General features: G+C 47.1%; 6 protein-coding genes, 1 long non-coding RNA gene and 1 other non-coding gene across 14 annotated transcripts in view; 6 read left to right on the top strand and 2 right to left on the bottom strand.

The window, feature by feature from the left end:
* The window catches only part of LOC118095894 (uncharacterized), a 9,666-nt gene extending 5,609 nt beyond the window's left edge, over window positions 1-4,057 (bottom strand). Inside the window, exons 1-3 of the mRNA XM_035137216.2 lie at window positions 4,033-4,057; window positions 3,885-3,923; window positions 671-961 (exon numbers count right to left, since the gene is read on the bottom strand). Coding sequence (XP_034993107.2) covers window positions 671-961; window positions 3,885-3,923; window positions 4,033-4,057 — 355 coding nt within the window. The remainder of the gene's footprint in view (window positions 1-670; window positions 962-3,884; window positions 3,924-4,032) is intronic.
* A 24,731-nt stretch (window positions 4,058-28,788) lies between these two features.
* Window positions 28,789-32,174, top strand: LOC118095755 (uncharacterized). The gene is made up of 4 exons (XM_060281876.1): window positions 28,789-28,929; window positions 29,585-29,623; window positions 30,088-30,387; window positions 31,640-32,174. The coding sequence occupies exons 1-4, from the start codon at window positions 28,896-28,898 to the stop codon at window positions 32,062-32,064; spliced, it is 798 nt and encodes a 265-aa protein (XP_060137859.1). The 5' UTR covers window positions 28,789-28,895; the 3' UTR covers window positions 32,065-32,174.
* Window positions 32,175-38,599: 6,425 nt separating this feature from the next.
* Window positions 38,600-40,245, top strand: LOC132593067 (putative uncharacterized protein DDB_G0277255). The gene is made up of 3 exons (XM_060281877.1): window positions 38,600-38,690; window positions 39,028-39,339; window positions 40,072-40,245. The coding sequence occupies exons 2-3, from the start codon at window positions 39,045-39,047 to the stop codon at window positions 40,197-40,199; spliced, it is 423 nt and encodes a 140-aa protein (XP_060137860.1). The 5' UTR covers window positions 38,600-38,690; window positions 39,028-39,044; the 3' UTR covers window positions 40,200-40,245.
* A 4,374-nt stretch (window positions 40,246-44,619) lies between these two features.
* LOC132593144 (uncharacterized) lies at window positions 44,620-48,433 on the top strand. Its single transcript, XR_009558511.1, has 3 exons — window positions 44,620-44,699; window positions 45,558-45,715; window positions 47,776-48,433. It is a non-coding gene; the product is annotated as an uncharacterized LOC132593144 (long non-coding RNA).
* Window positions 48,434-49,641: 1,208 nt separating this feature from the next.
* On the top strand, window positions 49,642-58,730 carry CIDEB (cell death inducing DFFA like effector b). The gene is made up of 5 exons (XM_035137130.2): window positions 49,642-49,795; window positions 53,575-53,719; window positions 53,937-54,086; window positions 56,634-56,824; window positions 57,853-58,730. The coding sequence occupies exons 1-5, from the start codon at window positions 49,755-49,757 to the stop codon at window positions 57,986-57,988; spliced, it is 663 nt and encodes a 220-aa protein (XP_034993021.1). The 5' UTR covers window positions 49,642-49,754; the 3' UTR covers window positions 57,989-58,730.
* Window positions 58,731-58,777: 47 nt separating this feature from the next.
* NOP9 (NOP9 nucleolar protein) lies at window positions 58,778-88,679 on the bottom strand. 4 transcript variants are annotated; one of them, XM_035135750.2, is made up of 11 exons: window positions 88,389-88,679; window positions 87,050-87,483; window positions 84,698-85,105; window positions 83,454-83,579; window positions 82,573-82,714; window positions 74,788-74,977; window positions 66,912-67,052; window positions 65,898-66,044; window positions 64,321-64,551; window positions 60,976-61,081; window positions 58,778-59,693 (listed from the first exon to the last, which is right to left on the bottom strand). In XM_035135750.2, the coding sequence occupies exons 1-11, from the start codon at window positions 88,436-88,438 to the stop codon at window positions 59,536-59,538; spliced, it is 2,133 nt and encodes a 710-aa protein (XP_034991641.1). In that variant the 5' UTR covers window positions 88,439-88,679; the 3' UTR covers window positions 58,778-59,535. The 4 variants fall into 4 exon arrangements, with proteins under 4 accessions (XP_034991641.1, XP_034991638.1, XP_034991640.1 ...); XM_035135747.2 differs by lacking the exons at window positions 58,778-59,693; window positions 60,976-61,081; window positions 64,321-64,551; ... (1 more) ...; window positions 66,912-67,052; window positions 74,788-74,977 and adding an exon at window positions 75,223-78,406; XM_035135749.2 differs by lacking the exons at window positions 58,778-59,693; window positions 60,976-61,081; window positions 64,321-64,551; ... (1 more) ...; window positions 66,912-67,052; window positions 74,788-74,977 and adding an exon at window positions 75,223-78,406 and having other exon boundaries at window positions 87,050-87,479.
* Window positions 88,680-93,486: 4,807 nt separating this feature from the next.
* Window positions 93,487-131,876, top strand: RABGGTA (Rab geranylgeranyltransferase subunit alpha). 4 transcript variants are annotated; one of them, XM_035135853.2, is made up of 17 exons: window positions 93,487-93,590; window positions 97,405-97,464; window positions 98,137-98,247; window positions 100,455-100,576; window positions 101,174-101,361; window positions 103,389-103,586; window positions 114,048-114,131; window positions 115,404-115,486; window positions 115,623-115,724; window positions 116,853-116,958; window positions 118,736-118,787; window positions 126,871-126,959; window positions 128,127-128,215; window positions 129,133-129,249; window positions 130,353-130,466; window positions 130,924-131,011; window positions 131,159-131,875. In XM_035135853.2, exons 2-17 carry the CDS (start codon window positions 97,462-97,464, stop codon window positions 131,305-131,307), a joined length of 1,695 nt encoding a protein of 564 aa, XP_034991744.2. In that variant the 5' UTR covers window positions 93,487-93,590; window positions 97,405-97,461; the 3' UTR covers window positions 131,308-131,875. The 4 variants fall into 4 exon arrangements, with proteins under 4 accessions (XP_034991744.2, XP_034991747.2, XP_034991748.2 ...); XM_035135856.2 differs by lacking the exon at window positions 93,487-93,590 and adding an exon at window positions 93,627-93,769 and having other exon boundaries at window positions 131,159-131,876; XM_035135857.2 differs by lacking the exon at window positions 93,487-93,590 and adding an exon at window positions 93,627-93,775 and having other exon boundaries at window positions 131,159-131,876.
* TRNAN-GUU (transfer RNA asparagine (anticodon GUU)) lies at window positions 103,990-104,062 on the top strand. Its single transcript has one exon. It is a non-coding gene; the product is annotated as a tRNA-Asn (tRNA).
* Window positions 131,877-140,316: the final 8,440 nt, after the last annotated feature.

Below are 140,316 nucleotides of genomic sequence, written 5' to 3'. Positions count from 1 at the left end.
ATTTGATGTTAGCCACCCTGAGCCTGGCTTAGGCCAGGTAGGGCAGTATATAAATAAAAGGTTGTTGTTGTTGTTGCATATACTGATGGTGTTGCAGAAACAAAACACTGAAGAAAAGAGGAGTATGAAACATGGGCGTACCCAGGATCAAAACTAGCGGGGGCACACCAGCCACGCCCCCCACCCCCAGCCACCCGATTGGCTGTCTGGCGATGACGTGGCTGGGATCCCCCAGGAGGTGTGGTCACGGAGCCCCCCATGCTTGTGCTTCTGCCTCGCCCGCTCCTTTAATGGCAGCGCTGACTAAAACGAGACAGCAGCAGCGAAGCTGCCTCCGTCGAGGGAAACCTGGACCTGGGCTAACTTCAGCCCACACTCCTTCAAGTCACAGCAAGCACAGCACAGAAAGTGCTGCCCCCACAATGCTCCGCGGTACCTCATTTTACATTTGAGGTACAAATGTACCTCATTTGTAACCCCCACCCCACCCCCCCACCCCGTGCTGCGTACGCCCATGGTGTGAAAAGGTTACTCATATGAAAAGATCGAATGGGAAAGCCTGCTTTTCAGTGTGTATTTGGGTTCTGTTAAGCACATTTTCTCCCCCAAAGTCTGCCTGGGCTCCCGTTTGCCCTTTCCAAAAGACGTACCCCAAAAAAGGAGGCCTCACCCATCACTGCAATATGGATGGAGTTGCTTCTCTGTGATTGCACGCTCTTTTGTATAGCATTGTAGGTACAGTAATACTTGTCGCTGTCTTGGGGAGACGGGCGCAGGGCATATGTGAATGCCCCCCTAGAGGGCAGGTGCTTCTGGAAATGCAGCATCCATTGCTGGTTGAAAAAGGTGACTCCGGACATGTTGTAGTGGTCGGGAACGGAGCACGTGAGGTTTATCAGTTCGCCAGTTCTGTAGATGTCTTGTTTGGGGGACACAGAGAATCTGGGGGGAGGAGGGTAGCCTGAGAACAAAGGGGAGGAACACAGAGAAAGTTGGGGGGTGGATCAGGAAATACACATAGGAAACTGCCTGGCCCCACGGATGGATCTATCAGATTCGGTTTTACTGTGTTTCCCATTATTCCAGTTCTCTACATTTCTACAGGAATTCACAGTGCGGTTTTTAAGAAACTTCATGAAAATCCATCAGCGTTTATGTGTGTCACTACTGCGGCCCGTGTTTCATTAGCCCCAAAATGGAAAACGGACTGTTAAGAGGCTCCACCTCTCAGGAACCACACCAGCCACACTCTTGACTTTTCAAACCAGACCAACACTATTGTGGTGTGTGTGGTGTGGTTTCTGCAATCACTAAAAACCTGGCCTCGACTGTGCTTCTGTTCTTTCTATTATAAGAATTCAAAGGTCTAAGATATACCGGTAAAACAAATGTTCACAAATGGACAAGGCAAAGACATTTAACCATGTGTCTGAAATAGTACAGGAGAGCAATCCTGAAGCCATTTTGACTCTTCCAAATTGACCTCAGATATTCCTCTGCGGTAAGGGAGGCAAATGGGGAAAGCTTTCCCATTGTCTTTTCGCTTACAAATCCTATCTTAAAGGGCTCATAGGGTGAGCCTGTGACCTGGATTTAGGAACTAAAATATTAACCATCACAAAAGAATGGCCAGGCTCCCCAGGTAAAGCAATCAGTGACCATTATCAGGTATCCCGGCAGACAGGATTTCTGCTGTAGACCGCCTCCTTCTGTGATGCTATGTATGATGTTTCAGGGGGGTGGTCTTGGGCTACAGGGTGGGCAATTTCAAAAGTCTATATAAGGGCTTGTGCACCATGGTTCGGGGTTCCTCCTCCCTCCTGTGTATGAGGAGGGGGGACCCTGTTGCAACAGTTTAATAAAGATCAGGCTTACTAGCTGCTTTGCTTCTCAATATTCTCTGGTCGGCCTCTGTAATTTTCTCCTACCAATAGGGAACCCACTTAAGGACTCTTGGATACCCCATAAGGAGCAGTGTTTTTTCTTATAACACTATCTTTGAACAATGCCTGGAGAGAACTAGACAGGGGGAATGTGTCCCTGTTGGTTCTGCTGGACTTCTTGGGGGCTTTCGATACTGTACCATCAACCATGGTATCCTTTTGGGGTGGGACTTGGAAGCCCTGTTTTACAGCTGCTCTGTTCCTTCCTTCTGCCCTCCATGCTATTTGACATTTACATGAAACTGCTGGGAGAGGTTGTCCAGAGTTTGGGGGTTCAGTGTCACCAGTATGCTAATGGCACCGTGTATATATATTATGAAAACAACATACAAAAAATGCTTTATATTGGAGAAGATTCATCTGTAGAAATGTGTATAAGAATGTATATATCACGAGAAATTCGCACTTTAAAGCTGATGAATTTTCATGAGGACTTAAAACATCAGAAGCCGGATGTGAAAAACAAGGGGAATTTGAGATTGGTAAAATGGAAAAAAACTGAAAATGGCAGATTGTCCCCCTCTCATACAACTTTAGGAGACATTTGGCAATTAAATTAGATATTTATGCTAATTGTTTAATCTTTAAAAAAGAGTAACCCAACCTTGGGCGGTTGGGTTTATCCACCCCTGTATATAATTTCTGTAATGGGCCAGTTCTATCAAGTTTATGCATCAAAACGAAATTCCACTACCAGCCTTTCAAATAAAGTCCTCTTGGTGTGAAAATGACTTTTCCATTCACCTCCCCAACCCATTTTTCAGTTTTACTTCATTCCCACCCACACCCTCATTTCCGCCCCCCAGATTCTGGATTTAAATGTTCTTCTTGGTGTGGCGAGTTGAAAATTGTCATTTTGCAAGCAATTTTGGATTTAGTTATTTCACATTCAATTTCTGGATTATTCTCCCCCTTCTATTTACAGACTTCTTACACAAGGATTTCAGAGTAGGAGTGGATGCAATTAATGTGTTATTTGCCTTAATTATACACCATTAGAAACTAGCTTTTTAATCAGCCATTGGAATGGGAGGGGGAATCTGAGATAACATCCCCCGTCTGCCCCACAATTCATTCCATCCTATTTAAACTCATTCCACCATTCTCCAAGTTGACATTGCTAAGTACAGGATCTGTTTTGTTATTTTATTTTTCCTTTTATTTACACACAAGGCAAATACCTTATCAAAAGATAGAGTGTAAAAGGTAAAGGTAAAAGGGACCCCTGACCATTAGGTCCAGTTGCGGACGACTCTGGGGTTGCGGCGCTCATCTCACTTTATTGGCCGAGGGAGCTGGCGTACAGCTTCCAGGTCATGTGGCCAGCTTCTGGCGAACCAGAACAGCACACGGAAACGCTGTTTACCTATTCATCTACTTGCACATTGACATGCTTTCAAACCGCTAGTGTACAAATGTTTAAATCTCAATTCAGTTGTCTCAAAGCACTTGTAATCTCTATTATATTTGCAGAAAAGCAACGAGAAAGTACAAATATGAAACTCTACCTTCTGACACCTTTTTCATACAGAATAAAGGAAGCCGGTTCTGAGCTTCAAATAAAAATAACCATAAATTATATGCCAGTAACTTCTTTTAGTTTGCTCTGTGTTAATTTGAGTTAATGTCTCCAGGCTTAGACACACGTGGAGAAGACCCACCGAACGCAGCCTTAAATTTACTGCTGCTATCGAGAGTCCCACCTTATTCCTGCAAAGTTCCTTTCTCTGCCTTTAGCAACTGATGGACAGGCAGAAATCCAAAAGGGGGAGATAGACTAATCAACATGCTCTGGAAAGCTTCACCTGTGGATTTCTACCTGTTTCAGAGCTGCTAAATGAGCAAGAGTAGTCCGAAATCATTTAAAACAGTATTCCTGACTGCACCACCCTTCGAAGACAGGCTGAAATGGTTATAGCAGGAACCAGAAGCCAATTTTACCTGCACAGGCCGATCCCCAGAGGTGGGTCAGGAGAGAGACTGGTGGGAAAGAAGAGAGGAGAAAAGGCATGAGAAACTGGGGAGGGGAGATATCGATGGAGGGGGTTTTCCATCTGAGAGAGAGAGGGAGAAGGGAGAGGTCTCAAACCTGTCACCAAAGTCACCGATTCCATGGTCGGTCAGTGTTTCTTGAAGGCCACCCAGCTGGTTCCTCAGCTGATCGCTGTCTTCCACCCAAAAAGAGGTTGCAAAGTAGACATACCCGATTCTATTATTTCCCAACCCCAAAGACCAAGCCAGGAAATGTATGGGCAGGTACACACCCACACAGCATTACCCACCCCTGCACACAACTCAACTCGGGGGGCCTTGGAGACAGCCTAGATGTTGTTTAACACTGTCAAGAGCAGCTAACCACATCCAGCCTCTTGTGGCATCACCTCCCTCAACCACAAAAGCTTCTTCAGAATTGACAGCAGCGTGGGCCTGGAAGTAAGGAAGCAACTGCAAGCAGTTGACTTGAAAAATTGAAAATCAACTTTTGCATCATGCGGAGACATTGTGTGTGAGAGGGGGGTGTCTTGTACCAGGGGCGTACCCAGGATCAAAACGGGGGGGGGGGGCAAGAGAGGGGAAGAGAGAGAGAAGGAAGGAGGGAGGGAGGGAGGGAGGGAAGAGAGAGAAGGGAGGGAGGGGTGGGAGAGAGAGAAGGAAGAAAAAAGGAAGGAAGGAAGGAAGGAAGGAAGGAAGGAAGGAAGGAAGGAAGGAAGGAAGGAAGGAAGGAAGGAAGGAAGGGGTGAGAGAGAGAGAGAGAAGGGAGGGAGGGAGAGAGAAAAAGGAAGAAAGAAAGAGGGGGGAAGGAAGGATGGCGCTCCCGTCCGCCCCGCCCCCCCCAAGCTCAGGCTGCTTCCCCCCCCCACGTTCCTGTCGCTGGCTGCAGCCGCAAAGGGGGCAGAAACATCCTGATTTCCATAACCCGCAGCGACTTTTCCCTTTCAGTTTTTGGAGGGGAAAAGTGTGGGTTATGGTCCGTAAAATACGGTAAACAATTTTTGCTTGGGGGGCAGCTGCCCCCCCCTGCCCCTCGCTGAGTACGCCCATGTCTTGTACTAGGCTTGTTAACAGAGAAATAGAAAAATAGGGGTGGTTGGCTTTTGCTGCCCAACTCCCCCAAGTCCCCTAAGTCCATGATTGGTCAGAGATGGAGGCAGGATGCAGTGAAAGCAAGGCGGGTCTTCATTTTTCTGTTGTAACAGAGTTCCCTCTCATCCTTGTAAGGGGGCAAGAGAGACCCCGAACCAAGGAGAAACATCTCTTTTTAAGGTTTGCATTTTGGCACAGAGAGGAAACTCATCCCCAGTCAGTCAGAAATTACATCACAGCTAAGGTGGGGTTACTGTGGCTCAGGTCAGGCAGGCTAAGGAGTGATGTTCCTGAGGATTTAGCAAGTTTTGCATAGTTCCAGACACAGTTTACACAAAACATTGGCATTTGATATGACCATCAAGATGCCTGTCAGAAATCCCTCAGTGCAGAGCATCTGAGCAAACAATCACAATTAATATAAAGGAGGTTCATAAATATAGGAGAGGAATCCCTTCATGTACGTCCCCTGATTGCTATCTGCCTACCTGTTCAGGCAAGGGGGATTAAAGAGGCAGAGGAAATATTGAGAGCTGATCAGAAGGTCGGCGGTTCGAATCTCCGCAACGGGGTGAGACCTGTTGCTCTGTCCCTGCTGCTGCCAACGTAGTAGTTCGAAAGCACGTCAAAGTGCAAGTAGATAAATAGGTAGCACATCAGCGGGAAGGTAAATGGCATTTCCATGTGCTGCTCTGGTTCGCCAGAAGCGGCTTAGTCATGCTGGCCACATGACCCGGAAGCTGTACGCCGGCTCCCTTGGCCAGTAAAGCAAGATGAGCGCCACAACCCCAGAGTTGTCCGCGACTGGACCTAATGGTCAGGGGTCCCTTTACCTTTACCTTTACTGTTTTAGACATGTGGTTTATATACTTAAGTACATGTGTGTATCTTGTGAATTATCAACACTTATTCTATATTTGAGATCTTAGACTTCCTATAACAATGGAAAGTTGGTTCTGTCAGGAGCTCAGACTTTTGGGTAAAGAGATAAGCTTAGGAGTGTTACAGAAAAACCTGCTCCCTTTCCCTTATGGGGTATCCAAGAGCCCGTATAGAGTCCTTAAGTGGGTTCCCTATCAGTAGGAGAAAATAACAGAGGCCAACCAGAGGATACTGAGAAGCAAAGCAGCTAGTAAGCCTGATCTTTATTAAACTGTTGCAACAGGGTCCCCACTCCCCACACACAGGAGGGAGGAGAACCCTGAACAATGGTGTGCAATATATAGACTTTTGAAATTGCCCACCCTGTAGCTCAAGACCCACTCCCCAAAACATCATGCATTCATCACAGAAGGGGGGCGGTCGACAGCAGAAGAAGAAGTATCTGAAGAAGTGTGCATGCACACGAAAGCTCATACCAAAATATAAACTTAGTTGGTCTTTAAGGTGCTACTGAAGGAATTTTTTTATTTTGCTTCGACTCAGACCAACACGGCTACCTACCTGTAACTAGCAGAAATCCTATTTGCCAGGATATCTGTTAATGGTCACTGATTGCTTTACCTGAGCAGCCTGGCCATTCTTTTGTGATGGTTAAATACTTTAATTCCTGAAACCAGGTCACAGGCCCACCCTATTCATACACAAATGCGCACTTAAGACAGGTAAGCAAAAGACAATGGAGAGGCTTTTCCATTTTTCGTTCCTCCTTGAGAGAAATATTTGAGGTCAATTTGGGAGAGTCAAAATGGCTTTAGGATTGCTCTCCTGTACTATTTCAGACACATGGTTTATATACTTATGTATGTGTTTGCCTTCTACATTTATATTATATTTGGGACCTTAGAATTCTTATAACATGAGAAAGCAATTTCTCTCTGCTAGCTGCTGGCACTCTCACCGATTTCTCCTTTGTTATTTTTTACCAGGGCTTCAGGGCCCAAGGTGGCCAGTTTGCAGCTCAGCTCAGTTGCACAGCATCGGTGTTGCAGGCAGATGTTCCCAGTTTCAATCCCCGGCAACTCCAGGCTGGGCTGGGGAAAACTTCCTGCCCGTTCAGTTTGTGCCTGATCCCCAGATGTTGTCTGCACAGAACCTGCAACGAATAATAATTTTTTTAAAATGACACCCTTGGCTGGAGCTCACAGAAGATCAATCCAAACCACTTTGGCAAGAAGAGCAGCTGAATTGAACAGGCTGATTGTGAGGGAGCTGGTTCAGCTTTCCTCAAGTAACGAATCCTGACTCCACATCTGTATATTTACAATGCTTTATTATACAGATATGTACAAGACAGAGCTAAAGTTCTCATGTCCATTCAGTCACTTTCAAATCCCGGAAGTGGCATCTTGCGGGAACGCCTCCAACACATTTGTCTGCGAACCGCAAGTCTCCTCCTTTCTTCCCTACGTTTAAGTCCCCTGTGTTGTTGAAGAGACGGGGCTACGACCTCTCTCTCCGTTCCCGAGCTGCTCAGCTGTCGCTCAGGCTGCCTAGCGTCAGAGAGCCCCTCCATCGCAGGGCTCTGTGCCTGCCTGTGACTGTCTGTCACTACTGCATAACGTTCCCGGACTGCCCTGGTGTTGCTCTGAGGTCCCGGCATCAGAGAGCCTCTGCACCTCCTGGCTGGGCTCTCTGCTGACCCCTGGTGGCCCCCTGACACTGATCATGCGAGAAAAGGTGAGGATGTGAGAAAATAGGGGCAGTAGGTAGAGGAGAGGGGTCCCAGTCTTGTCACTAAAGCAGCAAACTTGAAGGCCCCAACGTCATTTGAAAGAGATCCTAAGAATTATTGATGTTCCTTTTTATATCTGTAAGGGCCCTTACAATAACCATTAAGAATATATTCTCAGTATCCAATGGTTACCAAAGAACACCCCCCTCTTTTTCTTTTGCTTCTGCTTCCAATATAAACTACTACTTCACCTGCCACAAAGACAATGTAACTTCACAAGGACTGGAACCACGCAAACACAATACTGTACAGTGGTACCTTGGTTCTCAAACGTAGTCCGTTCCAGGAGTCCGTTCGACTCCTGAAACCATTCGAAAAACAAGGCGCGGCTTCCGCTTGGCTGCAGGAGGTACCTGCACTCAAGCGGAAGCCCGGCTTCTGAAAAGCATTTGCAAACCAGAGCTGATTTGTTTGGGAGCCAAGCCGTTCGAGTATCAAGGTTCCACTGTACTTCATGAGGCATCATTCTGGAGATGCCACACTTTTCATAAAACAGAACTGAACAGTGGGAATCAATGGATCCAATCTGCGGATGCCCCCAGAGATCAGGTGAGCACCAGAAAAATGCTTGGTGGGCAAAGAGCAGCAAATGATTCAAGCATAGCTGCCAAGTTTTCCCTTTTCTCGCGAGGAAGCCTATTCAGCATAAGGGAAAATCCCTGTAAAAAAGGGATAACTTGGCAGCTATGGATTCAAGCAAATTAGCCAAGGCACATGGAGAATGACAACAAAAACACTGACATTTTTGCTTTTTAAAAACAACAACAACTTTATTTTACAATATTTGTGTGCTTTCTTTTTTCAACAATACAGTAACGGCTTTCAAAGAGGTTCACAGTAATGAAATCGTATTTTTACTCAGACAGTGCTGCCCTCACGCTAAAAGACCTGGAATGTGAGGTGCTGCTAAGGCATCAAATGATGGGACCTGTGACCCTTTGTTCCACTTCCCCTTAAAAGTTGGCAGTGAAGGGAAAATGAGGGATGGGAGAAATGTTCTTCAGAGTCCCCTTTCTAGTCTGCTGCTGCTCTGAGCACTTGGTCATAGCTTCTTCCAGCCCCTCAGACTCCTTTGAGAAGCTTCTGCCCTGCCTCTTTACTCACTGAAGTTTGCAAATTAGACTGTAAATCACATTAGAATTTAACATTGCAGGGCATACAGTATATGGGGAAAGAAGCTGTCTTGATTTTAATGCAACGTGCCGAGAACCTCAACCAAAGCTTGCATATTTATTTTGTTTCCTTGTGCTTGGATCTTACCCTTTCTTCTGATGGCAGACATTTAGTTAGTTAACAAAATGCATATACTGCTTGATTACAGTAAAATCTCTAGCTAGTTTACAAGAAATATTAAAATGAAAGTGGTACCTTGGTACTCAAGCAACGTGGAACCCAAACACTGCAAACCTGGAAGTAAGTGTTCCAGTTTGTGAACTTTTTTTGGAAGCCAAACGTGCTCCGTTTTGAGTGTTACGCTTCCGTTTTGAGTGTTAAGCTTCCGTTTTGAGTGCCACACTTCCATTTTGAGTGTTAGGCTTAGGTCTGTCTGTTTTTGCTATTTATTTTGCATTTTCGCTTTTGCGGCTCTTTTAGTTTTGTTTTTATGACTGCGTGGAACCCAATTCAGCTACTGATTGATTGATTATGTGACTGCAGTACATTGTTTATTGCTTTCATTTTATGGATCCATGGTCTCGTTAGATAGTAAAATTCATGCTAAATTGCTGTTTTAGGGGTTGTTTTTGAAAGTCTGAAACAGATTAATCCATTTTGCATTATTTTCTATGGGAAAGCGCGCCTTGGTTTTTGAACGGTTTGGTTTTGGAATGGACTTCCAGAATGGATTGAGTTTGAGAACCAAGGTACCACTGTATTAACAATGAATGGGGGGGGGTGTTAATTGCAATTCCCATGCAGTCACCCTTCCAGGCACTGATCAGACCCAAACCCAGAAGTAGTACCTCGGGTTAAGAACTTTACCTCAGGATGAGAATAGAAATCACGCGACGGCAGCAGGAGGCCTCATTAGCTAAAGTGGTACTTAGGTTAAGAGCAAATTCAGGCTAAGAACGGAGCTCCGGAACGAATTAAGTACGTAACCAGAGGTACCACTGTAATCTTATTTGCCTTCAGACCATACCCTGCTGAGGATCAATCTACCAATTGGCTAGCAATGTAGGACTCTACCCTGTCCAGAAACCTCCAGAATTGTCTTCAATTTCTTCTTCTGTTGTTAGGTGGAAAGAGAAGTTTACTGTACAACACCTCTTCCTCTTCAACTGGTCGGAGCCCATTCTCCATCACTGGTCCTGAGGAAGTTGCAGCAGAGCAAAAGGGGATGACGGCATAGGTGACACCTGAGCCCTTTGAAAACAGAAGAAACTCGAATGTTCACCAATGAAACCAGGAGGGTCCCATTGAGAACGAAACTTTTCTCCCATTTTTTAGAGCATGTTTACAAATGCAAAGGGATTCAGTGTTAAAGATATAAGTTTAATGTGTATAAAATGTAATGTTTACATAGTTCTTGGCCTATGTTAAGGACTAAAAGAAGACAGGAACACATTGCTAGTTTGTTTAGAGCAATGTGTTACTTTGTATTTGTCAAGATTTTATTTTGTAACTAGTTTAAGAGAGTTTTGCAGTAAAACATTCTTGTGGCAGAGCTTCTTCGTTTCTATGCTGCACAAGGTCCAAATCAGGGAATTCCACTCAAATAACAAACATGGAATGCCTTTAAGGAACCCAGGGAACTGGATTTATATGATATGACAGGCCAAAAGCAAGAACTGTCCTGCTGGGTCAGCTCAAGGGCTGATCAAGCTCAGTTTTGTGTGTTTTGTTTAACACTGGGCCACAGTCTGTATTCATATCCAATTACTCATAACGTTGGATGAGCAGTGAGTGTACACTGGCAAATACCCCCTTACGAACATGCACCATTTAACACCAGGCAGTCCAATGCCCCCTGAAGAGGACAAATTTATATCTTTGGACACAGAACTGCCAGTTGGTTCCCAGTGTTAATAACTATTCATGGACATTTCTGTCCATGAAATTGGCTAATATTCTGTCCATAAACCTGTCATATCCTGTGGTAGCAGCATGTTCCCTAAAGGTTGTTGTGCCGTTTTCTAAGGATGGAATGGTATTAATCTCACCCCTTACCTGACTGGGTGTTGTCTGGGGCTCCAGTGTTCCAAGATCACCTGGTCCCTCCTCCTCTTGTTCTTCTAGCTCAGATTTCCCCCAACATTTCACTACTTCCAAAGAAAGAGAGCAAAAGAGTGGAAATGTATAATATTGTCAGCCCTGCTGACCGTTGCCTTGCAAACTCACATCCATCCAGACCAGAGGACCAGACAGCCTCTTCAAATCTCTCTCTATCTCTCTCTCTCTCTCCCCCTCTCCCTCTCTCCCCCTCTCTCCATCAAAACAAAATTATCCACATTTACTTTTTGCCCTGCTAATTCCAGGAACAGGTCTGTGCTTAAAATCTCTGCTGTTCCTGTGAAAACTTGCTCTTTAGCACTCAATCGAAACAAACACCTGTTCAAGTTTTCTGCAGAAAGCTATTTGCTCTGATTGAGATTTAAAGAGCAGATTTCTGCAGGGAAAGCTCTGGGGCAAAGAAATAAAAAGGGCTTGGACATAGAGCTTTTAAGCACAGACCAGTGTTCAGAAAGAGTAGGACAGAGAGTGGAGAAGTGTGGAAAAGCCCCCAATAATAATTTCAAGGCTATGAAATGCAAAGACATAACATCCAACCCCCATTACTTACCACCAGTCTTTTTCCATCTGCAGTAAAAAGCGAGTGAAATCATCAGGATCACAAATGGGACAGCCAAACATGCAATGAGCGGTGATGGATCTGATGATGGAGAGGAATCTGAGAAAAGCAAATTGGAAAGGGTAAGGTGTTTTTTTTATAAAAAAAAATCAGCCTTGAAGGCTCAAGTCAGGTAGGAAATATCACTTTCAGCAAATCATTGTTCTGAAAAGTCCTTTAAAATATCCTGGGGGGGGGGGGGACAATATAAGCACACCCTCAGCTTCTCAATGCTTGACCTAATGAAAAGGGTCTCTTGGACAGTAACCGGGGGTCAGACTTTTCCACTCTGTCCCCCTATGAACCTTTCACAGTTCCTGTTGACTGAGCAACTAAAGTGCAGGAAATCTTCTCTGTTCACCACTCTAGGCAAAGGATTCACTGCTAGCATCAGAAAAAGGAAGGGATTCTGGTAGACTCATCCACAAAAGAATACAGAAGGCCAAAGCGAATAATGGATTGCGGTCTACAGTACTTGGTTTTTAGCAGGAAGCCATATAACTGGGTTAAACAGCTATATGAGAGTCATGGGTCTGAGATTAGAATCCTGATTTGTTGATTGCCAGTCCTGTGGTCAATTATGTTTCCTGAATTTTTTTTAATGAATCTAGAATCAGCCTGAGAACAATCTCCCCCCCTGTCCCACCCTCAAAACTGTAGCTTGAGACCCTACAATATTGTTGGTGATTCTCACATTCCCCCTGCAGTGACCATCTTTTGCTCACTCATTCGTATATTTATGGAAAATCCAGATGGAGTTGTTGCCAAATTGTTATATCTCAGTGATGGTTTTTTAAAAAGAATGGAAAAAATACAGAACTTGCTCACCTTCCATTACTACAGAGATGATGTTGCTACGTGAAGAATGGATTTCCTTCTCTCCTAATCTGATCGAATATGCACAGCTGTAGTTCCCGGCTGTATCTTCTCCAACACGCAAAGCTTTGTTGGGAAGCTCCTCAGAAGTCTGACCTTGTAGCTCCTTGTAAAATGTGTGTCCTGCCACTTCACGCCCATCAGGAACTGAGCAGAGCAGGGTAATCTGTTCTCCGTGGGTGTGAACAGGGCTCAGGGGGTTCAGGGAAAGGGTGGCAGGGAGTGGGAAATCTGGGGATGGAAGGAAGAGATAAAACAAATCAATCAGTTGGGGGAATAAATGGATGAAATGCTCTGCCATAACCCCCATCATGAAGCTTCAGTATGCTGATGATAACGTAGCGTGTGCATACTCAGAGGATGACCTCCAAACCATCCTAAATATCTTCGCAGAAGCTTGTGAAAAGCTTGGCCTATCGCTCAACATCCAAAAAACCAAAGCGCTGCTCCAACAAGCACAAAACAATCCCTCTGTAGCACCACAAATCCAACTAAATTGTGTAATGTTGGGAAATGTTGATCACTTTTCTCACCTGGGCAGTTATCTTTCCACAAGGGCCAACATTGATGCTGAAACCCAGCTTTGCCTCAGTTCTGCAAGTGCAGCTTTCTCCCGATTGAAGTGCAGAGTGTTTGAGGACCACGACATTCGCAAAATGCTTGTTTACAAAGCTATTGTACTACCAACCTTGCTGTATGCTTTTGAAATATGGAGCACTTATAAACACCATCTCCGACTCCTCGATTCCATCAACGGTATCTCCAAAAAAATGTACACATCACTTGAGAAGACAGGCGAACTAATGCCAGTGTACTGGAAGAAGAAAAGATCACCTGTGTCGAAGCAATGATTCTTCAACATCCACTTTGTTGGACTGGTCATGTTGTGCGGATGCCTGATTATCATCTTCCGAAGCAACTACTCTACTCCTAACTTTAAAAGGGGAAGTGTAATGCTGGTGGTCAACAAAAGAGGTTTAAAGACTCTCTCAAGGAATTTTTTTAAAAATGTAGTATAAACACCAACAATTGGGAAACCCTGGCCTGCGAGAGCTCGAGTTGGAGAACAGCCTTTACCAAAGGTGTTGTGGGCTTTGAAGACACTCAAACTCAGGACGAAAGAGAGAAACGAGCTAAGAGGAAGGCACACTTGGCAAACTCTAGCCATGATCAACTCCCATCCAGAAACCTATGTCCCCACTGTGGAAGGACATGTGGATCCAGAATTGGCCTCCACAGCCACTAATGGACTCACTGTTAAGAGCGTGTTCATGGAAGACAATCTTACTCAGCTACGAGTTATTGGCAAAGAAAGAAAGAAAGAAAGAAAGAAAGAAAGAAAGAAAGAAAGAAAGAAAGAAAGAAAGAAAGAAAGAAAGAGAAGGAGAAGGAGAAGGAGAAGGAGAAGGAGAAGAAGGAGAAGGATGAAATGCCCTGTTATCATAGAAATGAAAGTCGTCCAAAAGCAATTCCAAAAGCCTTGATAAACTGGTCAAAGTGTGGGACAATCAGCCTCATATAACCAACACACTTAACTCTAATGCATGAAGGGGTTAAGACCCCTAAGCTGTACTCCCAGGCTTTGTTAGGTCACTTCCCCTCACCTTAGGAGGAAATACTTTTTCTTCCCATTCCACCATGTGAACTGTACCAGTAATAAGGTCTAAGCTAGATGCTCCAAGCCTAGACCATATTGCTTAAGCAAGCTATATTTGTGCTTCTATACAAATAATTGCAAAACTTTCCCCACTTTGAAATCTAAGTCTTATGGCCTGTGTTTTCATACTGCTGTATGGAAAAGCACATGAACCTGACCTTCAAAGAGCTTGTAAGTAAACCATTTTTAACTTGCCAAGTCTGTGGCTTCTTTCTATGCTAAGTAAAATGGGTAACTTTGGAAGCATCTTAGAAGGGGAACCTATATTTCCATGCTTTACTTTGCTACATATTTTGTGGTTTTAAATCTCTGCCAGGACTCTCTCACCAAATAGTATTTGCCCTAAACCTGGATCTAGGCATCCAGGAAATTCTTTTGTTTTAGCTAGTATTTTTTCCTTCAAACCAATACAAAAAAAACAACACAAAGTTTACATTTAGAATTGTTTACATGCTGAGACGCCCCACATTTCTTAGAGGAGAACTTAACATGGCACCTGGGATGCCAAACTCCCAGTTTTCTCAAGATGTGACTCCCTGAGCTGCTAGGAAGCTACAGTACAACATTCTGATTTGTGTCCTTTCCACACTTTCATAACATCCAGATTGGGCTGGCCTTTGGCATTGCGGAGAGAGTAATTTATTCACAAGAAGAAAGCTCCTTACCAGCAACAGAGAGCACAACCTGGTTACTCTTTGTAGACTCTCTTCCTTCCCTGTTTTTCCTCCAGTAAGAACACACAAACTTTTCCCTTAACTCCAGATGCATTGTGGAGACTTCCAAGATATTGCTTTTTATTATTCTATATTCAGACCACTGACCATGTCTGGTGGCTTTAAAGAAATAGAACCACTCTCCCTTATGCCCTTCTGGTTGGTGGCAAATAAACTGGACTTTCTCTCCTCTGACAAAGGTGGCGTATGGAGGAGAAGTGGTCAGCCTGGGCGCTGGTGGAGGTGGAACCGTCCGGTAACCTGAGGAAGGAAAGGAGAGGCCAATTTGTATCTTTCCCTTGGACCTCCTCCTCCAGCCAGTTTTTCATTGAACTCTTTCTGCTCCTGAACTCTAAAACCCAAATATTTGCAGCTGAGCACTGGACCTAGCTGTGTGCGGTTTTTAGTTCTGGTATCAGAGAGAAGCAGAGAAGTATTCTGGGTCAGAATCCAGCACAAGGCATTGTCAGTGATAGGATATTTGGAGCCTGGGTGGGAAAGTGGGTTTGGGGGAGATCCTTGATATGAGGATCTTCAGCCACATCCTGGTTTAATCTGTTGACCCTCATTTCCCCCTGTTGTCCATTGTCTGAGTTCTCTCTCTACAATAGACTTGTATGGAGCCTGGAAATACCTGCATTTTAGAAAGGGCAAGTTAAGGTGCTTACAAAGTAACAGTGCCTTGCTTAAATTTCACAGAGCATTTATATCTGCCCCCATCCCATAAATGCAGATCTTCCCCCTCCTCAAACCACGCATTCACTTGTCATGGTTTGCTATTGGGCACATTTTGCTCTCTAAAACATGAGCAGAGACAGAAGTCGATTCTCCTCACCTCACCTCTCTGCAAGGAAGCAAGACTCATTCTTTTCATTATTATTATTAAGGATTTTCTTGATTTACAGAAATATGTGCAATGTCTCTTGTAACATTTTTACAGATCAGTTTCAGTCATGCCATGACTTTAATTCTTTTGTGTGGTCTGATCACTACCCTTGGTCTTTGTAATAAAAATAATTATTATTTATACCCCGCCCATCTGGCTGAGCAGATACCCCAGCCACTCTGAGCAGCTCCCAACAGAATATTAAAAACCACGATAAAACATCAAACATTAAAAGTTTCCCTAAAACAGGGCTACCTTCAGATGTCTTCTAAAAGTCAGATAGTTGTTTATTTCCTTGACATCTGATGGGAGGGCGTTCCACAAGGTGGATGCCACCACCAAGAAGGCCCTCTGCCTGGTTCCCTGTAGCTATGCTTCTCACAGGGAGGGAACCGCCAGAATGCCCTCAGAGCTGGACCTCAGTGTCCAGGCTGAACGATGGGGGTGGAGACGCACTTTCAGGTATACAGGTATATGCTAGTGCTCATTGTTAAAAACACAACAAGAGCACTACAGCTGTTGTTAAAGGGGGCAGTGTTTTTGCTCAGAAATGCCCATGTGAGATGGGAAAATAAGCTCTCCTCACTTTATTTCATCTGTCCTGAAGACCCTCAGAGGGCAGTGATGGAATGAAAGGATACAGGGGCCAGGGGGTTGGGGTGTAGGGTGGCCATGGGGCTTTAAAAAGTTAGTGACGCCGGGCTACAAGGATGAATTAATTTTCTTCTTACCTCCAATGGGCACCATCCAGGATAGAACTGAGAATGAGGCTGAAATCGAAAAGGAAAGAGATTAAGGATGATGATAATATATTCCACATAAAAGCTCAGATGCCTGTAAAAGATGGTCAAAGCAGTTTCACCCACAGGCAGGCAGGCAGGCATGAAAATTACCGTAATGGAAAGGCCTTCAATGACTGAGACTGAACAGCAAAACACATGGAGGCAGAAAGAAAGACTGGGTGAGAAAAGGAAAGTAATGAAGAATGAAGAAGGCGCAATGAAGCAAGGAACAGGGGGGCAAGGTGAGGAGATGCTGTGCACTGCCTTCCAGGTCCCTTAGCCTGCAGCCCCAATCTGTTGCTGCATTACTTCTGGTACCTGCCAGGGTGGAAAAGAGCCCAATTGTTGGGTGTGTGTGCAGAAGGTGGAGTGTACAAGCCCCAAAGCTGCCAGTTAGCTGTGGGGCAGAGGATGAGCCTGTCCAAGGGAAAGCGTGCTTTGATTTACAGGAATGCTCCCCCAAAGAAAAACATGGCTTAGCAAATAACCTGCTATGAACCCATTTAAAGACAGAGCCGCCAGTTGCAGAGAGACACACCAACAAAATACAGGGCTGGAAAACTGCAAAAGTCACATTATGTCAGGATGCTGTCAGCAGCTCCCGGCTGGTTGCCCAGGAGTTTTTTACAGTCCTTTTTTATTTCAATCTTTACAGAGAGAGGCAATGGAACCCAGCCTCTTGGATCATGGTGTTGTCCCAAGTGAATCTCCACCCCACCCCACCCCCGCCTCTCCCACTTCCTCATTCGTCATTTTCATCACCTCCTCTATGGCTGCTGCTAAGTGCCCTCTGTCTTCAAGTATTTTGCTCTCTTACTGTTAATAATAATAATAATGTTATTTATACCCAACCCATCTGGCTTGCCGGGTTCTGGGAGATGGAGGGTCTGGGATGCTTTCTAATGACAACACGTCAGCCAGGTGTTTGGAAAAACTTACTTATCCTCACACAGAGAGAGATAAAAGATATAAAAATGAAATTGAAGGAGTGGACCAAACTCCTCTTATCGTGGTTAGATAGAATTGCTACAGTCCAAAGGAATGCCTTGTATATATTTTTCAAGTCGTGGCCAGAGCTATTACGGAGGATACTCTACAAAACTGGCAGCAGAAACCGCTATCACCTGATAATCATCCATCTTTTATCCCACCTAATGTTTTAGTCAGAAGAAAAATTCCTACAATATAAGAAATGGAAAGAAAAAGTCCTATTTTTTTCAGTGGGCCAATTCCTTTAACCGGCCCTCAGAGAATGTAGAACATGGGGGACCTACAATACAATTGGCTTCAAATACAATAAACTTTATACTTCACCCATTCTCCGAATGTAATCCAACAAGTCAATACAAGAACCTTCTTTTAAATTAAACATTCACAACAATGGGGGTAATTTCCTTCATGTAGAAACTATTTTTAAGATCATAAATGGGGGACCTGGAGACCTCAAAATAAATTGAGGAGATGCACTTAGCTGAAGAATTTTGAATTCTAGAGGCATTTGAATTGATTGTTTTTTAAAAATCCATTTACCTGAGTCAAATGGATTTTAAAAAAACAATCAATTCAACAACAACAAACAATCAATCAATTCAAATTCCTCTAGAGTCTGGAAACAACTTTTTAAAAACTGTACACTGCTGATATTTGTCTCCCCACACCCATGCCAAACTGTCCCCTTTGCTGGATTAAGAGGAGACAGGAACATATTTGCATATGTAGTGGGACTGTCTCAATATTAAACCATTCTGGAGGGGGGTGAGCTTTGGAGAAGCTGGTGCAATAACATCCCAAGATATCCCGATGCAACCTCAGATTGCTCTACTATCCATTTTTAATTATGAATGACATTATGAAGTTTATGAGGAACTACTTTCATTTATATTTATAAATGCTAGATTGGCTATTGCAATGTTTTGGAAAACTTGTGCTGCTGCTGCTGCTGCTATGTGTGAAATTTGGTAACAGCTTTGGTTTCTAGCACTAGTGGAAAGTTTGACTGCAAAGAAGAATGAACACATCAACAACAGTGGGACGAACAACTTTGATGTGGAATGGAACATTTTAATTATGTTTACAGCTACAAAAGAAAGCAGCTAACAACTGCCAGGTGCACATCAAGCATCATGGCAGGATAGCTTGAGATAACTAAAATATTGAAAACTCTGCGGCATATTATCACTAGAAATAGACTTTCTATTTCTCCCAACAAAAACTGGGAGTTCTTTGTTGTTCATTGTACCTGCTTTGTTGAAACCCTATTGTTTGTTTGTTTGTTTGTTTCATTTCCATACCGCTTTATATTTTTAAGAAAAAATTCAAATCGGTTTACAGAATATTAAAACATAAATAAAACAACCTGAAGACAGTCAAATATAGAGTATACAGTCAAAGAAACATAATTAACAGAAAACTAAAAAATAATCTTAAAGATTTCAAAATAAAACATTACAAAAGGAGGTGAACTACAGAATATATATTTAACACAGAGTTAACAAAAAACAAAAAACCCACCAACATTGCTAAGTGAAGTCAAATATAAAATGCACATTTAAAACAGCACAATTAAAAAGAGAATAAAATATTATCATAAGCATGACATGGATGTTTGGCAGGCACAATAAGATGAGCAAAATAATCCAATATTTAAGGTTTGTTTTCAGGCATAGCAACTAGCCAATTTTAAGAACTAGCACTTTTAACAACCAATTTTATTTGATTAGGTATAGGTTTGTTTTTTCCCAAACTACGGTACTGGCTATATTTGAAATTTTGATTTCAAACAGAACCTTAGCGTTATACCCAAACATCCCTGTAACACTGTATTTGCTTTGCAACGTTTAAATGTTGACTGAGTTTATCAGTATTTTTAATGTACATTTTATGCTGTTTCATGTAAGCTGCTTAAAAGGCTTAGGTGGCTAAGCAGTATCTAAATCCTGTTATATAAATAAATATTAAGAGTAGCATTTAAGAGGGCAAAAATGAAAGGGAGTGTATGTGGTCTAGGAAAGCGAATGAAGCAGCGTTTCCAATCAATCTACTCTGTGCAGTTACAATTCAGCACTTCATCTCCACACAAGTAACAAAGCCAGAGGGATGAGGAGGGACAAAGGAACATGGGCAACATTTTAAGGAATGGTCCCAGTCTGCATCTTCAGCTGAAAAACAAACAGAAACTGAGGAAGGGAAGGTTACTGAGCTGCAGAAAGATTCACCCATTTTTGCCTGTTATCGAAGAGCTATTTAAAGAAGAGCGGCAGCAAATAATGCTTTTAAAACCAACACCTTCTCTTGGTTGTACTCCAGAGGAGGCCGGTCAAAACCATTTTGGCAAGGACAGAAGCCAAGCTGATTTGCACAGATCTGGAGAGAAACTAGAGGAGGAGGAGGAGGAGGAGGAGGAGGAGGAGGAGGAGGAGGAGGAGGAGGAGGAGGAGGAGGAGGAGGAGGAGGAGGAGGAAGAAGAAGAAGAAGAAGAAGAAGAAGAAGAAGAAGAAGAAGAAGAAGAAGAAGAAGATATAGGGAAGAAGCGCAGTGACAAATGGAGGACATGAGAAATTGGAATTCAGTTTTGAGGTGGGCAGAAAGAGAAAAGTGAGGTCCCAAACCTGTTACTAAAGCAGCAAACTCCATCCTCCATCAGCTTCCCTCAGGTACCTCTGCCCCTCCACTGTCCTGCCTCCTCTTCCCCCAAAATAGGGTGAACTGCCGACACTGACTTTACCGCTTCTCTGTATGACTCAAAGCAGGAATGATGTCATCGTCCTCATCTTCTCCCACCCCAAGCATTGCAGCCGTACCCCCAGCCAGGCATGCAGCTCAGCTCATAGGCCTTGGCAACACCAAAGGCTTTATTATAACGCTATATAGGGCAGCTCACCACATCCGTCCTGGCTGTGCTTTCGCCTGGCCTCTCTTGCAACCAAAGAGCTTGAAGAACCTATAAAGCAGCAACATGGGGCTTAGAAGTGTGATAGCGGAAGCAGGCCTCAGTTGAAGGCAGCAAACTCAAGAAGAGAAAGCTGGGTCACACATATTAAAAAGAGTCCCATTGGATCAGGCCAAGGAGTTCATCTCGTCCAGTATCCTGCTCTTGCTGTGGCCAACCAGACAGCCCTATGGGAAACACAGAAACTGACATTGTCACACACGGGGGTCTTATTTTCATTCAAGTGGCTATGAGTAGAAGCCCCATCTGGACTCGACAAGGAAGGAAGAGGCTGGTTGGGTGAGGCAACCTTGCAAAGGGATGTCTGGCACTGGGCACTGAGCTGGCATGCATGCCTCTGCTCCTGTTCCCTTTTTTATTTTATTAAATATACTTTATTAAAGCCTGTTCCCTATTTTAATCTGAAGTGTGCATCTGCTAGGAGCAAAATGAAGTTTGCAAAATGAGCGAAAGGCAGTGAGAAGGAGGGGGGGAGCTCTTTTACGACTGGCAGGTCTAACTTCTAATGGGATGGAGTGATATCGGCAGGACTCTCCAATCACGGTGCTGGGGAGGAGGGACGTTGAATTCATGGGTCACATTCTGCTTCTCTGCTCTGTGCCGTGTAAATGGACAACATGTAGAAATTAATAATAACAATACACTGGAACAACTTACAACCATAGACATAAAAAAGTCAAGGTAAAGGACCCCTGACATTTAAGTCCAATCACAGGCGACTGGGGTTGGGGTGCTTTACAGGCTGAGGGAGCCAGCGTTTGTCCGCAGACAGTATTTCTAGGTCATGTGGCCAGCATGACTAAGCCGCTTCTGGTGCAATGGAACACCGAAACCAGAGCAGCGCACGGAAACCCCGTATACCTTCCCACTGGAGCAGTGCCTATTTATCTACTTGCACTGGTGTGCTTTCGAACTGCTAGGTTGGCAGGAGCTGGGACCGAGCAACAGCAGCTCACCCCATCCCAGGGATTCAAACCGCCAACCTTCTGATTGGCAAGCCCAAGAGGCTCAGTGGTTTAGACCACAGCGCCACCCATGTCCCAATCATAGACATAAGGCAGGCCCTAAAAATATACACCTCAAGTGTCAAAATCAAGGCAAAGAAGGTGTGTCTTTCGCATATGCCGAAAGCTGCATATTGAAGGCCCCAGATGCACTTCTGGGGGGAGGGAGCTGCCACATGGCTATGCTTACTGTCCAGGCTTTGAGGGAGCTAGGGAGTCTTTCATTCTTGAGGACTAAGGTGTGTGTATGTATGGAATGATTATTTGCTGCCCACATAGTCATAACCTCAGTGTCTAAAGCAGCACCCATATACTGTACTCTGTCTCCTTCATCTTTGTGTAATAAACCAATTTTTGTTCCACTTCCTGCTGTGACAAGACCTTTATTAGAGACCTATGGGATAAGAGCATACATATGCATTTATTTATTTTTTACAGAGCTTCTAATCTTCTCAAGAGTGCACAATGGATCTACACAGTGCTGTACACATGTATGGGTTCAGGTGTACCTCTTGTAACTGTAGGAATTAACAAGGAGGCAACAAAGCCCACAAAACTACTTGTCTGAAGTTCTCCATTCTCCCCCCCCCCCAGTTTTACTGAATTCTCATCATTGCCACCCAGGAAGGGCATAGTTCAAGCTAGGAATGTGTGGGGCAAGTTGCCTGCTCCCTCGGCTCTGTCCAAGGTGCTGAACTGCTTGTCTCTTGCTTTCCTCCTTCTCTGGCTCACCACTTAGCTTGGAGTGTGGAACCAGAGTCTGTTCAGTGAATACATCAGCTCAAAACCACTTCCTGCACCAGCTTTCTCACAACCTCTCCCTGCACTCCAAAGTTTAGCCAATTAAAAATCCTGTTGGCACGCTTGATAAGCTAAACATCTTTTTTTTTTTAAGTATTATTTAACGGAGGTCTATACCTTTCATTTAGAAAGAACATACCAAAACTGTTTGCTTTGCAAGAACATAGCAATACTGAATAAACATTAACCAGCATCCTCAAAACTTCCACCAGGCCCAACTCATATATTAGTCCAGGAAATACAGATCCAATCAGCTTATACTGGAATTCACAAAGACTAAATCTCCCACCTGCCTGATCACCTCATCTGTCTCCTGAGAAATCTCTATGTGGGACAAGAAGCTACAGTTAGAACTGGATATGGAACAACTGATTGGTTCAAAATTGGGAAAGGAGTACGACAAGGTTGTATATTGTCTCCCTGCTTATTTAACTTATATGCAGAATTCATCATGCGAAAGGCTGGACTAGATGAATCCCAAGCCGGAATTAAGATTGCCGGAAGAAATATCAACAACCTCAGATATGCAGATGACACAACCTTGATGACAGAAAGTGAGGAGGAATTAAATAACCTTTTAATGAGGGTGAAAGAGGAGAGCGCAAAATATGGTCTGAAGCTCAACATCAAAAAACCAAGATCATGGCCACTGGTCCTATCACCTCCTGGCAAATAGAAGGGGAAGAAATGGAGACAGTGAGAGATTTTACTTTCTTGGGCTCCTTGATCACTGCAGATGGTGACAGCAGTCACGAAATTAAAAGACGCCTGCTTCTTGGGAGAAAAGCAATGACAAACCTAGACAGCATCTTAAAAAGCAGAGACATCACCTTGCCGACAAAGGTCCGTATAGTTAAAGCTATGGTTTTCCCAGTAGTGATGTATGGAAGTGAGAGCTGGACCATAAAGAAGGCTGATCGCCAAAGAATTGATGCTTTTGAATTATGGTGCTGGAGGAGACTCTTGAGAGTCCCATGGACTGCAAGAAGATCAAACCTATCCATTCTGAAGGAAATCAGCCCTGAGTGCTCACTGGAAGGACAGATCCTGAAGCTGAGGCTCCAATACTTTGGCCACCTCATGAGAAGAAAAGACTCCCTGGAAAAGACCCTGATGTTGGGAAAGATTGAGGGCACTAGGAGAAGGGGACGACAGAGGACGAGATGGTTGGACAGTGTTCTCGAAGCTACGAACATGAGTTTGACCAAACTGCGGGAGGCAGTGCAAGACAGGAGTGCCTGGCGTGCTCTGGTCCATGGGGTCACGAAGAGTTGGACACGACTAAACGACTAAACAACAACAACAAATCTCCCAAGCATCCCTAGTCAAGGTGGAGGCATAGAGCCTTCTTAAAGAAAGGCTGGATAAATTTCTGCATTGGATGCCACTGGAAGAATCCCCTGTTTATCAAGCAGAGCGGGGGGGGGGGGTCCCCACATATCAATTCCTTCTTGTCTTCTAAACCAGAGGTGGGGGGTGTGGCCCTCCAGATGTTGCCAGACTACAACCAGGGATACCAGAAGGCAGCAATTTTCATTCTGACATGTATTCATCTCAATCAGTGCTGTTTCCATGCTGCTGCAGTTATGCCAAATACTACTTTATTCATCTTGCTGTTGGCTAGTTACATAACTTACATTCATATCAATGTAAAGAAAATGCCAAAACAATACTTTTATCAGTCAATAACGGGAGAGCGTGAGACTCTTTAATGCCAGGACCATGAGTTCAAGACCCACATTGCACTGTGAACCATCCTGAGACCTCCAGGTATAGGGCAGTATATAAAATGATGATGATGATGATGTATTGGACTAATAAAAAATGATGGGAATGAATACCAAACATATTCACTCATATGTTCCAGATCACAGATAAACATTCATTCTGCAGCAATTTCCACTTACTTTTCCATTCTCATGGTAATCTTCTGACATACAGCCCACCCAATCATCCCCTGACCGTTGACCATGCTGGCTTGGACTGATACATTTTGGGTCCAACAACAAGGCTACAGGTTCCCCTACCCTTGTTCTAGGTAGAGCACAGAGGGCCTTCTCGGTGGTGGGGCCCTCCCTGTGGAACTCCCTCCCTTCAAATGTCAAGGAAACAACTATCTGACTTTTAGAAGACATTTGAAGGCAGTCGTGTTTAGGGAAGTTTTTAAGACTTGATGTTTTTAGATATGCTGTAAGCTGCCCAGAGTGGCTGGGGAAACCCAGCTAGATGGATGGGGTATAAATAAAATTGTTGTTGTTGTTGTTGTTGTTGTTGTTGTTGTTGTTGTTGTTGTTGGAATTGTAATAGCTAGATGTGCCATTGGAAGTTTATGTCCTTTGGCCTTGCTCGAGGTTAATCCAAGGATACAATCCGAGAGATTGCATGTTCCAGCATAGATGTGAGAGTGTTGCAACATAAACTCTGCAACAGGTGGCAGCAGCGACAAATTTAAAATATGCTCTCAATACTTCAGCCAACCAGCCGGTGAAACAAAGAGTCTCCAATACAGTAGATCCTTCTGGTGTCTGAAGCATCAGCTAGTCAGAAACACAAGCAGGGTGGAGGGCTTGTAAACAGGGGCATTTGTGAGGGATTGGCGTATAAGACTGAAGAGAGTGAGCTTGTGTCTTTTGGATTAAGGCTGGTTGCTTGTCTGAGCTGTTTGGAGCCTTAATTTTGAGTTTGTTTGTGGGTGTGGCTGTGTGCTTTGCTAGAAATTCAATAGGGACAAATATCAGGCTCTGACCTTAGGTAGAAATAACCAACTGCATGAGTATAAGATGAGGGACATCTGGCTTGCCAGGGGTACATGTGAAAAGAATCTAGGGCTTAGTTGACCACAAGCTAAACATGAGTCAACAGGGAGGAGGAGGAGGAGGAGGAGGAGGAGGAGGAGGAGGAGGAGGAGGAGGAGGAGGAGGAGGAGGAGGAGGAAAGAAGAAGAAGAAGAAGAAGAAGAAGAAGAAGAAGAAGAAGAAGAAGAAGAAGAAGAGGAGGAGGAGGAGGAGGAGGAGGAGGAGGAGGAGGAGGAGGAGGAGGAGGAGGAGGAAAGAAGAAGAAGAAGAAGAAGAAGAAGAAGAAGAAGAAGAAGAAGAAGAAGAAGAAGAAGAAGAAGAAGAAGAAGAAGAGGAGGAGGAGGAGGAGGAGGAGGAGGAGGAGGAGGAGGAGGAGGAGGAGGGAAGAAGAAGAAGAAGAAGAAGAAGAAGAAGAAGAAGAAGAAGAAGAAGAAGAAGAAGAAGAAGAAGAAGAAGAAGAAGAAGAAGAAGAGGAGGAGGAGGAGGAGGAGGAGGAGGAGGAGGAGGAGGAGGAGGAAATGCTATTCTAGGCTGCATCAACATAAGTACAGTGTCCATATCAAGGGAGCTAATATTAGCACCCTCTTCTGCCCGGGTCACTCCCCACCTGCAGTATTGTGTCCAGTTCTGGGCACCACAGTTTAAGAAGGATAACAACAAGCTGGAAAGTGGACAAAGGAGGGCAACCAAGATGATCAAGGGTCTGGAAACCAAGGCTTAGGAGAAATCGTTTTGAGGGAGTTGTGTGTCCTTAGCCTGGGAAAGAGGAGACTGAGAAGAGAGATTATCTTCAAATATCTAAAGTGCTGTCACATGGAAGATGGAGCAAGCTTGTTTTCTCCTGCTCTGGAGGGTAGGACCCAAAGCAACTGCTTCAAGTTACAAGAAAGGAGATTCTGACACAACATCAGGAATAACAATTGAGGATAAGAGCTGTTTGACAGTGGAACAGACTCCCTTGGGTGGTGGTGGACTCTCCTTCACTGGGGGTTTTTAAGTAGAGGTTGGGTGGCCATCTGTCACGGATGCTTTAGTTAAGATTCCTGTATTGTAGGCGGCTGGACTCAGTTCTAGAATTATTTTCTTTTCTGGACAAAGTAATAATCATAAATAAATCAGAATAAAAATGTGCACCCCACCACCGAGATCATTCCATTGTAACTATCCAGCCTCCCAAAATTTCAACACCTCTTGCGATGGTTTGACCCCTTTCTGTTTAAACAGTACAAATTCCACAAACACCTTCCGTATCTCCTCGAAATCATTTCTCCTGCATATTCCCCATCTTACCTTAATAGCACATGTTAATTTATCATGCATAGCTATATCCCACACCTCTTTATACCATTCTTCCATTTTATATTCTGCTTGCCCCTTGCACTTCCTAGCTATCATAATTCGTGCAGCTGTCAATAAATTTTGAGGTAGTCCATCCTAGTCTGTGAACCTTCTGCCCCACTGGGGTGGAAAGTTCTAGAATTCTAAGATTCTATGGGCCACACTAAACAGGCTGAGCCTTCCGTGACTGGGTGTAGCAGAGATGCATGTACAAAATGTACATGCAAAGGAAATAAAGGGGGGAAATAAAAAATTGTCCAGTAGCACCTTAGAAACCAACTAAGTTTGTTCTGGGTATAAGCTTTTGTGTGCATGCACACTTCTTCAAACACACTGAAACAGAAGTCACCAGACTTGTGCAAAAGAAAGACAGGAAGACATAATGACCAAGCCACCTGGTGGTGCTTTGCTCTTCCTGGAAAGTCACAGAATGTTTAATTGTTTTTTTAAAAAATACTGTTCCCTCCCTTAAGTTCTTTTTTGCCAATTTTTTAAAATTGGCAAAAAAGAAGCATATAGCTATAAATAAATAAAATAAATGGGTTATTCCTGAGGAGATGCTTTTTCTCCTCGGAAATGAGACACTTTCCTCAGAAGGGGGACCATTTTTTCTCCTCAGAAGAGGCCAGGATATGAAGAAACTGAACAAGCCTCCCTCCGCCTGAGGTGTTTTCCCGCCTTTTCCCTCCTCCTAGAACAGGTGTCCTCAACCTCGGCCCTCCAGATGTTTTGGGACTACAACTCCCATGATCCCCAGCTAGCAGGAGAAGTGGTCAGGGACGATGGGAATTGTAGTCTCAAAATGTCTAGAGGGCCAAGGTTGAGGTAGCCTGCTCTAGAAAGTGCTAGAAGAGCTGCCCCTCCCCCTCTCTCCTCAGGGAGAGTCAGGGGAGCCTTGGCAAGGCAAGGGAGGCGACAATCGCTTGCTCCCTCGTGAGCCTTTTCTTTCTTGGGGATTCAAAAGGTTCCTTCTTGTCCTCTTCCCAGGGGCAACTTATTTATTTCATAAATTTATATGCTCTTGATCGTGAGGAGGGGGGAGAGAAGCAGTTTGGAAAAAGAAGGGTTGGTCCTCATTTCTGGAGGCCTCCTAAACAGCCACAGTTTGAAATCCATTAATTCATGTCATTCCCTCAGGCGCCCATGAGGGGTTTTAGGGGGTCCCTGGCCAGAAGATGGCTTGGGGGTTACCCTCCTGCCTCAAGCAGAAGAATCCGTTTTTCCTGGTCTCGCTCCCTCAGCTTGGAAAACATCGCATTTGCCTCTCTTTTCCCTCAGTTTGGCTTACGTACAAATTCTATAAACACCCTCCATACCTCCTCAAAATCATTTCCCCTGCATATTCCCTGTCGTACCTTAATAGCACATGTTAATTTATCATTCGTAGCTATATCCCACACTCCTTTATACCATTGTTCCATTTTATATTCTGCTTGCTCCTTCCACTTCCTAGCTATAGTAATTCATGCAGCTGTCAATAAATTTGTGAGCAAGCCCTTCTTCATACCCTGTGAACCGTCTGCCCTACTGGGGTGGAAAGTTCTAGAATTTTGGATTCTATGGGCCACACTAAACAGGCTGAGCCTTCAGTGACTGGGTGTAGCAGAGATGCATGTACAAAATCTACTTTTCACAGCCCCAGAGTTCAGAGGAAGTGGGAGAAAGGCTATGAATAAGACAAGACATGTGATGGTGGTCAAGAGCTGTTGGCCACAGGCCAGACCACAAGCATTTACAGCATGCTTTGCATCAAATAAGCTGACATTTGGGGGTTTGAAGAGGGTGGAGGACTTGCTTACAGACTTTTGGGGTGGGTGGGTGTATAATCACAATGTGAGAGGCAAATGTTTGAAGCTTTCTTATTCCAGGAACTTAGGCTGGGTACAGACTTCATTTGAAGAACATTCCTTCCTTGCAAGAATTCAGGGCGCTGTAGTTTGCTAAGGTTTTCCTAAGGTTTGTGACTCTGTGAGAGGTGAATGGAATAATTTGAGGCAGATTGTCTGGGATTTCTTGGTCAGGGACATGCAAGCCATGGATAATGGGAAGAGAGGAATGAAATGAGAAGTGAAATTAGGAAGTGGAGGAAGATTGCCAGCCTTGCCTCTTTTCCCACGAAAAAGGCATTGGCTTCAAGGACACTTTTTTCAACCCCTCCATCTGCGAGCTGTGTGTACTGTGCTTGATAACTGTAAATGAGTGTTTGTGTTTTTCAAAGATCTTTTGTCATTCCCCATTGACTTTAAAAAGCCCCAGCTTCCCTGTGTTCCCTAAGGTAGGTGCTAACGTGCTCAGCATTTTATCAGTTACCCAATTTCTCTCAGCTTCCACATCTGCATTTGGGAGTGGCCATGACAGCTTCTGCAGAGCAGCTCAGTGCTGCAAGGCATGCTGGGAACTCTTCTTGAGGCCACCCTGGTGGTCAGCCCCGTTTGACACCAATGGCGCACCCATAATGCTCAGCAATGCCACTGTGTTTCTTCTCAGTGTGTTTGGAAAGAAGATTACTATTGTAGATACATCAGCTCAGTGCTGCTGCTGCTTCTAAACTCAGCCTTTGAAGCATGGAGCAAATTGGCTGTCTCCTTGTCCTCCTGGGTAAGACCATTTTCTTCTCCCCTCCAACCCCACTCTTTTCCTTCTTCTGGAGCCTCCTATCTACATTTCCTTTCCCAGTTTCCACTGTCTGCGTTTACTCAAAACTTCTGCCTCTGTTCTCTGTTTCCAGATGGGTCTTTAGGGTGGGATGAGCACATCTCAGGCAAATCCTTTGCAGCATTCACACAATGTCATTGGCATGGGAAAGTTGGGTGTGTGTGGTTTTTTTTCACTTTCCTGGGGGGGGGCTAATAAAAACCTGTTGCTGAGGGCTTGTACACCATACCTGAAGGACTGGTTGACAATCCCTTGCCTGGGCTCACAATTTTTCTGGGGTTTTTATTTCCACCAAGACCACTGATCAAGTAGATTTGTACAGTTCTTTTTACATCATCATCACCATCATTATTGCTTTTGTCATTGATACTTTTATTATTTTAAAATAAACAATATTCTGGGGTAAAGTGTGCTTATAAATCCATATATTGGTGAACATAACATTCAGAAATGTGTCAAATTAGAGGAGATTGCTGTGCAAAACAAAATGTGTATGAGGCTATTTAGGAGTACAGATTATGAAACTTGAAACGATGCCTTTTTCTTTTTCTTTTTACATAATATAAGCACAACATTTTCCTCCTCTCTTCTCTTTCAGCCTCATTTTCGGCTCTTTCCTGGATGACGGCCCTTGCAGGTAATCCAATTAATATAACCTCAAGTATTGAGTGGTAGAGAGATACTGTCGGTGTGAACACATTGTAAAATTTAGATGTGGATATATTGTTGTGGCACTTTGTTCCTTATCCTGTCCCTTATTTTGAAGTCCCAGAGCTGAAGGGTATGAATGGTGAGTCAAAGGGATCACCTACACTTCCTTTCATGCTCTGCTTTCTAAGCACAGATCCGGGATTTCCAGGTCCAAATAGGTTTTTTGGGGGGAAGGGGAGAAGGGAGGAGAGAGAGATTTTCAAAATCTGATTTTGAGTTTAAGAGGCATTGGAGTAAAAGGTGGAATGGGAAGGGTTGGGACAGTCAATCCCAAACAGAAATTGAAGAATTGTGGAAGGTTATAGGGATTCATGAATCATCTAATGCAATGGGGAGATCCTAAGGGAGTGGCCGAACTGTCTTTTTCTTGTATCTCCCTCTGTTTCTCAGATACTGTGGCTGCACATCCATCAGGCCTTTGGCTGTCTCTTTCACCTCCACACAGCACCTTTGCTCGAGGAGAAAAGGTTTCATTGATATGCTCCCCCCCAGAAAGACAGAGGCCAACGCTGTTCTATTTCTATGAAAAGAGAAATGGTGTACCGGTCGTGTATGGACAACAGGCACAAAATATCTTGGAGGTTTCCACAGAATACCTGGAAACAAACAAAACATTTGTCTGTGCTTACCTGGAGGGAAAGAGACTCTTCCTGTCTTCACTGAGTAACGAGGTTGTGCTGTCCATCACTGGTGAGAAACGTACTCTTTGTGACAGAATTGCATGCACAAAAGCTAAGCCAGCGTGGGAATCATGGCTCCTACACTGCCCAAGCCATTTTGGATTCTTATCTCATTATTCATGATCAAGCTTTCTTTAGCCTCAGCCCTTGCTCCCCCCCCCCCCCGCAGGACCTATTGCAGCCATCAGCAGTCGTTAACAGCCATCAACAGGTTTACCTCTCCTATCAGCCCATCACCCATTCCCATCACCCCCCCCCTCTCACTGTATATAAGAGTTTGGTTGCTTCTGTTTCAAGTGTATCTGACGAAGTGTGCATGCACACGAAAGCTCATACCAAAATAAAAAACTTAGTTGGTCTTTAAGGTGCTACTGAAGGAATTTTTTTATCAAGCCATTTTGGTAATTGTAACTGTGAGAGAGATCAAAGGAGCTCTGGCCAAGATCCCTCAGCATAGTCACAAAACTGCCACCATCATACTGTAGTTCCTTGGGGAAGCCAACAGAGTACAATACTGAAGATTCAAGTCTGTAGTGAAGATGGGCTTTAATGTGGTGTAGCAAAGGGGCAGATTTATTTTAAGCAGTTCTTCAGTCTTGGGGGACAGAGATATTGTTGCTGCTCTACAGCTCCCAACATCCCTTGCCAGCTTGATGGAAGCTGCAGTTCAACAACATCTGGTGACCCAAAGTTGAAGAACTGTGTAAGCCTTTGCTTACGTGGCGAGAAACAGTGCTTGAGGAATATTCTGGTCTTCACCGAGGTGGTGCTGTCGGTCGCTGGTGAGGAACATTCCCTTTGTGAATGAATGATACACACAAAGTATAAACCACCTGGGTGATTCTGCCCAAGCCACTCTGTTGTTTTCAATTTGCCAGGTCCAAGGAACAAAAAGCAAGGTCCCTGAATATAGTCACAGTCAACATTCTCCTTGTTCCTTAGGGAAGGCGAGAGAGCACAATTGCTATAACATTGGTTTATGTTTCTAATATAGCTTAATTTGAAGGAGAGGTGCTGTTGGAATTGGTCTAGAAGTTGCACAGTCTCATCTCAGACTGTAGCCCTGATCTCATATATGGGGAATTCTCTGTCAAAGATTCCTGGACCCCAACCAGAACAAAAATCCCAACTGTTAGCTGGGAATAGGAACTAGTTTTACTTCCATTTAAGTCTGTAGCATTGCTATGCTCTGAATTCCAGGGTGACAAAAGTGCTTAAGAAGCTAGCCACAAAAACCTCTGTTCCTTCAACTTCTCTTTCAGACCTTCCTCCTGCTCCAGTTTTCTCTGTTTCTCCAAAGAAGGATGTCTATACAAGTGGGGAATCTGTAGAACTCAAGTGCTCATCTTCCGAAACCCGCCATGTATCAAGGACTCAGTTTTTCAGGGACCAACAGTATCTGCATTCAATCACGCCCTCCTCCTCCTCCTCCTCCTCCTCTCTGGGCAACATCACACACACCCTGCACCTCCTTCCTCAAGATGGTGGAAATTATTCCTGCAGGTACCACATTGTGGAATCTGGGCGAGAGATCGCATCCAGAGAGAGCAACTCCATCAGGATTTTGGTGTTGGGTAAGGAGGTCTTTCTTTGCAATACGGATCTCTTGGAAGTTGAAGTGGGAAGCTGGATTGAGTCTGGGCAGTTTGGCTGGTCACAGGAACAGGGGGAGAATTTTATTAATTGAATATGAATATGTACAAAATTCAAATATCATCATAAGGCAGAGGGCCTTCTTGGTAGTGGCACCCTCCCTGTGGAACAGGGATACAGCAAAGACTCAGGACAAGTTTATAGATGTGTCCTTCATTCTTGGAGGGGGAGAGAGATGGTTGGTCTACAACTCTCATCAGTCATCCACCAACCAGCTTTATGGGTGTTGCAGTCCAACAACATCTGGCAACCTATGGTTCAAAAATGCTTGTTTAGGTGAGAATATGATAAGGACCCCAAGTAAGTACATCGTGGAAATCTGTGTGTAGCATTTGTTTAGTGTAGGACTGAGAAGGACCAAGGCATTCCTGGCACTAAACAAGCATACTTTGAACCAACAGCTCATTTAAAGAATTCGTGGATGAGAGACTACAGGAGAATAGCTTAAGGAAGGGGGTTGGATGGCATTTTCCCAGGGCCGGATTTAGGTTTGATGAGGCCCTAAGCTACTGAAGGTAGTTGTGCCCTTTATATGTCCAGCTGTCCTATGTCAACAACAAATTGTCGCTATTTTTTCTGGGGGCCCTAAGCTATAACTTGTTTAGGTATATGTAAATCTGGCACTGCCTTTTCCCCTTGCACTTCCCTTTCCCCAATGCAGATCCACCTCCACCAGGTCCAGAGCTGTCCATTATCTCTCCAAGACAGACCTTTCTCCAAGGACAACAGATCAAGCTGAAATGCTCCCACCCAGAAGGGCAGCTGGCATCCAAGTTCTTATTTTATGAAAGGAAGGCAGATGATGGGTGGACTGAACTCCAAGAACAGATCAAAAATACCCTGGAAATCACTGCAGAATTTCAGGAAATAAATAAAACATTTGTCTGTGCCTACATGGAAGAAAGCAGTGCAGGACGACAGTCTAAACAGAGTAACAGCATTGAGGTTTCCATCACTGGTGAGTTAAGTTTGGCTATTTCATTAACTGAAGACTCAAAAAGTTGTCTTTGTCTTCCTAAGGGCATTTCAGAAATTCTGGCATATGTAAGTGGGTTGTTGTAACTTGTGGAAAGAAATCATATAGCACTTATTCCAACGAAATTCTAAGGAACGTAGATAGTGAAGTTAACAATAAAACACAGATAAAAAAATTTTTTATCTTAATGAGGGGAAAGGATTTCTGTCTGTTTCTAAACTTAAGCCGGTTGTCTGCCACTGTTTTCTCGCAAGAATTGTTGGCAATATTGATTTTATGGAGGTTATAGAGAATGCTAAAGAGGTTTTCTCTGCATTCTCACAAAACTTCAATTTCCCATGTTCTTCAGGGAGGATCTATACCAGGCATAGGCAACCTCGGCCTTCCTGATGTTTTGGGACTACAATCATGGGCGTAGGCAGGGGGGCAGGAGGGGGCAGCTGCCCCCCCCCTAGAAGCAAAAAAAATAATGTATTTTACAGACCATAACCAGCACTTTTCCCCTCCAAAAACTGAAGTGGAAAGGGCTTTGCTTTAGCAAGAGCAGCTAAGTCTCCGCTTGCTGGGGGGGGGGGACACAGCAGTAACAAAAACACATCAAATAAATAAAGCAAAGTGGCTACCAGTAGTTAAGCAGTTAAGACAATGGAGCATATATCCCCAGGCAAGATTCAATAGCTGACCATTTCACCCTATTGTTCTTAAGTGGGAGTTGTTAATGAGCATTCAGGAGCATTAAGAGTTCTATTGGCGATTTAATGAGGGTGCAGACTCAGAGGATTCAATTTGACTAAGGTGGCTCTGCAAGGCTAAAAAGAAGTGAATAAGAAAGGGGGGAGGCTGTAGCTTTGACAGACACAGTGATGTTTATAAAAAGCATTGGTGTTCCAGTCTACCCCTCCTCCTGCATCTGTATACTGTAAATCAGGGGTGGCCACCTCCCAAGAGACTCTACTCAGAGTTTAAAACTGTGGGTGATCTACCCCCTTTTGGGGGGTTCAGGTCAAAGCTGTTGAGTTTTTTTTAAAGGAAGGGAAGCCCTGTTTTTTGGGGTTTAGGTCAAACTTGTTGAGCTTCTTTTAGAAGGGAGGGAGGCCCATTTTTGTTTAGGGCTTCAGGTCATAGTTCAACTTTTTTGAGGGAGGAGGAAAATTTTGGGTGAGCTTTTTTTAGGGGTGCCAGTGACCTACCAGTGATCTACCACAGACATCCAGTGATCTACTGGTAGATCACAATCTACCTGTTGGACATGACTGCTGTAAATCAAGCAGAGAGAAAGCTGCTTACAAGGCTCCTGTACATGCAGAGTTCCAGCATCACAGCGTCACCCAGAGGCACCCACAAATATGAGTTTTTTCCTAAGGTGGGGCTTGAACCATGGTTGAAATATTATGCTGATATGCAGCAACGCCTCAGAGCCGTCGTGGCTGCAGCCATGCCTTGCCCCGCCCTCGCCCGCCCTTCCATCCCCTCTTGCCTGCCCGACCCTCCTGTCCTCTTGCTGCAGAGTTCCAGCATCACAGCGTCATCCAGAGACACCCACAAATATGAGTTATCTCTCTCTCTATTTCTTCCTTCCTTCCCTCCCTCTTCCATCCTTAATAAAATACGGGGGGGGCAGATAAGCCCCACATAGAAAGCCCATCAACATGGGGGGATGACTCTTTCAAATACGGTATTTACCAGTAATTGGGGGGGGCACCTAGGCCTCTAGGAGTTGGATGCTATGCCTAGGAGTAGGACAATTCAAGAAAGCAGAATGATGCATATGCTATGGTAATATATCAATAGAATCATAGAATTGTAGTCGGAAGGGACCACAAGGGTCATCTAGTCCAACCCCCTGAAATGCAGGATTTTTTTCCTAAGGTGGGGCTTGAACCATGGTTGAAATATTATGCTGATATGCAGCAACGCCTCGGAGCCGTCGTGGCTGCGGCCGTGTCTTGCCTCGCCCTCGCCCGCCCTGCCACCCCCTCTCGCCTGCCCGACCCTCCCGTCCTCTCCAGCCAAGCAGGGTAGCCGCCAACGCTACCAGCCCCAGAAGCACAAGGTGGCCGCTGCTGCCACCGCCACGATGTCATCAGGCCCGCTGGCCCTTTAGCCCCGCCCATTTTGTGGCCCCTCCCCTTCTGTGCCTTGGCCCCGCCCCTGAACGACCATGGCTTGCCCCCCCCCCTAGTTTTGATCCTGGCTACGCCCCTGACTACAATTCCCATCATCCCTGACCACTGGTCCTGCTAGCTAGGGATGATGGAAGTTGTAGTCCCAAAACATCTGGAGGGCCGAGGTTGCCTATGCCTGATCTATGCTATTTAAACAGGATGTTGTTTTTTAATTTAATCCCCTGAAGGTTGTGCAATATCATTAGGGTGCCCAGATCTCTCGGGAGGATTTCAAAAGAAAATGTTTCTGCTGAACTCAACCTGCTGTTCCACTCCATTAATGAGAGTCCTAAAAGAATTCATTTCTATTAAAGATGTTTAACCATGGAAGATTGGAAGATACTAATTTCAGTCTAGGTTCAAGCCTGGTTTTTGGACTAAATTGGCCTTGGTCACCCTAATGTGTGATCTTCAGTGAGCGAGGGACAGAGGCATTGAAACTGTATTAACCTTAATTAATCTTTCAGCTGCATGTGTTACCACCGACCAAGGTAACCCTCCTCTGCAAGGTGGGAGTTGGGTGTACTGCAATGGCAACTGGGGGATTTTCCAGGTTGGTATGGGTTTATTCTTCCTCTGAAGGGGCAGGTGCTTAACCTTGATCCAGCTCTTTCATTGGAGGCTCAGTCATCTGAGTGACAAGGGTAATGATATTACCAGGTTCATCTGCTCTTTTGCAGCCTGTTCACTGTGATCCATACAGCTGTAGGTAACCTAAAAAGTGGATTGCTCTAATGTTCTGCCCTCAGCATTGGTTCAGAAGCGGCAGCTACTGAAGAATGCAGTAGGAAGGATGCTCAGGGGGGTACCTGACACCTGGGACAATTGTGGCCTATAAAGCTCTCAACAGCTCAGGAGCAGGTGATCTAAAGGACTGTCTGTCTTCTCCCATTTATAGACCATCCAAGACTCTGCATTCTGAGGATGTGGTTCTCCTCTTAACCATATCGCCTGCAAAGCTCTATCTGGTTGGGGGCTGCAGAGATTCCCCTGTTTCTCCGAAAATAAGACGTAGCCATAAAATAAGCCGTAGCAGGATTTTTAAGCATTCAATGAATATAAGCCATACCCCGAAAATAAGACATAGTGATAGGCACAGCAGCAATGCCGGCCGCAGCAGGAGGAGGAGGAGGAAAAAATAAGGCATCCCCTGAAAATTAGCCATAGTGTGTGTTTTTTGAGGAAAAATAAATATATAAGACGGTGTCTTATTTTTTGAGAAACACCGTCCTTTTCCATTCCTACCTGCAGAATGCTCTCCCTGCTGAGATCAGGCGGGCAGAAACCGTGGGGTGAATTGAATCCTACCCCTTCAGCCTTCGCTGACCTTAATATTATACTAGCCATTGGGATAATTTTATTGATGATTATTTTTCACAATTTGTTCTCTCCAATTATATATTATTATGTAGGCTACTTGGGTATTTCTTTCTGCAAATGAAAAGCGGAGTAGAAATCCTTCAGTGAAATGCAAGGAAACATACAGTATGTGTCAGTCTTAGAAAGGAAATTGTAAGAAAACAGAAAACCTTTCCCTTTTACATTGTTCCCTAAATCTTTGGATGCTTCTCTCCCTCTGCTTCCTGTGGAACCCAGCATCCCTCCCACCTGCTGATCTTATTCAGCAACCACAGGAACCTGTTTACAGTCCAGGAGAATGGGTTACCTTGACCTGTTCAGCTCCTGAGGAAATGGACATGGTGGAATTCCACTTCTACAAGGAACAACATGATCAGATCTACAAAGTGTTGCCAAATCAAGGGGGAGGCCCTTATGAAGCATTCCCTGTGAATGAAAATACTACTGGAGTATACAAATGCCTATACCAGGTGCAGAATTCAAGACAGATGATCGAGTCCCCAATGAGCTCGCCAGTCTCTGTAGTCATGACAGGTGAGAGAGTTTCTTCTGCATGCTGATGGATGAGATCCAAAAAGTCTCAGCGTCTGGCAGGGAGTGGGGAACATGGGAAATGTCAGCCTGGTTATTTTACAAGGTGACTTCAAGTGTTTATAATTTACAGTGGTACCTTGGTTGTCGAACGGCTTGGCTCCCAAACAAATTGGCCCCCAATTGCCGAAAACCCAGAAGTAAGTCTTCCGGTTTTTGAACGTTTTTCGGAAGCCAAAAGTCCGACGCAGCTTCCGCTTGAGTGCAGGAAGCTTCTGCAGCCAATTGGAAGCCACACCTTGGTTTTCAAACAATTTCGGGAATTGAATGGACTTCCGGAATGGATTAAGTTCAAGAACCAAGGTACCACTGTATAAGAAGTGCCTTAAAGTCTCAAACTGTATTGAACTTGGACCCTCTCATCTCATTAATGGGGAATGGGCAGCTGTAGTTACTTAGACAAGGATGAGGTTTTTCCTCTGCACATCCTGACATGCAAACTGAACTCGGAAGACATAAATATGTGGAATCATGGTTTGCAGAGGGACATAGTTCAGAAGGCAGGAGCTGGAAAATACTGGATGGGGAACAGCTAGGAGAAGAAACACTGGGAGAGAGAGGGTTAACAGGTACACAGTCTCTGGACAGCATACCTCTGCTCAGCCCAAGGTCAAGAAGCGCTGAGAAAGTGTCAGAACAGAAAGCACAGAGGGTGCAAGCTCAGATTACAAAGTGTAGAAGTGACATAGATTAATAGGGATGGCAGGGGTGTTTCCCTTAATTGGGAGCACCACCATTTCTAGGAGATGTGTTTTTTGTTCTCTCGCTGTGATCATTAAAGTTTCTAACTGGTAAGAAGACTCATTTTCCTTTGTTCTGCTTATCTGCTTCCATGAGGGAGGAAGCCGATTCCCCGAAGCTTGACAGGAATTCTCTGTTAGAGATTCCAAGACCGCACCCAGAGCCACAGATCCCAAGGTTTACTGGAGGGACTACTGTGGTACCTCGGGTTACAGACACCTCGGGTTACAGACTCCGCTAACCCAGAAGTAGTACCTCGGGTTAAGAACTTTACCTCAGGATGGGAACAGAAATCACATGGGGGCGGCGCAGCAGCAGCAGGAGGCCCCATTAGCTAAAGTGGTACCTCAGGTTAAGAACAGTTTCAGGTTACGAATGGACCTCTGGAACAAATTAAGTTCTTAACCAGAGGTACCACTGTATTGTTAAAATAATTAAACTGTAAGATGGGTATGCTCCAAATTCCTGAAACAGAGGTGTTCAACAAAGATTGTTATTTCTTTCTCTGTGCTCCTTCTACTTCCTTCTCAGAACACCCCCATCCCCCGGTCTTAACTGTTTCTCCAAAAAAAGATAGCCACAGAAGTGGGGAATCCATAAAACTCAGATGTTCAGCTTATGAAAGTCGTGTTGTATCAAAGATCCAGTTTTTCAAGAACAAGAGGCAACTGCCATTCATCAATGCTCCCTCCTCTCTGAACACCTTTAAACACATACAACTGCTTCTTCCTCAAGATGGTGGCGATTACTCCTGCAAGTACCACATTGTGGTATCAGGACGAGAGTTTCCATCCAGAGAGAGCAACTCCATCAGGATTTTGGTATTGGGTGAGGAGGCCTTTCTTTGCAATATGGATCTCTTGGAGGGGAAAATGGGAAGGTGGACTGAGTTTGGGGGAGGTTGGGCAGGCGAGGAATAGGGGGAATGATTTTGTTAGTAGAATATGTACAGAATTTGAAGATCACCCGTAATTTCATAGTCCTTCCAATCTGCTCTTCTATTATTTATAAGTTTGCTTGTTTTTAGTCTGCCTTTGAAACGCATCGCCCCTTCCAGAATGAGATTGAGAAACAAAGGCAGGGTGCCTGCCCCAAGGAGCATACAAGGGGCGTTGTCACATGGGATCCCTTCTGACCTTGGGATTCTCTTTGATACTCTCTGCAGATGAACCACTTTCCACAATGCCTACAGTTTCCACCCCTGACCAGGCTGTTCCGAGTTTTGCCACCACAACCAGGCTTTCTAGAAAGTCAACACTCACAGCTTCATCATCCAGCTCTTCGCGCTACATCACCAGAACACCCTCAACACACACGAGACTCCTTGCATCAAGCCCCTCCTGGTCCAGCTCTTTGCAGTTCAGTCTGCGTTATAGCACCACAACCAGCAGCACAGATGCTCAGGAGAGCAGAAAATCATCTGCCTGCTGTGATCCGAAATCAACCACAGACCAAAATAAGGACTACCTGGAAAAAGGTACATTCCTCTCATGAAGTTGATATTTTTAAGAAGGGGACCCTGTCTCTTTTGCTCCTTTGTCCTTTTGTCCATCTTTCTTTCTTTCTTTCTTTCTTTCTTTCTTTCTTTCTTTCTTTCTTTCTTTCATCATTCATTGTTTTATATTTTTATAAAATTATGATTTTATAGGTTATTAGCCACCCAGAGTGCTGCAGTTGCGCTAGAAAGGAGCAAAATGCCTAAATAAATAAATAAGGGTTGCACTGTAAATAATTCTGACCCATCTGATTCTCTCAGCACAGTGTGGAATATTCTTTTTACCCTACAGAAATAAATGGAAACAGTGCTACTGCTGCCTGGTTTGTTTGCTTTTGTACCATTATTATTTTTGTCTGATGGTATTGTTTTTAATCTGATGGTACTGTACTGTTATTTTATCATGTGTGGCCATGTTTTAAGTGATAAAACAGGATTTTTATGATGTTGCCATGCTTCCGTTTGAGAGGATCGACCTGAAAGGCAGCCTATAACTACAGAATATGGATGGTTGGAAAGAATAATATTAGAAAGGGACAATCAATGGACCTTCAGAGACCAGGGAGGGAAGAGGAAGGGTGGAAGATAGAATTACCAAACAGGGGAATATGTTAGGCAGCAAAGTTCATAGATACTAGCCAAGTCTTTGTTTTGTAACAGTTGACTAGTTCTCTGATCAATAACCCGTTCTGATCAATAGCAATTCTCTTGCAGGTCCATATCCTTTTCTTCTCCCACTGGCCATTGGATGTGGCACCGGCGGATGTCTCTTCCTCCTGGTGTTTGTTGTCTGCATTTATAGGAGGAAGTACAAAGGTATTTGGCAAGGCAGGGGAAGCTGAGCCTGGGGAGATGGACATCCCAGGAGGAATGCAGATGTGGGTGGAAGTAACCCCTGGTAAAATCGTCACAGCCAGAATTATCACTAACTGCTTATGCACTTATGCAGAGCACGCCTTCTTCATTTATTTATTTATTGACAAAGTAATAATCATGAATAAATAAGAATGAAAATGTGCACCCCTTCACCGACATCATTCCATTGTAACTATGCAACCTCCCAAAATGTCAACACCTCTTGCGATGGTTTGACCCCTTTTCATTTTAACAGTACAAATTCTACAAACACCTTCCATATCTCCTCAAAAGCATCCCCCCTGCGTATTCCCCTTCTTACCTTAATAGCACATTAATTTATCATTCATAGCTATATCCCACACCTCTTTATACCATTCTTCCATTTTATATTCTGCTTGCCCCTTCCACTTCCTAGTGATCATAATTCGTGCAGCTGTCAATAAATTTGTGAGCAAGTCCTTCATAGCCTGTGAACCTTCCACCCCGTCGTAAATTGATAATAATGCCACCTCTGGACTTTCGGTCATCTTTAACCCAGTGATTTCTGTTATCTCCTTAAACGCCCTTTGCCAGAAAAATTATTCATATTTACACCCCCACCACATGTAAACCTAATTCCCGGTTTCCTGGCATCCCCTCCAACATAGCACTTAATATTCCTTGTTTATTTGATTTAATCTGACTGGTGCTAAATACCACCTCCAAACTAATTTATAATAATTTTCTTTTATTCCTATAGACAACATTTTCAATGTTTCTCCCATATTCCCCCCCCCCCAGTTTTGACCATCTACCTGCACTTTTCCCCACACCTCTTTTAATTGATCTTCTTCATCCTCCATTTCTACTAATATTTTATAAATTTAACTGGTTTCCCTTTTTATAACTGTATTTTCTTCGTTATCTCCCCTTTTTATAATTTTTTTTAATTTTGGATATTCTTTGCAGTTCTTGTTTTCCCTTAACCTCTTCTTTGTCCGTCGCTCCAGTTGTATACAGTTAAACCAAGTTATTTTACTTCCTGTTAGAGCTTCTCTTATTTGTTCTTTACTTCTGCCTTCTTCATATTTGTCCTTTGTCCTCACGTCTTCAACAACAGCCTGACACACCAAAACCTGCATTTGCAGGAGAAGCTATTTCCATCAGTATTTTGTCTCAGGAGAAACCTCGCCTGTTCCATTTTTGTGTGTCAGGTTGCTGTTAGAAGCACAGCAGCGGGGTTATAAAAGCTAGCAGCCCCATCTATTTGTCCAGGACAGAGATCTGGAATCCTATGCAATGCCCTCTCCATGGGGCTGCTGTTGGAAACTGTTCAAACATTCTGTGGTTTTAAAAGACAGTGCCTTATAAAGAGCACGTCCTGTAGCGTTTGTAAGACCTCCGCAGACTCTCAGTTTGTTTCCAGGCACGATTTGAAATGATGGCCTCTTGGCTTTCAGAGCCCTAAACGACAGCCATCCTTGAAATTTCCCCCACTTCTTTGAGTGTTGCAGCACTGTTTCACAGCCAAGCAATGTAAAATGTGGCATTCTGGAGGATATTGCGCCTTACATGCTCTAAGTGTGGGAACCCCCCTGGTGCCCTGTCTATGTGTATCCTTCTTCACTTAAGAGTCACACACATTCACAAACTTTTTTTCTTTTCTCAGATAAGAGAGTGGCCACAGTGAGGTGAGTATGAAAACTTGGGGGCCGGCAGTCGCAGCTTCCTCCAAGCTGTTGGACATGAGCCTGCGGTTTGTGTGGCCCGTCACCGGAGCAGTCAGGGCTGTTGTGCGCTTAAAAACAGAAGCGGGGACATGCAGTCAGGAGTGACGAGAGGCTGCAAGGTTGTGGCTGCCAAAAAAAGCCACCTCTTTGCAAGAAGATAAAAAGAGCTCTTTAGCACAAGGCAAAGGGGATCCATTTGGCCCAGCCTCCATTTTCCAACTATAGCCAGCCAGATGCCTCTGGGAAGCCTACCAGAAGGCCATTCCTACCGGTAATTCCTGTTCTTCTGGTTTTCCGAGATAGAATCATAGAATTCTAGAGTTGGAAGGGACCCTGAGGATCATCTAGTTCAGGCACCCCCAAACTCGGCCCTCCAGATGTTTTGCGACTACAACTCCCATCATCCCTGGCTAACAGGACCAGCGGTCAGGGATGGTGGGAATTATAGTCCCAAAACATCTGGAAGGCCGAGATTGCCTATTCCTGGTATAGATCCTCCCTGAAGAACATGGGGAATTGAAGTTTTGTGAGAATGCAGAGAAAACCTCTTTAGCATTCTCTATAACCTCCATAAAAACAAGTTTGGGGGTGCCTGATCTAGTCCAACCCCCTGCAATGCAGGGATATTCAGCTGCCCCATACGGGGATCGAACCTGCAACCTTGGCATCATCAGCACAATGCTCTAACCAGCTGAGCTATCCATACTGCCTCTGACCTTGGAGGTATCATTTCGCTGCCGCTGCCATGATCCTTAACAGTCACTGATAAACCTCTCCTGTGACTTTCTATAAGCAGCAGCCCCACATCCTGTGACAGCAAGAACCGCAAGTCAGGCGATGTGCTAGGTATAGATGTCATTCCTTTAGTCTGCCCTCTTCTCCACAACTACGAAAGCCTTGTCTAGTGTCTCACCTGGCCATCCCAGGAGAGCTGACGCTTTTCTTTCCTGGTGGGCTTTTAGCAGGGCAGAAATTCTTGTTGCTTATCAAGCTTCACGTGTTCAAATTCCAAGCCAATTCCCAGTAATGATTAAAAAAAGCCACCTGTTCTACTGTTACCTGTTTTGACTGACAGCAGGCTCTCAGGGGCCTTTCTCTCTTCTCCAGTCCTGTGTCCTGGATATTTTTACCTGATGATGCCGGGACTAGAACCTGGGGGCTTTGGTGTGCAAGGCATGTGCTCTGTCACTAAGCCATGGTCTGTCCCCCAATGGATTTGCTTTGAGATAGGACAGTATATTACCATATCAGTCCTCCCTGCCCCCAACATCCTGCTTCATTTTCAGCTGCTTTTTGTGTGTTTAGTTGCTTCCTCTCCCCATTGCTTTCCAGCAGCTACTGGAAAACACTGGACATCCGGCAGTCCCTGAAAAGACGACGGTAGGAAGGAGCCGAGCATTCCCCTCTAGCGTGCCTCTCTTATCTTCCGTCATCTTGCAGGGGGGAGGACAGAGAGGGTAGACACAGCTAACCTGGACTGCAAACCAAAATCTCAACTAGACTTGGGTAGACCTGGGGGGAGGGGACTGGAAAAATTGCAAGGACACCCAGCTTTTTCCCATTTTTGCTTTTTGGATTCTTAATGTTTGGGAAACAAATGGGGGGTGTTATTTGTTTGTTTTTTCCAGGCCTTCGTATGTATCTCTAATCCCAAAACATTCAGCAAAACTCAACATCAGTGGAGGGAGGGCACAGTTTCAAGCCTTTCTCTCCCCCCCCCAAAAGCAGGAACAATTAAATCATTTGCTGGAGTGCCAGAATATTTTATTAAAGAGGATGGTTCTTTCCTTTTCTTTGACGGTGTTTGTCGTTCAAAGCCAGGAGTTTGAATATAGTAACACTTCTTTGCACAGTAGTTTTAATTCAAAGGCTGCATTTCAGCTTGGTGTGTTTTATAAGCTGAAACTATACCTAAAAATGGCAAAAAGTAGTTTCTTTCCCAAATAGGTTTTATCTTAAACAACAGCAAACACAGTAAATAAGGAGTTCACTTATAATATATCAGTGGTTCAGTGCTCATTTATTCTCTTCCCAAAGTAGATTTTATCTTGAACTATTACAAACGCAGTAATAAAGAGCCCACTTGTGATATATATGGTTCAGTGCTCAGACGTCCTTCCGGTAATCCGACGTTTTGTCACTAAAGAGTTTAGTCATTGAGCTTTGTAGTAAATAATATACAGTGGAACCTCAGTTTATGAACACCTCGGTTTGTGAATTTTCAGTTTACGAACACCGTGGACCCATCTGGAACAGATTAATTCACTTTCCATTACTTTCAATGGGAAAGTTCGCTTCAGTTTATGAACGCTACAGTTTATGAACAGACTTCCGGAACCAATTACACCCATGCTTTGGGTTAAGTATGCTTCAGGTTGAGTACTCCACGGACCCGTCTGGAACGGATTAATCCACTTTCCATTACTTTCAATGGGAAAGTTCGCTTCAGTTTATGAACAGACTTCCGGAACCAATTGTGTTCATAAACCGAGGTACCACTGAACAACAGAAGACAGTATGTGAATGACTTAAATCAGGGGTATATCTGTCCCCACCTGCATGTTTCCATCAGGAAAAGCATAGAAAGAGGACAACGTCCTTCAGTTTGTTTAACCTCCTCCTACTCCTGAAGGCAGAGGAGCAGGGCCAATTTTTTAAGTTGGCAGCCCCAGTAGCCCACACCTCCTTTGGATTTCCTGCAGCTTCCACCCCCTGCTAAAACCTTTGTTCTGTCTTGCAGATGCAAAGACCCCATTGGAGTCTCTGTAAGTACCGGTAAGTAAGACATTAAACTTTTCTTTCTTTATTAGGGCTCCAGAGAAGGATCAGTGCTTCTTTTTTCTGGCAGGTCCCCTGTATCTTTAAGAACCATGTGACAGGCAGACATTAAAGTGGTGAAGCATTTCCCACAACCCCTTCATGTTGGGAGGAAATGCACCTGTTGAATTTCTGCCTGTCATGCAGCTGTTGAAGGAAAAGGGGCAGCCCTGCCGCTATACGTGTGGCCCTGGATGCACCAGGTGAATTGCAACTCCCCAATGAGGAACAGTTGCAGCAACTGGGAATTCTTAAGATTTTTTTGTTCTTTCTTTCTTTTTCTTTCTCTATTTATTTCTCCCCCTCCCCCTGCTTTTCTGTGTTTTCATTGTTTCTGGATAAAAGTTTTGGTTTGGTTTAGAAAAGGGGAAATGTATTAAGTTTTTTTATTTTCCTCTATAAACCTTAATAACGTTTAGTTTTTTAAAAAGAGGAAAACTCGTTGTTTACTGCTGAGGAGGGCTTATCCACACCTTCTATTGTCCTGGTGCTCCCCCCCCCCGGGGGGGGGGGAACTGCTCTTTAGTGCTTAATCGGAGCAAACGGCAATTCAGGTTATCTCTTGAGTGATGTTTGCTCCTCACTTTAGAGCAAAAGAGAGGGTTTTCCCTGGGAAAGGAGCAAAGAAAGGGGGAAAGCACTCGGACACGTGCCTAGAAAGCATGGGTCAAGCAGAAAACTGCTCAAAAAATCACCTTCACTTGGCGAAAAGGAGCTCTGCCTACAGGCCAACCAAAGACTTTCAGGTAAAAGGAAGTTGCGTTGGGTTAAAGATCGGAGGAAGTAGATGTTAACCACGCTGGTTTTAATGCTTAGATCTCGAAGAAAGGAACATGGCTGGCTGGATGCAGCCGGCAAGCGAAGACTGGGGGATCTTGCCAAAAGGCAAAAGCCCCATGTCAAAAGCCAGGCATCCATTAGAAGAAAAGAAGGCAGATGAAGACGCCGATTCTGGAGCCGAATTCGAATTCCCCGTAAGTTTCAAATCCACTTCTTCTTCTTTGGCGATCACTCATAGCCAAGTAAGAGGGTCTTCCATAAAGGCTGTTCTCCAACTGGAGCACTCGCAGGCCAGTGTTTCCCAGTTGTCTGTGTTTATACTAAAAAAAAATTGGATTTGCCTTGAGACAGTCTTTAAACCTCTTTTGTTGACCGCCAGCATTACGCTTTCCATTTTTAAGTTTGGAATAGAGTAGTTGCTTTGGAAGACAATCATCAGGCATGACCAGTCCAACAAAGTTGGTGTTGAAGAATCATTGCTTCAACACTCACTCGCTGGATCATCACCTTGTCGTGGTGAGTAGGCTTACGCATTCCTATGACCCTTGTGAGCGAAGCCGTCGGGAAACTCGTACTCCCAGCAGGGTCACCCAAGGCGGTAAGGTCAAAGGGAAGGAGCTAGACAAAGAATGATCCAAGAAGTTCAAATCCACTATACACACTCCGTCTCCATGGGCTTCTCATCCTTCTCCCTTATAGCTCTTTCCTTGCATTTCCAGAGTGCCTGGCACAACCCGGTCAGATTATTTATTTATTTATTTATTTATTTATTTATTTATTTATACATACCCTGCCCATCTGGCTGGGTTTCCCCCGCCACTCTGGGCGGCTTCCAGCAAATACCAAAGTACATTAAAATATCACAGATTAAAAGCTTCCCTAAACAGGGCTGCCTTTAGGTGTTTTCTAAATGTCAGGTAGTTGTTTATCTCCTTGACCTCTGATGGGAGGTGTTCCACAGAGCAGGCGCCACTACTGAAAAGGCCCTCTGCCTGGTTCCCTGTAGCTTTGCTTCTCGCAATGAGGGAACCGCCAGAAGGCCCTCGGCGCTGGACCTCAGTGTCTGGGCTGAACGATGGGGGTGGAGACGCTCCTTCAAGTATACAGGACCAAGGCCGTTTAGGGCTTTAAAGGTCAGCACCAACACTTTGAATTGTGTTTGAAACGTACAGGGAGCCAATGTAGGTCTCTTAGGACCGGTGTTATGTGGTCTTGGTGGCCACTCCCAGTCACCAGTCTAGCTGCCACATTCTGGATTAATTGCAGTTTCCGGGTCACCTTCAAAGGAAGCCCCACATAGAGCGCATTGCAGTAGTCCAAGCGGGAGATAACCAGAGCATGCACCACTCTGGTGAGACAGTCTGCGGGCAGGTAGGGTCTCAGCCTGCGTACCAGATGGAGCTGATAGACAGCCGCCCTGGACACAGAATTAACCTGTGGCTCCATGGACAGCTGTGAGTCCAAAATTACTCCCAGGCTGCACACCTGGTCCTTCAGGGGCACAGTGACCCCATTCAGGACCAGGGAATTCCCCACACCCACCCGCCCCTGTCCCCCAAAAACAGTACTTCTGTCTTGTCAGGATTCAACCTCAATTTGTTAGCCGCCATCCATCCTCCAACCGCCTCCAGGCACTCACATAGGACCTTCACCGCCTTCACTGGTTCTGATTTAAAAGAGAGATAGAGTTGGGTATCATCAGCATACTGATGGACACCCAGCCCAAACCTCCTGATGATCTCTCCCAGCGGCTTCATATAGATGTTAAAAAGCATGGGGTAGAAGACAGAACCCTGAGGCACCCCACAAATGAGAGCCCAGGGGTCTGAACACTCATCCCCCCCCACCACTTTCTGAACACGGCCCAGGAGGAAGGAGCAGAATCACTGTATGACAGTCCCCCCAGCTCCCAACCCCTCTAGACAGTCCAGAAGGATGTTATGGTCGATTGTATCAAAGGCCGCTGAGAGATCCAGCAGAACTACCGGTAGGAAACAGCTCTCACCTTTGTCCCTATCCCACCGGAGATCATCAACCAGCGCGACCAAGGCAGTTTCAGTCCCATGATGAGGCCTGAATCCTGATTGGAAGGGATACAAATGGTCCACATCCTCCAGGCGTGCTTGGAGTTGTTCAGCAACCACTCGTTCAATCACCTTGCCCAAGAATGGTAGATTTGAGACTGGGCGGTTATTGGCGGTTATTTTGAGATGGGCAGTTAATTATAATTGTAATTATAATTGTTTATTTCCAGGAAATTGATGCAACGTACTCGCTTCTCGGCTTCCCCTGCTCCACATTCTTCCTGGAAGAAAACAACAGACCCTCAGATACTGAAAACCCAAACCCTCACCATGAAATGAAACAAGGCGGCCATTTTTAGGAGCCCAAAAGGATAGGACAGTTCCCCAGTGGAGGTGTGAACCACGAAGGCCTGATCCACTGATGAAAAGCCACTTTCACAGGCTCCACTGAAATGAATGGGGAGCTTGCACCCCAGCCCACGAATGTTCTTCTGCTCCATCGAAATGAGTGGGTGTGGGACAGACACAGTTCAACCAGGTAAAGGAAATTCCACCTGGGTTGCTGTCTCAAGTTCCTGGACCTCAGGGAGGAGAATTCCTGTCTTACAGACAAAGGACTTTGACTTCCAATAGATTTAAAAAATAATTTTGTAAATTGTGTGTCCTTGTTGCTCAACTTGACCCTTTTACATGGTTTTGTGGTATTTATGCACTGTGATTCGCTGTTATTTTATTGATTATAGATTAGTAATTCTTTATTGTAATTGATAACTGTGAACTGCTAGTTTATTATTTGCTGGTGTTTAATTTTACTGTTTAGTATTGGATCCTAGTGGATTGTTGAGTATTGTTTTATTTGATATGTTGTTTATTTTAAAGCTATTGTGGCTTCTTATATAGGATCTGATTGTTACTATTAATGTTTGATGTTTTATTAAAAAATAATAATACATCCATTGTGTGTTGGAAGCCGCCCAGAGTGGCTGGGGCTACCCAGCCAGATGGGAGGGGTATAAATTATAAATTTATTATTATATTATTATTATTACCAGCGCCTTGGGCCTTGCATGGTGAATTATGCCCCCTTTTAATTATTCTGCCTCAAAACCAAAACGCCTTGGTTATTGGTCCAGATGCTGATCAGATTAGGGAACAAGGAACATTGTCAGGACTTGGGTATCCAATCCGAGAGTGTGTCGGAATTTGTACCTTCCATATGCTCTGTAGGTAGTATATGACACATAAGCCCATAAAACTAAAATAAGCGAGCGAACTCTTTTTTTGACATGTTCCGACTTTTGAAAGAATCTAGAAGTCCCACCCATTCCCCTATTGCAATTATTCACATACGAAACCAATGGGATGAATAAAAACTGGCCTTTCTCCTGTCATTTCTCATGTCAGTGTGGTGCTTAAAAGAGGCATCCCCAACCTTCGGTCCTCCAGATGTTTTGAACTACAATTCCCATCATCCCTGACCACTGGTCCTGTTAGCTAGGGATCATGGGAGTTATAGGCCAAAACATCTGAAAGGCCTCAGGTTGGGGATGCTTGGCTTAAAATGTGCTGTCAGCCTTCTTCCTGCCCCCCATTCCTAACCCTCCCAATACAGTCATACCTCGGAAGTCGAACGGAATCTGCCATTTGACTTCCAAATGTTCAGAAACCAAAGCGCGGCTTCCAATTGGAAGCTGCGGAAGACCCGTTGGACTGTTCGGCTTCCAAAGATAGTTCGCAAACCGGAACACTCACTTCCGGGTTTTGATCGTTCGGGAGCCGATTTGTTCGGGAGCCAAGGCGTTTGAGATCCAAATTACGACTGTACCTGTTTGGGCAATCTTTTTTCCATAGAAAAGCCAGCTTGTGATTTAATGAACACCATTGTCAATAAAACAAAAGGCTGTCTGTGAGTTTCTTCAGCCCTCCGGATACGTAAGCAAGAGTGCTTCCCCTTTGTGAACTCAAATCAGCTACGAGCCGCACAGTTCACCTGCGACAACCCTAGAAGTTATTCACTGGCGCTCCCTGGCTGTGCCTCCAATTGCTCACTTTGGAGTTTGCTCCCACCGGCCGACAACTCACAGCGCATGAGCCACATGGTCCAGAGTCCAGGCAGACAAAAACAACCCAGATTCCCCCTTCGCAGCTGAGCTACTGGCAATAGGGCCTCTGTTCCCTACAGATCTACACAACGCCCTCCTGGGACAAAATGGAGTACATAAACGCCCTGGTGCCATCGACATTGTTAAAGTGAGTACAGATTGATTTATTTATCTCTCCTACCTTCCTTCTCCAAGGAGATCCGGGGGGGGGTGTACATGACTACCTCCCTCCTCATTTAATCCCCGCAAAAACAACCCTGCGAGGTAGGTTAGTCTGAGAGTCCAACACTCTTAACCGCTACAGGCTATTGGCATACCCTCCAACATTCTCTGATGAAAATATGGTTGTCCAGTTCAATAATAATAATAATAATAATAATAATAATAATAATAATAATAATAATGTTGTTGTTGTTGTTTAGTCATTTAGTCATGTCCAACTCTTTGTGACCCCCATAGACCAGAGCATGCCAGGCACTCCTGTCTTCCACAATAGTAATAATAATAATTGCATTATCTATACCCCACCCATCTGACTGGGTTGCCCCAGCTACTCTGGGCAGTTTCCAACAAATATAAAAACATAATAAACCATTAAATGTCTTTTAAAAAATACTTCCCTATACAGGGCTGCCTTCAGATGTCTTCTAAAGATTGTATAGTTACTTATCTCCTTGACTCGGGGGTCGCATAACTCCAGACCCTCCATCATTTCTCCCATGAAAATAGCGATGTCCTAAGGAAAAGCGGGGCATTCCGGGATCAAATAAAAAACTGGGGCGGCTTCTGTAAATCCAAGATTGTCCCTAAAAAATAGGGACACTTGGAAAGGATGCATTGGGGGGGGGGGGGGCTGGATGGAGGCTTCTGGGTTTACGGTATACCTCGGGCATGCAGTACTTCCTACCATCCTTTCCCCCTTCCTTACAATCGTTTAGCCAAACCCATCTGCTAAGGTCTGAAGGATCTTTTGCCTTCTAACAGCAAACTCAGCTGGGGAGAGCAAATATAGCCAATATGGGGCCAATGGGAAACATGTGGGGGGGGATTGGAATGCTTGGAGGAACCCCAAGCTTTGTACGAGTACAAAACATCTTAGGAGGGACCTAAGGTAAAGGTAAAAGACCCCTGGGTGGTTAAGTCCTGTCGAATTTGACTATGGGGTTGCGGCGCTCATCTCGCCTTCAGACTGAGGGAGCCGGCGTTTGTCCACAGACAGCTTTCCGGGTCATGTTGTGACCAGCAGGACTAAACGGCTTCTGGCACAATGGGACACCGTGATAGAAACCAGAGCACATGAAAACGCCAATTATTTCCCTGCCGCAGCGGTCCCTAATTATCTACTTGCGCTGGTATGCTTTTGAACTGCTAGGGTGACAGGAGCTGGGACAGAGCAATGGGTGCTCACCCCGTCGCAGGGATTCAAACTGCCAGCTATGATCAGCAGGCCCAAGAGGCTCGGTGGCTTAGCGGGGACCTAAGATGATGACAGTCTGTTGCAGGGGGTTGAACTAGATGACTCTTGGGACTCCCTTCCAACTCTACAATTTTATGAAAAACTAGCTGGCCCGGCCACGCATTGCTATGGGTCATCCCTATGAATCCCCCCACCCTGTCCCGATCCATGACGTATTGATAGCGCATGCGCGCAAGCTATTTCCAAATCTTTTCGGACCCGAAATTTGCCAGAAATACCATCTGCGCATGTGCATGTGCAACTCTCTGTTGAGCTATCGTATGAAGGTCTGTACGTTTGTAGAGAGGGAAGATGATTAATTTGCTTTTATTAAGCATTAATGTTTGGCTTTCCCGAGTTATCCCATTACGGGTAGTTTGCCTGGTCTCTGGGCTGTGACATGATGATCTTGTGTCATCACAGGGTAGAGCAGGCATCCTCAAACTGTGGCCCTCCAGATGTTTTGACCTACAATTCCCATGATCCCTAGCTAACAGGACCAGTGGTCGGAGAAGATGGGAATTGTAGTCCAAAACATCTGGAGGGCCGAAGTTTGGGGATGCCTGGGGTAGAGCCTTGGGGTCTAGAGGAGTGGGGGGGGATAACCACTGGTTGCTCTATTGATAGTTTTGTACTTTTGTTCTTGCTTTGGGCTGCTGTTTTAGAGTTCTTTGTAGCAAGATTCTCCAGCAGCTTGAATAGTTTGGAGAAGTTCATTTTCCTGGCTTGCTTACAACTCGTTGCCTTCCACCCTGTTTTAACATTCTTAGACTTCTTCCCAAGTGCCGAGCGTTTTTCTTTATGGCTGGAGGGTTCTGTCCTTGGGTGTGTGTTTTTTAACTGAGTTTTTTTGTACTGGTTGAAACTCTGTTTGACGTGTTAGATTGCATGTAAGTTCCTGCTATCCTATTGTCGCTGGCATTATGGGTGTGGCAATATTCACCAGCCCTAATTGCCTCTGTCAGAGATGTGAGCAAACCTAGGCATTCCGTCAGGAGGTTTTTAATTGGCCCCAGTTCTTTACTTAGTTGTATTTGGTATTCTCTCAGCGTATCTTTAAAAAGCCCTAGCAGAGTATACCTATCTGGGTCCCATCACCGGTCTTTGGGGTCGCACAACCACCTCCCGGACTCCGCCTGGCTGGGGGACTCCCATCCTTCTCTACACCTAGTCAGCTCGTCAGGTCCGCCTGGGCTGGTTTCTGAGGTGGTCATCTGCTGTTCCTGCTCCATGAAGGCTTCAGTAGTCTCATTTTGCATGGATGCCTGTATTAGCTCGGTTGCCAAATCAACTCCCTCCCCTTCTCCACTTATTTCCCATTTCTTCCCATTCCAGTTGTGGTCAATAGACCGTTCATGGGGATGCAAGCTCTTTGTTGTTCTGGTGACCTTATCTTTGGGTTTAAAATAGTGCAGTATTTTGGTCTGTGTATCTTTTGGGGGTGTCTCCATCGCAAATGTTGGGAGGAGAACCAATTTTTTATAATTCTGTCTTGTGAGAACCATCTCCTAGGTTACGTTTACGATGCTTCCTAGTCACTAGAGTAGGATTTATTTAAGGCAGTCTGGGTTCCAGCAATTAAAAATTACATAGCCCCTTGGTGGGGTGTAATAGATATTAAAACTATTTTAAAAGATATATAAAGCCTTGGAGTTACTAGGAGGGTTGAAAAACCACCTTGAGCTCTCTGTGTTCTCCGACGCTTATCAGACTATTCCGACTGTGATCTTTCTCTATGCTAACTAGAGTCTCTTAATTATTTGATAACTCCTACTCACTGTGTTTGCTGAGAGGCCGCTTAGAACGCTGCGCCACCTTCTTCTCTCTGTCGGGCTTAATCAAAAGTTGGCTTTGATTACTGGCAACAAGCCAGTAAATAGTCCAACTGTTCCTATTCTAGCAAATTGCGAGGCTGAAGTAAGGCTTTTTTGGCAGTTTAAGACCTAATTTGAAGCAAGGAGTTGAAGAGAACTTTAGAGAAAACCTTATGCGGTGGCCATCTTTCCACGTCGTTCCAGTGTTATCATATCAGCAAAATGCCAAAATGACTGTCTACCCTTGAGGAAAAGGTACACATTCTTAGCATTCCAGAAGGCTATTGTCTTATTTGCTAAGGCACACTTACTTGGGAATAAGTTGCACACTCATGAAACATTCATGGTCCACACTCACAGGTGACTTCAGCCTGCCCTGGCTCTCCACATTCCCAAAGAGATCCCCAAAAGGAAAGAAAGCAGGCAGAAACAGCATTTCAGACAGAAACAGCATAGGGCCGTGTATAACTATCCTGTTAACATCACAAGTGCAAATCGTCACAACCGAAAGGGCACCTGGAGGAACCCAGGTCATTACCAAAAGTTCTGTTAGGGTGTTGGCCTTTTCCCAGGACACTTTGCACATGCTCAGAGGCATGCTATGGCAGCCAGGTCAGGACCCTCTGAGCAACCTCTCTGTCTCTCTCTTTCTCCCAGGTCAGTGTCGAGTGCAAGCTCAGAACTCACCCGGCGTGTTTGGGCTCCGAGCCCCCCAACCCAGAGGCCATTCCGGGTCTGTGACCACAAGCGCAACGTCCGCAAAGGTCTGACTGCAGGGACCTTGCAGGAGCTGTTGGTCAAGGTGAGCACCCCTTCCCTCCGGCCAATTTTCCAGCCTCCACTTCTGACGCCGAGGCGCTGCCAGCCCACCCCCCCCCCCTTGGCCATCAAGCCCTTGGGTAAAGCCGCTCTGCTTTGGCCTCCCTTTTCTCATCTGCGAAATGGAATCAGTGGCCCACATTGCAGTGCTTTGCTTGACATGAAGGTCTCCGCTTGTTTGTTTTCTTGTCTCCCCACAGGCAAGGGAGACCCTGCTGATCTCGAGCATCGTTTCCTTGGTGCTGGAAGAAGATGGCACCGTTGTGGACACAGAGGAATTCTTTGACGTCCTAGACGATAACACGGCCTTGATGGTGCTGGAGAAAGGGCAGAAATGGAGCCACGCCAGGGTAAGCGGAAAGGGTGTTGAATGGAAGGCCAACGGAAAATTACAGGCTAGGCTTCCTTTCTATAAGAATTCTGTTGTTGTTGTTGTTTAGTCGTTTAGTCGTGTCCGACTCTTCGTGACCCCATGGACCAGAGCACGCCAGGCACTCCTGTCTTGCACTGCCTCCCGCAGTTTGGTCAAACTCATGTTCGTAGCTTCGAGAACACTGTCCAACCATCTTGTCCTCTGTCGTCCCCTTCTCCTAGTGCCCTCAATCTTTCCCAACATCAGGGTCTTTTCCAAGGATTCTTCTCTTCTCATGAGGTGGCCAAAGTATTGGAGCCTCAGCTTCACGATCTGTCCTTCCAGGGAGCACTCAGGGCTGATTTCCTTCAGAATGGATAGGTTTGATCTTCTAGCAGTCCATGGGACTCTCAAGAGTCTCCTCCAGCACCATAATTCAAAAGCATCAATTCTTCGGCGATCAGCCTTCTTTATGGTCCAGCTCTCACTTCCATACATCACTACTGGGAAAACCATAGCTTTAACTATACGGACCTTTGTCGGCAAGGTGATGTCTCTGCTTTTTAAGATGCTGTCTAGGTTTGTCATTGCTTTTCTCCCAAGAAGCAGGCGTCTTTTAATTTCGTGACTTTTTTTTTTATTTATGATGTCTTAGAATTCATAAGAATTCTAAGACATCATAAATAAAATGAATGTTCCTAAGTGGCACAAGATAAATACACATAAGTACTGTATGTCTGAAAGCGTACAGGAGAGCAATCCTGAAGCCACTTTGGCTCTTATTATTAAGAGTCATTCTTAATAATCATTAATTCATTCATTCATTCATCCCCCTCCCATCTGGCTGGGTTTCCCCAGCCACTCTGGGCGGCTCCCAACAGAATATTAAAAGCACGATAAAATATAAAACATTAAAATCTCCCCTAAAACAGGGCTGCTTTCAGATGTCTTCTAAAGGTCAAATAGTTGTTCATTTCCTTGACATCTGATGGGTGGGCATTCCACAGGGCAGGCGCCACCACCGAGAAGGCCCTCTGCCTGGTTCCCTGCAACTTCACTTCTCACAGGGAGGGAACCACCAAAAGGCCCTCAGAGCTGGACCTCAGTGTCCAGGCTGAACTATGAGGATGGAGATGCTCCTTCATGTATATTGGGCTGAGGCCATTTAGGGCTTTAAAGGTCAGCACCAACACTGCCCTGGACACACAAATGACCTGCACCTCCATGGACAGCTGTGAGTCCAAAATGACTCCCAGGCTGCGCACCTGATCCTTCAGGGGCACAGTTGCCCCATTCAAGAACAGAGAGTCCCCCTCATCTGCCCACCCCGTCCCCCCAGAACAGTACTTCTGCCTTGTCAGGGTTCAACCTCAATCCGTTAGCCACCATCCATCCTCCAACCGCCTCCAGGCATTCACATAGGTCCTTCACCGCCTTCACTGGTTCAGATTTAAGAGATTTAAATACTTCCTCTGCAGAAAGAAGTATCTTGGAAAAACCTCACCCAATGGTTTTCACTTACAAATCCTTCAAATCCTGTCATCATAAGGGCATGTTTTGTGTATGACTAGGGTAGGCCTGTGACTTGGATTCAATAACTAAGGTATTTACTGTTTCAAAAGAATGGCCTAGACTAATTACCCCAAAGAATCAAAATCCTACCATTTATTAATTTCTAGGGTTTAGGAGGTTCCCCCTGGAGTGTAGGTGGGTTCCCATGAGGCAAATCACAGTGATAACAGCAAGAACCTTTATTGAACTAACAGAACTGGACAACAGGGGCAAAGCAACTGCTTATATGCATTTCTGAAAGCCTGGGCCACTCCCCCTCCCAACGTGATTGGCTGTCTAAACCTCCACACTGCGAATCACGACTCAAGAGTTCAAGGGCCAATGGCAGAGGCCCAAATCCTGAAATGTTCTGTGATTGGACATCATGTATCAAATCAGAATATAGGGGCTCAGAATCCTTAGTCCAGACTCAAGCTCAGGCAAACACAGACCACTGAATACATAACACACACACACACCCCTCAACACCCAAATCACTGCACTCTGCAGCCAAGGGGCTCTTGCAGATACCGTCTTATCCAGAAGTCAGTTTCACACAACGCAGAAATTGGGCCTTTAGTGTAGTGGCCCCAGCTTTTGGAATGCCCTCTCGCCGAAAATTAGACAGGCGCCAACTCCTGTTGCCTTTATGGCAGCACCTTCCTCTTTCAGGTTGCCTTGTAAATTGAGATCTTTCCCCATCTACATCTGTATGGAACTGTTTTTAAGATGCATTGATTGATTGATTGATTGATTGATTGATCATTTGCTAGCCACCCTGGGCAACTTTGGGGGGAAAGGTGTGGTATAAATTTAATAAACCTCTCTCTGTCTCTCTCTTGGGAGGTGGTGGACTCCCTTGGAGGTTTTTAAGCAGAGGCCAAATGGTCATCCGTCAGTTAGCTGAGATTCCTGCATTGTAGAGGGTTGGACTGGATGACCCTCGGGGTCCCTTCCAGCTCTACGATTCTATGATTCTGTCTGTGTCATACAGGGCAGCAGCCGGTCATATGCGCTCAGCGGGGAGAAACCGAGGAACAGCCGCGACATTGCCCGCATCACCTTTGACGTCTACAAGCTCAACCCCCGCGACCTCTTTGGCAGCCTGAACATCTCGGCCACTTTTTACGGACTCTACTCCATGAGCTGTGACTTCAAGTGTCTGGGGCCCAAGAAGGTGCTAAGGTGGGTCTGGAAACCAGCTTCCCCCACATCTCCCATGACAGGCGGCCATCCGAACTCTGCTTAAAACCCTCCAAGGAAGAAGAATCCACCACCTCCCGAGGGAGTCCGTTCCACTGTCAGAATGTTCTTCCTGATGTTCAGTCGGAATCTCCTTCCTTGTAACTTGAAGCCATGGGTGCAGGTCCTACCATCCAGAGCAGGAGGAAACAAGTTTGCTCCATCTTCCACGCGACAGGCCTTCAGATATTTGAAGATGGCTATCCTATCTCCTTTCTTGAGTCCTTTGATGAGCTGGGAAACCTCTGAACCCTCCAGATCAGGCACCCCCAAATCGGCCCTCCAGATGTTTTCGGGCTAGAACTCCCATCATCCCTAGCTAACAGGATCGGGGATGATGGGAGCTGTAGTCCCAAAACATCTGGAGGGTCGAGTTTGGGGGTACCTGCTCCAGATTATGGGTCGAGTTTGGGGGTACCTGCTCCAGATTACCTGCTCACATCCCCAACACCAGCCTATTTTGGCAGTGGGCAGGGATGCTGGGAGCCCAACAACATCTGGAGGGCCACAAATTCCCCACCCATAGATTACAGAATCGCAGAGTTGTAGAGTCAGAAGGGACCCGCAGCGGTCATCTAGTCCAACCCCCTGAAATGCAGGAATTGCAGCTCAATCAGCACTTCCATCTTGCTGGGGTAGACTTTGGTCCTTCTTAATTCTCCACTTCTTGTCCCAGCTGCTCCCAAGAAGTGTGGCTCCTGGTATTAAGTCAAGGCAGGGCCTCTTTGGTAGCAGCCCCTGGAATGAAACACTGCACCCAATAGGCGGATGATCTGACCCGTCCTTAATTGTCAACATTTGGTGGAGATCATCTTCCTCTGATGCAGTATTGGCCAGCAGCTGTCCTACCAAATCACCTCTTGTCTGCATGGCTCATGGGGAGACAGGACCCTCCTGGGCGTTCCTGCCAATTTTTGTTCCGATTGTGTGTGTGCATGAATATAATTTGTTCCTCTTTCCTTTCCCCCAAGGGAGATCTTGCGTGTGGCATCCACCGTCATGCAAGGCATCGGGCACATTCTTCTGGGGGCATCCCACTACATCCGCCGGATCCTGGATGGGGGCGAGAACTGGCACCCGCATGCCCGCGTGAGCTACGAACGCTGAAACACAGCATCCTCCTCCTCCTCCCTCTCCTGAGACAAGATTCCTTCCCGGCACCTGCTCTTTCGGCTCCAAAGAAATCCCAGATCTCCGTGTTGGTTGGGGATGTTAATTAAAAAGGGTACAGTACCTTGGTTCTCAAACTTAATCCATTCTGGAAGTCTGTTCCAAAAACGAAAGCGTTCCAAAGCCAAGGCGCGCTTTCCCATAGAAAGTAATGCAAAACGGATTCATCCGTTCCAGACTTTTAAAACCCCCTAAAACAGCAATTTAACATGAGTTTTACTATCTAACGAGACCACTGATCCATAAAACGAAAGCAATAATCAATGTACTGTACTATAAAATAAATAACAGTATTGTAGATGATAAAAATTAAAATTGTTTTTTTCTTCTTACCTGCACTGATGATAGTCAGCTTTTATCCATTTCCGCAGTCACACAATCAATCAATCAGTAGCTGAACTGGGTCCCAGTCACAAAAACAAATGAACCGAAAAAGCCTCAGAAACAAAAACGCAAAATAAATAGCAAAAACAAAAGCGGCAAACTTAATCCGTTCCAGAAGTCTGTTTGACTTCCGAAATGTTCGGAAACCAAGGCGCAGCTTCTGATTAGTGCAAGCGCCCCGGAAACAATAGCCAACAGCTGCATCGGATGTTCCGAAAAAACATTCAAAAACCGGAACACTTACTTCCGGGTTTCCGGTGTTTGAGAACCAAGGTACCACTGTATTTAATAAACAAACACACAGGAAACCTTGAACCAGACCTTCCTTTTGGCACAAAGGAGATGGTTGGGGAGGTGGTGAATAGCTGTCGTTTGGCAGGTTCTGCCAGCTTAACAGAGATGCAGCCACACCAACAGATTTCCTCTGTTGCCTGCTAGATATTGCTGGACTACAATTTCCATCATCCCTGAGCCGGTGGAGAGAGCAGCATCCGGAAGACTCCTGCTGGTTTGCCCGTGGCTGGTTATTATTATTATTTCTCCAGTGCTTCCCTCACAAAACCGACCCAAAGCGACTCACAACACGAGCGCTAGAACCGATTGCAGCAAACAAAAGAAAAAACTTTTTTTAAAAAAGCATTTACACAAATAAAAGGTCTTAGAGAGTCTGACAAGAGACCTTAGAATCATAGATTTGTGGAGTCGGAAGGGAAAACGAGGGTCATCTAGTCCAACCCCCTTTTGCCCAACATGGGGCTCGAACCCACAAACCTTAGATTGCTAATCTTGCATTGCAAGGCTTGCATTCCATTGATGCTTAAAAGGAAAGGGCACGGCAGTGCCAAGAAAGAAATGGCTCTCTCAATATATCTTTTATGCAAGAAAATAGAGTAAACTTTATTGAACTGTCACAAATGATATATCTTAGAATACACAAAACAACAAAAGATCCATTTGGGAGCAGACAAGAGGAGGAAAGTGCAGAGTGGCGGCATTTCCCCTGCTCTGAACAATCCTCCGGGTTCTCTGTGGTTTGGGAGAGGCTCACAGTCCCCTGTTTTCATTCATCCCCGACCACCCGCCAAGGACATCTTCCCGATTCAGTCCTCCAGGATCTCAGAGAACAGCTCCCGCCGTTTCTTTTCCCCCTTTTGGTGGCGCTCCCAGTCCTGGCGGCGCTTGAGGAAGTGGGTCAGGGAGAAGTTGCGGACCACGTAGCGCCCGAAGGGGTCGTTCTGCAGCCGTGGTTCTTGCTCCGCTGGAATTGGGGGGGGGGAGAAGAAGAGAAGCAGTCTTTAAGACCTAAATAGCACAGTGGGGCTGATCTCCAGCGTTAGGGTTGCATGAAAGGCCTAAAACCCTGAAGAACGTCTGCCTGGAAGTTGGGGGGGGGCGGCAGGGGGGTTGCCACATGTTGAGAAATGTATGGAATACATTTCATTTCGTTTATTAGGCTTGTTAATCATTTGTCACCCGGAGATATCTAAGCGATTCACAGCAAAGAAAAATATACAGTGGTTACCTCGGTTGCCAAAGACCGTTCACTCAGTGGGACTCAGTAGAAGCCGTTCGACCTCCGAAAAGCATTCGAAAACGAAAGCAAATGCTTCCGGGTTTTCGGTGTTCGAAAACCGAGGCACCACTGTATAATACATAATACCTTAGGGGAGGGAATATTTCATATAACATAACATCAATTTAAAAAGAGCATACTGTACTCGACTAATAAACAAAGCAATAATCCGATCCATTAATTATCAAATGAACAAAAATAAACAAAACTTCAGCCTCCCCCTAGTTCAAAATTCATTCACATCAAAGCAACAATCCCCCTCCGCCGTGTTTTTTTTTCTCCCCAAGCTACCCAGAGGTCTGGTGTCAATGCAAATCAGTGATGCCCATTTCACAGAAGAAAAACTGGCAACACTCAGGGCCCCTCCCCTCAAAGAAAGATCAAATAAAAAACCAGGGCGGGCAGGAGACCTTGGTGGGTGCCCTGGTGGGTGTCGGAAGATGCTACTTTGCACATGGATGCCACACTGGGGTCCCCAGGATAATACTGGCAGCGATCACAGATTCATAGAAACGTAGAGTCGGAAGGGACCACCAGCGGTCATCTAGTCCAACCCCTGCAATCATAGCTAATCACAGGCAGATCAACAGCCTGGGCAGGAAGGCAACTGGGGGAGGAACGCTGCCTATGGCCAGGGGCCGCTTCAAATATCCGCAAAAACGCACCCAAGTTCCCTGCAATATCCGAAAAAGGAATTCTGCCAGGGTGGGTGGGTGTGAATGCAAGGAGAGCCTGGCACCCTTTGTGCCATGAGTCTCTGTGCCAGGATTCAGCCCTTTCAGGGGTGGGGCAGGCAGGGAACAGGGGAGAACGAGGGACATTTCCACCAGAGACAACAAAAGCTTGGGGGGGGGAGAGAGAAGGGGAAAATCGCCCACAGAGCAAACTGCAAAATTCAGAGCCGCTCATGAATAAAGCTGTTGCATTTCACACATTTTCTTGCGGGAGAGGAGACAAAGAGTCATACCCAGTTCCTGCGCCATCTCTCGCTTGGCTGGCAGGGTGGCCTTGCTCCAAATGGCATCGAGGATTCGGCTCCCGTGCTTGCTGCAAGCCAGAGACACATAGCAGCCCTGGCGACGTAAGAGAGGAAGGAGAGAGAGGGTGTTTTTTTGCAGATTCTGCCAAATTTCAACTGCCCCGGTTAGTCCCAGGTCACCAAGGCCCTGCCCTTCTGTATCTTGAGGACTAGAAGCTTGAAAATCATCAGCTGATGGCGACCTTTCTTCCAGCACCATACATTTCTGCCACAGCCCTGCACAAAGAATAGCGCTCAAGATGATGCAGGGCTTGCCCAGCCTGAAAGCGAGTGGCATTGTGGGACATGTACGTTTCCGAGCACAATTCAAAGTGTTGGTGCTGACCTTGAAAGCCCTAAACGGCCTCGGCCCGGTATACCTGAAGGAGCATCTCCACCCTCATCGTTCTGTCCGAACACTGAGGTCCAGCTCCGAGGGCCTTCTGGCGGTTCCCTCTCTGCGAGAAGTAAGGTTGCAGGGAACCAGGCAGAGGGCCTTCTCGGTGGTGGCGCCCGCCCTGTGGAATGCCCTCCCATCAAATGTCAAGGAAATAAACAACTCTCTGACTTTTAGAAGACATCTGAAGGCAGCCCTGTTTAGGGAAGTTTTTAATGTTTGATGTATTATCATGTTTTTAATATTCTATTGTGAGCCACCCAGAGTGGCTGGGGAAACCCAGCCAGATGGGCGGGGTATGAATAAATTATTATTATTATTATTATTATTATTATTATTATTATTATTATCTAGTCCAACTTCCTGCAATGCAGGGAGAAGCAGCTGTCTCTTACGGGGATTGAACCTGCAACCTATTGCAAAGGTGGGGCTACCATTGAAGGTGACTTGGAAACTACAACTAATCCAGAATGCGGCAGCTAGACTGGTGACTGGGATTGGCCGCTGAGACCACATAACACCGGTCTTGAAAGATCTACATTGGCTCCCAGTACGTTTCCGAGCACAATTCAAAGTGTTGGTGCTGACCTTTAAAGCCCTAAATGTCCTCGGTCCAGTATACCTGAAGGAGCGTCTCCACCTCCATCATTCTGCCCAGACACTGAGGTCCAGCACCGAGGGCCTTCTGGCAGTTCCCTCGTTGTGAGAAGCCAAGTTGCAGGGAACTAGGCAGAGGGCCTTCTCGGTGGTGGCGCCTGCCCTGTGGAACCCCCTCCCAACAGATGTCAAAGAGGAAAAAAATTACCAGACTTTTAGAAGACATCTGAAGGGAGGCTTTTAATGTTTAATAGATTATTGTGTTTTATTTTTCTGTTGGAAGCTGCCCAGAGTGGCTGGGGAAACCCAGCCAGATGGGCGGGGTATAAATAAATTATTGTTGCTGTTGTTGTTGTTGTTGTTGTTTTGTTGTTGTTTTTGGCACCATGCTCTAACCAACTGAGCTATCCTCATTGAGTGCCTTTGCCTGGCTGGAATTGCCTTGCCTTGAACTCGGGGGTTGCCTCTTCCTTGCCGAGGATAAGAGAGGGAAGCTAGTCTCCTGTACAATGGTCATCCTTTACCATTAAACTACCACCACATTGTAAATATGTACAATTTTTCTGGCAAAGGGCGTTTAAGGAAATAACAGAAATCACTGGGTTAAAGCTGACCCAAAGTCCAGAGGTGGCATTGTTATCGATGTACGATGGGGTGGAAGGTTCACAGGCTTTGCTCACAAATTTATTGGCAGCCGCACAAATTACGATAGCTTGGAAGTGGAAGGGGCAAGCAGAATATAAAATGGAAGAATGGTATAAAGAGGTGTGGGAAATAGCTATTAATGATTAACATGTGCCATTAAGGTAAGACGGGGAATCTGCAGGAGAAATGATTTTGAGAAGATATGGAAGGTGTTTGCAGAATTTGTACTACTAAAACGGAAAGGGGTCAAACCATCGCAAGGGGCGTTGAAATTTTGGGAGGTTGGATAGTTACAATGGAATGTTTTCGGGGATGGGGTGCATATTTTTATTCTTACTTATGATTATTACTTTGTCAAAATGAAATGAAATGCATATAACAGAATCCGTTCGACTTCTAAAACGTTCGAAAACCAAAGTGCAGCTTGCGATTGGCTGCAGGAAGCCCCATTGGATGTTTGACTTCCAAAAATAGTTCGCAAACCGGAACAGTCACTTCCAGATTTGCGGTGTTCGGGAGCCAAAATGTTCAAGAACTAAGCTGTTCGGAAACCTGGCTTGCTTTTTCTCATTACATTTCTTGTCTCTTGTATCGTGATTGGTGTTTCTATCTCTATTTCTTCAATATTTATTTTCAGACAGTGTTTCTCTAAGTATTGTTTTATTTCCTCTTTATTTTCCTCCTTTCTCTTATATAATTCTCCATAGTATTTGACAAAAAATTTCATTATCATCTGGGGCTTGTCTATTACTTTCCCTTCTTCCCTTAGTCTATTTATCATTTTCTCACTTTTTCTTTTCTTTAATTGCCAGGCTAGGTATTTCCTTGGTTTATTCGCAAACTCAAAGTTATTCTGTCTCCATATTCTTAACCTCCACTCCATTTCTTGTTCTATTTTAATTTTGTCCTCTGTTTTTAACATATTAATCTCTTTCCTTAAGTTTTCATCTTTTGGGTTTTTATTCAAATCTTTTTCTTTTTTCCTAATTCCTCTATAATTTTCTTCTCTTTTTCTTTCTCCTTTTTCAATATGGTATTTTGTTTAATGAAATAACCCCTAATTACTGCTTTACTAGGGACTCAGGTGGCGCTGTGGTTAAACCACTGAGCCTAGGGCTTGCTGATCAGAAGGTCGGCGGTTCAAATCCCCGCGACGGGGTGAGCTCCCATTGTTTGGTCCCAGCTCCTGCCAACCTAGCAGTTCGAAAGCACGTCAAAATGCAAGTAGATAAATAGGAACCGCTACAGCGGGAAGGTAAATGCCATTTCCATGTGCTGCTCTGGTTTGCCAGAAGTGGCTTTGTCATGCCGGCCACATGACCTGGAAGCTGTACACTGGCTCCCTCGGCCAATAATGCAAGATGAGCGCGCAACCCCAGAGTCGGTCACGACTGGACCTAATGGTCAGGGGTCCTTTTATCTTTACCTTACTGCTTTACTGGTATAGTTCTATTTTCTGTTTCTTTGTTGTTGTTCGAAAACCAAGCTACGACTATATTAGGGAAAACTGAAAAGAAAAGAAAAAAACAACCTACCACCATGTGGACCTCGGAAGGTTGCTCAGCAAGGAATGCGGCCCTCAGACCAAAAGAGGATTCACACACACACACACACACACACACAACCTGCCTTGGACCAGCCCACCCAGCGCTCACCTTGAGCCGACGCAGCACCTTGCGCCTCTTCTTCTCGGGGACGGAGGGGCTGGCCAGGAGGGCGTCGAAGACGTGGCTTCCTGCCGGGTCGCAGGCCAGGATGACCAGATCCTCGGGGGTCATGGCAGCCAGGCTGCGCAGCATAGGAGAGGGGTCGGCAAAGTGGAGCAGGTGCTGGAGCATCAGGGAGCCGTGGTAGGAGATGGAAGTCAAGGGGCGGGGTGGGCCAGCCTAGCAGGGAAGAGAAGAGTAAGATGAGGCACCGCAAAGAGGAGTCAGCCCCTATAGGGACATGAGAAGAGGCTGCTGGGTCAGGCCAATGGCCCACCTAGTCCAGCATCCTGGCCAACCAGGTGCCTGCGGGAAAACCTGCAAGCAGGATTCGAACACAAGAGCGCCCTCTCCTCCTGTGGTTTCCAGCCACTGGCATTCGGTAGCATCGTTGCCTCTCTCTGTGCAAGCGGAACAGAGCCACCTTGGGCTAATAACCATCGATGGTCCTCTCCTCCAGGAATCTGCCCAATCCTCTTTTTCAAGCCATCCAGGTCGGTGGCCGCCACTGCCTCCTTGTGGCAGTGAGTTCCGCAGTCTAACTTATGTGTGCTGCCTGAAAAGGGAGTTCCCTTCCAGCATTCAGCTTCGCTGGAGTTCTAGTCTTACGAGAGACTGGCTAAGGTAGGTGCACCAGGCAAGCTAGCCCTTGCCCTCTTTAGGCTTGCAGTCTAGAGAGACACAACACAAAAGGAAAAAAGGCTGAGGAGGGAAGAGGTAAGCAAAACTCACGACACCAGTTCTTAAAAGAGTTCTATAGCAGTTCTTGGGGTGTGTAGGGTGTTAAGGGAGGGGTAGTACCTCTGATGAAGGACATATCCTGCTCCTTCTGGGGTAGTTTGTCCACCTTTGGTCCCCACCCTGAAATCAGCTCTCACCTGTGGCTCCTGGAAACTGAGCATGGGACAGCGTCTTTGACTGGCCGGCTAAACCAGGTGAGGGGAGCCGGTGGGTCTCAAACCCTCAGGGAGTTCCCCTGCTTGTGAAAACAGGCAGATTCTGCATTTGTCAATCTGGGAAGGGAGCCCCAATCTGGGAAGGAGAAGGAACACTCCGATCCTAAACCTCAGGCTGCTTTGCGGGATATCTTTGGGAGAAGAAAAGGCTCAGGTGTAAACCCTACACAGATCTGGAGTGGGCAGCCGGATCGTGCCCTGTACGCCTCCTCCCGGCAACTCCTGCAGCCAAGCTAGTGCCAAACGTCTTGCTCTGCTTTCCTTTGGAGCACGGCCAGGCTGAGTCTTGTCATCTGGGCAGCCCAGGACCTCCAGACACACCGCCCAGCCTTGAGCCCCGGGGAGGTCAATTTGGTGCTGCTAGTGCAGCAAAAAAAAACACAGGAGGCAGCAGCTACGAGTGACAGGTCTCTACAGCCACAGCGGGCGCTGTGATCCTCCAGCGGTTTGACTTCGCCCCCGAAAGCGCACTCCATTGCCTCCCGGGGAAGTCATCGTATTATGTAACAGTTCTTACAAGGAACAGCTTAACGATTTGTGGGTCTCGGTTTGAGATCTCCTATTCCCCACCTGTTGCTGAGACGGATCCTCTTCCTCCTCCTGCGGGGTGTTCTCCACGTCCTCCTCCTCGCCGTAATACACCTCGTAGGCCAAGACGGAAGCAATGAGAGGGACGCAGGCCAGCTGGCGGGACGGCGGCTCCCAGCAGTGGAAGGCCTGAGAGGAGCAGAGGAGGAAACAGCAGCCATATCAGACTTAGCAAGAAGATAATAATAATAATAATAATAATAATAATAATAATAATAATAATAATAATAATAATAATACAGTGGCACCTCACAAGACGAATGCCCTGCAAGATGAATTTTTCGCAAGACGGATGCGTCTTGCGATCTGATGGTGACTCGCAAGACGAATTCATTTTGCAAAGAATTCATCTTGCGAATCGCAGTTTCCCATAGGAATGCATTGAAATTTAATTAATGCGTTCCTATGGGCAAAAAAAAGAAATTTCAATGCAATTAAATTCAATTAAATTCAATTAAATTCAATTAAATTCGTCTTGCGAGGCACCACTGTAATAATAATCATTTTTTATTTATACTTCGCCCTCCCCAGTGAGAGCCAGGCTCAGGGTGGCTGACATCAACAAGAACACAACAAAACATAAAAGAAAGAAAAACAATCAATTAAAATGCAGATTAAAATACTATCCAGATTTTAAAAAATATTTTGGCCCAAATCAAAACCATAAGGGAGGGAAAACATAGTGGTCAGACTGAGTCCAGCCCAAAGGCCAGGCGGAACAGCTCCGACTTTCAGGCGCTGCGGAAAGATGCCAAATCCCGCAGGGCCCTGGTCTCTTGTGACAGAGTGTTCCACCAAGTCGGGGCCAATACTGAAAAGGCCCTGGCCCTAGTTGAGGCCAATCTAGCCACTTTATGGCTCGGGATCTCCAAAATATTGTTATTTGTGGATCTTAAGCTCCTCCGTGGGGCATACCAGGAGAGGTGGTCCCGTAGGTACGAGGGTCCCAAGCCGCATAGATGCGGGTTTCGGATGGAGGGGAGGAGGGATTCTTACCTCCATGAGAAGTTGCAGCACCTCCTGCTGGTGAGAGCCGTGTTTTCTGCAGGCTCCCAGTAGCGCTGTGATCAAGCCCAAGTGCTCACAGGCCAAGATGTTTTCCACGCCGGGGCCCAGCTCCTCAATGAGTTTTCCCAGCTGGAAGAGAGATGGGGCGGGGGGGGGGGGGGAGAGAGGCAGGCATCTTCAGGGCGGGGACAGCAGAATCATTTCCAAGAAACGGTAGCAAAGTTTGGGGCTTTAGAGGGAAGGCGAGAAACAAGAGACTAAATCAAAGCATATAAAAATTATGCATGGCGCCAAGGAAGTTGATACAGTGGTATCTTGGTACTCAAACGCCTTGGTTCCCAAACGCCGAAAACCCGGAAGTTAAGTGATCCAGTTTTCGAACATTCAGAAGCTGCGCCTTGGTTTTCGAGCATTTCAGAAGTCAAACCGACTCTTGGAATGGATTAAGTTTGCCGCTATTGTTTTTGCTATTTATTTTGCATTTTTGTTTCTGAGGCTTTTTCGGTTCGTTTTTGTGACTGTGTGGAACCCAGTTCAGCTACTGATTGATTGTGTGACTGCGGAAATGGATAAAAGCCCCCCATCCAAACAAGGACTATCATCAGTGCAGGTAAGAAAAAATTTTTTTTATCATCTACAATACTGTCTTATTTATTTTATAGTACAGTACATTGATTATTGCTTTCATTTTATGGCTCAGTGGTCTGGTTAGATAGTAAAAGGTAAAGGTAAAGGGACCCGTGACCATTAGGTCCAGTCGTGACCGACTCTGGGGTTGTGGCGCTCATCTCACATTATTGGCCGAGGGAGCCGGTGTACAGCTTCCAGGTCATGTGGCCAGCATGAAAAAGCCACTTCTGGCGAACCAGAGCAGCGCACGGAAACGCCGTTTACCTTCCCGCTGTAGCGGTTCCTATTTATCTACTTGCATTTTGAGGTGCTTTCAAACTGCTAGGTGGGCAGGAGCTGGGACCAAGCAACGGAAGCTCACCCCGTCACAGGGATTCGAACCGCCGACCTTCTGATCAGCAAGCCCTAGGCTCAGTGGTTTAACCACAGCGCCGCCTGGGTCCCTCTAGATCAGGGGTCCCCAGACTTACCGGCGTTTGGGCCGGTTCCCACCGCGCCGATCACGCAGCGGGCCGGAGGGCGGGGGAGTGCGCGCCCATGCGCATGCGCACGGGCGCTTACTGGCGTGGCGGCGCGCTTCCAGGGTGGGAAAAGCGCCGAAAATCCGTTGTGCGCATGCGCGTGGGCCTCCCCCGACCCGGAAGTGCACCAGAAATGACTTCTTCCGGGTCGGGAGAGGCCCATACGCATGCGCACAAAGGATTTTCGGCACTTTTTTCCCAACCCGGAAGAGCGCTGCGCGCCGTAAGAGCGGGTGGCGGGTGGCGGGGGTCGTCGCGGGCCGGATTGGCGGGCTAATTGGGCTACATCCGGCCCCCGGGCCGTAGTCTGGGGGCCCCTACTCTAGATAGTAAAACTCACGTCAAATTGCTGTTTTAGGGGTTGTTTTTAAAAGTCTGGAACGGATGAATCCGTTTTGCATTACTTTCTATGGGAAATCACGCCTTGGTTTTGCAACGCTTTGGTTTTGGGAACGGACTTCCGGAACGGATTAAGTTTGAGAACCAAGGTACCACTGAAGAGGTTTTTCCTGATCTCTCATAACGTGGGGAGCCGCAAACATCCTGTGAAGCTGAATGTCAAGTGCTTCTTCGAAGGGTGCATAGCTGCCGGCTGTGGAACTCACGGCCACAAGATCGGAGGAATTCATGGGGGAATAAGGCTACCTGTGGCTGGTAGCCACAACAGCTATGGAGACAGTGCGCCTGCTGGGAATGGAAACTGGGGAGATTGCTGTTGCCCTCTGGGCTTCTCTTTGGGGGCATCTGGCTGGCCGCTGCGAGAACAGGATGCTAAACTAGATGGACCTTTGGCCTGATCCAGGAGCCAGACTCTTCTGGTGTTGCATTCCACTCGTCCCCATCTAGGCTAGGGAAGGAACCTTTGGCCCTGCAGATGTTGGGTTCAACTAAAACTCCCATCATTCCTGGCAGAGCCAACGGGAGTGAGTTCAGCCACGTTTCTGATACAGGCCTTCAACTGCAGGTTTTACTGGGGCAATCCGCCCAGTAATCTGGGTTAGGGTCAACCTACAAGGGCGCTTTCCCCACAGAAATCGCAGAATTGTAGTGTTGGAAGGGAACCCCAAGGGTCATCTAGTCCAACCCCCTGCAATGCAGGAATTTCAGCTAAAGAATCCCTAACGGGCAGCCATCCAACCTCTGCTGTAAAACCTCCAAAGAAAGGGAGTCCAATGAAGGAGATTGGGAAGGGAGGGCTGGCAGTTGTGGACAGCATTCTCCCCAACGCCTTTCGCATAAGGTAAAGTTAAAGGCACCCGACAGTTAAGTCCAGTCGCAAACGACTCTGGGGTTGCAGTGCTCATCTCACTTTACAGGCCAAGTTTGTCCTCAGAAAGTTTTTCCGGGTCATGTGGCCAGCATGACTAAGCCACTTCTGGTGAAACCAGAGCAGCGCACGGAAACGCCGTTTACCTTCCCGCCGGAGCGGTTTTTTTATTTATCTACTTGCACTGTGTACTTTCGAACTGCTAGGTTAGCAGAAGCTGGGACAGAGCAACAGGAGCTCACCCCATCGTGGGGATTCAAACCACCAACCTTCCGATCGGCGAGCCCAAGCAGCACAATGGTTTAACCCACAGCACCACCCGCGTCCCTTTTGCATAGGGAAGACATACTTTTATTTTAGAAGCTGACCGCCCTTCCCCTCTCGATCTCCCAATTTTTAATCTTCATTTCTCATCCAGTTTCAGCATCGTAGCAATGCCTCTCGACGACGTCAGAGGGATTTGAAGCAAGCTACTGCAATGCGCTCTATGTGGGGCTGCCTTTGAAGGTGACCTGGAAACTACAACTAATCCAGAAGGCGGCAGCTAGAGTGGTGACTGGGAGCGGCCGCCGAGACCACATAACACCGGTCCTAAGAGACCTACATTGGCTCCCAGTATGTTTCTGAGCACAATTCAAAGTGTTGGTGCTGACCTTGAAAGCCCTAAATGGCCTCGGTCCAGTATACCTGAAGGAGCGTCTCCACCCCCATCGTTCTGCCTGGACACTGAGGTCCAGCTCCGGGGGCCTTCTGGCGGTTCCCTCCCTGCGAGAAGCGAAGTTACAGAGAACTAGGCAGAGGGCCTTCTCGGTGGTGGCGCATGCCCTATGGAACATCGAGATGTCAAGGAAATCTGAAGATATCTGAAGGCAGCTCTGTTTAGGGAAGTTTTTAATGTTTCATGTTTTGTCGTGTGTTTTTTATATTCTGTTGGGAGCTGCCCAGAGTGGGTGGGTAAACCCAGCCAGATGGGAGGGGTATAAATAATAAAAATTATTTATTATTATTATTATTAAGAGTGCGGACCACCTCCCTTCCCGGCAAAACCAAAAGCACTTGGGAAGGAATCTCAATTCCTCATCAAGATTTCCAAGACTGTATCTGCGATGTATGCCACACCAAAGAGGCTAGATAGCTCAGGTCTAAATTCACAAGCAGACCTTAGATCAGGCATCCCCAAACTGCGGCCCTCCAGATGTTTTGGCCTACAACTCCCATGATCCCTAGCTATCAGGACCAGTGGTCAGGGATGATGGGAATTGTAGTCCAAAACATCTGGAGGGCCGAGGTTTGGGGGTGCCTGCCTTAGATTAATATGGAAGATTTTGCTTGGGGTGGAAGCCGCCGCCCTGCGAGTCCAAAGGCAACAGAGACGCAGCAAAGCATTTTCACAGGAGTGGCTACAGCGTGGATGTCTTTTTTAAATGACTCCATCTTACGAAATGCCAGCATCGCTCAGTTCCTGGGCACCAGGGTCCATAATCCAAACAGGTGGTTTGCAGCGGAATGGACCACATCTAAGAGGAATCTGCTGGATCAGGCCAGTGGCCCAACAAGCCCAACCAGATGCACGGGGGAAGCCCGCGAGCAGGAGCACAACGGAATGCCTATGTGCCAGGGGGTTGGTCTAGATGACCCTCGGGGTCCCCCTTCCAACGCCACACTTCTACGACCTCCGTTGCTTGACTGTAGCTTGCTCTTGCAACCATTTCCTGTTTCCCAGTATGCGAGGAGGAAAACCACACGCAGTGGAAATGGGATTGGTGTGAAGGCAGAGGTTTTTTAAGTGTGGTCCGTGTGTTCTGGAAAGGCTGTAAACACAAGTCAAATATCCCTGTACTCAGCCCCGCACTTGCTTTCCTCAATGTGATGGTGAAAAACTAAGGCGCCCTGCAAGGGGGCCCATGATTCGTGCAACTGCGCAGAAATAAAAGGCACGTGTCTTTTGCTGTGCCCCAGCATCTTAAAAAGCAGAGACATCACCTTGCCTACAAAGGTCCGTATAGTTAAAGCTATGGTTTTCCCAGTAGTGATGTATGGAAGTGAGAGCTGGACCATAAAGAAGGCTGATCGCCGAAGAATGGATGCTTTTGAATTATGGTGCTGGAGGAGACTCTTGAGAGTCCCACGGACTGCAAGAAGATCAAACCTATCCATTCTGCAGGAAATCAGCCCTGAGTGCTCACTGGAAGGACAGATCCTGAAGCTGAGGCTCCAATACTTTGGCCACCTCATGAGAAGAGAAGAATCCTTGGGAAAGACCCTGATGTTGGGAAAGATTGCGGGCACAAAGAGAAGGCGACGACAGAGGACGAGATGGTTGGACAGTGTTCTCGAAGCTACGAACATGAGTCTGACCAAACTGCGGGAGGCAGTGCAAGACAGGAGTGCCTGGCGTGCTCTGGTCCAGGGGGTCACGAAGAGTCGGACACGACTAAACAACAACAACAGTCGGCTGGTCTGATGGAAACGTCCGTCGCCAACCAGAATCTCCACGTAGCCGCAACTGGACCCACACCAGTAGCAAAATGCGCCCAGGAGATTTCAAACCCTGATTAGTAGCCATGGTTTAAGCCTTCTTCTCTGCCGATTTGCCTGATCCTCCCATGCGTGCAGCACCCCGGGGACGTGGTACCCACAAAATTGAGGAGATTCCGTCGCTTGTCCTCTTACTTGTGTTGCCTTTTTTCTCACATTTCCCCAAAACCATTGGTTTTCAACCAGTGTGCTGTGGCACCCTGAGGTGACTTGAGGAACATTCAAAGGAGCCCGGGGGGGGGGGGGCTGTCCTTTCGTTAACAGTGGCAAAAAAAACAGTGGGGAAACACTTTTGCGTGACTGGTTCATCATCTTAAAATCTTCCCACCACCGCCAAAAATCCTCCCCAGCTTCAGTTATTAACAGTTCCTTAGTGTTACACAGGGATGCAGGTGGCACTGTGGGTTAAACCACAGAGCTTAGGGCTTGCTGATCAGAAGGTCGGCGGTTCGAATCCCTGTGACGGGGTGAGCTCCCGTTGCTCGGTCCCAGCTCCTGCCAACCTAGCAGTTCGAAAGCACGTCAACGTGCAAGTAGATAAATAGGTACCGCTCCAGCGGGAAGGTAAACAGCGTTTCCGTGTGCTGCTCTGGTTTGCCAGAAGCGGCTTTGTCATGCTGGCCACATGACCTGGAAGCTGTACGCCGGCTCCCTGGGCCAATAATGCGAGATGAGCGCGCAACCCCAGAGTCGATCACGACTGGACCTAATGGTCAGGGGTCCCTTTACCTTTAGTGTTACACAGAGGGCTTGAGAATTGCATGACAATAGCAAAGTAGCTTGATGGATGTGTGTGTGCTCTAGGAGGAGGGATTTAAAAATAACCCTGAAAGTGAGAAGTCTTCTGTGTTTCTCGCCTTCTACCCCCAAGATGTATTTCTGCTTCTTAATCTTGTTTTGCCCTCTCCGCCCCCTGCCCCAAGTGCACACCAATTTCAGCAAAGGCAGACTGAAATGTGGAGTTTGTCGGCTCAGCCCCGCACAGCAGCAGCATCGCTCGGGTTCCAGTCGAAAAGGGATGGGGCAGAACAGGGAAACACTCCACTTACGTGTAACTTGACCCCAGCGTAAATGGCTTCCGCAGGGGAGCCGCAGAAACAATGTGGTCGGTGGTCAAGGGAGCCGTGCACTCAGAAAGGTTGAAAACTGCGGCCCTAAACTAGTAAGCCCCCAATGTAACCTTGCACGTTTGCGGTTTTCTGTGTGGGAAACATGTTGGGATGAGTCATTCATTCTCAGAAATGACAGCCTGTGTACATTAAACTGTGTGAGGTTTCCAGAAGCAGCGTCAAGCTGGTTTGCTTACGACAGGTGCAAGGACACTCTGAAGAATGCTTTCTAAACATGCAGCGTTTCCAAACTGGACAGAGAGAGAGATGTTTAGTCTGAACTCTGCTATCGTACTGCGAAGATATGGAGAGGGGGGGTCTGGCAGCTTTTAGGGCCCGGCCCGAAGCTTTGGAGCTGAACCTCTTATCAGGACTCCGGATAGATTTATGTTCAATTTGTAACCTACGCTTAAGAACGGGGAAATACTTGTCTGTATTCAAACGTTTCCTGCAATTTGTTTCTTACACTCTGTGCTAGACTTGGGAACCCCTAAGCCCTTGGAAGCTGTGTGTTTACTTTGCTACACCGGGGCCTGGTACAGTAGTACCTTTGGTTCTCAAACTTAGAATCATAGAGTTGGAAGAGACCGTAAGGGCCATCCATTCCAACCCCCTGCCAAGCAGGAAACACCATCAAAGCATTCTTGACATATGCCTGTCAAGCCTCTGCTGAAAGACCTCCAAAGAAGGAGACTTCACCACACTCCTTGGTAGCAAATTCCACTGCCGAACAGCTCTTACTGTCAGGAAATTTGTCCTAATGTTTAGGTGGAATCTTCTTTCTTGTAGTTTGAATCCATTGCTCTGTGTCCGCTTCTCTGGAGCAGCAGAAAACCACCTTTCTCCCTCCTCCATATGACATCCTTTTATATAAATTGAACATGGCTATCATATCACCCCTTAACCTTCTCTTCTCCAGGCTAAACATACCCAGCTCCCTAAGCCGTTCCTCATAAGGCATCGTTTCCAGGCCTTTCACCATTTTGGTTGCCCTCCTCTGGACACGTTCCAGCTTGTCAGTATCCTTCTTGAACTGTGGTGCCCAGAACTGGACACAGTACTCCAGGCGAGGTCTGACCAGAGCAGAATACAGTGGTACTATTACTCCGGTCCGGGAGTCTGTTTGACTCCCAAAACGGTTCAAAAACCAAGGCGCTGCTTCCGATTGCATGCAGGAGCTTCCTGCACTCAATCGAAAGCTGCGTCGGATGTTCGGCTTCCTGGAAAACGCTCGCAAATGAGAACACTCACTTCCGGGGTTGTGGCGTTCAGGAGCCGATTTGTTCGGGAGCCGAGCCGTTCGAGAACCAAGGTACCACAGTGGTGCCTCGCTAGACGAATTTAATTCATTCCACGAGTCTTTTCTTATAACGAAAAATTCGTCTAGCGAATCCCATAGGAATGCATTGAATTTTTTTAAAAAAAATTTTGCCCATAGGAACACATTAATTGAATTTCAATGCATTCCTATGGGAAAACGCGATTCGCTAGACGAATTTTTCGTAAAACGAATTCGTCTAGCGAGGCAACCTCCGCTAGAAAAAACCTTTCGTTAAGCGGAAATTTCGTTAAGCAGGGCATTCGTTAAGCGAGGCACCACTGTACTTGGAAGGGTTTTGGGTTGCCTAGAAAAACTCCCAACAGGATGTTGCAAATATCACCAACCACACACACACACACACACACACACACACACACACACACACAAGGGCAAATCTTGCATGTTGACGGCTGGAACGGTTTCGATCCGCCGCCCCCAACCCCCCCCCCCAATGGTGGCCGCAAGGGCTGTCACTCACCAATTTCCTGGAGGCTGCCTGGATGAGCCGCTGCAAGGTGAAGTTCGCCACCTTGTGGGCTGCCAGGACGAGAAGCTGCCCTTTCATGTGGGACTTATAGAAGGAGAGCAAGGCTTTCCGGTCAGAGACTTCCAGGACCTTGTCCAGCACCCGGCTGCAAGTGGCGTCCTTCAGAAACACCAGGAGGGGGCTGAGAGAGAAAGATGGCCCCCGGTCAGAGAAGTCCCAGGCCAATTCATGCTGCTTCCCTAACCACGTCCCCACCCCACCCCCAATCTTGGAAAGTCCCAAAGCCCACCCTTAAGGCCCCCCCCCAAGAGCCAGTAAAGAGGCAGCAGACAGGAGAAGGGGTCAATTTATTTGTTTTTATTTCTTCCCCATTGGTATTTATTTATTTATTTGATAAAATTCTATATATATATATATACAGCTTGGTTGTTTTTTTAAAAAACAAACAAACAAAACTCATAGTGGTTTACAGGGGGGGGGGGGACACAAGGAAATTTAAGAGCTACAAAACTTTCAAAAGTAACTGGAAGTCAACCACAAGCTGAAGAACCAGATTGAAACACAGTGTCGGCATCCTACATTATCTGGGCAGGGTTGCCTGAACAAGACACGCTTTTAGCAGTCCCTGAAAAAGGTACACCGTTGAGTTTTTAAGTTCATTGTTCTAGCAGAAGGCCGTGACAACAGCAGCAACAGCATTAATAACCAACAACATGCATATGGAAGCTGACATCCACAATGTAAGAGAGAAGATCTCAGAGACCCCAACCCGCTTAAATCCATCTTAATTTCAGATTAACCTCCAAAACAATTTAAAGTTTTTTTCTAACTCTTTTCCTGAATATATTTTTTTGCAGTCGGTGCATAGAGCGCCACTGTGTGTGTGTGTGCGTGTGTGTGTTAGGAAGCTGTCATTTTCACTCGAAAGAAACCAAACCATTTCTGCTGGGCTGCAACCTGCTTCTTTCGCCCTTTCTCCCATGTTATAATCACAATATCGCATGAGGTAGGTTAGGCCAGTGTTTCTCAACCAGTGTGCCTCCAGATGTTTTGGGACTACAACTCCCATCATTCCTGACCACTGGTCTTGCTAGCTAGGGATGATGGGAGTTGTAGTCCCAAAACATCTGGAGGCACACTGGTTGAGAAACACTGGGTTAGGCTAAGGGACAGTGATGAGCTGCTAGGCTGGGCTGGGCAATATCTCCTTTTCAACACTGTGACATATCACCAGCGAAACATCGCAATATACCAATATATCATGATGGCTGAAATAAGGGTGGCGCTTTGTCGAGGCAAACGGGGGGAACGTTCTGGCAACTGCTGCTACTCAGGGGTCTAAAATGCATACATTTTTACTTACCCTTAGCATATTGTTACAACAGTTATTTCACAGCACTGATCATTTTCTTAATCGGCACATTTTCTCAAAAATTAAAGAATTAGCAGCATAGATATCAAAGGCAAGGTGAGAGAATGCCCCCCCCAAACGATTCAATTACATTGCTGAACAGGGGGGGGGGGAGCCAATTCTGCGTCACACTTTTAGGTATTTCAAGTATAGCTTTAGCTGAATGTGCATATACAGCCCACAACACCAGTTATTTGACTGTTTTGTTCGTTTTCCTTTGTTAAACCTGGATGAACTTTAACACGAGCAAAAAAACCCCGTCAAACGAAATTTATATTTTTGGCCAGGAAGATTTGCATTTCGGCGTTCTCCGGCAAGAGGGATGTTTTTTGTTTCTGGAGAACGTTGCCAGCCGTGCTGAACACACTTTCGGAAGACACGCTCGTTCCCGGGATGGCCAAAAACCTCTTTGCGAGCACCTTCAACATTGGGAAGAACGCCTCGTTCGTCTTCCACCACGTCAGTGGGGAATCATCATAGTTCACTCTGGGCATAGCCATGTAGCCTTTGAGCTCTTTTTCTGCTTTCAAGACAGACAGCGGTTCAAATCCATCCCCCGAAAGGTCCTCTTCTTCCTCCAAATCGAAAATTTTGGCCAACCCTTCCTTTTTTGGCGTATCAGGCTGATCGTCTGGCTCCGCAGACAGGCCGCCAGCATGCAAGTCGGCCATCTTTTGTATGGCCTCCTGCCTGACAGCCTCGGGAGCCTCCAAGAAACGCAGGCGAAACCTCGGGTCGCACAAGGAGGCTAGGCCCAGAGTGGTTACCATAGGCCCGTTTTCGTACTTTTCTGACAGCGCACCCAAAATTTCATGTTTAATGTCCTGCAAGAGCGTGCTATCTCCCTCCTCGGGCTGGAGGCGCTTCTTAATTTGCCGATAGAGAGGCAGAACGGACGAGGCCGGGACGCAAGTGCTCCCGCTGAGAGTCGTGGTGATGTCCTCTAGCAGGGTAGCCGCAGAGACAAAGTCTTGCACAGCCGAGACGTCGCACCCCTCCAACATCAAGTGCTTTTTCGACGGGTAATCCATCAGCATCTTGCAAACCGGGAGCTGGTTTTCGAGAAACCTCCGGCAGAGCTTGAGTACGCTCCACCATTTGGTGGGGCAAGCGCTCGGCAAGCTCTCTTTCTCCATCTGAAGCAGCTCCTGGGCTTTGCCGAGGTCTCGCCTCATCTTCCAACTGTGGCAAATGGTGTTCTGCAGGCTTTTCAGCCGGACGATCGCCCTCCTCAGCGGCGTCAGGTTCAAAGCTCGGCCGACACCAATGTTGATGTTCTGGGCAAAGCAAGAGATGTACTCTAAGCCCAGCTGCCGGACCGCCTTCAGAATGGCGCCGTTATCGTCCGTCGTGCTGCAAAATATGTTCTTCACGTCTATGTCCCACTCCGACAACGTGTCGGCGAGCATCTCGCAGAGGTTGTCGGAGGTGTGGTCCTTCAGAAAGTGCTTGCAGCCCAAGAAAGCGTCGATCAGCTTCCACTCGTCCGAAATGAAATGTACCGTCACGGCCAAAAACGGGGTGCCTCCTACCGATGTCCAGCAATCGGTAGTGATGACCAGCTCGCTCTCCTTCACCCGACCTATCTCTCTCCTCATTTTCTCCACCGTGTCGTTGTACAGCGTCGGAACGCCTTTGGTTGCAAAGTACTTCCTGCTGGGCAATTGGTACCGTGGGTTCAGGGTGTTGACCATTTGGATAAATTTCGGGTGGTCTACTATGTTGTAAGACTGCATGCACGTGGCCAGGTACTCCGTTATGGCCTGGCTACAAGATCTCGGGGCCTCGAAATTGAGCGGCTGAAAATCCAGCAGCGTTTTTTGCCGCTTCCTAGGAATTTCCACGGCGGTTCTGGCAGGCTCGTCAGCACTGACCGCTGTTGCTGCAGCCGGAGGGTCGTCTGCACTGTTACATGAATAACCGGAAATGCCGGCCGATGAAGAAGGCAGCTCCTTAAATTTCTGGGGGTGGTGAAGCTTGAGGTGGCTCATGAGATTGGTAGTGTTTCCGCCCTTCACCGATACGGAATGCAAACATATTTTACAAATGGCGATATTATCAACCACCACGCAGTCACTTTCGTCAGCAGGCAAGCCAAAATGCATCCAAACGGGACTTTTGGTTTTGGGCTTGCCTACCAGGTGGTGGTATTCGGGGCGTTCCAAAGTGCGGCGATGACTCATAGTGAATGCAATTAATCTGGGAAAATATTGAACAAATGTAAAAAATCTAAACTTGACGCACATCACTCCATGAAAATTAACTCAACGATAGCACCCTTCAACAGCACCATGGAAGATTTATGGAGAATATATTAATGTTCTGTGAGGTTTGGGGGGCAAATTTAAAATTTACGAAAGTGGTCGATTTAGTAAAAATGTTAAACTTGCATATGATTAACGATTAGTCATTTGCTAGTGTCAAGTTGCAGCTACTTCCCCACTAGGGTGGATAAAAATCAATGATTTTTTTTATATAAAAAAACCAATTTTAAAAAAAATTAAATCAGATTTTTTAAAAATTTAAATTGGATTTTTTAAAATAAAATGCTTTTTGAGGAAAAATCTTTCTAAAGATAAGTTTTCTATTTAAGTTACATTATAGTCCAAAGGCTACTCATCAGGAAATAAGGATTTTAAAAAGTTTTTCACGTGTGCTAAAAATCAGTCCAATTTAAAACAAAAACAAAAAACAAAACACTGATTAACCACATCAGTTAACAAACATGGATACACATGCTATAACGTTATTGTTTTAGTTAAGTAAATGGTTTAAACTGTTATTAAGGAAATGATTATCTATTTATTTTTCTCCTTCCAATAAAGTACAGCAGAAAAGTTGTCCAAATATAAACAGCTAACTTATCAAACCTCACAATCTCATAATTATCGGTCTGTGTATTTCTGATAGTATAACCAGATCAGTGATTTTTTTTATATGACTGTAAAAACTACTCTGAAAATTTATTATTCCAAAAATGAAACCTTCCTATCTCTGGTTGTAAATATTAAGATACCAGCAAGAATGAGTCTTTCAGTAAAAATAAAATAAAAAATGATTTAAATCAAGTCTTACTGACGAGTGATTTAAATTGATTTGGTTTAAATCAAATCCACCCTGTTCCCCACTCACGAGGGCAAAGTGAGTAAGTCCCACTAAGTTCAACTAAGTCTACTTCTACTTTCCCCGGAGTAAGCGCCATTGAATTTAGCATGAATTTAAAATTCATTAGTGGTACCTCTACTTACAAATAACTCTACTTACGAATGGAGCTCTGTCCGCCATCTTGGATGCGGTTTAGATAGGATTTTTTCTACTTACGAATTTTTAGATACGGTTGCTTCGACTTACGAATTTTTTCTCCCACTGCATTCCTATGGGATTCGACTTACAATTTTTTTCGACTTAGAAATGTGTGTTCGGAACGCATTAAATTCGTAAGTAGATGTACCACTGTAATTGAATTTTGCTTCTGAGAAGACATGCATTTGCTCCCACTGCTTACTGACAAACACCTTCCATATCGTTCTCCCATTTCAGCATAAGGCAGCCAGTTTAACCTTCTTTCCCCCCCCCCTCCATTTCTCCCTTTCGTGACCCAGAAGGCCCCCGCAAAAGCCCTCGCCCCACCCATCTCTCCCTTTTTATCAAAGGGGAAGAAGGAGGGAGGGCAAGGAAGCCAAGATATAGCCTCCTTTAAATAAGAATAATGATAAAACCTGCCCTTTTAATATGGGGGGAAGCTATTTAAGGGGAACCAACAACGTAACAACCACCAGAAAATAAAAATAAGAGCACTTCCCCCCCTTTTGGTACCTTGGTTCTCAAACACTTTGGTATTCAAACGCCTTGGTTCCCAAACGCTGAAAACCCAGAAATGTTCCGGTTTTTGAACGTTTTTCGGAAGCCAAATGTCCGATGCGGCTTTGGCTATTGTTTTCGGGGCTCCTGCACCAATCAGAAGCGGCGCCTTGGTTTGCGAACATTTCGGAAGTCAAATGGACTTCCACAATGGATTGAGTTTGGCGCTTTTGTTTTTGCTATTTATTTTGCGTTTTTGTTTTTGAGGTTTTCCCAGTTCATTTGTTTTGTGACTGTGTGGAACCCAGTTCAGCTACTGATTGGTTGTGTGACTGCAGTACACGGTTTATTGCTTTCATTTTATGGGTCAATGATCTTGTTAGACAGTAAAATTCATGTTAAATGGCTGTTTTAGGTGCTTTTTTCCAAAGTGTGCAGCGGATGAATCCGCTTTGCGTTACTTTCTATGGGAAAGAGCGCCTTGGTTTTGGAGCGGACTTCCGGAATGGATCAACTTTGAGAAGCAAGGTACCATTGTATAAGACTGTGGGAACAAATGTGTGAGAAAGCAAAGGGGTGAGGGGAAAATTGAGGAGAGATGATTGGCAAGGAGGAGAAAACGGAGCATAACAGGGGGGGAGAGGCAATTCCACACATGCTCAGAAAGGAGAGAAACCAATGCATAGCCAAATGTGCACACACAAAAAAAATGCAGAAGGGGAAAGCGTCAACACAATGAGACAAAGACACACATGTGCAAGAGGGGAGAAGGGAGGAAAGAGGCTTAAACAACAGGGCATGGGTTTTTGTTTAACTCAGAAGCAGATAGCCCCCGTTTATTTTTTTCACGGGAGAAAGGAAGGGGGAATGGGAACCCCAGCAAGAAGCCTGGAGCCAAATCAACTGGCATCTCCCTCAACCACCTACCAAATTGTCGCCTATCCTATACAGTGGTCCCTTGGTTCTCAAACGTCTTGGTTCTCAAACAACTTGGAGCCCAAACACTGCAAACCCGGAAGGAAGTGTTCCGGTTTGCGAACCTTTTTCGGAAGTCGAACATGCTCCGTTTTGAGTGCCGTGCTTCCGTTTTAAGAGTTACGCTGAGGTCTGTCTGTTTTTGCTATTTATTTTGCGTTTTCGTGGCTCTCTTTTTTGTGTGACTGTGTGGAACCCAGTTCAGCTACTGATTGATTGATTGATTGATTGATTGATTGTGTGACGGCAGCACATTGTTTATTGCTTTCCTTTTATGGAACAATGGTCTCGTTAGATTGTAAAATTCATGTTAAATGGCTGTTTTAGGGGTGGTTTTTAAAAGTCTGGAACGGATGAATCCGTTTTGCATTACTTTCTATGGGAAAGCGCGCCTTGGTTTTGGAATGCTTTGGTTTTGGAATGGACTTCCGGAACGGATTAAGCTTGAGAACCAAGGTACCACTGTACTTAAAGCAAGAACTGCATGGTGTCCGAGGCGAGCTCTCGGCAGCTGCTTCGCTGGCTGCTTTTGTCAGCGCCTGCTCTTGTAGTTCACTGTCCCCTGCAGGAGGCAGGGGAGAGCAGAGCCGGAAGAGTTAACAGGGGCTGCAGGAACCGACAGAAGCGTTGGCTGCCTTTCCCCGCATCGTGATCTTTGCATAGCACACACACATCGTGATTGGCGATATATCGCCAGGTCCAATATCATGAAACCATTATCACAATGTGGACTTCAAAACCAGTTTTGGAAGATATATCGATACATCGCCTTGCCCTCGGCAAGGTCCTCTAACGACTATACCACACTGCCTGCATTGCGGGGCGTTGGAATAGATGACCCTTGCGCCCCTTCCAAGTCTACGATTCTGTAATTCTATTATCCTGTGTTCTAAATCCACCCAGAACAGCAGCAGCAGCTTCCAAATGAAATCACAGGCAGGATTTGAAATTTGAACAACGGGAAGATATATGAAATAAAAGGTAAAGGTACAGGTACCCCTGACCGTTAGGTCCAGTCGCGGACGACTCTGGGGTTGTGGCGCTCATCTCGCTTTACTGGCCGAGGGAGCCGGCGTACAGCTTCCAGGTCATGACTAAGCCGCTTCTGGCGAACCAGAGCAGTGCACGGAAACGCCGTTTACCTTCCCACTGGAGCGGTACCTATTTATCTACTTGCACTTTGATGTGCTTTTGAACTGCTAAGTTGGCAGGAACTGGGACTGAGCAATGGGAGCTCACCCTGTCGCAGGGATTCGAACCGCCGCCGACCTTCTGATCGGCAAGCCCTGGGCTCTGTGGTTTAGACCACAGAGCCACCTGCGTCACATATATGAAATAGAGGAACATATATTAGATGAAATGTAGAATATTATATGGTATACCAAAGGGATGGATATAAAAGCAGCATGGATGGAAAGGTGGGAAGTCCAATTATAAGAGAAATGTATAACAGATTTGAAATTAATTGGTTAAAGTTATGAAAATCTAATAGCAATCTCTTTAAAAAGGAACAGGAACAGCAGCAGCAGCTTCCAAGTCTCCTCCCACCATCACCGCCCCCACTGCCCCCGGCAAATCAGAGCGCTTACCTCTGCCCAGGAGACACATTGCGGGAGCTCAAATAGCCAATCATCGAGTGGCACAGCTCTGAGCAGTCCTCTGGCAGCTTCCTGTGCAAGACCTCCAGCGCCACCTGGAGGCAGAGGCTGAAATACTTGTTGGTGATGAAACCTGGAAGGAGGAAAAAAAGATTTTGAAGGGAGACTGTTTAGCTGCTAAACTTTAGCAAGGAGATACCGCAGGTGGGGGCGCCACCCGTCACCCACACCTGACATCCTTAAGACTCTTGTCTTAAGGTTTTGCACTCTGGTCTATGCATGCAGACCATAATAAGGCAAAAAGATGCCCGTAGCAGTGGAACAGACTTAATGAATTCACAAAGCAAGTTGGGGACAGGAGGCGAGAAGGTGGGGGGGAGGGGTCACATTTTGGAACGCCCCTTTGCATTTTCAATCCCACAAACAGAAACAAGGCACAGGCTGGGGGTTTTGTGGCCGCTTGTCATGTATGATCTAGCCAAGATTCCTGCATTGCAGGGGGTTGGACTTTATGACCCTCGGGGGTCCCTTCCAACTTGACGGTCAGGTTCTAGACGACAGGCAATGAAAGAACGACAGCCCCTCATCTCTCTCTCTCTCTCCCCTCTCATTTGCCCCAATTGTACTTTCCTTCACTTATTTGTTTCGTAACACAAGAAAATCTATAATAATTTTTTTTTTGAAAAAGAGAGAATTGCACACAGCCCCCATCCACAGCATGGTACAGTCCACTGCATCTCTCCAAGACCCTCCCCCCCACCCCCGTTTCCTAAAGCTGGTGGAAGTGTCCGTCAGATCCAACAGCCCCTCCTCCCTCCAGGAGTCCCCAGGTTGAGCTGGATTCGCATTCGCAGCAGGCGGCGCAGCCTCACTTGGAATGTGCTCCTGAAAGCTCCCTTTGAATTCGCCCAGGAGGGAATGGAAGGTGTCTGGGACCTCAAATTCCGAAGGCCCATCGCTCTCCAGTTTAGCCTTTTTGGCCCTGGAGAAAGAAGACCCTGGAGGGATGAGAGAGAAAGAGAGAAATGTTCATGAGAGAGAGAAAAAACTGGCAGGGGAAGGAAGATAGCTGAATATTAAAACACCCTCACAGCACTCCTTTGCAAATGTGCAAAATGTGCAAAATGTTCTCCCCTATATCATTGTTAGAAGGATTGTGATAAACTTAGCACATATTGTCATTTATGGTGGAAATGCACTTTTTTGGGAATTTAATGTTGACAGAAATGACGCACGCCTCTAAAGAAACGACTGTTTGCCGTCCAAAATCAAATGCTAATGAATGAATGAATATTTTTGATGATACAAATGTTGATATAGTGTCAAAAGAACCAGCCTTGCGCACATTCTTGGTAGCTCAAATAATTATTGCAACTCAGCGGAAAACAGCCCAAAAATCTTACACCGCGTGTTTGGCGCCACTCACCCTGGGATATAGCTATAATGGTCAAAAATTACACATAATTTTACATGATTTGGCATAACAAATATATCTGAACCATCATTTTTAAGTCAACCAGCGTCACAAGGCTGGCAAACTTTGAACCATGCTTGACAATAAAATAATATTAATATTCTTTCTTCAAGTTTCACTTTTTTCATTATTTAATGATTTACTATTTACCCCGTATGTAACTGTACTTGTTTTATATGCCTATGCTAGTTTTAGTTATTTTTATTCATCTCATAAAACTTACACACCGCTTGATTGAAAGAAACCAACAACCAACCTCACAGTCGTCTTAAGAAAGATAAAACAATGAAATTTTAAAAAATAATTTAATACTTTTGAAAAGCTAAAATAACAATAATAAGTAACAGATAAAAGCTCACTTCAACTGGGTAGGCTTGCTGAAACAAAAATGTGCCAAAAGAGTAGGGTTTTTTTTAAAAAAGTTTTCATTTCCATCTGTTGCTTTAATTTCTCTATCCATTTTATATACATTATAAAACAAAATTTTAAAAATGGCATTGGTTCCTCGGTGGGTTTGTTTTGTTTTGTTATTACGTTACGTATTTTGCATATTTTATGTTGCAAACCGCCCCGCAACCTTCGGGTGAAGGGTGGGATATAAATTTAACAGATAAAATAAAATAAAAAGCAAGCTGCACTCACCTGACCCCGGGAGCCCCCTTATCACGTCCGACCTGACCCGGACCCCTCCGAGCACCTGCAGCAGTGTCCGCACCACGAAGCTGGCGTGGATGTCCAGGGCAAATGTTGGCAGCTCTTCCTGCACGGCCCTCGCCAGCTCCAGAACCTGGTCCTCCAGTGCTTCAGCATCCTCTGCTCCCTCCGAAATCAGGACCAGGGCTCTGAGCAGGGCCGCCTCCAGGATGTGAGCCCCGCAGGGGTGGCAGGCGGCCAGGCGCAGAGCGGGGAGGAAGGCCCGCAGGAGGCGGCTCAGGCTGGGCGCAGAGGCAGAAGGAAGGAGGGCCTGGAGGAGCAGAGAGCCGGCTTTGTCCAGGGCCAGGGGGAGGGCCACGGCTTCCGCCTCCACTAGGACGTTGCTGACAAAAAGGGCTTGGGGTGGGAAGAAAAGCAAGACAACGTTATGTCAGTTCTGTGTCCAGGGCAGCTGTCTGCCAGCTCCCCCTGGTACGCAGGCTGAGACCCTAAATGCCTGGCCGCCCAACCTCCGTCAAGACTTCTAAAGGAGTCTGTTCTGCTACTCCAACCTTCAGAAAACTATTTCAACCCAGCCTTCATTATTATTTCAACCCAGCTCAGGTGGATAATTTGGTCTTCCCCACGAGTGGTTTTATTCTCATTTGTTAGTTATCTTATATATAAGCCGTCTTGAGGTGGTAGTTTAGGTAGTGATGAATGAATCAATGGCAATAATAATAGTAGTGTTTTTAACAAGACTTCTAAGAGGCTAAGATTTCCATGCTAGCCACAGAGGAAAGGAACCCCCCCCCCTGCTGCAGGCAGAATGAAAGAATACTAGAATTTTAGCAGGCTAGCAAAATAAACATTGAGGACTAGCAACTTGTGTGGGCTTATTTGCATGGCTGCCCACCAACGCCTCCTGCTCTTAGCTCACATAACCCAATGAACACCTGCAGCTTTGGGAACACCCACCCAGGTCCTTATGGGGTCCCGGCCGCAGGATCCCATTCATCCAGTGCTTTACCAGCTGCACTGGCTCCCAGTGGAGGACAGGATCAGGTTTAAGGTGCTGGCTTTGACCTTTAAAGCCCTATGCGGCTTGGGACCCTTGTACCTACGGGACCGCCTCTCCTGGTATGCCCCGCGGAGGATCTTAAGGTCCACAAACAACAATATTCTGGAGATCCCGAGCCATAAGGTGGCTAGATTGGCCTCTACTCTACTAGGGCCAGGGCCTTTTCAGTATTGGCCCCAACTTGGTGGAACGCTTTCACAGGAGACCAGGGCCCTGCGGGATTTGTCATCTTTCCACAAGGCCTGCAAGACAGAGCTGTTCCGCCTGGCCTTTGGGCTGGACTTAGTCTGACCCCTGTGTTTTTCCTCCCTCACGGTTTGGATTTATGGACTACTTAAAATGAGGCTGCATTTTAAATTTTAATATTGTATTTTAATCTGTATTCTAATTAATTGCTTTTTATGTTTTATTGTAATTTTATTGGTGTTAGCCGCCCTGAGCCCGGTTTTGACTGGGGAGGGTGGGGTATAAATAAAATTTTATTATTATTATTATTATTATTATTATTACCTCTTTGTAAGACCTAACGCACACCAGAAGCGGTTCAGTCAGACTAGCCACATGGCCCAGAAAAGCTGTATGCAGGCAAACGCCGGCTCCCTTGGCCTGAAAGCGGAGATGAGTGCCACACCACATAGTCGAATTCGACTCCAGGGACGTACAACTCCCAATAGACTGTGATCTACCCACAGTGTAAAAAAAACTGGCAGTGATCTACCCATTGTCGTTGGATGGATCAAAGTTGTTGAGCTTTTATTGGGAAGCCAAGGTGGTTGAGCTTTTTTTTAGGAAGCAAATGAATGAATGGAACTGAATATATGAAGGAATGGAACTGAATGAGCATTGTGATATACACAGAACATAATCAAAAGTTGATTATATAAAACACAGTTGAGGGTCCTGAATCCCCAGTCTGATAGTGGAACTTAATCTGATGGCCCACTTTTTTGCTAGGAAGCAAAAGTTGCTGAGCTTTTTTAGGAAAGCCATAGTTGTAGAGCTTTTTTAGGAAAGGCAACGTTCTTGAGTTTTCTTGGGAAAGCCAAAGTTGTAGAGCTTTTTTTGAGGGGGGGGAGTAGATCACTGAGTGGCCAGAGATCTACCAGGAACACCCCATGATCTACCAGTAGATCACGATCTACCTGTTGGACGTGCCTGGACTAGACCATCCAGGGGTCCTTTACCTTTTACTTTTACCTTTTCGTATACGTACACCCAAACCGTGTCTCCACCTGCTTCCCCATCATCACACCCAACGCACATCTCCCCAAACATCTTACCTTTCTCCTCATCAGAGTCAAACCCGGATTTCAACGTCTCGTGAGCACGACGAAAATACTCAGCTGCCGCAGGCTCCAGTTTGGGCAGCGGTTCCCTCTTGCTTTCCTTGGGCCCTCCCTCCTGGGTCGAGGGGGCAGGCTCTCTCTTGTTTTCCTTGGGCCGCCCCTCCTGGGTCGAGGAGGCAGGCTCTCTCTTGTTTTCCTTGGGCCGCCCCTCCTGGGTCGAGGAGGCAGGTTCTCTCTCGTTTTCCTTGGGCTGCCCCTCCTGGGTCGAGGAGGCAGGCTCACTCTCGTTTTCCTTGGGCTCCCCCTCCTGGGTTGAGGAGGCAGACAAGGTTCGTTTCCTCTCATCCTTCTTCTGGGCTCCTTTTTGTGGTTGGGGAGGGACCCCCATAGCTGCAGGTGGGCAGGGGCGCCTCAACACACAAATCTGTCTGCAGTCAGGAAATCAACAGTTATTTAACTGGGGAGGTTTTATCTACTACGCTCGGAGATCAGGTGCAAATAAAAACGCCGGTTAAGGTAAAGAGCAGAATTGCAAGTGTGGCATAGTGGTGAACTGTCAGACCCAAGGCTAGGGGAAATGAAAACGTTCGCTATGTGGCCATCTCTCGCCTTAGCCTATATCCTACCTCGCAGGGCTGTCATGAAGATGGGGTGGGAGGAAGAAAAAGAGCACATATTCGGCTCTTGGGTTTCTTAGAGGTAGCGTAACGGCAAAGATAACATCGGATTTTAAAATCTCAGAAGTTTCAATTAAAAAACCAGATCTAAAGACATTTGGTAAGGGTGAAGAGAAGAAATAAAATGGCATGTGCTCTTGTTGCATCGCAGGGTCCCTTTAGGGGCACATTCGCATCACACATTTAAGGCACTATGATACCCCTTTAGGCAGCCATGGCTTCTCCCAAAGGATCCTGGGAGCTGCAGTCTGTTGAGGGTGCTGAAAGCTGTAGCAACAGAGTGGCCTCCTAACCACCTTCAGCTCCCTGGACAAACTACACCTCCCAGAATGCTTTGGGCAGGTGAAGCCATGAGTGTTTCAGGGTTAAATGCCTGGTGTGGATATGGCTCGACTATCGCAGAATCACAGAACTGGAGAGTTGGAAGGGGACCCCGAGGGTCATCCAGTCCAACCCCACCCCCGCAATGCAGGAATCTCAACTAGATCATACATGACAGGCGGCCACCCAGCCTCTGTTTAAAGACCTCCAATGTTACTGCCTGGGAAGTAATTTTTTATATATAAAGAAACTTAATAAAAACTGATTTAGAAGAAGAAGAAACCTCCACGGAAGTCCACCGCCCTATCCCACCCTAGGAGCACAATAAACATCACCTGTTGAGCTTCTGACTGCAACGCAGCTGAAAACTCAGGGAGAAAACCATCACTTAAAAATTAAAATTAATAAAAAATAAAAATTAAGCATTGATATAATTGGAAAAACAAGGGATCAAGGACTCGCCTTCTCCTGCTGCTGCAATCGGGTTTTTAAGCAGCAAAGGTGGGAAGCGGCTCGGCGGGGAACAAGCACCCGCCGCCGACCCTCCTTCCTTGGAGGCCACCGGAGCCTGGCAAAAAACGACGCATGGCGCCTGCCAGCTGCCTCCCAGCATGCACCGCGCGCCGCCCCACCCCGGCCGCCCCCAGCTCGCGTCCCCACAATGCAACGCGGGCAAGAAGCCGGAAGGGAGGGAAGGAGGGCTGCTCCGTCCCAGCATGCTCCGCGCGAGGGAGCGCGCCTCCCATCCCAGAATGCCCCGCTGGTCGTTTCTTTAACCCCGTGAAGGGATTCCCAGGCGCTTTCTTTTCCTTTTCCCCGCCCTCCTGTGTTGATTGACGTGACAAAATAAACCAAGACATCTTTAATAAAAAAATACGTTTAAAAACAAACAAACCCAAAAAACAACAACCAAATAGAAGGATTTTCTCAAGCACACGCGCCACCAGACATAATCCCAAAGCGAAATGAACCTGTCAAAACTTATCGCCTCATACCCGGTATAAGTAACTCAAAACAACCTTCATAGCAGTAAATAAACAACACGGACCTTAGAGCCAGCATAAATACAAAGGGAGAGGGGGTATTTAAAATACTGTAGAGTAAATAGCAAAACATTGTTTTAAAAAGTCTTTCAAACTTAACTATTTACTATTTGAAATAGTAAATAGAAAAACAGTTTTTTAAAGTATTTAGGGCATAGTAAATAGCAAAACATTGTTTTTAAAAGTATTTAAAATACTGTATGGTAAATAGCAATACATAGTTTTAAAACGTTTAAGACGTAAATAGCAAAACATGGTTTTTAAAAGTCTTTAAAACATAGTAAAGTCTTTAAAACATAGTAAATAGAAAAACATAGGTTTTAAGTCTTTAAAACATAGTAAATAGTAAAACATAGTTTTTAAAAGTCTTTAAAGTACTGTGTAGTAAATAGAAAAACATAGTTTTAAAAAGTCTTTAAAACATAGTAAATAAAAAAACATTGTTTTTTATAAAGTCTGTTGAGAATGATGCTTCAGGCAAGCGGTGGGTTCTTTGTCTTCAAAAGCCAGGGCTGCCACAAATCAGTTAGTCCTTAAGGTTACACAGGACTCCTTGTGTTTTTCGCTGTGACTCACTGCCACATTTTCTAGTACCCCTGTGCAACTTGTTGAATTGTGGGCCAGTTCCTTTAGTGTGCAAGGTTAAGCTTTTCCTGCGTTGCTGTGGCCACCCTCATCCTGGCATGCGAATGATAGCAGGTATGAGAAAACGTGATTTATGGATCTGAAACAGAGCCATACAGCGTCGTATCCCCGCTTGCTCCCTGTTTCCTTCAACCAGGATCCAGCACCGAATCTCTGGGGCAGAGACCTAGATATGTCACTGGACACAGGTACACCTTGTAGTTCCTCCCAGGCTCAGAAACAGCAGATCTAGGTGTCTCATATTCTCTTCCCAAAAGAAGCCATTAATTTTGTGGCCCGGATGAAATCATATTAATTATAATTACAGGGTGTCGGGATTCTCTAGGACTCAGACAGATTTAGCCCCTGGGTGTTCCCAGTCTAAGGGATATAATAACTCATCATCCTAGTTCAACTCTTTTGTTTTCACTTATCTTGACCTAGTTCTGACCCAGATTTCCCCAGGGTGGGAAATCCGGTCGCCAAACAAGGTCTGGCCAAATAGATTCACAGCACAATCAAATTGTTGAAAACGTGTTTGAGAGTGTAAGCTTGGGCCAATGTTTAAAGATGTAGGCTGACTCAGGTAAGAATGAGTTTACGGATGTGTTATTTGTGTGGCTATTGAAAGACTGGAAATATACTGAATAAACAGAATCTAAGGTAATTTTGTGGATTTTGATCTTTTAATGATGATGGTGATAATTTTATTATTTGTAACACGTCCACTTTACTGGGTTGGGTTGTCAGTTTTAGCCTGTATTTAGTTTGTAATTGTTTTATATACAGGATTTAATTTTATTTCCTTCACTAGCTGGCCCTGCACGCGTTGCTGTGCGTTAGTCTGTGAAATGGAGGGTAATAGCCCCCCTTCAGATACCCCTGAGCCTCAGAGTCCCCCTGAGTTGAGGTGAGATACTGTGGAGAGGGCAGGTTTCATCTCTGTGTCCCCCCCCCCCTGTTCTGACCCATTACGTATCCCTGCCCTCTATTCGGACACCCCTCCCCCCCCCGGCAGGCCCCTACCTCCACTTGGCCTAGTCTGGAAAGCGGCCTAGTCTGCAAAGCCGAGGTGAGATACTGTGGAGAGGGCAGGTTTCATCCCTGTGTCTCCCCCCACCCTGTTCTGACCCATTACTTATCCCTGCCCTCTATTCGCCCCCCCCCACCTCCACTTGGCCTAGTCTGGAAAGCGGCCTAGTCTGTCTGATAATGGCCGCCTTGGTGGTTTCAGTTGCTTGGTTGATGATGCCATTTGGTTTGTGGGTGTGGCTTAGATTTCACAGGAAGGGAGGGGGTGGAGGAGGGTACTACGCCACTTGAGGGCGCTGTTTGACTTAGTGTAAAACCAGGTCTACACCTGCCCAGGTGTGTGATTTGAGGGATTTTTGCCCCCAACAACGCTCGGGGAGTGGCCTGGATCATTGTGTCAAAATTTCAGGACGATCGGTCAAGCGGTTACGGAGAAAAGTGTAGAATGCAGTTTCACGATTTTTACATTTTTATATATATATAGATAAACCGCTTTGTAATCTTTTCTGATTAGAAGTGGTATACTGTATAATATTTGAAGTACTGTAATAGTAATTCTCCGTCAAAATTAACTCCGTGCATGCTCAGAGGCATTGCATTTTTCAGCACATTACATATTCCCAAACCACGTTCTGTCATTGAAAAGCTATTCTGAGGCTAAGCTCTGGGGAATGATGATCTAAGGAGAGGCCGGAAAATAAGTAGGGGTGAAGCAGGTTTTGCCATGGATTTTGGTATATCTTGTGGTTTCTTCTCTAAAGCGATCAAGGAAAGGGAAACTTTTTTTAAATATGCCTAAAATAGAGTCTCTTTTAGTTGCTGCAACAATTTTACTGTCAGCATGACATCAGCACCCACCCACCAAAAGCAGCAATTATGAACAATTATTCACCCTTGACAATGTCACGCTCATGCTGTGTCACAGCAGGGAGGGAGGATTTCGGGTGAAAACTGGGACAACAGAAACTCATTCTTTTCCAGAGAACTGTTGGGTTTCAGAAAACACCTGTAGGATCCTGTTGCATTTAAACCTTCCTCACCAGAATGTGATCCAATAACTTTATTTCAGTGGTAGGGCTGACTTGTGGAGCCTGGAATGTCCTGGAAAAAATTCAGTGGTACTACTTCCCTGGAAAGAATCCAGGAACCCCTGCCCCTACACTCTCCCTAATAATAATAATTTTATTGTTAATACCCAGCCCAAATGACTGGGTTTCTCCAGCCACTCTGGGTGGTTTCCAGCAAAATATAAAAAATAAATAAAATAACAAACTTCATTTCTAAAAGTTGTGTACTGTAATTCTTTATCTCCCTGACATCTGATGGGAGGGCATTCCATAAGGAGGGTGCCACTGCTGTGAAGGCCCTCTGCCTGGTTCCGTTTCTCCCTTCTTCTCCTGTTCCTTCTTCTTTCTTCGGAGATATCGTAGCCAAGGAAGATTCTCTGCCCTGCATATGGTCTGGTGTGTCTGTAAGTGACTGTAAAGGCCAATTCTGGATCCACACGTCCTTCCATAGTGGGGGCATAGGTTTCCAGTTAAGAGGTGATCATGGTGAGTGGTATGTACTGAGCTGAATCATAGAATCATAGACTGCTGATTCTGGTTCCTATTGTTCTATGATTCAGCTCAGTACATAACAGTGAGGGTTTGCCAAATGTGCCTTCCTCTTGGCTCATTTCTCACTTTTGACCTCAGTTTGAGCATCTTCAAAGACCATGACACTTTTGGTAAAGGCTGTTCTCCAACTGGAGCACTCACAGGCCAGTGTTTCCCAGTTGTCGGTGTTTATACTGCATTTTTTGGGATTTGCCTTGAGTCTTTAAACCTCTTTTGTTGACCACCAGCATTATGCTTCCCCTTTTAAAGTTCGGAATAGAGTACAGTACCGGTAGTTTCTTTTGAAAACCTCAGTGCTACTCCTCTGCTTGCAACCAGCCTGGGGCAGAGACTCCCTTCTCTAAACTGCTATTAAAGGTAAGGTAAAGGGACCCCTGACCATTAGGTCCAGTCGTGACCGACTCTGGGGTTGCGCACTCATCTCGCATTATTGGCCGAGGGAGCCGGCGTACAGCTTCCAGGTCATGTGGCCAGCATGACAAAGCCGCTTCTAGCAAACCAGAGCAGCACATGGAAATGCCGTTTACCTTCCCGCTGTAGCGGTTCCTATTTATCTACTTGCATTTTGACGTGCTTTCGAACTGCTAGGTTGGCAGGAGCTGGGACCAAGCAACGGGAGCTCACCCCGTCACAGGGATTCGAACCGCCGACCTTCTGATCAGCAAGCCCTAGGCTCAGTGGTTTAACCACAGCGCCACCTGGGTCCCAAACTGCTATTAGGAGCCACATAAAACAATTCTGATTCCTATAAATGATTATTTATTTTTAAATTTATATACCGCTGCATCATTAAAATGTATCATAGAGGCTTACAACAATATAAAAACACAGAACCCAATAATAACATCATAAAAGTAAAAGAAGAAATTAAAAGCAAAAAGAAATTGTAAACAAACATCAATAGACCATCGTGGGTGATGTATACTCTTAATTGCCTGCGCAAGGGATTTTCCCACTGCCTTCCCTTTAAGAGCAAGAGCGAGACTGAGAGAGCGCTTCCCCTTTAAGAATAGAGGCGCTCCCTCCGCTCAGGAGGATTCAACTCGATGCTCCTCGAGCGGCAATGGTACGTTCTATTTACACACCGCAACACCCCCGCCCTCCTCGCTCCGCCCCAGTTGGAATCGCCCTCAGGTGCCGAGCCTTGCTTTGCTGTGTCGCTGCGGACGAGACCACGCGGCCCGGGACGCTTCCATATCCACCCCTCTCCTCCGTGCGGGTTGGTATCGCCCCCTAGAGGCTTCTCGGATTAGCCCAGCGGCGCCTTTTCCTGAAACCCACCCTGCCCACCCCCGCGGGCCTTTTCGGGATGGTCTCGCCCCTTGGGAGCTTGGCCAGGTTTCCTCGGAAGAGACCATTTTCACCCCTGCCAAGGGGTGGGGAGCAGGAGGAGCAAAAGTGCTGGTGGTTTTGTTTCGTTTTTTGCTTGCCTTAATTGCATTTTCAGTGCATCGCTCAGGAAGGCAGAGGGATGATTTGTACACCCAGGAGGGAAGGCTGAAGGGGTGGCGGGTGCACAGAAGCCTTTCCCAGGCGACCCCTCCTGCTCGTTCCCATGTTGCGATTTAAAACGGGCAGGCCAGAGAGGGTGGCTGCATGTGGCCATCACGTGGGCTGGCTTTTTTGGCCTAGGCAAAGGGGTGCCATGCTGTTGAAATAATGCCATTTTGCCTTGGGCACTGGGCTTCCAATCAGGCAAAGGGTCTAGCTAGCGCCCTGCAGAGTTAACCTGTGGAACTGCCTGCCACAGGAGGCAGCGGGATGGCCTTAAAGCGGATTGCACAAATCCACAGAGGAGAAGGCTGGTTGGCCGCTGTGAGAACAGGATGCTGGACTAGGTGGGCTGCTGGCTCTGGAAACCCGCAAGCCGGACCTGAGCCCAAGAGCCCTCTCGCCTCCTGCTGCGGTCTCCAGCAACTCGTATTCAGAAGCATCATCGCTGCCTCCTACCACCTGCTGGGTGGCTGAGCCCACCCAGCTCTTCTGATTTCCCATAATGCCCAGAGGGATGGCAGGGCATTGTGGGCAACTGGAACAGTAGCTAGCCCCCGTTGCATGACGCTGCTTGGAGCGGCACAAAAAGAAAAACTTATGGGGCCAGGGAGCACCAGCAGTTGTGGCCGCAGAAGCTGCCCACAGGTGCTAGGTGCCGGCGATGGCTTTGGTACACTGCAAGGCAGCCTTTGCCCACCTGGTACCTTCCAGGTGTTGCTGGCTGGGGCTGATGGGAGCTTGTAGTCCAACACCTCTGGAAGGCAACAGGTTGGCCAGAAGTTTCTACATGGGGACTGCCCTTCCGAACGATGTGTGCGTCATTCAATCGCAGCCGACAAGGATGCTCAGATCCTCCCATAACTGGAAAACTGCTTTCTTCGTTTTGTTAGAGCGCGATGCTGATAAGGTTGCAGGGTCAATCCCAGCTACGTATTATCGCATTGCAGGGGGTTTGCCTAGAATGATCCTCAGGGTCCCTTCCAACTCTGCAGTTCTGTGATTCCTGGCTATTCTTCCCTCACAGGCCTGTTGTAAGGAAAGCGCAAGGTGCCATTGTGTGGTTGCACACTTAAAAGGGCAGGTTCTTCCGGTTCGTCGCGGCGGTGAGAAGGACGCAGGGACTTCGCGTGCCGAGGTCCCTGGCTTCTCGGAGGGGGGGGGGGAAGTCCGCAGAGCGAGCGGACTCCCCGTAAAAGCATCGGATCGAGAGTTCCGATGACTTAGGCGTCCAGCGGCTGCTCCGTTTGGCGGATCCCCCGCCGCCCGAGAGCTCAATAGAGCGATCGTGAGCCGGTGGGGTTGAACCGCGGGAGCCATTTTGGGCCACATCTTACCTCCGGGAAGCGAAGCTCCGAGTCCTGACCCGGCAAGCGGCGGATTCTTCCAATTTGATACTAAAGATTCCTAAAGAAGTAAGTGGAACTTTGATCGGGATCCTAAATTTGCTGATTGGAAAATAGGAGAGACTTAAAGAAACGGAAGCCGGTCTCTTCCTAATGGGAAACTGGGAGGCGTTTGGAAAAAAAAATCCAAAGCTGAATAACGAAAGAATTTGAAACTGTGGTCCCGAGAGGGAAAAAAGACTTTTTGGAACCATCTCAGCCCCCGAGTCCGGCACCCCTTGAGGTACAGCGGCATTAAGGGGAAGAGTGTTTTGACAGCTGTCAAAAGCTGTCAAACTGTCAAAAGACCGGGTGGATTGATTGTATTGCTGTGAACAGGAAAAATTGTTGGTAAAAGTGAAAGAACTATTTAAATTGGAAGTAAGAATGGATTTGGGACTGAGTTAAGAATCAAGAAAAAGAACAGCCAAAATGGAGTCGATCGTCTGAGAGAGGAATTTTCCAGTACCCATTGTTCCCTACCCCCTGTTTATCTGCGGTTACGAGAGGTATGAAAACAAAGCTGTCTCGAGCCTTCCAGGAGACTGTACTGAACTACTTGCTGTCATGGGAAGATTTCTACAAGGAATGGCATCATCCCAACTTACCACCAGTTGAGATTGAAGTCCAAGTCCAGGACTTAGAGGATAATTTAAATTTAAATTTGGAGACTGCTGATTCTGAGACTGTGTGTGAGGAGAAACAATCGGAAGAGGACTTGGACTGTGACAATTTTGTTTGGGATGAAGCAAAATATGACTTCCAAAAGGAAGAAAAACAACCAGAACAAGAAGATGAGAGACTAAGGGACTTAAAGTTTAATGGATTTGAAGATCCTGGAGGGGTTAAAATGTGGAGTGGGGTGTTTGAGGGATGGGAAGGACAGGGGCAGGGGGGGGCAAAGGCCTGGAGATGGACTTGGGAAAGAATGGGTGTGGGGTAAAAACTTTAGTTAAAAGGTATTGTTTTGGTTTCTGAAAGACGGTCTTCGAAATCTTGGCATGACAATGGAAATGCTGAACCAATTGGGGGAAAAAAGACTTAGGGAGAGGAGATGGAATGTAAAAAAGAAAGGGAAAAAAGTGTTATGTTTCCTTAAGGGAGTATAAGAATGGCTTGGAAAGAAGTTTTAAGTTACTGTAAATTATTGCAGGTTAAGTGAGGTGTTTAGGCAGAAAGCTGCCTGCCCCCCTCTCCTTACTCTGAGGCACTCAGTGGCAGGGGGTGCCCAGAGGGGTGAGGAGGAAATGGAACCTTGGAAGTACTGTACCCTGCAGGCACCTCTTGTGGCAGGAGGGGACCTGTGGGAGGGCAGCATGAAAAAGGAGGAGGATTGAGTTAATATTATAAGATTAAGATTTGAAGCTGAGTTGGAAAATTCGCCACAAGTAATTAGAATTTGCAAGGAAAACCATGAGGAAGACAACCGAGGGAGTCGCAATTAAGATGTCAAAATAATAAGAACTGGGAAGTTTGAACTCTTCCCAATTTTCTTTTTCTTTTTGGTTTTTTTTCTTCCCTTCTTTCCTTTCTTTCTTTCTCTTTTTTTCTAGGTTTATTAATATGATTATGAAAGAGTTGGGGGATGCAGATCCCCATAACTCCTTCCTCCCTGTTCTCTCAGTGGCAGGGGGGGGATATGGAGGGAGGAGGGAGGGGGGAAGCAGAACTCAACTCACAATTGGACCCCTTTGTTTCCTAAAGCACACGGGCCCTACTGGTGGCAGAAGTGGACCGGTGGGTGGAGGGAAAATGAAGGGACAGTGTTATATTATATGTCTTGTTTGTGTATTTCTTGTTTGAAAAATTAATAAAAATCTCTTTAAAAAAAAAAAAAGGGCAGGAGCGAGTCCCGAGATTAAAAGTGGTGGTGCAGTGGTTAGGAAGGGGGCGTGGTCTAGGACTGGGAAGGGCCAGGTTTAAATTCCTGGTCAGCTACGAAGCTTACAGGGCACCCTTGGGCCACCAGTCGCTCTTAGCCTAACCTACCTCACAGGGTTGTTGTGAGGGTGGAAAGAGATGGGGTGGCATTGAGAATCATGCATGCTTTAAGCTCATTGGAAGAAGAGTGGGGCTTCAAATTGTAATAAAGGGGGAAAGAAATAGCATCTGAAGGTGGGGTCCATATCTTACTCATCTTCATTTGTTTCCCCCCAGAATACATAATTAATTCCTCATTTTGCCTCTGGGAGTCATTTTTGCTGTGCAGTGAATATGGTGAGTAGCCGCCAGAGGTTGGCGAGTGTTGTTCTTTCTGTGGTCTCTCCCGGGCATTTTCTATAGTCTGTGTCGTTATTTTATTTTATTATTTGCTGTGCTTATTTATTGAACAGAATTTGGAGGTTGCCTAAGTGTAAATAAGAGTTTCTGTTCACAAAGAGCAGAAATTTGTCGAGAAAAGTCCAAAGTTAAAAGCAAGGATTTTTTTCTTCAAAAATAAATAAATCAAAATATGAACAAAATCAAGAGATCCAAAATACATAATAGAACTGAAAACTACATGTCAACTGAGTAGACTTGCCTAAAGAAGAAAAAATTTAGCAGGCTCCAAAAAGGGGAGGCACCTACAGTGGTCCCTCTACTTATGAATTTAATGCGTTCCGAACACACATTCGTAAGTCGAAAAAAATTGCAAGTCGAATCCCATAGGAATGCATTGGGAGAAAAAATTCGCAAGTCGAAGCAACCCTATCTAAAAATCCGTAAGTAGAAAAAATCCTATCTAAACAGCATCCAAGATGGCGGACGGAGCTCCATTCGTATGTAGACACATTCGTAAGTCGAGTCATTCGTAAGTAGAGGTACCACAGTACTTAAATGTTAATGGCCAGGGAGTTGCCCAATGTAGGAACTGCCTCACTTAAAGATTGGCTCCTGTTTTCTCAACAGCACGGCAGGTTGAAGGTTAAAACGACAGAGGAGCAGGCCGAAGCCAAGCGCATTGAGCGGGAGAAGAAGCTGCGCCAATATGTGACGGCCACAAAAGCCATCTTTGAGAAGGTAAAAGGGCTGGGCAGAGTTGTAGGGGGCATAGAAGGTGTAAGGACCTTCTCTCCATTCTCCGTCCTTCTCAAACAAAGGCAGCTTTCACCCTGTCGTGGATCAGTTCCACAAAGGCAACCTCCCAGGGTGCCACCACCAAGCAGGAGGGCAACCAGGGTGATCGAGGGTCTAAGAACCCAAGCCTGATGAGGAACGGTCGAGGGAGTTGGGTATGTTCAGCCTGGAAAAGAGGAGGACTGGGAGGAGATATGGTAGCCATCTCAGGGGCTATCACCTGGAAGGATGGAGCAAGCTTGTCTTCTCCTGCTCTGGAGGGTAAGACCTGAACCAATGGTTTAAAATGACAAGAGAGGAGATTCCGACTAAACGTCAGGGAAACTTTCTGAGGGTAAGAGTTGTTGAACAGTGGAAGGTGGTGGACCTTCAGGTGGAGGTTTTTAAGCAGAATGGATGCTTTAGTTGGGATTCCTGCATTGCAGGGGGCTATAAACAAACTCCATTCACCCTTGTGGAATACAGGTGGTACCTTGGTTCTCGAACTTAATCCGTTCCGGGAGTCCGTTTGACTCCCGAAACCATTCGAAAACCAAGGTGCGCCTTGCAACCAGCTGCAGGAGTAAGATAAAAGAAGCTAATCTCAATAAAACAAATAAAACAGTCTCTATAAAGAAAGCAACGGAAGAACACATGGTCAATGGTCTCAACTTCTCCAGAATTGCACGGGCAGAGTCTGTCTTCTAAGAGGACCCGTCTGAACTTCCCGTATAAAACAGCTGAAGGCAGAATGTGATGCCTGGCCAGAGTGAACGCCCTTCTATGAGATGGTATTTCTACTTGAGTTAGATATTCAGCTGGAAGCGACAAGTTATCTTCATTCTTCCGGAGTCAGAAAAAGGGGGACCTTATTTAGGTCGTTTTGCCTCTCAATATCAATTATCCTCTGTTTGTCTATATTCCTTAGCTGTATTATAGCCACAGGAAATGAGGTAAGTTGGCTGGAGGCCTGTGTTTAACAACTTATTTTCAATGGCTCCGCTCCAAGAAGATCGGTACTTTTCTTTCAGTATCAGCAGGGCCAGGCCCTGAGGGTTAAGGTGTAATTTCAGCCGTAGATGACAGGCTTGTATCCAGAGTCTGGCTTCCACGCGTATCACTCCTGTTTCTAACCGCAGAGCTGAATTTGACAAGCAAGGAGGTGTCTGGAGAGCTGCTCTGATTAACCTAGTCTGGACTGTTTCTAGTAGACTTAGATTAGGGGGAGGGGCACAGAGTTGAGCCCCATAGAGCAGTTGAGCCTGTGCCTTCGCCTCATATTTAGTGCCGCCGGTATATAGTGAGCGCCTTTTGTTCTTAAGAAGCTTAGAATTGCAGCAGAGGTCTTATGAACTTCGGTTATATGGGCTTCCTTTAGCCCTTTATCGTGGAAAACTATTCCTAAGTACAGTACTTAAAACTATGCACTTGTTCAGTTCTTCGACCATATACTCCACGTTCGAATTTTGGGACATTTAGCAAAGGACATTACTTTAGTCCAGGGGTGACCAACTCCCAAGAGACTGCAATCTACTCACAGAGTTAAAAACTGGCAGTGATCTACCCCCTTTTTGGGGTTCAGGTCAAAGTTGTTGAGTTTTTCAGGGAGGAGCTAAAATATTGAACTTTTTTTAGGGGAGTCACAGTTGTTCAGCTTCTTTGGGGGGAGCCAGTGATCTACCAGTGATCTACTGCAGACATCCAGTGATCTACCAGTAGATCACGATCTACCTGTTGGACGTGCCTGCGTTAGTCTTTTGGTAGTTGATAATAAGATGGTTCTCTTGACAATAATCAGCCAGGGAACGAAGCGCCCGTCGTAACCCAACAGGAGTCCTAGATATTTTTTTAAAAAATCAATTTTAATGATGTAATGCAATAATTTACTGTGCTGGTCGGTGACCGTAATAAAGATTTGATTGATTGAATAAAACAGAGAGAGAGAGAGAGAGAGAGAGAGAAACACCATAGGAAAAAGCCCCAAATCGAAGGATGATGCTCTTAATTGCCTGCATAGGCCAGGCAGAATAGAAAAGTTTTCATCCGGCGTTTAAAAGTTGGCATAGAAGACACCTGCTGCATTTGGGCAAATGACACTAAATAAAGACTCCTTTTTCCGTTGTTAGACTCCAACTTTGAAAAGCAGACGTGTGTTCTTTCTTCTCCTTCAGAGGAAATTGGGGCAGCTGGACAAGGAAGCCTTGGAGCTGACCAGCCAGATCTTGGGCGCCAACCCAGACTTTGCCACCCTCTGGAACTTCCGCCGAGAGATCTTCCTTCACCTGCAGGAGGAGTGAGTGGAGTCGGGAGTAGGAGGGGGGAGAGTGAGAGGAGGGGGTAAAATAGGGCGGCAGGTGCTTTGTAATCAAGGTGTGACTACATACTCCTCATTAACCCAGAATGCAACAGGTAGACTGGTGACTGGGAGCGGCCGTCAAGACCACATAACACTGGTCCAAAAAGACCTACATTGGCTCCCAGGACGTTTCCGAGCACAGTTCAAAGTGTTGGTGCTGACCTTGAAAGCCCTAAACAGCCTTGGCCCAGTATACCTGAAGGAGCGTCTCCTCCCCCATTGTCCCTCCCGGACACTGAGGTCCAGCTACGAGGGTCTTCTGGCGGTTCCCTCCCTGCAACAAGCGGGGTTAAAGGGAACCAGGCAGAGGGCCTTCTCGGTGGTGGCGCCCGCCCTGTAGAACGCTCTCCCACCAGAGTTTTAGAAGACATCTGAAGGCAGCCTTGTTTAGGGAAGTTTTAAATATTTGGTATTTTATCGTGTTTTTAATATTCTGTTGGGAGCCGCCAGAGTGGCTGGGGAGGCTCGGCCAGATGGGCGGGGTATAAGTAATAAATTATTATTATATTATTATTATTATCTCCTCCGTGCCAGGACCCCGGAGGAGATGCAAGCCCTCTGCAAGGCAGAGCTGTCCTTCCTGGAGTCCTGCCTGCGGGTCAACCCCAAATCCTATGGGACGTGGCACCACCGCTGCTGGGTGATGGAGCACACCCCGGAGCCGGATTGGGCCCGTGAGCTGGAGCTGTGCAGCAAGTTCCTGGAGAGCGACGAACGCAACTGTAGGCCTTTTCCTTCCTCCTCGCCTCATTCCGTTCCTAACGCCATATATCTGCCATGGGTGCTTTAGTTGAGATTCCCGCATTGAAGGGGGGGTCAGACTAGATGGTCCCTGGGGGTACCTCTCAACTCTTACCATCCCATGATTGCTCATCCCTGCCCCTGACTTTCCGCAGCCCTGTAAGATTGCCTCTGAGTAACTCTTAATACTTTTTGTCCCCCAAACGAAGCCACGATTCACCCGCCATTCACCATTTGGCTCCTAGCTTTCACACCCCAGTTCTCCACCCCCCTTTTCTTTCATTCTTTCTTCTGTGGTAGAATCGTCACAGCCAGAATTATCACTAACTGCTTATGCAGAGCATGCCTTCTTCATTTATTTATTTTTTGACAAAGTAATAACCATAAATAACTAAGAATAAAAATGTGCACCCCACCACCGAGACCATTCCATTGTAACTAATCCAGCCTCCCAAAATTCCAATGCCTCTTGCGATGGTTTGTCCCCTTTCCGTTTCAACAGTGCAAATTCTACAAGCACCCTCCATACCTCCTCAAAATCATTTCTCCTGCATATTCCCCATCTTACCTTAATGGAACGTGTTAATTTATCATTCATAGCTATATGCCGTATCTCAGTTTCTAGCGCTGTCTTCCATCCAACCAACAATTGCCATGGCGGGATGGGAGCATGGGCGTAGGCGGGGGGGGCAAGAGGAGGCAGTTGCCTCCCCCCCCCCGAAGCAGGGCCGCTGGCCAGCCTGCCCCGCTGCCCGCCGCCGCCCGGTGCCGTCTCCCTTCTCCCTGGCTGGCTGTGGGACGGGTGGAGGGAAAGCCAGCCAAACGCTTTGCTGGGGCTCTGGGGCTTTCCCTCCACCTGCCCCACAGCCAGCCGGCGAGAAGGGACGTCTCCCTTCTCCCTTGCTGGCTGTGGGGCGGGTGGAGGGAAAGCCAGCTTTCCCTCCACCCGCCCCGGCAATCGCTGAGGGGGAGGAGGGGATCGGAACAGCCCGATTTTGGGCTGATCCTGGCGCCCCCTCGCCCCAGAACGACCATGGCTTTCCTTGCCCCACTGTGGCCCCTCCCCCCCCCGCCTTGGCCTTGCCCCTTGCCCCCCCCCTAATTTTGATCCTGGCTACGCCCCTGGATGGGAGAGAGGTGTCAATTCCTTTAATGCTGATCACCTGCCCCCTTAAGATGCTTGTACAGCTGAGAACAAGGTTGCCCAAGAGACAGCCTCAGAGTCCTTTATATACCCAGCCGGTCACATTGTTCTGCAGGAGATTTTCCCTCTTAAAAGTCGCCCCAGTGTCAGACGCTCGCTCCACAGTAACCTGGGAGCAGGGCTTTCAGTTCAGTCCAAACATGACAAGCGCCCGCTCTCTGCTTTCTGGAGCAACTGAATACATTTTAAGCCAGAGAAAAGCGTCTCTGCTCTTAAGTGTTCCTTTTGTGTTGCTCTTCACGCTTGTTTGTGTGCTCTCGTTTTTCCAAAAACCATAGCAATCTGGAAGGTTATGTCTCTAAATCTCCTTGGGACGTATATTCAGCAGGCTCTTCTTGTGCTCTTAAGAGTCCCAGGGTCTGTGTGATCAGAAAACCGGCCAATAATGATGATGATAATAATAATAATTAACTTTTTATTATTTATACCCCACCCATCCGGCTGGGTTTCCCAAGCCAAAGTGCCTTTGGGGCACAGCTGCCAAGTCTCCCGTTTTCCCCGGGAAACCCCCGTTTTTCCGGCTGTCCCCAGCCGAAAAAACGGATTTTTTTGTTTTTTCCCGGTTTATTCTGGCGCGGTGGCCATTTTGGAACTGGGCGGAGCATGCTCAGAAGTGACTTTTGATGCTGCTCTGCCCAGTTCCAAAATGGCTGCAGCGCGACTTCCGGTATGCTACTTTCGGTCCGGTCCCTTATTTTTCAGAGAGGAACTTGGCAGGTATGCTTTGGGGAGGAGGGTAATTGGGCAGGCTGACCTCTGACCTCCCCGCCACTCTTCCCTATTTCTCTTTCCTGCCCCCTGCAGTTCACTGCTGGGACTACCGGCGCTTCGTGGTGCGGCAGTCTCAGGTCGCCCCCCAGGACGAGTTGGCATTCAGCGACAGCCTCATCACCCGGAACTTCTCCAACTACTCCTCTTGGCACTATCGCAGCCACCTCCTCCCGCAGCTTTACCCCGATGCCCAACAGCAAGGCCGGATCACGGAGGACATCCTGCTGAAAGGTTGACATCCTGGGGAAGGGTGGACGGTGCGGATTCTGTGGGCATGGAAGGAAATCCCGAGCTCCTTAACCGGGCTACATGGAAATGATTCGGTGTTCCTCCTATTGTTGGGTTGGCATGCAGGAGTCGATGGGAGGGGTCCCCACAGGGAGGCATGCTGTTGTTGGTTTGAAAAGCATTTTTATCCCGCTCTCCAGCTGGGGGGGGGGGAAGGCTCCCAGGGTGTCTTGCACAATATTGGTGGTAAGTCCTGTTTGCAATCTTAAGAGACACCACACAAGAGGAAAAAGGAACTGGGAGGGAGGAGGAAAGCAAGCAAGCTTGGGCACTGGTTCCCACCGACTAGAGATCTTGTCGATTATTGATCATGGGCTCCTAAACTGCTGTGCCACATTGGATGATAGCTGGGATAGCTCAGTCGGTAGAGCATGAGGCTGTTAATCTCAGGGTCATGGGTTCGAGCCCCACTTTGGGCAAAAGATTCCAGCTTTGCCGGGGGTTGGACTAGATGTCCCTCGCGACCCCTTTCCAACTCTACAATTCTATGATTGAATGAAAGTGTGGATTACAGTGCTCCTGGGATCTTTGGAAATGGAGAGAGAGGTATTGAGAGGCTCTGAATGGTGGTGGTGTTTTATTTCATTTATTTCGTTCATTAAATTTATATACCACTTGACTGTAAAGCAAAAGCCAACTCAAAGCAGTTTACACCAATAATATAAAAATGAAATAATCAGTTAAAAAAAACACACAGTTGGAAGCAACTATTTAAAACCTTCTAAAAAGCAACAGCGTAAAAGCACACATCAGCGTTCTCTTCCGGTTGCTCTCTCTCCCAGCTCCTGCCAACCCAGCAGTTCGAAAGCATGCCAGCGCAAGCAGATAAATAGGTACCACTGCGGCGGGAAGGTAAATGGTGTTTTCGTGCACTCTAGTTTCCGTCACGGTGTCCCATTGCGCCAGAAGCGGTTTAGTCCTGCTGGCCACACGACCCAGAAAGCTGTCTGTGGACAAATGCTGGCTCCCTCTGCCTGAAAGCGAAGATGAGCATCATACCCCATTGTCAAGTTTATCCATCCGGGGTCCTTTGCCTTTACCTGTTTTGTTTTGTTTTGGACTGGATAGGCTTGGCTAAACAAAAATAGGCTCCAAAAAGCCTACAGCGAAGGCACCCGCCTGATGTCAATAGGCAGGGAGTTCCAAAGTGTGAGTGCTGCCACTCTAAAATACCAATTTCTTACCAATTTACTGGTGCAGTCAGTGTGTGTGGCACTTCACAAAGGACAGGAGGCAAGGCCCCGTTCCGAGACGCTTGCAGTCTGAAATAGGCACTTGACATGAGTCAACAGTGTGGTGCAGCAGCTAAAAAAGCCAATGCAATTCTGGGCTGCATCAATAGGAGTATAGCATCTAGATCAAGGGAAGTAATAGTACCACTGTATTCTGCTCTGGTCAGACCTCACCTGGAGTACTGTGTCCAGTTCTGGGCACCACAGTTCAAGAAGGATACTGACAAGCTGGAACGTGTCCAGAAGAGGGCAACCAAAATGGTCAAAGGCCTGGAAACGATGCCTTACGAGGAACGGCTTAGGGAGCTGGGCATGTTTAGCCTGGAGAAGAGAAGGTTAAGGGGGGATATGATAGCCATGTTCAAATATATAAAAGGATGTCATATAGAGGAGGGAGAAAGGTTGTTTTCTGCTGCTCCAGAGAAGCGGACGCGGAGCAATGGATTCAAGCTACAAGAAAGAAAATTCCACCTAAACATTAGGAAGAACTTCCTGACAGTAAGAGCTGTTCGGCAGTGGAATTTGCTGCCAAGGAGTGTGGTGGAGTCTCCTTCTTTGGAGGTCTTTAAGCAGAGGCTTGACAGCCATATGTCAAGAATGCTTTGATGGTGTTTCCTGCTTGGCAGGGGGTTGGACTGCATGGCCCTTGTGGTCTCTTCCAACTCTATGATTCTAGGCCTTTTCTGCTGCCTCCAATGTTTTTAACTGGCTATTGAAATTAAGACCTGCATGCAGAACAGTCCCTCTGTCACTGAGCTACATCCTCTGCTCAAAACATCACCCTGCCTCGTCCACTGCAAAGCGCTCCTGCTTCCTGGTTTCCTGCCAGGCCTCATCCAGCAAGCCTCTTCTTATGACAGCTGGCAGCTCTCGGGCCGAGATTTCTCTCTGGGGCTGGTGGGAGTTGTAGTCCTACAACGCCCAGGAGCCCGCCAGCTTGAGCAAAACCTGCTTTGGGAGCCAGGGCACCCAAGACTCTTGGGCTCTGTTCCCAGTTTTGGAAGAGGAGGCTTTGAAAGCAGGTGCAGCCCTTTCACCAAGGGCTCCAGAACTCTTCCCCCCCCCTCCCCAAGCGCCGGCGGGGAGTGCGAGTCAGTGAATCACGGCGGCCGTCCCCTCTCGACAGTCCTGGGCGCAGTCCTGGGTGCACGGCGATGACTTCGGCATGAGTAAAAAGTGTACACAGGGATTCTTCTCTCGGCTCCCCGGAGGCCCGGCCCTCACCTGGGCAGGTGAAATTCCAAGCGGATCAGATGGAGGCGTGGCCCCTCTTTGCCACTCACGGCCGTCAGTCTCCCGCAGGTGCCTTTGTTTGGCCTGAGAGACAGGGCTGGGGCGTGGGAGCCTTGCCTGGAGCCAGCTCAGCCAAGAGAGATGAGGGTGGGTAACTCCCTGCGGCTCGCAAGGAAGGATTTGGAAACGGAGCGGTCACGAACAAGGGGCCACCTGGACAGATGCCGATCTCTGTGCTAAGTGGTTTTCTCCTATCCTCTCCTCTTCTTGCCTTTCATGGCAATGCATCAGTAAATCACCCAGGACTGGTTTAAAGGCCAGCTAATAATAATAATAATAATAATAATACCCATTCATCTGACTGGGTTTCCCCAGCCACTCTGGGTGGTTCCCAACAGAATACCGTATCCTATATAATAATGTCCATGTTGTCCCTGCGTCCAGATGTCCCGTGTGTCCCTGGGTCACTGCGCATGTGCCCCAGGGATACAGGGATTGGACAGCAGAGACTGCGCGCGCGCACTCTCCCCCCACTCTGCCTCCTCCAACCGCCGCTCCCGCCGGAGCGGCGGTTGGAGGAGGCGGGGGGGGGGGAAGAGTGCGCGCGTCCTTCCTGTCGGCGGCTGGGGGAGAGGAAGGAAGGAGGAGAAAGCGCCGCTTTCTCCTCCTCCGTTCCTGTCCCCCTGCCGCCGACAGCAAGGACGGGTCCCAGGGTTCGGAGAAGCGCTGCGCAAGCGCTTCTCCGAACCCTGGGATGTCTGCTTCCTGTCGGCGGCTGCGGGAGAGGAACGGAGAAGGAGAAAGCAGCGCTTTCTCCTCCTCCGTTCCTGTCCCCCTGCCGCCGACAGCAATGACAGGTCCCAGGGTTCGGAGAAGCGCTGCGCAAGCGCTTCTCCGAACCCTGGGATGTCTTCTTCCTGTCGGCGGCTGCGGGAGAGGAACGGAGGAGGAGAAAGCAGCGCTTTCTCCTCCTCCGTTCCTGTCCCCCTGCCGCCGACAGCAAGGACGGGTCCCAGGGTTCGGAGAAGCGCTGCGCAAGCGCTTCTCCGAACCCTGGGATGTGTGCTTCCTGTCGGCGGCTGCGGGAGAGGAACGGAGGAGGAGAAAGCAGCGCTTTCTCCTCCTCCGTTCCTGTCCCCCTGCCGCCGACAGCAAGGACGGGTCCCAGGGTTCGGAGAAGCGCTGCGCAAGCGCTTCTCCGAACCCTGGGATGTCTGCTTCCTGTCGGCGGCTGCGGGAGAGGAACGGAGAAGGAGAAAGCAGCGCTTTCTCCTCCTCCGTTCCTGTCCCCCTGCCGCCGACAGCAAGGACGGGTCCCAGGGTTCGGAGAAGCGCTGCGCAAGCGCTTCTCCGAACCCTGGGATGTCTGCTTCCTGTCGGCGGCTGCGGGAGAGGAACGGAGGAGGAGAAAGCAGCGCTTTCTCCTCCTCCGTTCCTGTCCCCCTGCCGCCGACAGCAAGGACGGGTCCCAGGGTTCGGAGAAGCGCTGCGCAAGCGCTTCTCCGAACCCTGGGATGTCTGCTTCCTGTCGGCGGCTGCGGGAGAGGAACGGAGAAGGAGAAAGCAGCGCTTTCTCCTCCTCCGTTCCTGTCCCCCTGCCGCCGACAGCAAGGACGGGTCCCAGGGTTCGGAGAAGCGCTGCGCAAGCGCTTCTCCGAACCCTGGGATGTCTGCTTCCTGTCGGCGGCTGCGGGAGAGGAACGGAGGAGGAGAAAGCAGCGCTTTCTCCTCCTCCGTTCCTGTCCCCCTGCCGCCGACAGCAAGGACGGGTCCCAGGGTTCGGAGAAGCGCTGCGCAAGCGCTTCTCCGAACCCTGGGATGTCTGCTTCCTGTCGGCGGCTGCGGGAGAGGAACGGAGAAGGAAAAAGCAGCGCTTTCTCCTCCTCCGTTCCTGTCCCCCTGCCGCCGACAGCAAGGACAGGTCCCAGGGTTCGGAGAAGCGCTGCGCAAGCGCTTCTCCGAACCCCAGGATTCTAGCGCCCGTTATTGAACGGGCTGAAAACCACTAGTTAATAATAATAAAGCGATAAAACAATAAAAAAGCGATAAAACTAAGTGATTCAGAAGGCAGGCAGACAAATGCACAGACGTTTATGGTACTATTAAATATTTCAAATGAAATTCTCTCCCGTTTGCAAAGCTTTTGTAACAAATGAACAATTTCACTCCCTTCTGTACGCGAGAAAATAAAGTGAGAATTCAGCTAAAAGAGAGTATAGTATGTTGAGCTACAGTTATTTTGGATTTTCCCATCATTTTTTTCCTCGAACGTAGTTGATGTAGAAATGTTTCAAAGCTGTGCAAACCAAAATTGTGAGCAGATGAATTACATGGATCCACAGCCATCATAAGCAAAAAAAAACTTCACAAGAAAGAATTCGTGTTTTAAAAAGACGTGATAAGCAAGAAGCCATACAATCATATATCTTCATTAGGTTGTGCCGTACAACTTTCTGTAAGGCTTTGTCAGTGTAGAATCTCCTCGGTCAGCATTGGGAATTCTTTTTTTCTTTTTTCTTTTAATCACCTGCCATTTATCGCGAGTGAAACCTTTGTCGCCAGCACCCGGTGCACCAAGTGAAAACCAACTGCAGTCTGCTTTTAATTTAATAATCATAAAATTGGGGATTCCAAGAATCCTTGGAAAAGACCCTGATGTTGGGAAAGATGGAGGGCACAAGGAGAAGGGAACGACCGAGGACAAGATGGTTGGACAGTGTTCTCGAAGCTACGAACATGAGTTTGACCAAACTGCGGGAGGCAGTGGAAGACAGGAGTGCCTGGCGTGCTCTGGTCCATGGGGTCACGAAGAGTCGGACACCACTAAACGACTAAACAACAACAACAAAATTGGGGAGCCTCCACCAAAATCTGTGGAGTCTTGGAGAGGCCAGAAAAAATTGCTTGGGTATGTGGCAGGGCAGGGCACGATCTGGCCCCATAGGTGGAAGTTATCCAATACCCGGTGTAGTGGTTAAGAGTACTGTATCAAACTAGGAATGGAAAGGCCCACGTTCAAAGCTCGCTGGGTACCTCACTTTCAACCTCACAGGGTTATTGTGAGGTTGCAGCAAGGAAGGGGGGGGGGAGAACCCCACCTATAGCCCCGAGCTGCTTTTGAGACAGGACAAGATTAAAATGCAATTATTCTTTACAATCCCGTGCAGAGAGGCTGGTCGCTTTCCCATGCAATCTTCTCTTGATTCCGCCCCTCCTTCCCCACCGTCTTCTCTTTTCGGCTTTTGTGGTGCCCTCGGAGCTTAAAAAAAGGATCAAGAGATGAACAAAAGCCAAACCGCTGCGTCTTTGCGGTTTTCCACTTAGTCATGGGCCAGCCAGAAACTTCTGGGTGGTTTCTACAACTTGGAAGTTTCGGTTTATGAGGCAAGGCAAATGATCGGGCTGTTTTGGTGTGGGGCAGGACTGGGGGGGGGGGCGAGGAGGCCAACACGAACTTCCAACCCCAACACCGTGAGGTGAACTTCAAAAAGTCCTTGGAAAAGTCAGCTGCTTCTCAAGCATGTTTATGAGGTTTTTTTTAATAAAAAACATTAAGTGGTATATGATGGCTTTCAAGGGATGCAGATGGTGCTGTGGGTTAAACCACAGAGCCTAGGGCTTGCCAATCAGAAGGTCGGCGGTTTGAATCCCCGCGACGGGGTGAGCTCCCGTTGCTTGGTCCCAGCTCCTGCCAACCTAGCAGTTCGAAAGCACGTCAAAGTGCAAGTAGATAAATAGGGACCGCTCCGGCGGGAAGGTAAACGGTGTTTCCGTGCGCTGCTCTGGTTCACCAGAAGCGGCTTAGTCATGCTGGCCACATGACCCAGAAGTTGTACGCCGACTCCCTCGGCCAGTAAAGTGAGATGAGCGCTTCAACCCCAGAGTCAGTCACGACTGGACCTAATGGTCAGGGGCCCCTTTACCTTTATTGGCTTTCAAGGTTGTTAGCCACCATATATATACAAGGTGTGACCGGAAAGTTCGGTGAATGGTCACTAAAACCTGACAGCGAGAAATATTCGAACATACATGCCTTATGTATGTTCCCATGGACTGCAAGAAGATCAAACCTATCCATTCTTAAGGAAATCAGCCCCGAGTGCTCACTGGAAGGACAGATCCTGAAGCTGAGGCTCCAATACTTTGGCCACCTCATGAGAAGAGAAGACTCCCTGGAAAAGACCCTGATGTTGGGAAAGATGGAGGGCACTAGGAGAAGGGGACGACAGAGGATGAGATGGTTGGACAGTGTTCTCGAAGCTACGAACATGAGTTTGACCAAACTGCGGGAGGCAGTGCAAGACAGGAGTGCCTGGCGTGTTATGGTCCATGGGGTCACAAAGAGTCGGAAACGACTAAACAACAACAACATGCCTTATAGGTCTTCAAAGTAGCCCCCTCTGATACAATGCACCATTGACAACGTTCGTAGAACTGCTGGAAACTTCTGGAGAAGTCCTCTTTTCGCTTTCAGTTCCCTCGTCACAGCCGCTTGGGTGTGTGAATATGTTGGGAAATCTCTGCCCTTTCAGTGCAGATTTCAGTTTTGGGAAAAGAAATAAATCCGATGGGGCCAGATCGGGAGAATATGGAGGGTGGGAGAACTCAGGAACCTCGGGAACGATTTCACGCGGAATATGCAATTCTTCCGCCATCGTTCGGGCGCACAAACACCGATCCCGCATCAATAAGTCACAAACTCTGTCGACATTTGCCGCCCTTCACGGAAACACTTAAACCACTCATACACTGTCTTTCGAGTTACAGCTTCATCTCCGTGCACAGTTGTGAGCATTTTGCGGGTTTCCGATGCCGATTGTATCTTCGAATGTTTCTCGCTGTCCGGTTTCTGTGACCGTTCACCGAACTTTCCAGTCACACCTTGTATTTCAAGCACATGTCTTCCCCCACAAAGAATTCTGGGAAGTGTAGTTTTCACACACACACACCCAACAGAGCTGCAATTCCCAGCAACCTTCACAAACTACCGTTCTCAGGATTCCTTGGGTGGGTGCTTGAAATGCATGCTGTGTACACAACCTTATTTTTTTTTTTGAGAGAGAGAGATAAGGACTGTCGTCATACATGGCAGTCCTTTCTCATCTCCTGTCAGAGAAGATTTTCTTCATTTTCTTTTAATACACCAAGTTTTCCAGTAAATAGGTTTCGTGTTGTTGTTTCTCAAGCTGCTCTTGAGTGTTCCCTCCTGTTCTGTGTTGGAGAATTAATCCCAGGATTAGTCCCCAGCATACCTGGAACGTGAGTAATAACTTTTGTAGAACAAGCATGGAGCCAGCGCTGTCTCCACCGGGGGCTTTTAAATAGATCAAACTATTTATATGCAGCTCGTGTACAAGAAATGCAATATAGAAAAGGTAAACGCAGGCTAAACTGTAAAACTAAGGCTGTAAAACTTAGAATCATAGAGTTGGAAGAGACCACAAGGGCCATCCAGTCCAACCCCCTGCAAAGCAGGAAACACCATCAAAGCATTCCTGACAGATGGCTGTCAAGCCTCTGCTTAAAGACCTCCAAAGAAGGAGACTCCACCACACTCCTTGGCAGCAAATTCCACTGCCGAACAGCTCTTACGGTCAGGAAGTTCTTCCTAATGTTTAGGTGGAATCTTCTTTCTTGTAGATGGAATCCATTGCTCCGTGTCCGCTTCTCTGGAGCAGCAGAAAACAACTTTTCTCCCTCCTCTATATGACACCCTTTCATATATTTGAACATGGCTATCATATCACCCCTTAACCTTCTCATCTCCAGGCTAAACATACCCAGCTCCCTAAGCCGTTCCTCATAAGGCATCGTTTCCAGGCCTTTGACCATTTTGGTTGCCCTCTTCTGGACACGTTCCAGCTTGTCAGTATCCTTCTTGAACTGTGGTGCCCTTCTTGAACTTAGGCTGAGATACTTAGATACTTAGGCAGTATCCTTCTTGAACTTAGGCTGAGAAATGCTTGCTGGAATATATATAAAAAAGTATTCTGTAGGTTCGACAGGAATCCATGCAGCCAAGTCATAGGACCACAAAAAGTGGCTCCCCCAGGCTTCTGGTTGCGCTCTGCCTTAATGGAGGCAGCTCCCACGACAGCGGGAGATGTGTGATGGAGGAAAAACAAGGGTGATTGAAGGTAAATAATCCTTGCAAATTCCCTCCAGGGACGGGAGGAACGGACTTCACTCGCTGTTCATCTTCATGAACGGGCTTCATGTGGTCCTTGAGTAAAAAAGGTAAAGGACCCCTGGACGGTTAAGTTCAGTCAAAGGCAATTGTGGGGTTGCGGCGCTCATCTCGCTTTCAGGCTGAGGGAGCCGGCGTTTGTCCACAGACAGCTTTCCAGCTCATGTGGCCAGCAGGACTAAACGGCTTCCGGCGCAACGGGACACCATGACGGAAACCAGAGCGCACGGAAACACCGTTTACCTTCCCGCCGCAGCGGTACCTATTTATCTACTTGCGCCGGTGTGCTTTTGAACTGCTAGGTTGGCAGGATCTGGGACAGAGCAACGGGAGCTCACCCCGTCGCAGGGATTCAAACCGCTAGCTTTCCGACTGGCAAGCCCAAGAGGCTCAGTGGTTTAGACCACAACGCCACCCGCGTCCCTGGACCCAAATTGTTAAGGGCATTGTAAACCAATACTAGAACCTTGAACCTGGACCCCAATTTGGAGATAGTGCTGTGGCGTCCACTATATAAAAATAGAAATAAGCTCCATTCTACTCAAAATACAACTTCAAAAAGACCGAGTTAAGGTAAAACAACTCCATCGTATTTCACAAACACAAAAATAACCTTTGAATATTCCCTAAGATGAAATGTAGGCTGCAGACAAATGTGAAGAATGCTCTCCTGTATTCTCCTCAGAGAACAAATTTCCACTGAAAGTAATCACCCCGTAAATAATAATAATAATAATACTAATACATTTTATTTTATTATTTATACCCAGACACATTTCAACATGAGGTCCGCCTTAGAGGCCAAACCTTTGTAAGGTTGTCAGCTTCAGTATAAAAACTCGTAAGTCGAGTAGATGTAAAATGTATCCAAAGTCAAGACCGTGAAATCCTTTTTAGTTCTTAATTCCTTATCCAAATAAGGACAGTAATTAGGAAGCCATAGGGTAGCCTCACTGCCTACAGAGTTAGCAGGGAGCTCGTCATAATACCATGAGTCTCAAGCAGAGAAATCAAAACCATGAAGCTTTTAAAAGTCTTTAGCAGCCGCAGGCTTAAAAAAATGGCGCTACCCAAAGCCTCCTTGACAGTAGTAGCAGCTTGGAGGGGGGTTGGATCCTGAGCAGGATTTGAAGGTGTTGCTGGGGGCAGATGTACCAAATCCTAAACCCCTCCAGCCTGACAGATTCAGGGTCTCTCTCTCCCTATCTTAATATCTATCTCCTCCTTTTCCTTTATCCCCCTCTGAGGTAAGTTAGGCCGAGAGACTTGAGACCAGCCCAAAGTCTGTGGCCGAGCAAGGATAGAGAATTGTAGAGTTGGAAGGGACCATGCGGGTCATCTAGTCCAACCCCCCTGCAATGCAGGAACCTGCTTGCCTAACGTGGGCCTCGAACCCACCACCCTGAGATTGAGAGCATCGTGCTCTACCGACCGAGCTATTCTGCACAGTATTTGAACCCGCGCCTCTCAAATCCAGCACTCTTTAACCACTGTCGTTTGAGTAAGATGTTGGGCGTTGACAGAAGGAGATCCTTAATCTAATCTCTCTCCACCCCAAAAAAATTGGTACCAGAATTCCCTGAAAAGATGGAATGTCTTCTAAACTGGCCAAAGGCCATCAAGTTGACATACACCGACCTGAATGTACCATATTGCAATATTGCTACTTCTTCAGTGGAGGCCCATTTGTTCACCAGGGCCCTTGCTTCCCCTACTGTTTCTTTTCTCCTGACTTTTCTTTCTCCCTCCCAGAGCTGGAGCTGGTGCAGAATGCCTTCTTCACCGATCCGAATGACCAGAGCGCCTGGTTCTATCATCGCTGGCTCCTGGGCAGAGGTACGAAAGCGATGTGCATTCCCTTGTCCCTCTTCCCCTTTGCAGAGCTGCCCCACTACAAGAAGTGAAAGAACAGGGGACCGGGGAGCCTCGCCTGGAACCATCTTTGCTTAGCTTTAGTAAGGTGACTCAGAAACTACAATTAATCCAGAATGCGGCAGCTAGACTGGGGACTGGGAGCAGCCGCCGAGATCACATAACACCTGAAAGACCTACATTGGCTCCCAGTACGTTTCCGAGCACAATTCAAAGTGTTGGTGCTGACTTTTAAAGCCCTAAACGGCCTCGGTCCTGTATACCTGAAGGAGCGTCTCCACTCCCATCGTTCTGCCCAGACACTGAGGTCCAGCTCCGAGGGCCTTCTGGCGGTTCCCTCTCTGCGAGAAGTGAGGTTTCAGGGAAGCAGGTAGAGGGCCTTCTCGGTGGTGGCACCTGCCCTATGGAACGCCCTCCCGTCAGATGTCAAAGAGTTAAACAGCTATATAACTCTTTGTAGACATCTGAAACCAGCCCTCTTTCAGGAAGCTTTTAACGCTTGGTTTGTTTATTTGTCTTTCCCTCTGTATTTTTGCGGAATCCTCCCAGAGTGGCTGGCCCAACCCAGTCAGATGGGCAGGGTGGGGGGGAGAGAAATAAATTATTATTATTATTATTATTATTATTATTATTATTATTATTATTAGCTCCATGGACATTGCTATTAGACTGCGTGTAGACAAGTGAAGCTGAGAGACACAGGTTCCCTGACAACCCCAATAGACGACACTTCCCAGAATGCTTTGGGGGAAGCCGTGACGGTTTAAAGTGGCGTGAAACTGCTTTGTTTCCAGTTGGAAGCTTTTCTTTTGGGAATTATAGGGACAGAGCTACCTAAATTGTATAGAAATTTATTTATGTGTGCCACTACAGCGGCAAGAATGCTACTTGCCCCAAAGTGGGAAGAAGCAGAAGTCCCAGCAAAGGAAGAACGGATACAAAAAAAAAAACTTCTGGAATGTGCAGAAATGGCGAAACTGAATCTCATTTGTTATTTTTTACACAGTGTCATAATATTGTACTTTGTTTTCCCCTTTCAGAAAAAAAAATTCTTTTAGTTTGTTGTCTATACATTACAAGAATCATTCAAGGTCTGCCAGGAGATTTTTGCTCTCATAGTAATTTTTCAAATATCTTTTAAACACTATCCATTCTTTATTCACCTTCTGCCCTGAGTCTCCTCTAAGTCTCCCAGTCGTTCTTGCCAATTGGATGTCTCTCCTGTCGCCCCCACAGCTGACCCAGAACCGACAATTCGCTGTGTCTACGTCAGCCGAGAGGACACCTCCTTAGCAGTCACCTTCTCCCACCCTGTGGCAGTAAGTTTCGGAAGGATGGGAGGAAATTGAAGCCCCAGTGCCGCCCGCCTAGCATCCCCGAGAACCAAGGGTCTTCCTCAATCTCTCTCTCTCTCTCTCTCTCTCTCTCTCTCTCTCTCTCTCTCTCATTTTTTAGGTGGCACCGGCGTCTCACGACCTGATTGTGTTTGGAGACGAATCGCCCCTTGTCGTACGCTGGCACACCCCTGATAGAAGGAACAGGCCTGGGTTTATGTGGGTATCCTAAAGCCCCCCTGTGCATGGGCTCGGCAGTGAGAGTCAGGGACCAGAAACATCCTCCACTTTGGGGGGAACAGGCAAATGTGGAGATTTGAAAATGAGTTTTATTTGACCCGGGTCAGCTCCCTTAACAAGTCACAGTTCCCAGAATTCTTTGGGGGAAGCCATGGCAGTTTTTATATTTTTATTTATTTGTGTTTGCGCGTGAATTTTTTTTATTTGCTTTTTCAAATTAAGTTTTACAGTCACATATCCAGCTTACAACATAAAAACAAGATTCCAAGGAATCCCCTGCCCTTTGTGGGTCCCATCGCTAATCATTTCCTCCTGCATCTTTACGATAATCCAAATCTTTTTACCTCTCCGCCGTGTCCAAAATTCGCCATTAAACTACAAGGATATTCCAATCCTACTAAGGATTTTAGCTGTTTGCAATGGTTTTTAAAGAGAAGTTAATAAATTTACCCCATTCCTTATTAAAATTTTGGTCTTCCAAAATTTGACAGTTTAAAAAGTGGTGTGTTGCTGCTCTCAGTGCAGATAGGGCCCTGCTTGGTGCCAAGGTCAAAGCACTCTGTACGTGTTCGCTATTTGGCGATGAACCTTAGTAGTTAAAAGCAGGTTCTGAAGTCTGAGGAGGGTGAGAGCCGGGGCTGTTTTGATGTGATGGAGGCAGTGGAATATATGTTCAAATATATGAAAGGATGTCATATGGAGGAGGGAGAAAGATTGTTTTCTGCTGCTCCAGAGAAGCGGACACGGAGCAATGGATTCAAACTATAAGAAAGAAGATTCCACCTAAACATTAGGAAGAACTTCCTGACAGTAAGAGCTGTTCGGCAGTGGAATTTGCTACCAAGGAGTGTGGTGGAGTCTCCTTCTTTGGAGGTCTTTAAGCAGAGGCTTGACAGGCATATGTCAAGAATGCTTTGATGGTGTTTCCTGCTTGGCAGGGGGTTGGACTGGATGACCCTTGTGGTCTCTTCCAACTCTATGATTCTATGAATAATCCATTGGCTAAATTTGAGGGAAGGGGCTAGGCTAGGAGCTCTTGATCTGTGGGGTGAGGGGAAAGCAGTTTCTCTGCCAGTGGTTTCGGTTTTCCTTAAATCATGACGTCTCCCAGCTCTGCGACTTGCCAGCTTCTGCCCTGAATGACCACTGGCCGCAGCACACTTTCCGGGTCTTATGGGCAGAGGGCCAGTCCCAGAAGGAGTGTGTCCTTTTTAAAGGTATGTATGTATTTACTCAATAGACGTCCTTCGCACTCTGCACCGTACGTTCCCAGGGCTGTTTACAACCACAAAGCATTATGGGTTGTATCCAGTGATAGTCTTGTTGTGAACCACCCTGAGGTCAGCGGATGAAGGGCAGTATACAGATTGAATGAATGAATTAATGAATGAATAAAAGATTTGAGAGTAGACCCGCTGGAGCTACTCAGCATAATTAACATTTAGCTGTGGTTGGGGGTTGGACTAGATGACCCTGGAGGACCCCTTCCAACTCTACTATTCGATGATTCTGTGACAGGACTAACATGTATTAGACCAGGCATCCCCAAACTGTGGCCCTCCAGATGTTTGGCCTACAACTCCCATAATCCCTAGCTAACAGGACCAGTGGTCAGGGATGATGGGAATTGTAGTCCAAAACATCTGGAGGGCCGAAGTTTGGGGGTGCCTGTATTAGACTAACTGTATTTAGAGCTCACGGAGCCTTTTTTGGCAGCCCTCTGCAGCAACCAAGGAAAAAACACCTTAAAGCCTTAAAATTTTATTTTTTGTGTCATGCGTCCGTTGCTTTTGAAAGCACATACATCGGTTTGTGTATTAAATTTATTTAATGATTAAATACATTACATTTAATAAGTGTGTATTTTATATTTAATCAAATGTATTGTGTATATTTAGTTTGAGATGTGGAAGTTTAATTCAGTGTGTGTGTGTGTCCCTCGGGTTCTGTGTCAGAAGTGCTCCTGCGGCCCACTTGCTCTGAGAGGTTGGACCGCCCTGCCTTAAGAGGGTTTTTTTAAAAAAAAAACACCAAATATTCATTCATATCCATGGGTTTGAATAGGACTAACACTGGGAAACAACCCACAATTAGAGAACCAGATTTAGGAGGAGGGGAGATATTTTTAACTGACTGATTAAAGAGATGCAGTTTCGGTGAAATGTGTAGTTTGAAGATGGCAGATGTACCTGTCCGGGGAGAGAGGATTTCCCAATTTAGGGGCCGACACAGAGAATCCGGGGCTGCTGTAAGTGGCAGAACTATTACCCCATTCTTAACCCCGGAGAAGATCAACAGGAATAGAGGTGGCCTTTTATGTGTTTGGGGGGCAAGAACGGTTTAGGGCTTTAAGCGCCAAGAGGAACATAGGAAGTTGACTTTCTGCCGAATCAGACCGTTGAGATAATTTTCTTCACTGACTAGCAGCAATGGCTGTCCAGGATTTGCGGCAGGAATTTCTCCCAACCCTACCTGGAGATGCCAGGAATTGAACATGGGACCTTCTGTTTGCAAAGGAGGGGCTCTACCACTGAGCTTTCGCCCTTCCTGGGAGTCCCAGAGGGGCTGAGAGGGTCCCCCCCCACACCTTTTGTCTTCTTTTTCTTCTTTGGCGATCACTTGTAGCCGAGTAAGATTGCCTTCCATAAACTCAGTTTTAACAATGAGACTGTAAGTGACTGTGGAGGCCAATTCTGGATCCACACGTCCTTCCACAGTGGAGACCTAGGTTTCCGGGCGGGAGTTGATCACGGTGTGGATTTGCCAAGCGTGCCTTCCTCTTAGCGCGTTTCTCCCTTGCGTCATGAGTTCGAGTGTCTTCAAAGGCCGTGACATCTTTGGTAAAGGCTGTTCTCCAACTGGAGCGCTCTCCCCAGAGACCCCCCCTTCTCAGGTGGGGGGCTTCCTGCCAGCGACCCCACTCGCTTCCTTTCCCCAGTGGTTCCCCCCCTCACCTCCTCGATTTAACCCCTTTCCCCTCTCTGCCCCCCACAGGACACAGGGATTGCTGGAGCCAAGATTCAGTCACTGAGGAGCAAATTTTCAGGTAAGTAGCCAGGGGGAGAGGGCTGAAGCCATGGGGGTAAATGGCTGGCTCCTACAGACAGGAACCTTGAAAGAACATTCTTCCAGGATCCATCATATGTGGCAATGAGCACCTCACTGTTGGCATCTGTCCGTCTCGAGGGACAACGGAGTGCGCCTCCAGGGGTGAAGTCGAACCTGCTGTCTTAGCAGCACCAAAGTGACCTCCCCGGGGCACAAGCCTGGGTGGTTTATATGGAGGTCTTGGGCTGCCTCCCTAGGCAACAAGACCCCCATCTCGGTCTGGCTGATGTGGTCCAACGGAAATCAGAGCAAGACGTTTGGCGCCAGCCGGGGTGGATTTGATTTAAATTTATATAAATCACGATTTAAATCACTAGTCAGTAAGACTTGATTTAAATCATTTTTTTTATATACAGAAAGACTCATTCTTGCTGGTATCATCTTATTATTTACAACCAAAGGAAGGTTTCGTTTTTGGAATAATAATATCAGAAATTTGGTTGTACAATTAGAAATACATAGACACATAATTATGGAATTATTGTGAGGTTTGATTAGTTAACTGTTTATATGTGGACAACTTTTCTGCTGTACTTTATTGGAAGGAGAAAAATAATCATTTCCTTAATAACAGTTTAAACAATTTATTTAACTAAAGCAATAACATTGTAGCATACATATCCATGTTTGTTAACTGATGTGGTAAAACGTTTTTATTTTTGTTTTCTAAAAACATAGACTGAGTTTTAGCACACATGAAAAACTTGAAACAAACCCTTATTTCCTGATGGACTATAATGTAACTTAAATAGAAAACTATCTTTAGAAATATTTTTCCTCCAAAGGCATTTTATTTTTAAAATCTGATTTAATTTTTTTTAAAAAAATATCATTGATTTCTATCCACCCTGGTGGCAGCTTGGCTGCAGGGGTTGCCGGAAGGATGCACACAAGGAGCCATCAAACTGACTTATTAGAGACCCTGCTCTGGATTTGTGCAGGATTTGCTTCCCCTGAAGTTATTCTGCAAAGCTGCCTTGCCAGGTGGACGAGCCCCATCTTGACAATGGCCAGTTCCTTTAAAAAAAAAAATAGGAACAAAATCACAGCGGGCAGGACAGGCCTTAAAATGGCTTCTTGCTGCAATAGCTTACCCTCCATATTGAGGGGGAATTTGTGGAGATGAGCCGCAGGGTACTCCTCTTTCATTTTTATATTTATGTCCCACCAAGGTAGCCAACTATGGCCGTCCTCTAGAAGTTTCTGGACTCCAGCTCCCATCATTCCTGAGTGTTGGCGAGGGTAGCCAAGGCTGATGGGTTTTGGAGTCCCAGCAACATCTGAAGGGGAACATTACAAACAGCCTCCATCGCTCGTCCTCAGTTGGTGGGTCAGGACCTACTACTGGGCCCGAGGCCTGATCCCAGGTGGGCCGCAACTGGAGCAATGTCACCACGCAAATATATGCTGAAATATTAAGAAATGGGTCCCCAAATGCATTCCTGGGTTCAAGGTGAGTCCTGGGCCTGAAAAGATTGGAGGCTACTGGACAAAATGGTGCCCTGCCTGTTATGTATTAAGTTAACTGCAGTGCTCCTTCTGGCCACCGTGGCTGCAGTTCTCACTCAGGTCCACAATGGGTGTTATGTAATAAGTTAACTGCAGCACTCCTGGCCACCGTGGCTGCAGTTCTTACCCTGCCCACTGTGGCTGCAGTTCTCACTCAGGTCCACCACATGCAAATGAAGGATTGAGAGTGCTGTTCACAGATTGGGTAGCTAGGGGAAGTTTGTTACTGTTGCTAGTTACTGAGTACCATAGCTGCCAAGTACCCCGTTTTCCCCGGGAAACCCCCGTTTTTACTTACCTTTTCCCGGTGGTCCCCCATATCACTTCGTCTCCTGTTTTTCTCCGTTATTTTCTCCTGCCGGCAGCCATTTTTTTCTTTCCGATTTGCCCTTCTATGGGCACCAAAAATGGCCGCCATCGGTCGAAAGTCGCATCCACGCATGTCCGGAAGTGGATAGACGCGACTTCCGGTGTTGGCGGCGGCCATTTTGGTGCCCATAGATGGGCAGAGCGCACCAGAAGTTGCGTCGGCGCACTTGCTGACATGTGTACAAGCGACTTTCGAAGCCGACGGCGGCCATTTTTGGTGCCCATAGAAGGGCAAAGCGGCACCGGAAGTTACATCGACGCAACTTCCGGTGTCACACGGCTGCCGGTCCCGGATTCTGCAGTCCGGGACTTGGAAGGTAAGCTGAGTACTATACAGTGGTACCTCGGTTTATGAACACAATTGGTTCCGGAAGTCTGTTCATAAACTGAAGCGTTCATAAACTGAAGCGAACTTTCCCATTGAAAGTAATGGAAAGTGGATTAATCCGTTCCAGACGGTCCACGGATTAACCGTTCATAAACTGAAGCGAACTTTTCCATTGAAAGTAATGGAAAGTGGATTAATCCGTTCCAGACAGGTCCGTGAAGTACTTAAACTGAAGCGTTCATAAACTGAAACATGGGTGTAATTGGTTCCGGAAGTCTGTTCATAAACTGAAGCGTTCATAAACTGAAGCGAACTTTCCCATTAAAAGTAATGGAAAGTGAATTAATCCGTTCCAGATGGGTCCACGGCGTTCATAAACCGAAAATTCATAAACCGAGGTGTTCATAAACCGAGGTTCCACTGTATAAGCCAGTTGGCTAAGCTACTGTTCAGTCTGGAGTCAGAGCTGGTTGTTTTGAGAGCTGTGTCTTCATCCTTCTTACCCACTATTCTACACTGCCAATGTTGTGGACTACAGCTCCCATGATTCCCAGATCGCTAGCTGCTGGGAGTTGTAGTCCATAACATCTGGAAGGCACCACATTGGGCTACCCTTTGTGTCTGCTGCTCTTCTCCCCCGACCCCATTTCCCCCTCCCAACAGCCCCGTAAGGTAGGCTTGGCTGAGCCCCTGCAGACATTTGGGGCAGCGGGGCTCTGCGGGTGTTTAGATCTTCTTGCTTATATCTAGTCATTGCAGTGATTATCTTCTGTTTTCATGGTGCCTTGCTGTATAGATTTTACCACCACCTTGACATTTTACGTGAGTCGGCAGTAGAAATAGAAACGGGTGGGAGGAGACATTGGTGAGTATAGGGAGGCTAGAGGGCTGAGTTTGGGTTTGGGAGATGCGGGCGGAAGCGTATCTCCAAGCAGCCCTTCTCCCCAGCCTCAGCCTTCCATCCATAAAATGGGAATATCCACGATCAGCACCACAGAGTTGTGGGGATGAGCAACGCATACCGTATTTTTCGCTCCATAGGACGCACCTTTCCCCTCCTAAAGCAAATGGGGAAATCTCTGTGCGTCCTATGGAGCGAAGGCGAGAGCCGTGCACAGCGGGAAACGGGCTCTGGGGCCACCTCCTTGACAGCGGGCGGAGAGGAGAGCTCCCTGCTCCCCACCCGCTGTCAAGGAGGTGGCCCCAGAGCCGGTTTCCCGCGGCCACCAAGCCTGCCCCTGCCAGAGCCGGCGGCAGCATCAGCGCGCTCCTTTCGGGGCTCTCCTAAGAGTGGGGGGCAGCCGCGCTTGCCCCTGCCAGAGCCAGCGGCAGCGGAGGGATGCTGCCTGTTCTTTCCCGCCAACCCTGTTTGCGAAAACAAGCCTGCTTTTGCGAATGGGGTTGGTGAGGAGCAACCAGCAGCATCTCCTCCGCCTCCCCCCGCCTCTTCCGCAATCGGCAGGGGCGAGGAGGAGGCAGGATCAGCCCAGAATCGGGCTGCTCTGCCCCCTTCCTCCTCCTCTGCGATCAGCAGGGGGGAGGGAGGGGCAGCCCCAAAGTGCCGCTTTGGGGATTTCCCTTCCTCCCCCTTTGCCATGCCGCTGACAGCATCTCTCTCTCTCCCCCCCTTCCATCTGTCCTTCCTTCCTTCCTACTCTCTCACTCTCTTTCACACAGACACCCATTCCTTCTTTCCTTCCTTTCTTCTCTCTCTTCCCTCCCTCCCTCCTTCCCTTTCTCTTCCTTTCTCTTCCTCTCTCTCTCTCTCTCTCTCTCTCTCTCTCTCTCTTTCACCCCTTCATTCCTTGTCTCTCTCTCTCTCTCTGTGTCTCTCTCACACACCCCTTCCTTCCTTCCTTCTCTCTCTTCCCTCCCTCCCTCCTTCCTTCCCTCTCTCTTTCTCTCTCTCACACCTTCCTTCCTTCCTTCCTTCCTTCCCTCCCTCCTTCTTGAGGCTGTCCTCAAGGTCTGCTTGCTTTACAGCAAGGCAAGAGGAGGGATGGGCGGGAACCCCTTCCACCCCTCCTCCCAGCCTTTTAGAGGAGGAAAACCAGAAAAATGGGGGTTTTTTTTCTTGTTTTCTGCCTCTAAATAATGAGGTGCGTCCTATGGTCAGGTGAGTCCTATGGAGCGAAAAAATACGGTAAATTACAAAGCACTTTGCAAATCAGGAGCGCTTGACATAAACGGCGGTTATTATTAATCATAGCCTGGCTCCTAATTCTGCCAAACCGTGTAGATTATGGCTCCGGGGTGCAGATCCTGCTAGCTGGCCTGCTTTTAGCTTATTTGGGGGGGGGGCATTTTGTAATTGCTGGCTGCGCAGATATCCGTTGCATAGATCAAATGCCGTGGCAGGAAGAAGTTGCATGCCTTAAGGCTGCGCGTGGGACTTACTTCTGAGTAAGCGCGTCCGGGAGTCTGTTATAAGATGCCCTTCTCTGGCAAACCAGCAATCGCCTCGTGCAGCTGGGGTTGACCCAGCAATGCCCTTTTCAACTGAAGTGAGGGATAGGTTGCTGAGAGGTGAAGTGGTTTGGAAGAGTCCTTCAAAACAGGGCCGGTCGGTCAGATGGGGGAAGGATGTTTCATAAGCGCGACTCCAGGAAGTGGTGTGTTTCCGCTGACTCACCCAAGTGAAAGGGAGACACAGCTCTGGGGTTAACGGGGCTGTCACATGTGGTTGCTGAAAACAACCCTTCGTGTGACACCCTTTTCAGACTGCGGTTTCGTCACCCCACGCCACGGAGGTCGTTGTGCCCCACCTGAGGGTTCAAGAAAGGGGGATCTGAGCACCTGATACCACATAGCAGGGATGGTTGAGCCTGGAGAATAAGCGCAACTCCCTATACCTCTTTAGGTAAAGGTAAAGGGACCTCTGACCTTTAGTTCCAACCGCGGACGACTCTAGGGTTGCGGCGCTCATCTCGCTTTATTGGCCAAGGGAGCCGGCGTACAGCTTCTGGGTCATGTGGCCAGCATGACTAAGCCGCTTCTGGCGAACCAGAGCAGCACACGGAAATGCCGTTTACCTTTCCCACCAGAGCGGTACCTATTTATCTACTTGCACTTTGACGTGCTTTTCGAACTGCTAGGTTGGCAGGATCTGGGACCGAGCAACGGGAGCTCACCCCCATTGCAGGGATTCAAACCGCCGACCTTCTGATCGGCAAGCCCTAGGCTCTGTGGTTTGACCCACAGCGCCACCCGCGTCCCTCTTTACCTGGCCCTTAAAACTGTCACCAGGCCACAACCCCTTCCCAAAACTCACGGTTCCTGCATTGCATCCCAAGGGTTTCTCCAGCCGTTTTGGGCAGCTACCGACAGGTTATAAAACCACAGTCAAACGTCAAGCATTACAAACTTCCCCAAACTTCAGATGTCTTCAAAAATTCAGGTACAGTGGTCCCTTGGTTCTCAAACGCCTTGGTACTCAAACAACTTGGAATCCAAACACTGCAAACCCGGAAGTAAGTGTTCCAGTTTGCGAACATTTTTCGGAAGTCAAATGTGCTCTGTTTTGAGTGTTACGCTTCCAATTTGACTGCCACACTTCCATTTGAGTGTTACGCTGAGTGTCTGTTTCTGCTATTTATTTCGTGTTTTTGCTTCTGCGGCTCTGTTTTGTTTTGTTCTTGTGACTGTGTGGAACCCAGTTCAGCTACTGATTGATTGATTGATTGATGGTGTGACTGCAGTACATGGTTTATTGCTTTCAATTTATGGATCCGTGGTCTCGTTAGATAGTAAAATTCATGTTAAATTGCTGTTTTAGGGGTTGTTTTTAAAAGTCTGGAACGGATTAATCCGTTTTGCATTACTTTCTATGGGAAAGCGCGCCTTGGTTTTGGAACACTTTGGTTTTGGAACGGACCTACGGAACGGCTTTAAGTTTGAGAAGCAAGGTACCACTGTAGATGTTAATTTCCTCGACATCTGACAGGAGGGCATTCCACAGAAGGAAGTGGAGCCCACGGGGTGCAAAAGCTTTCCCCACCCATGCCATACATCTTCCTTTATACATAATTGTTGTTGTTATTATTATTATTATTATTATTATTAATTTATGCCCCGCCCATCTGGCTGGGTTTCCCCAGCCACTCTGGGTGGCTTCCAACGGAAAAATGAAATAAAAGAATCTATTAAACATTAAAAGCCTCCCTAAACAGGGCTGCCTTCAGATGTCTTCTAAAAATCTGGTAGCTGTTTTTTCTCTTTGACATCTGATGGGAGGGCGGAACGCCACCACCGAGAAGGCCCTCAGTACTGGACCTCAGTGTCTGGGCAGAACGATGGGGGTGGAGACGCTCCTTCAGGTATACTGGAACAAGGCCATTTAGGGCTTTAAAGTCACCACCAACACTTTGAACTGTGCTCAGAAACGTACTGGGAGCCAATGTAGATCTTTCAAGACCGGTGTTATGTGGTCTCAGCGGCCGCTCCCAGTCACCAGTCTAGCTGCTGCATTCTGGATTAGTTGTAGTTTCCGGGTCACCTTCAAAGGCAGCCCCACGTAGAGCGCATTGCAGTAGTCCAAGTGGGAGATAACCAGAGCATGCACCACTCTGGCGAGACAGTCTGCGGGCAGGCAGGGTCTCAGCCTGCGACCCAGATGGAGCTGGTAGACAGCTGCCCTGGACACATAAATGTTAGGGGAGGGGTGGTACCTCGGGGGGTGGGGACACACGTCCTGCTCCTTCTGGGGTGCTTTGTCCACCTTTGGTCGTCCACCCCGCACCCCCACTCAGCTCTCACCTGTGGCTCCTAGAAGCTGTCAGGATGCGACAGCGGCCACACCCAGGAAACGGCTTCAACCGGCCAGCAAAGCCAGGTGTGGGGAGCCGATGGGTCTCAAACCTTCAGGGAGTTAAGGATTCCTGTGCATGTGAAGGCAGTTTGTGGCATATGGAGCGGGCGAGACCAAGAGTGGGTCCAATAGTTAAGATGGCGGTGTCTGCATTTAGAGGAAAGTGAGGGGCAGGTGGGGCTCGTCCACCTGGGAAGGGAGTCTGTCCAGGAGAATGAAAGCTCTGATCCTAAACCTCTGCTGCCTTGTGAGACATCTTTGGGAGAAGAAAAGGCTCAGGGGCAAACCCTACACAAATCTGGAGTGGAGTCCCTAAGGCGGTTGGATGGCTTCTTGTACGCCTCCTTCCGGCAACTCCCGCAGCCGAGCTGGTGCCAAACGGCTTGCTCTGCTTTCCTTTGGACCCCACCATCGAGGCCAAGAGGGGGGTCTTCTCCAGGCAGCCCAGGACCTCCAGACACACTGCCCAGGCTTGTGCCCCGGGGAGATCTCTTTGGGGTTGCGAAAACAATGGTTTGACTTCACCCCCAAAGGCACACTCCATTGTCTCTTGGGACTCTCTTTCCTTTTTAAGCAGCAGTCGGGAGGTGATATGTCCTGGACGCTTTCGTTTCAATTCCTGCATTGCTGGGGGCTGCACTAGATGACACACACCCCCGGGAACCCTTACGATTCTACGATTCTGTCCCAGGGGTTACCTCCTTTCCTCTTTCTGAGAACTAGGATCAGAGGCAGGGGAATGAGCAGAGCGTTAGTCATGCCAGGAACTGCAAGTAGTATTGGTAATTTTTGGTTTTCCTACTGGCAGGGACTTCTGTCTTAGTCGTAGAACTGTAGAGTTGGAAGGGGACGCAAAGAATCATCTCGTTCAACTCCCCTGCCATGTCTTATGGGCCTTCGTTCAAAGATGGGGGCTGAGGGGACACACACACCCCTCTCTCACACACACACCCCTTTCAAGAGTTGGCCCTGACCTCCCAGCTCCTCACTTTCCTTCTCCCGACCCAGGTGTGAGCTGTCCATTGAGAAATCCACAGTACTGCAGTCCGAACTTGAATCCTGCAAGGAATTGCAGGCCTTGGAGCCAGAGAACAAGTGTAAGTCTCTCATGCATGTTTGTATCCCTTATTTGTGTCACGCTAAACCAGCCCATAATTCAATGGGGGTTTTTTTATCCCCAGCTCTGGCGGGGGGGGGGGGGTTGAGAACCAGGATTTCGAGACGGATGTCCTTGGGCAGCTGTCCCAGCGCTGTGTCTATATTCTGCGATCACACTGAATGCATGCAGAACTGGAACAGAATTCAGCATTCTATGCCTCAGCGACGTTATGAGCTTTTAAAAAACAACAACAACAACCACCACGTTGCTAGTCCTTAACACTTGGAAGTGTCGGGCAACACCTACCCTGTTTCTCATATTTTAAGACATACCCATAAAATAAGCCATAGCAGGTTTTTAAGCATTCAAGGAATATAAGCCATACCTCGAAAATCAGACATAGTGATAGGCGCAGCAGCAATGCCGGCCGCGGCAGGAGGTAGCTGAAACCCCAGCAGCTGAATTTGGGAACCAGTCAGGTATAGAGGGGTGGAAATCATCCTATGATTAGCAAAAGCATGGTAGTTCTTTAAATGGGTTTTTTTAAAAAAAAATCCATATAATTTTTATTGAGTTTTCAGGTATGTAAAGAAAAATAATAATCAAATCAAAATATTTATACAACTTCGTACAGCGTTATTTGTTCTGCATACAGTATTACAATATATATATCCGCCCAATACAACCCCTCTTACCCCTCTCCACCCTTTATCTATTATTACACTTTATCTCCATTTTCTATAAATTCTGTCAACTTCAGCTTCCTCCTTCTTTAACAGTTGGTTTTCTATTTTCTTCTCTTTCTTCCGCTCGTTCTTTTTAGTTTCTATATCTTTTTCCATTATTTACTCTCTAACGTATCCCTTTCTTATTTTAAACAGCTGTAGGTATTATATTAAGCCAGTTAGCGATGGGCTTTTTTAAAAATTAACTTACCGTTTTTGTCCCCTAACGTGTATTGTTTTTGTTTGCCATCCTCAGTTCCATTGGGAGAAGGGGCGAGGTGGAAATTTAATGAATTATGCAGAATAAATAAATAAATAAATAAACGAAAGTGAACGCAGGTCGCAGAATTCAGCTTTGCCTCTGTGCAGAATTCTTCTCTTCAGTTAAGGCGGGGAACCAGTTCCAATTTTTCTTTTTTGTGCACTCTCTCACTCTCTAGGGTGCCTCTTGACCATCATCCTCCTCATGAGGGCCTTAGACCCCTTGGTTTATGAGCACGAGACCCTCAGCTACTTTACGACTCTGAAGGTGAGCCGGGGGGGGGGGGGGAGAGCAGAGTGGAATTAATTCAGCTGCACCCCAGATATCCTGTACCCCTTCTGTATCAGCAGAGTCGGTTTGCAGAAGTGATTAAAAAATAACATTTAGGGGGGAAAACGCCCCACATTCTCACAGACTTATTTGGAGTGGGGGGCGGGGCGGAAGATGGGGCCGGAATGGAGTGTCCTTACAGAGGGCATGGCTGGCTGGAACCCTGAACAGGCACACCCCACAGAACCACACTGCATCATTTTGTTGCTGGCCCCACTTCTCCACATTTACTGCCTCCCACCTCCTGGTTGAAGGTTATCTGGTGACAATGGTGTCTCTGAGCTTGTGTAGAAGTGTCCTTTGTTCCTCAGCAGTCCTCCCCTAATTTAAATGCCTTATGAGGAACGGCTTAGGGAGCTGGGTATGTTTAGCCTGGAGAAGAGAAGGTTAAGGGGTGATATGATAGCCATGTTCAAATATATAAAAGGATGTCATATAGAGGAGGGAGAAAGATTGTTTTCTGCTGCTCCAGAGAAGCGGACACGGAGCAATGGATTCAAACTTCAAGAAAGAAGATTCCACCTAAACATTAGAAAGAACTTCCTGACAGTAAGAGCTGTTCGGCAGTGGAATTTGCTACCAAGGAGTGTGGTGGAGTCTCCTTCTTTGGAGGTCTTTAAGCAGAGGCTTGACAGGCATATGTCAAGAATGCTTTGATGGTGTTTCCTGCTTGGCAGGGGGTTGGACTGGATGGCCCTTGTGGTCTCTTCCAACTCTACGATTCTAATTTGACACACACACACACACACACAGGGCAGACAAGGCAGGTGGCTTAGGAGGCCCTGTAAGCCTATCGTTTGAGAATGCCCGCTGACCTCTGCTTCCGTTCTGCTTTACTCACTTTCCCTCCCCAGGCAGCTGACCCCACGCGCTCGGCCTACCTGGATGACCTCCGCAGCAAATTCCTGATTGAAAACAGCATCCTCAAGATGGAATACGCCGAGGCCCGCGTCGTGGACTTGTCCCAGAGGGTAGGAGGCCTGGGAGGGTGGGGGCTGACAGATGGAAAGCAGAGAAGGAAGGAGCCTGAGGAGGGGAGCGGATTCTGAGGAGGGGAGAGTGCCAGGGAATAACGGGGAGATTTGGGGCAAGGTCCTGCTACATCCCATTGTCGGGGACTAGTTGGATGCGGAGGAATGGTGGAAGGAACCAGCCGGGGAACCCCCAGGGGAAGAACGCTCAGAGCCCGGGGATCGATGGTGGGACGACAATGAGCAGAGAGAGGAAGAAGACTGGGAGGAGGTGATGTTGAAAGCTGGGGAGGCAACAGGGTTTAGTGAGCGGGGAGAGTCTGTGGCAGAGAGAAGTCCAGAATCGGAGGCAGAAGATGAAGCAGGAGAGAGGAGGGAGGCAGAGGAGGGCCCGGCTGGTGAAGAGTCACAGGTGTCTCCTCTCTCGCCTGGTCTCCCAGGACCAGAAGAGGCATGAAAAGGGCAGAGGAGAGGTTGGCTGCAGGCAGGCACAGTCTCAGATTGCTTGGGGGAAACCCTGGAGAGGAGGGGGAGGCAGGGACCTTCAGTCTCAGCAACTACTTCATGGGGGCAAGACCTGCTGGAGAGGAATGGCAGTGCTCACTAGGCCTGTTTTTTACAAATAAAGAGTTAACTCCACTTACAGCGAGTGGTGATTTACGGCTGGCTGGCTTCTGACACGCCTTGAGCTGGCCTGTTGGTTCCTCCAAGACTTGGAGTCAGTCGCCCAGTGGGACGGATTAAGGTCCGGCAGGCATCTGTTTGGCCACGGGGGGGGGGGGGGGGACACACAGGATGTTGGAAACAGAGTTCAGCAGAGCTCCTCTTCTCTAAGTGGCAAGAGATCATAGTTGGGACCCCGAGGGTCATCTAGCCCAACCCCTTGCAACACAGGCACCTTCTTGCCCGACGTGGGGCTCGAACCCACGACCCCAAGATTAAGAGTATCGTGCTTTACTTGACTGAGCTTGATGGCCCTGAAAGGCGCGAGAGGAGTGTCTGCTGGGCAGGGGGTGGGTGGGAGAATTAGCTCAGATGTGTGAGGACTCCCCATAAATGTTCCTTTCACCACCACCACCCCTGTTTTATTTTCGTCTCCCCAGGGCCTCACCATTCTGTGCCACCTGGAGCACCTACTTCTGGTCACTCACATGAACATCTCGGACAACCTCCTCCACTGCTTGCCGCCCACACTGGCCATGATGCGCTGCCTTGAGGTGAGGCTTCACCCCCCCCCCCCAAGTGCCCAGCGACGGGTGCCCGTCTCTTAAGACCCCCGGCCTTCCTTAGAAGCCCTGTCTCCCCCACCACCCCCTTGGCTCAATAACGCCTTCAGGCAGAGGGCACACCGGGCGTGGAACCTCGGGGAAGCCACAACTGTTACATCGAATGGAAGGGGACCGATTTTGGTGTTGCGCATGGCAGCGCTGAAATTTGAGGAACCCCCCACCCACCCACCCACCCACCGACCGGGGTCCACCGCCACTTCAGGGCCCTTCTTCCGCTCTTAACACCAGGCCAAGTGGGCCTTGGGTATTATTTATGGGCCCCTGAATTTCCACGGCCACATTTCAAAGTTGGGGCTGTGGGTTGCGGGCTGACTTGTGGGGGGGGCGTGGATGGGGTTCCCTGTTCCCTTGCTCCTCTTGACGCTCCTCCTCTGTTTTGCCTCAGGTGCTGGAGGCCGACGGCAACCAGATCGAGACCCTCGAAGGCCTGCCCCCGCTCCCTCTCCTGGAGGAACTCTCCCTCTGCAACAACCGTATCCTTGGCGCTGTGCGGGTTCTGGGGCTGGTGGGGTTCACTCGGGGTGGGGAAGGGATGCTCTCTCTTTGGGAAAGGGGAACCCCTCTCCCCACTCCCTCTCTCTAGCCACAATTCTCCTTGACTCCGCTGCCCCCTCCCTCAGGCATCCAGCAGCCTTCTGGGCTCCGCGCCCTCGCCTCCTTCCCCAAGCTCGCCCACCTCAACCTGCAAGGCAACCCTCTCTGCCAAATCCCCAGCGTCCAGTCGGAGCTTGCCGCCTTGCTGCCCAATGTGGGCACCATCCTGACCTGATGGGTTTTGCAGGAGACCCTGCTCGACACACGCACACACACCCTGTCACCCCCCACTATTCCTCCACACACACACACACCCACTGACCCCCTTTTAATTTATTGGCATGAGGAACTGATGAAATAAAAAAGGTGAATTGTTGCTGTGAGTCGCTACCGATGTCAGCAGAATTGGGGGCGGGGGTATCCCAGGAATGTTCCCCGTTCCTGCAGCTGCACCCCTCTCACGCACACCACAAACGCATATCGAATGCAGCTGATAAAATGTGTGTAGCCTCAGAAATAATATCAGAAGACTGTTCTCACAACGGCCAGCCGCAAAAGCCCAACAGTTCCTGAATGATCTCCCAGTGAGAGTCCTTGGTAAGCCTTTTATGGAGGACTTAACAGATTAGACAACTGGGCCAAAGCAAACAAGATGAATTTTAACAAGGAGAAATGAAAGGCACAAATACAGGATGGGTGACACCTGGCTTGAGAGCAGTACATGTGAAAAGGATCTAGGAGTCTTGGTAGACCACAAACTTGACATGAGTCAGCAGTGTGATGCAGCAGCTAAAAAAGCCAATGCAATTCTGGGCTGCATGAATAGGAGTATAGCATCTAGATCAAGGGAAGTAATAGTACCACTGTATTCCGCTCTGGTCAGACCTCACCTGGAGTACTGTGTCCAGTTCTGGGCACCACAGTTCAAGAAGGATACTGACAAGCTGGAACGTGTCCAGAAGAGGTCAACCAAAATGGTCAAAGGCCTGGAAACGATGCCTTATGAGGAACGGCTTAGGGAGCTGGGTATGTTTAGCCTGGAGAAGAGAAGGTTAAGGGGTGATATGATAGCCATGTTCAAATATATAAAAGGATGTCATATAGAGGAGGGAGAAAGGTTGTTTTCTGCTGCTCCAGAGAAGCGGATACGGAGCAATGGATTCAAACTACAAGAAAGAAGATTCCACCTAAACATTAGGAAGAACTTCCTGACAGTAAGAGCTGTTCGGCAGTGGAATTTGCTGCCAAGGAGTGTGGTGGAGTCTCCTTCTTTGGAGGTCTTTAAGCGGAGGCTTGACAGGCATGTCAAGAATGCTTTGATGGTGTTTCCTGCTTGGCAGGGGGTTGGACTGGATGGCCCTTGTGGTCTCTTCCAACTCTATGATTCTATGACTAGAAGTTTCCGGGACTCCACCTCCCATCAGCCCCAGCCTGCATGGCCGGAGATGATGGGAATTGTAGTCCAGGAACAACTGGCGAGCGAAACTCATCATCATCATCCCTGCCTTAAAAGTCCCAGCAGTTTCTAGATGATCTTCCAGACACAAACCTGGTATCCTCTGATGAACCCTTGGCCGGTGAATCATGAACACGCAGTCGGGCAAGAACAGAAATTGTGAAGAAGGGCATCTCAGTTTCCTCGGTTATACAGATGAGAGGCTTGTGTGTGTCATGCTAAAAAGGACGTCTTTGCCAACCACCAGCACTGCCTCACCTCTCTCACCTAGGGGACGGTTCCTCTGCTAGGACGTTCCCCGCCATCTAAAGTATGAAAAAATAAATATTTCAGGTCAATATAATCCACCATTTTCATTCTCTTGTTCTTTTTATTAAAAGTGATTTATCCGACCTATGTCTACCTGGTACCTACCAGGTTGACAGAGGCCAGATTAATCACTTAAAAAGGAACACTTGCTCATTTATTTAAACCTGCAATTCTAAACACGCTTCCTCATGAGCAAGCCCTGCTGAACTCAGTAGGACGTAATTTCTAAGCCCGGCATCATAGGCTTCTGCCAAAAATGCCGCAGCCCAGCCTAGACCAAATTTTTTGTAGCCAGAGATTCTAGGAAGAACTCACTGGCTCGTTTCTGTTTCCACTGGGGTCAGATCTTTGGTTGTGTGCTAGGAAACCATACTCTAGAGCAGCCGCATAGAAATCGACGACCGGGCGAGCTACTTTAAGCCCATCAGCTCCAATGGATCCACACATGAGCAAGACTTACTTGAATACACCCTCTTGTCCAGGCTCCCTCTTGTTTCGGAACTACAACTCCCATCATCCCTAGCTAACGGTACCAGTGGTCAGGGATTATGGGGAACTGCAGTCACAAAACATCTGGAGGGCCGAGTTTGCCTATGCCTGCTCTTGTCCCTAAGTTGTTTGGAAGCCAGCAGTAATACTTTCCTCGGCCAGGCTTCAGAATCAACAGGTGACTCGACCGCGACTCCAGTTCCCGCTTCTTCGATCCACCCAAGGCTTCCTGCACCTCGTCCGCCTGCCTCCACCCACCCGGAGCCAAAGGAATCTGCTTTGACTTGTCCCAGCTGGGGAGAGCACAGACACCCGTCAGCAGCCTTGACATCTTGGCTGCCACTCTGCATTCCCCGTGCGCAAGGTCCCACATCGCCCTGTCCCGCGACAACCAGCCTAGACGGCTTTAGGAGAGAGGGTTGGACGAATTCGTGGAGCATAATGCTCTCAATAGCTGCCAGCCGCGATGTCTTTGCTTTGCCTACACGGTCGGTGCCTCTGATTGCTGATCATCGGAAAGCGCTCCACCTTTGCTCAGCGCCGTGGACCGACTGGGTGCGCGAGGGGGGGGCAACAGCTCAGGAACCCCCAGGGGAAGAAGGCTCAGAGCCTGGGGAGCAGTGGTGGGACAATTGCGAGTGGTCAGCTAGACTGGTGACCGGGAGTGGCTGCCGAGACCACAAGCAGAGGGCCTTCTCAGTCGTGGCACCCGCCCTGTGGAATGCCCTCCCACCAGGTGTCAAAGAGAACAACAACTACCAGACTTTTAGAAGACATCTGAAGGCAGCCCTATTTAGGGAAGCTTTTAATGTTTAATAGATTATTGTCTAGATTATTGTCTCTCTACTGGAGAGCCAGTGTGGTGTAGTGGTTAAGAGCGGTAGACTCGTAATCTGGGGAACCGGGTTCGTGTCTCCGCTGCTCCACATGCAGCTGCTGGGTGACCTTGGGCTAGTCACACTTCTCTGAAGTCTCTCAGCCTCACTCACCTCACAGAGTGTTTGTTGTGGGGGAGGAAGGGAAAGGAGAATGTTAGCCGCTATGAGACTCCTTAGGGTAGTGATAAAGCGGGATATCAAATCCAAACTCTTCTCTTCTTCTTAATCTTTTGTTGGAAGCCACCCAGAGTGGCTGGGGAAGCCCAGCTAGATGGGCGGGGTATTATTATTATTATTATTATTATTATTATTATTAATTACTACACCGGTCCTGAAAGAGCTACATTGGCTCCCAGGACGTTTCCAAGCACAATTCAAAGTGTTGGTGCTGACTTTGAAAGCCCTAAACGGCCTGAAGGAGCATCTCCACCCCCATACTTCAGCCCGGACACTGAGGTCCAGCTCCAAGGGCCTTCTGGCGGTTCCCTCTCTGCGAGAAGTGAGGTTGCAGGGAACCAGGCAGAGGGCCTTCTCGGTAGTGGCGCCCACCCTGTGGAACACCCTCCCACCAGATATCCTGGGAAATAAGCAACTATCTGACTTTTAGAAGACATCTGAAGGCAGCCCTGGTTTAGGGAAACTTTTTTTAAAAAAATAATTATTTTTATTAAAGATTTTCTTGGGTTACAAAGGTAGTGCAATGTCTCATTCCCCCCCAATGTATCATTTTTACACATCAAGGGAAACTTTTAATGTTTGATGTTTTATCGTGTTTTTAATATATTCTGTTGGAAGCCGCCCAGAGTAGCTTGGGGAGACCCAGACAGATGGGCGGGGTATAAATAATAAATTATCATCAGAGGGATGAAACTGGAAGGAGGAGGTTTCGGAAGCTGAAGAAGCAACAGAGTTTAGCGAGCGGGGAGAGGCTGGGACGGAGAGCAGTTCAGAATCGGGAGGCTGGAGAGGATAAGGGCCCAGAGATGAGTCAGGCTGCTGAAGACTCCAGGGAGTCTTCCCCTCCTGCTGCAACCATCTCCTGTCCCACCCTGGTCTCCCAGAACCAGATGAGGCATGAAAAGGGCAGAGCAAAGAGAGACAAGATGAAGGGGCCTCGGGTTGCTTGGGAAGGGTCCGAGGGAGAGGGAGATTTCAGGAGCAGTGGGAAGGCAGAGAACTTCAGTCCCCACAACGGCCTCATTGGGGCCAGGCCTACTGGGAAAGAGTCGCTGTGATCACGAGGCCTGAGTTGTTTTGGTTTCTTTGAATAAAGAGTTCGCTTCATGTAGACTTTGAGAGTTATTGCTGCTCCCGACTACCGTCGCGACACTTGGGTCCCGCTTGAAGGTTTACCCTTCAGTACGTTTCCGAGCACAATTCAAAGTGTTGGTGCTGACCTTTAAAGCCCTAAACGGCCTCGGTCCAGTATACCTGAAGGAGCGTCTCCACCCCCATCGTTCTGCCCGGACACTGAGGTCCAGCGTCGAAGGCCTTCTGGCGGTTCCCTCGTTGTGAGAAGCCAAATTACAGGGAACCAAGCAGAGGGCCTTCTCGGTAGTGGCACCCGCCCTGTGGAATGCCTTCCCACCAGAGGTCAAAGAGAACAACAACGACCAGACCTTTAGAAGTCATCTCAAGGCAGCCCTGTTTAGGGAGGCTTTTAATGTTTGATGGATTTCCTTATTTTAATATTTTGTTGGAAGCCGCCCAGAGTGGCTGGGGGAACCCGGTCAGATGGGCGGGGTATAAATAATAAATTATTATTATTATTATTTTAGATAGATTTCTTTATTGTCATTGTCCCCTTGCGGGAACAACGAAATTACCCACCACATAGCCCCTGTGAGAACAGGCTGCTGCTGCTGCTGCTTGTTTGTTTGTTTGTTTGTTTGTTTGTTTGTTTGTTTGTTGAATGTACATACTGCCCTATACCTGCAAGTCTCAAGGTGGTTCACAGAATAAAATCAAGATATAAAACCACAAAATACATAATTAAAACCAAGAACCCAATAGCCCCCCCCCCAAAAAAAACCCGGCACACATTATAAAGGGCATAGGATGTAAATCAGATCAACCAAAGGAACGTTTAGACTGGTGCCTAAAGGTGTATAATGAAGGCGCCATGCGAATTTCCCTGAGGAGAGCATTCCACAGACAGGGAGCCACTGCAGAAAAGGCTCCGTTCTTGTGTTGCCACCCTCTGGACCTCTTGAGGAGGAGGCACACTAAGAAGGGCCTCAGAAGATGATCTCAGATTCCGGGTCGGTTCATATGGAAAGAGGCGGTCCTTGAGGTTTTGCGGTCCTGAGCCGTTTAAGATCAGTCAAAACCAGCAAGCCTCTTCTTGGCATTCTTCACTCCCTTAAAATAATAATCGTTTTTCTTATTTGTCCTGCTGTTGCTTCACGCGCTTCACTGTGACCCAGATGATGAGAGCATCATGCAACCGTTTGCCACATCTCCCGCACGAGGGTGTTTGCTAAGAGGCCTGTTCATTGCAGCACCATCTCAAGGGCACATCATGGAGCAACTTATTTTTCTGCATCAGCCGTGGGTTTCCCCTCCTCCCACAAGTTCTTATGACAGCATCGCTTCCTTTTTATTTTCAGTTTCTTCTTAACTGCATAATTGGCAGGACATGACCCGCCACGAGGTACATGCTGTGAGGAAAACAGAGTTTCCACTCTCAGCTGTGACGCTTAAAATGATTTTTTTTCTCCCCGCCCCTGTTGCTGCTTAATCAATGCTTTGAGTTGATTAATCTACCCATCCTGACAGCATACATTCAAAGCACTATGATCCAACTTTAAGCGGTCCTGGTTCCCCCTCCCAAAGGATTCTGGGAGCTGTAGTTTGTTAAGGAGACCTCCGGTCCTCTTAGAACCATACAGTTGGAAGAAACCATCCCCTGCAGTGCAGAAATATTTTGCCCAATGTGGGGCTCGAACCCACAACCCTGAGATTAAGCGCTTCAGTTCCCGGAGTGGTGTAGACAATACTGAGGTAGGTGGACCAAGGGTCTGATTCAGTATAAGGCATGTTCCTATGTTCAAGCGTCCCTTATTGCTTCCTTGGATTAAGTCAGAAAGTGTCGTTCCCGGTGCCAGATTTATGTATAAGCTAAACAAGTTTAGGGACCCACTCTCTTGGGGCCCCCCCAAAAAATTAAAGGTGAAGAAAACTGGATGTACATTTCCAAAATATAAGATAAAAAACAAATGAAATAAAACCTGCATACAGCAACAGTGTTTTGTGGGCTCCTATGATGTAAGTCATGGGCCCCGCTTGCTAGCCTGCTCCCTATAATATCCCTGGTTTGCTCCTTTCTATATATAGGGTGCAATGACAAACCTAGACAGCATCTTAAAAAGCAGAGACATCACCTTGCCGACAAAGGTCCGTATAGTTAAAGCTATGGTTTTCCCAGTAGTGATGTATGGAAGTGAGAGCTGGACCATAAAGAAGGCTGATCGCCGAAGAATTGATGCTTTTGAATTATGGTGCTGGAGGAGACTCTTGAGAGTCCCATGGACTGCAAGAAGATCAAACCTATCCATTCTTAAGGAAATCAGCCCTGAGTGCTCACTGGAAGGACAGATCCTGCAGCTGAGGCTCCAATACTTTGGCCACCTCGTGAGAAGAGAAGAATCCCTGGAAAAGACCCTGATGTTGGGAAAGATGGAGGGCACAAGGAGAAGGGGACGGCAGAGGACGAGATGGTTGGACAGTGTTCTCGAAGCTACGAACATGAGTTTGACCAAACTGCAGGAGGCAGTGGAAGACAGGAGTGCCTGGCGTGCTATGGTCCAAGGGGTCACGAAGAGTCGGACACGACTAAACGACTAAACAACAACATGATGTAAGTAATGGGCCCTGCCTTCTAGCCTGCTCCCTATAATATCCCTGGTTTGCTCCTTTCTATATATAGGGTGCCTACATTCTGCATGTGCAGATGGCTTGAGATACCTATTAGGTCCCTAAATGACCATATAGCATATATTCAACGCAAAAAACAGCGACAATTTGTTGTTGACAAAAGGACAGCTGGACATATAAAGGGCCCCATTACCTTCAGTAGTTTGGGGCCTCATCAAACTAAAATCCGGCCCTGGTTGTTCCATATACTGACTTGACAGCAGCTCTCCTGGGTTTCAGACGTAATGTTTTCCTGCCCTACCTGTAGACACCAAGGATTGATCCTGGTTTGTATGCCCGCCACTGAACTGCAGCCCTTTCCTCCATCCTTCCTTGGGTGGGTGTAATATGGGAGAATGATGGCACTTCCTGGTCACCTACGATGCTCAAAGTTCTCTTCCAGGCGATCTGGGAAGGAAGCGTCACCAAATGCTTCATTCCCTATTTTATTGTTAAATGATTAACACAAGAATGCTGGGAATGCAAACAGCATACCGGTAGTAAAAAAAAATCCTGAGGACTAGTAACATTGGAGATTTAATTGCAAGGTTGACAGGTTCAAAATACCTTCCTCCTGATACTTATCTGCAACCACAGTTGCAAGAAAATTATTGATGGCTATTTTAGGAACTCGGCTTGAAAGCGGGATCGTTCCACGTTCTGAGTGTTACGCCTCCTGATTTCACCTTGGGTCATGCAGGGTTTTTTTGCAGGGTTTTTTTGCGGTGTTCCCCAGAAACCTGCAAATCCTGTCCGATCAGAGTTGACAGCAAGAACAAAAGACTTGGGCTGCAGACTGAGTCAGACCACCATCTATTCTCCATTATTCACTGACAGCTGCTCTCCGAGGATCCCTCGATTTTTCACGCCCCATTACCTGAGATATCTTTCGGGTGCGGGGGAAATCGGACCCGGGCACATCTTCTCCCGCTGAGCTGCAACTCTCTGTGACAGTGGGCAAGAAATTCCACATATGTGCAAAGCCCGAATATGTGCACCACGAAATTAAGGAGCTCCCAACCAGTCCTTTTTTTCTGGGGGGACACAGGGGTACGCATACCCCTAAACATTTTGTGAATCTTCGTACTTTTGTCCATTTACTGTATTTATTTCCCCCGATTTGAACTAGAAAAGGGTGATTTTATTGAGTCATAGAATCATAGAGTTGGAAGAGACCACAAGGGCCATCCAGTCCAACCCCCTGCCAAGCAGGAAACACCATCAAAGCATTCTTGACATATGCCTGTCAAGCCTCTGCTTAAAGACCTCCAAAGAAGGAGACTCCACCACACTCCTTGGTAGCAAATTCTACTGCCGAACAGCTCTTACTGTCAGGAAGTTCTTCCTAATGTTTAGGTGGAAATGAGAGTACCCCTAAGCAGTTTTTTTTAAGGAAAAAAGCACTGCTCCCAACCCTTATGCCCTCCTGTCTGCAACCTGAACCCCCAAACCCAACCCAGACTGACTCCCCCCCCCCGCTCTCTCCCCAGCTCCCCTCCATCCCAACCTGCTCTCCCTGATGCTATTCCGGTCCAGCCGGCTGATTAATTCCCCAGCCGGCGTGGCCTGGGTGGGGCACCCTTGGGAGAATTTCAGATTGAAGGAGATCCATAAGGCTGTTCTTCTAACTTCCTTTTCCCTCTGCATTCTTCCCCTGCCCTCTCCCTGATCCAGAAGTCAAAAGCAGCTCCTCCTTGTGCGCACAGAGAGAGCTTGCGGGAACCTGTTCTGGAGTGACACTCAGCTTCTTTCCTGGGAAATATTTACAGGTAGGTAGGTAGGTAGCCGTGTTGGTCTGAGTCGAAACGAAATAAAAAAATTTCTTCAGTAGCACCTTAAAGACCAACTAAGTTTTTATTTTGGTATGAGCTTTCGTGTGCATGCACACTTCATCAGATACATTTCCTGGGAATGTTTTGCTTCCTTCTACCACTTGACTCGGGGGGGGGGGGTGATCAGCAGGGATCTCTCCGGGTCTCTGGTCGCACCAAGCAGATCCCCTCTTCCTTTCATTTCCTCCTCACTTCCAGATTTCAAGGCCTGGGTCCATTTGGTGCCTGCCTCGCTTTCCAGATCTCCGGGAAGGGCTGAACTGCAGGCCACAAGTAGGCACGCCATACTTTTTAAAGAGCATCTGATGTGCAATTTAAAGCACATGACTTCATCCAAGGGATCCTGGGAGCTGTAGTTTTCCCCT

The sequence above is a fragment of the Zootoca vivipara genome, chromosome 13, assembly GCF_963506605.1.
Source record: "Zootoca vivipara chromosome 13, rZooViv1.1, whole genome shotgun sequence".
Taxonomy (NCBI): Eukaryota; Metazoa; Chordata; class Lepidosauria; order Squamata; family Lacertidae; genus Zootoca; species Zootoca vivipara.
Note: the sequence above shows the minus strand (reverse complement) of the source record. Positions and strands in the feature narration are given on the sequence as shown.

What these genes read in the sequence shown, in the direction of transcription:
- LOC118095755 (XM_060281876.1), top strand. Translation starts at nt 28,896, where the DNA reads ATGGAGCAAATTGGCTGTCTCCTTGTCCTCCTGG. An exon ending in CTGTCTCCTTGTCCTCCTGG is followed by an intron (nt 28,930 to 29,584) that starts GTAAGACCATTT and finishes CTTCTCTTTCAG; the next exon opens with CCTCATTTTCGGCTCTTTCC. An exon ending in GGTTGTGCTGTCCATCACTG is followed by an intron (nt 30,388 to 31,639) that starts GTGAGAAACGTA and finishes CTTCTCTTTCAG; the next exon opens with ACCTTCCTCCTGCTCCAGTT.
- LOC132593067 (XM_060281877.1), top strand. Translation starts at nt 39,045, where the DNA reads ATGCCTACAGTTTCCACCCCTGACCAGGCTGTTCCGAGTTTTGCCACC. An exon ending in TAAGGACTACCTGGAAAAAG is followed by an intron (nt 39,340 to 40,071) that starts GTACATTCCTCT and finishes ATTCTCTTGCAG; the next exon opens with GTCCATATCCTTTTCTTCTC.
- CIDEB (XM_035137130.2), top strand. Translation starts at nt 49,755, where the DNA reads ATGGAGTACATAAACGCCCTGGTGCCATCGACATTGTTAAA. An exon ending in GTGCCATCGACATTGTTAAA is followed by an intron (nt 49,796 to 53,574) that starts GTGAGTACAGAT and finishes TCTTTCTCCCAG; the next exon opens with GTCAGTGTCGAGTGCAAGCT. An exon ending in TGCAGGAGCTGTTGGTCAAG is followed by an intron (nt 53,720 to 53,936) that starts GTGAGCACCCCT and finishes GTCTCCCCACAG; the next exon opens with GCAAGGGAGACCCTGCTGAT.
- NOP9 (XM_035135747.2), bottom strand. Translation starts at nt 88,438, where the DNA reads ATGGTTTTCTCCCTGAGTTTTCAGCTGCGTTGCAGTCAGAAGCTCAAC. An exon ending in TGCAGTCAGAAGCTCAACAG is followed by an intron (nt 87,484 to 88,388) that starts GTGATGTTTATT and finishes TCCTGACTGCAG; the next exon opens with ACAGATTTGTGTGTTGAGGC. An exon ending in AATGTGTCTCCTGGGCAGAG is followed by an intron (nt 78,407 to 82,572) that starts GTAAGCGCTCTG and finishes ATATTTTCCCAG; the next exon opens with ATTAATTGCATTCACTATGA.
- RABGGTA (XM_035135856.2), top strand. An exon ending in GGAGAGCGACGAACGCAACT is followed by an intron (nt 101,362 to 103,388) that starts GTAGGCCTTTTC and finishes TGCCCCCTGCAG; the next exon opens with TTCACTGCTGGGACTACCGG. An exon ending in ACTCTCCCTCTGCAACAACC is followed by an intron (nt 131,012 to 131,158) that starts GTATCCTTGGCG and finishes CCCCTCCCTCAG; the next exon opens with GCATCCAGCAGCCTTCTGGG.